Source organism: Mytilus galloprovincialis, chromosome 7 (assembly GCF_965363235.1).
Source record: "Mytilus galloprovincialis chromosome 7, xbMytGall1.hap1.1, whole genome shotgun sequence".
Taxonomy (NCBI): Eukaryota; Metazoa; Mollusca; class Bivalvia; order Mytilida; family Mytilidae; genus Mytilus; species Mytilus galloprovincialis.
The window spans coordinates 18245615-18389793 of record NC_134844.1 but is presented as its reverse complement, the minus strand read 5'-3'; the positions used below and the strand labels follow the sequence as shown (position 1 = coordinate 18389793).

At 31.7% G+C, this 144179-nt stretch overlaps 3 protein-coding genes across 3 annotated transcripts; 1 reads left to right on the top strand and 2 right to left on the bottom strand.

Annotated features, from left to right (window-relative positions):
* The first annotated feature begins 26599 nt into the window (after nucleotides 1-26599).
* LOC143082452 (scavenger receptor cysteine-rich domain superfamily protein-like) lies at nucleotides 26600-63709 on the top strand. The gene is made up of 15 exons (XM_076258116.1): nucleotides 26600-26738; nucleotides 28150-28277; nucleotides 29823-30051; nucleotides 30523-30673; nucleotides 30925-31136; nucleotides 33272-33413; nucleotides 34282-34478; nucleotides 35841-35991; nucleotides 51195-51379; nucleotides 55525-55675; nucleotides 58131-58339; nucleotides 60889-61042; nucleotides 61498-61676; nucleotides 63059-63191; nucleotides 63346-63709. The coding sequence occupies exons 1-15, from the start codon at nucleotides 26648-26650 to the stop codon at nucleotides 63578-63580; spliced, it is 2547 nt and encodes an 848-aa protein (XP_076114231.1). The 5' UTR covers nucleotides 26600-26647; the 3' UTR covers nucleotides 63581-63709.
* Nucleotides 63710-80690: 16981 nt separating this feature from the next.
* Nucleotides 80691-106226, bottom strand: LOC143082451 (transient receptor potential cation channel subfamily M member 3-like). Its single transcript, XM_076258115.1, has 13 exons — nucleotides 106114-106226; nucleotides 105490-105552; nucleotides 99396-99498; nucleotides 96698-96877; nucleotides 94461-94560; nucleotides 93463-93760; nucleotides 92508-92576; nucleotides 91736-91867; nucleotides 90709-90960; nucleotides 89400-89595; nucleotides 87533-87692; nucleotides 85515-85708; nucleotides 80691-81775 (listed from the first exon to the last, which is right to left on the bottom strand). The coding sequence occupies exons 4-13, from the start codon at nucleotides 96753-96755 to the stop codon at nucleotides 81690-81692; spliced, it is 1545 nt and encodes a 514-aa protein (XP_076114230.1). The 5' UTR covers nucleotides 96756-96877; nucleotides 99396-99498; nucleotides 105490-105552; nucleotides 106114-106226; the 3' UTR covers nucleotides 80691-81689.
* Nucleotides 106227-108502: 2276 nt separating this feature from the next.
* On the bottom strand, nucleotides 108503-129155 carry LOC143084145 (uncharacterized). The gene is made up of 17 exons (XM_076260553.1): nucleotides 129104-129155; nucleotides 127519-127605; nucleotides 125669-125719; nucleotides 125090-125122; nucleotides 123132-123173; nucleotides 122198-122248; nucleotides 121620-121652; nucleotides 119710-119751; nucleotides 119010-119427; nucleotides 118107-118222; nucleotides 116479-116514; nucleotides 115834-115869; nucleotides 114727-114832; nucleotides 113683-113830; nucleotides 110534-110645; nucleotides 109508-109604; nucleotides 108503-108693 (listed from the first exon to the last, which is right to left on the bottom strand). The coding sequence occupies exons 1-17, from the start codon at nucleotides 129116-129118 to the stop codon at nucleotides 108503-108505; spliced, it is 1614 nt and encodes a 537-aa protein (XP_076116668.1). The 5' UTR covers nucleotides 129119-129155.
* Nucleotides 129156-144179: the final 15024 nt, after the last annotated feature.

The window sequence follows — 144179 nt, the reverse complement described above, 5'->3', positions numbered from 1 at the left end:
ATTTACTTTTGCGGGATGCCTTTATCACAAACGAAATGATATTTTATAATCAATGAATGAGGTTTTTTTAAGTCATCTTAAGGTTGTGCACAGACAGTTTAAAATTTCCTTACCTTATTGTTTTAGTTAACGTCAAACATTTCACTGACTTAAATTAAGAGAATAATTAATCCAGTCAAATATACAAAAATCGAAAGAAATCTATATCTGAAGTTAAAGGCAAGTACGAAACAGAAAAAAGAAAAATTTCCAAATTGACGCCAAATTAAATTTTCCGCGAAATTAACGAAATTTCAGAATGGCAGGTTTTAATGTCAGTCCTTTTGATGTCTTAAGAAAGTACCAACAACGGTCGTGTCTAAGGGCTTGCTTTCTGACAGTTTAATTTTTACATACAAACAAGATCGTCTATAACAATTGGTTTATTCTCGTCCGGTTTTTATTTTAAAGGGCGCAACGCCACATCTTAATTTTGAAAGCCATGTTTTGTTTTATATATAGCTCTGTACAATATATGTATTGACAACGAAGCGATTTAAGAGTATAGTTTACATAACGATTCATCTAAGCCCTTATAGTGAAGTGGTGTCACGTATTGTCTAAATAATAAAGACAAAACAATGCATAGATTGAAGATTGTGATGATTTACGTTAAAAATACGCGATAAATCATTCTTCATATTTCAACTCTTCATAAGAAATTCGGTTTTGAGAGAATAAAAGATTCTCAGTTGAAATATAAAAGTATTATTATAAGTTATACAGTTCTTTCTACAGCTAGAACAATAAACTGACGTTAGGGAAATGAGTTAAATACATCTATCTTTTTAATTTAGAAACACTTTATTGTCAAGATATTTTGTAAACTTGAATTTTCTGACGTCACGTATTGTAATTCATACATATTAGTACTATTTTTGTAATATGCCATATGTATTTACTGTATTTGAATACATCGATGAGCCGTAAGTCTCATAGTTAATAGAGAATTTAAACAATAAAAACTAATTCAAATAACTAATCCTTTATTGGTAAATTATACTTATATTTTTAGATTTGTAAAATCAATTAAGGACACACCCTGCAAACAAACAAATTGTGCTTCAAACTAAAGTTTCAATGTTCTTTTTGATCAAACCAATTTTGTTAGGTCTTTAGGAATTTCTACTGCGCTTGAAGCATCTTATATTTTGTAATTTTTATTTTTAATTAAAATCATATCAAAATGTTTTATAACATATTTACCGATTTAACTTGGAAAAAAGCTAATAACTAGTGTCATATATCTTATTTAAGGACCAGATTAGAAATTAAAAAAATGAATAAGGCAGTATGAAGCTTCCTTCCTTTTTTGTAATTGTAGTGACTTATATATATATTTCGAAATAGTTGACATGTATCTATGAGGTACGAAATGCTATATTCAGTTGACCCATTTGGTACGAAATAGGTTTTGAATAATGGTACACAATGGTAAATGTAGGGTACGAAATGGTGATTTTTTGTACGAAATAGTGGTGTTGCGTACAATTTACAGAGGTACGAAATGGTCGATGAAAGTGCTGACTAGCTAGCTTATTGCAATCCGCATTTTGATTTCAATATGTGTTTTTTTTTGGGTGTTTATTGGGATTTTATCTGATATTTGTAGGTAGCATATTTGCATTACATATACCAAAAGGCAAATCAATGTCTTTTTGCAATTGAAAATCCCAGTTTGTATTTCAAACTTATATATACATCAAATTTCAAGCATGTTTAAATATTTTACATCATTTACACCATGAGGAAAGTTAAATGAAGAAGTCAACAATATATAACTATTATTATAAAAAAGGAAGAGGCGGTACGATGATCTATGATTGCCAATGAGACAACTCTTTACAAGAGAACAAATGGCTCAGAAATGTCTAGAATAATTCAAAACTAAAGTCAAACTGTATACCTTTGTAACGTCTGAAAAGTGTGTTTGATTTTTCTCCTTGACTTTCCAAAAATGAAAGCAAAGAAGTACACGTATCATATGTAATTATTGAAAACATGATGATCTTTATGAAAAACCAACTTATCAAAAGGGATCTATAAACAGACTAGCCAAATAAATACATGTATAAAGCCATCTTTACCGGATGGAGCTGCAACCGCAGTTTCTTTAGATTTCTGAATTTATCAGCGATTTTAAAAAGGTATGTTAAACATTTGTATATATAATTAGTTCTGATTTGATGATCATGATGATAGCAGCCTACCAACAACATAACGAAACAGAGCTGGATATGGAAAATAACATTTTATAATTTTGGTGGGACAGAAGTACTTGGTTGAAATAAACTTCATTTCAAACGTCAAAACTAAAAATTTGTTGAAAAAAGGATTAATAAATACATGAATACGTGACGAGTGCTGTCATTGAAAAGCAAATTCACAAAAATACTGAACTCCGTAAAAATTCAAAAAGGAAAGTTCTCTATCAAATGGCAATATCAAGTTCAAACACATCGAACGAATGAATCACATTAGTCATATTCCTGACTTGGTACATTTATTGTTGGTCGATAAGCGATCTTGAAGAAATTACTTGCTGTAATATATAAAGGGAAGGTATGTGAAACATAAACATAAATGGATCATAAACAGGGCTTATAAAAAAATCTGATCGGGTGGAGATAACATTTTAACTTGGAATAAACAATTTATTTGAAAATGTGTGCAACAAGGATGATTGCCGTTATAACTGATATTACTGATTTTGAATCATCTATCGTTGTCACCGAACGGATATACAAAAGAACCGAGTGTATGATATATCACGAATGATTGGACACTTCATTGATGAGTTAATTCAAAAACTCCTGTCTATAGATGGACAGGACTTTAAGAAGCGAACCGGTTAAACCACACCCAGTTAAGTTAAATTAATCAAGCAATAGTGCATACAAATTTGAACAAGAGTAACAGATCAAGGGTCAGCAGTATAGTTTCAAAAGGTAAAATAACAAAAATACCAAACTCCGAAGAAAATTCAGACCAGAATGTGCCTAATCAAAATGTAATAGTAAAATCAAAAGCTCAAACTCATCAAACGATTGGATTATAACTTTTAAATATCTTATTTGGTACAGGCATTTACTGATGAAAATCCGGTTTTATAGCTGTCTAAACCTCACACTTGTATGCGATTGATGACCTTACTACAGCAATTAGTTCAATAGTTGATTATGGTTTGTTTGTATTAATTGTCTATACGGAATTTTTCATTGGTCATGGTGTTGTATGTATGCATAAACAAGATATTTAAGACAACGGAAACACATGTCCAAGATAGGATAAATTTGCACAGATACAAAAATAGTTAGGTTAAACTGGTTATATGAGTACAAACTTACGTTTTGGTGATATTGACGTTTACCGTGTAGTTATATTCATAATATAGAATCGACAGAACAAACCATATATAGCTTGAGCCCGATTTTGTTTAAGGATCAAAATAGTTCATAAAAGTGTCAAATACCAAAATAAAAGACAACCCTAACTTTTTCTAGTCGATAATTATTGACAGATGGGGATTTTTTTTATCTGTTTATCTATAAACAATTAAATTGCATGATAATAATAATAATAATAATTATTATTATTATTATTATTATTATTATTAGGGTATCGTTTGCCGGGTGATCTAAATCGAAGTCGAATCACTCTATCACTAGCTAGTCAACTCTGAGGTTGTCAGGTACAAAGCATAGTGACACTTAACATGAACGTATTAAACATTTTATTCAAATCACAATGTATAATCAAGAAATAGAAATGTGCACAGATGTATTACAATCGCGTATTATCGAATAAAGGGATTTAAGAACTCAGTAGATAACACAGATCAGAGATTAATTTGATCTCTATCTCAGATTCTAATATTTTATTATACATGTAAAATGTTTACAGAGCCTTAATAATACATCATATCAACATGCAGTCTGTGTTCGTCTAAATGTACTCGAAATGACGCAATCACAATCAAGTAAATACATTTTGCATTTAATAATTTGATAATTGTAAAGTGAGTCAAATAACTGAGTGTGAGTTATATGAAGAAACACCAACTACGACTACGACAACCGAAATGTCTTCCCAAACTGAATGATGGAAAGGATATTTCCTAAAAATAACAAATCTTTTTACCTTTGATAACTATTTACACCGCTGGGTCGATGCCACTGCTGGTGGACGTCCCCGAGGGTATCACCAGCCCAGTAGTCAACACTTCGGTGTTGACATGAATATCAATAATGTGGTCATTTTATAAATTTCCTGTGTACAAAACTGCATTTTTCGAAAAACTAAGGATTTTCTAATCCTAGGCATAGATTACCGTAGTCGTATTTGGCACCACTTTTGGGAATTTTGGATCCTCAATGCTCTTCAACTTTGTACTTGTGTGGCTTTATAAATATTTTGATATGAACGTCACTGATGAGTCTTATGTAGACGAAACGCGCGTCTGGCGTACTAAATTATAATCCTGGTACCTTTGATAACTATTTATAAGGAAATACCAACGACGACTACGACACAACAACCGACATAAAGTCTGATGTCTTCCCAAACTGAACGTTGGAAAGGATATTTCCTAAAAATAACAAATCTTTTTATTCATTTAAAAAAGATCAAGACGAGTGAGAGAAGAGACGCGCATTACGTCTACAAAAGACCAACCAGTGACGTTTGAATATAAAATGTTTAAAAAAGCAGAATAAAGTACGAAATGTAAGAGCACTGAGAACAAACATTGCTAAATGTTTTGCCCAAAATACTCAAACACATTTTCAGAGCTGAGTAAATGTCAATCATGTGCAGCTTTGTTGCATTGTATATCAAAAACAAAATTAACACAAAAACAACAGAACTAATCCAAACATGTTCTTGATTACAAACTTGGAGAATTGATAGGAGAATTATGTATTTGAAAATGTTCATGAAAGGGAAAAAAGGTAATCAGAAAATCCTTATTAAGTATGTTCGAATTCGATGGAAATTAATTTGCGACGTTGATCGATGGCCGCATCATTCATTAATGAATAAGCATGCACTGAGTCAACATTTGTTTTTAGAAAGAACTAGTCCAGAGTTAACTTTACTAGAATTTTATATTAGTCACGAGAAATCAATTGTATTGAACAAATAATTGTTCAGCAAGCACTTATTTCATAATTTTAATGAAAATGTATATACTTCCTGGAATTGTTTCAAATAAAATAACCAATTAGTACATATATTGGATTGTATAAATATGACACACGACTTAATTGTTTTTTCAGACATCTACCACCTCTATCGCACAGCACTGTACAATCAACTAATGGAATAATGTGATATCAAGAGGTACTTAACTTCTGTTATAACTGTAAGTTTATTTGTTATATAAAACTTTTTTGAGGTCTATATTGATTGAAGGTTTATATCTTCGAAAATACACAGGAGAACAATGAAAAACATAAGTTGAAAAGAGATAAAAGGTAACAAAAAAGGTTAACAATTGAAACAGCTATACAAAGAATTATGCATCCCTAACTTAAGATGATAATTATATATTTATACATTAGTTTAAGGATATTCCTATACTAGGATAACTGTTATCAGTGGACTAAATTAGCATTACTGGTACTAACTGCATTCTTATTTCTTAAGATGTGCTTAATGAGCAGCATATTTGAAAATATAAATAATTAACCTACTTTCTCAATATTTAATTAATATTCTTCAGAAAACGTGAGGTTATTGTGAAAGAAATACGAAAATAAGCTGTCATATTTTATGATGCCTTATTCGCTTTGCTTATATAAATAAAACTATATTTTACCAAGTATAACATTGAAATCACGGAATTGAAACGCATTATAGAGATCTTTAAAGCCTCGGTCACACCTTACCGGATAGCCCGAACGGACGCCTAACGGATAACTTTTTTTCAATCCGTTCATGTCCGTTAGACGTCCGTTCTTATCCGTTAGGCGTCCGTCCATATCCGTTGCATGTCCGTTAAGCGTCTGTTTTATCCGTTGACGTCCGTTCTGTCCGGTGGAAAATTTTGAGCATGTTCAAAACTTTGAACGGACGTCCAACGGATAAAATGTCCGTTGAACGTCCGTTAGGCGTCCGTTAGGTGTCCGTTTTGTACGGTACTCGTCCGTTTTGTATCCGTTACGTGTCCGTTATGCATCCGTTGGAGATCCGGTAGACCAATTCACCAACGGACGTCTACCGGACGCCTAACGGACGCCTAACGGATAAAACGGATGTGAAACGGACATTAACGGAAGGATAACGGATAAAACGGATGCCTATCGGATGTAAAACGGACAAATGCCAATTGAAATTTCGCGTTAGAAATGCCAATAATTGGTATGTCAGATTTTCTTGAGTGTCATGAATATTTATTATTCGTGATGGATCTTGGAGTAAGAGCACGTCTTCGCTACCAAACAGCTCTTATTCAGGCCAGACTCAACTTAAATGTAGCAAATATAAACCTTATAGCTGTCGAAAGGAGAAGAAGGAGAAGACAAAGGAGATGGTGGACACGACCATGGCTTAGTCCTGAAAGACGATGCAGTTTTGGTCTATATGACCAACTCATGACCGAACTTAGGTGGGAGGATCGGCAGTCCTTTGTACACTTCCTTCGAATGCCCACAGAGATGTTCGACGAGATATTGCAAGTTGGACCTCGCATAGCCAAGCAGAATACCTTTTACAGAAATCCACTGGAACCAGGACTCAAGTTAGCAATTACACTTAGACACCTTGCTTCTGGAGCAAAATATCGTAGCATGCAGTACGGATGAAGAGTTCCGTATAACACATTATCCGTTTTCATACCAGAGGTACATAATATAAACAAATTCAGAAAATCAACTTAAACTCTATAAGACTGAATTACCACACTGCTTCTACCTTGATTTTTTTTTAATCAGAGTAGCTCTATATTTGCACACATATCATGCTAAACAAGACGCAATACAAAATAAAATCAACTAAACCTGTTAACTAAAGTGACCCTCGTGTGTAAAAACGTAAAAAAGAATCGGATAAATTGTTCTATTTGTTTGGTACGTGTGACCTTGATACCTGTCCTACTGACCACACTTTCCCAGAAGCAAATATTATAACATATATACATGTACTAGATACAATCATTTTAAGGTCACGTGTATGTGGTTTATTGCCTTTAATTTTCAGATGGTTTATTGCTTTTAATTTTCAGATGGTTTATTGCCTTAAATTTTTAGATGGTTTATTGTCTTTAATTTTCAGATTATTTTGTTCATCCGTTTTATCCGTTACGCTTCCGTTAGGTGTCCGTTTTATCCGGTACTCGTCCGTTGGATGTACGTTCGACGTCCGTTCTGTCCGGTACGTATCCGTTTCATGTACGTTCAATGTCCGTTGTGTGTCCGTTAGGCATTCGTTACATGTCCGTTAGTAAACCAACGGACTCCCAACGGATAAAAATTTTGTCAACGGATAACTTTTTTTTTATCCGTTAGGCGTCCGTTCGAGCTATCCGGTAAGGTGTGACCGAGGCTTAACTTTACACCATTGTTAACGAGACGTAATGTTCACTTTGAGTATCCTCGTTATATCACAGACGCGAACATGATGGTACGAAAATTGCACTTATTAGACAGTTTGTTTCACCTACATATATTTAAGGAGGCTCGGGGGTACAAAAATTTCAGCAAAATTTAAAACTATTTTTTTCATTACAAATCTTTTACTAGTTGTAACTTTATGATATTGTATAAAACTGAACGAAACAAATCGATTCGTTTTGACACCAGATGACTTTTAAAGTGTTTATATCATTGAAAAAGTTCCGAACTATGTCCCTTTGGTGCAAAAATGCCATTTTTGGCATCAAAATTGAAATATCATTTTTAAGTCATCGGAGACCTATTTGTTTTATTATTATTTTTTCAAAATAGCTGTACTTAAACTAAATACTTGTAAAATTTAAGCGATTTCTGTAATTTAGTTCTTTATTAATTTTGGATATTACCTCTATTTCTCCTATGAGTTCAACAGAAAAAAAGTTCCTTAACAAAAATGCATGCTTCTTTCGATGGCAAAGTAAGAGCTTAAATAAACGGTGACTTCGTTTTTTTATTTTATTTTCTATTAAGTATATGATAAAGTTCATTTATACAAAAACATAGCGAAATCCAATATTTGAAAAAGGGACTTTCCGATTGAATTTTCATCGGAGTTCAGTATTTTTGTGATTTTACTTTTTTTATACCCTCGAGCCCCCTCAATATATAAAAAAGATTCTGTATAGTTCAACAAATTTTAATTTTGGATTCAGACTCAATTATACTAAAATGAATTTTAACCGACTTTAAAATCACCCACGATTCTACAAAGATGGGTGCCTAAATCACACACTTGCTTAAATTAACATACGTAAAAATCAAATAACAGATGTTTTGTTTCATATCTCTTCACATTTTTAAAACAATTTGACAATTGTCCATGCTTAATATTCATTTTTTAAGAAAAGAAAGCTTTGAACATATCTTTATTGTCATTTTCAAAAATGCAACGTTCCAGTAGATTTTTTTTCACTGGATACTCCATCTGTTGATATATACTAGTCAACAAAAGCAACGATACATTTTTTATATTTTTCAATTTAAAGTTTCTGTATAAGTTTATTCCTGTAGTAAACACCAAAACGCATCTGTGAATTCTTTTCTTTTTTTGGTTTTAAATTCCGAAACGAATACGACGAAAATCGTGAATGTTACTTTTCCGGCCAGTAATCGAGTTTATTGTGAATCAATGAAGCATTTTAATTATTTGATGTCAATAATTAGGCTACTGCATCAAGTAAACCATATGCCATCGTAAAAATTTGGAAACAAATCCAGAAGTTAATGCCACGGTTTCTTCAAAATGAGCATGAACAAGCTGTTGGCATGGTCAGAGCTAGGTTGGCGCACTCTGACGTCGCAAATCATTTTCATTTGTCAAGAATATTAATATCGAGACTGATGATTCGTCTGAGACAAACTGGCTCAACAAATGATAGACCAAGTGGCGACAGACCCCATGAGACGTCACAACGTCAAGACCGCGCCATATGTCTTTTGCACTTGCGCAACTGTACATTGAATGCAGGAAATACGACCAGAGGAATACCTGGTCTTCCCAACAACAGAATTGCGAGTCAGACAGTTCGTCGAAGTCTCAGAGCCCATGGACTTTATTTAAGACGTATCCTGAAAGAGCCGCTCTTTAAACAGCGTAATAGGGCTGCAAGACAAGATTGGGCCCGTGCAAGACGACGTTGGAGGTTGCACATATGGCAGCATATCCCTTTTACAGATGAGTCCCGATTTACTCTCTGTTCTAGTGATGGACGCATGAGAGTATACTGTAGTCAAGGTTAACGTTTGTCTGACTCTTGGTCATGGAAACGGCTCGTTTCGGAGACGGGAGTGTGATGATATGGGGTGGAGTATGTCACAACGGAGGCACACAGTTCAAAATAATAGATGGTAACTTGAATGATTTGAAATATAGGAATGACCCTATTGTTCTGCTTTTTATTCGACAACGCGGTTTCAACCATGTTTTCCAACAAGATAACGCTAGATATCATGTGAAAAGGATTTGTATGGAGTATCTTGAACAAAATCAAATTCTAGTTCTCCAACGGCCAGCATTATGACTGAATTTGTCTCCTATAAAACATTCAACCTTGTAGACGTGTTTGAGAAAGGTAAAATCCACCGGAAACGCCACAAAATTTGCGTTTAGCTCTCATAAAGGAGTGGAATAATATAACCAAAGTTAACAATGTGACTTTGATAGGATTTATGCGTCGTAGGTGTGAAGCTGTGGTTGCTGCGAGAGTCGGTCATACTCGATTCTAAATTCCACAAACTGAAATTCCGGTTAATAACTTTGATCCGTCCTTATTCGGTTTAGGAAATAACGCGGACGTTATTTTTTTGTTACAGTGTCACATAGAACGTTATCATATACATGTTTTTTCTTTTTGTTATTGTTTTCTACTAAACGGTAAAATATTATTTTTGATTAAAGTGTTGCATCGTTTCTTTTGTTGACTAGTATAAAATGTGACAATTGTGTACATATTTAAACATAGTTAGTTATTCAAACGACGTACAAAATGGTAAATTTTTAAAAATGCAAATTTCTTGTCACAAATATAGATTGAAGATTTCCGCTACTGATTTTTCAAAATAGGTGCAATTTGGGTAATCTTTCAGTAACGCCGAACATTAGAACAAAGTGTGACAAATAACTGACAAAAAATACTGTTTTTTTTTCAGAATTACCTTTCAACGGTAACATGATTTTAATAAGAGGACTTTTTCCATTACTGGTGTTTAATTCAGTTTATTTATTGAACATTACCAAAATAATGATAGAATATTCTTCAATGTGTGGACATTATAGTTGCAGTAGCAGTGAAAAAAACAGATCTACATTAGCTATGGACAAGTTTGGTCTATGTCCTTTATGCAGTTGTAACACTAGGTGTATCCAGTATGGTAACTGTTGTCCTGAAGTATTTTATGCGCTCAATATTTCATGTGTAAATCCAGGAATACTTAAAGGAGAATGGTGGAACGAAGACAATAGATATCCAGTCAGCATCAACAGATATAGAAATCCTCCCGTTTTAATGGTAACATCTTGTCCACAAGTTTCCATTGACAATGAACATAATGTATGTCATGTAGATGATAATTGGAACAATCTAATACGAAACATGCCCCTAACATCATTGAAAACAGGTCTTACATATAGGAACAACCTTTGTTCAGTGTGTCACAATGAGACTCCTGTAGATCTATTAGCATGGGGAATTGGTATTGATTGTCGCGAATCAGTAGACTTTAATTTCATGTCGTCATATGATGACCTTTATAATGTTTCAACTGATAACAATTGTAGTATAGCCTACATAAAAGGCTTGTCGAATGAATTGAATCCCCCATCATGTAGCATTGAAAACTCAAGGCTTTTCTATGGCATTAATTCATGTAACATTTCAGGTACATGGAAATTGTACGATTTAGACATAGACCACGCATGTCAGACTTACGACAATCAATTCAATGATTTCAAAAACATTTTTTGTTATCTTTGTAATCCACCACTGTTTGATGGACAGTCTATATCAACATGCAATGACACAGGTTTGTGGTACCCATATGATCCAGAGCTGGAAAAGCTATGTGCGGAGACAACAATAACTCAAGTGATAGGTAACTTTAAGAATATATACTGTTACTTTTGTAATAGAAATAATGATCAAACAACGCAATATAACTTCATTGATGTAACGTATGAAGTAGACAGAAAAAGTCAATTCGAACATCTTTTCAAAATAAGGAAACTCAGTTTGAAATATATACTTAAAATGCTGGCAAAAAAATCCGAAATTGAAAATTCCAGTAATGTTAATGAATCTTTGGAACATTTTCTTACCACACCTTTGGATGATTATTCAAACTCAAGCCAATTCGACCCGCATAACGATGAACTGTTAGATATATATATTAAGTACCTGGCATATTCTGGACATGCATTATTTTGTAAAAACTATTCAACGTTTACAGAACTAGAATACTGTGACTGCGATGTCCATTGTAGCATAAGAGATCGGTATCATTATAATCCGTGTTGCATTGATAAACTTATTGAGCGGAGTAAAACATGCACTTTGAATGAATACTCACTGAAAAGGAAAACATACATGGTGTACGATGATTGCTCCAATTTTCCACAGTCTCGGTTACAAATGCTTTGTAAACAGAACTCTAACCAGGACCTGTTGAACATTTTACCAGTGACATCGATTAAAGATGATATTCCATTCAAAAATATATTTTGCTTCTTATGCCAATATACAGAAATAAACATAACGTTCATTGAGGAGCAGATAACAGATTATATAGAAATATGGGAGTTTTATATTTCTTGCATAACATATATTCCATATATCGTTCATATTTCCTTTCAAGAATATTTCAAATTTGCGATGAAAAATAAATGTACAATAGATCTTAAACCATTAGACGATACAGTTGAGTGTGAAGATGAACGTTTCGGTCAATGCAATTCTACAGGAAAATTGCAAAAGTTGGACCATAATATCAGACGGGCTTGTGAACTCTTAGTCGTTCCAAAAGATACTGAAAATCCATTCTGCAAAATATGTAACCCGGAAATTAACACAGAAATAGTGTATACTACTTGTAATCAAACTGGACTGTGGCCCAAGTTTCAGTACAATGAGTATGCTGTGAATAACTGCATTAATCTGCCTGAAATTGAATATCATGCTCCTTATAAAAATGTATTTTGTAAAGAATGTAACAATCCACTAGAAATTCCCGAAGATTATGACATATATTTTGAAATTAAAATCAAAAATGATACTCACATCGATCCAACTTACATATTTCTACCTACGTTTCGGGTGCTATTTTCTCTATTGAACTACGAAAGAACATCTACAGACAAAATATTCAAGGAGGAGTGCAGATCAGACCAATTGTACAATTCTATTATGGTAATATTAACATTACATTTAGCATGTCATCTCTAATTTTTATGTAGGTCATGCAGAAGTTTGTTTATTACAATGCATCTCCTCTCAAAAGCGTTTGAGATGTTAGAGTCACGCTACAGTGGGCTTGAACTTTAGGCATTCATCTATCTTGTTTTACAGTTCGTTACTCTTAAGCAAAACAATCAATTTAAGCCAATTATGTATGTTGTATGGTATTATGATATCCTAGATTTAATTTTTGCAAGCAATGGGTAGGAAATCACATATATGTGAAGCAACAAATCAGATTTTTATAACAAATTTAAATATTTTTTTCCAGTATTTTGTACTTTCTTTGTACGTGGTTTCTCAGATATGGTGAACTTGTCTGGTTTTAGTTTCTGCATAGGGATCATCATTGGTAGTGTATTTGTGTTGTCTTCAGCTTATCAATTAAGGGTTTTCAAATTTTGTTAATATCAATAAGACTTATGGCTGGTAAATTTCATTTTCAATCCGCATCTTTTCCAATTTTAGCGAATGAAATCAATTCTCATAAATAATCACCAACTCTAATTATAAGTCAAACTTACAAAAAGTAATATATTGATAATTATAAGTCAAACTTACAAAAAGTAATATATTGATAATTATAAGTCAAACTTACAAAAAGTAATATATTGATAATTATAAGTCAAACTTACAAAAAGTAATATATTGATAATTATAAGTCAAACTTACAAAAAGTAATATGTTGATAATTATAAGTCAAACTTACAAAAAGTAATATGTTGATAATTATATATTATTATATTATGTTTTGAAGCATACTTGTTCAGACCTGACTTGTTTTCCCGGTCGAGTATTAAGAAAGAATGCATGCGTTCCACTGCTAGAAATAACGTACGGACTGGGATATATTCTTACACTCGGATTGGAAGGAGTTATTTACAACGACAATGTTACTAGTGCGGAATTCTTACAAAGTGTTAAAGTCAGCTTTATATCACACATTACCAATATCACGACATTTTCCCAACAAGACCTTCTTATTTTGAGATTTAGATCTTCGTGCTCGGACGAGTTAATACTTAAACGAGGAGACAGCATTAGCTTATCAATTTATCTGAAAATGTCATTTCCGTTGGAGATTTATGTTAATCGTACACTGGTTGAAGAAAATTTATTAAAACTGACTAACTCAACAATTGACATTTTACATGGAAATTTTACTTATAAGTTTACAGTAACAGATCCGGTTTACCCTTTACTATCGCCCGAAACATTAAAAACATCGCCTTTGAATGGAACCTGTTTTATTTATTCAGAAGAAGGTACTAGGATAGAAACGTATATAATAGTATCGGAGCTGCTTATTTGTAAACAGGTTGAACTGAAAGATGAAGGATTCACCGTAGAAAATGATACACGAAATTTAGTTGTCGGATTTTCAAGGAAGAAATTAAGTCCTATGAAATATATATTAACACCAACAAATAGAGCAAGAATATGTAAAGATGATTACGAATGGCTCATTAACGAAGAAAGCAAATCAAGTATATATAAGGATGTTTCTGGAATTGTTTTGATGATTTGTACTTGTATTTCCTTGGTATGTTTATTTTTGACGTTTTTTACCTATTTGATATTTCCGTCACTAAGAACCGTACCAGGAAAAATCAACATGTCATTAGTGTTTGCCATGTTTTGTTCCCATACTGTCTATCAATTTGGGTTATATCAAACAAACAATCAGAAACTATGTTCTGCTATAGGAATTTTGATACATTACTTGTGGTTGGCTACCTTTGGATGTTTGAATGTTTGTTCATTTCATATGTATCGCATGTTTAGTAGTATCTGCATTACAAGACAACAAAATGAAATTGCCAAGCAAAAACGGACAATTCTGCTGTATTTGTTATACTCTTATGGAATGCCCTTTCTAATTGTTTCTTGCAACGTTGGATTGACGTCCATTGTTGATAGTGACGACGAGATTGGTTATGGTGGTCACGTGTGTTTTTTAAATCAGCAAATATCTATCATTATCACCTTTATTGCACCTATCGTTCTTGTATGTTGTAGTAATGTAGCTCTGTTCTCACTCACTGCTAGAACTATAGCTTCTAGTTGCAGGGTAACAGATGAACAGCTTGGACCAAATCGAAATCAGTTCACTGTTTACGTCAAATTATTTACGATAACCGGAATAACGTGGATTTTCCAAATAGCTGAATCTTTTTTACCGTCAACTTTTCAAGAAAATGCATTTTCTATAATTGTTTGGCTCTTAAATGCACTTCAAGGATTCTTTATATTTGTCTCATTTATATGTAATAGAAAAACAGTATCTTTGTATAAAGGCAAAATGTGCTTTTCGAAACCAAACTCCAGAGCAATATATACAATCAGTCGAACAACTAGGACACATTCAACTGATTTGTAATAATAAAAAAAGATAGACTGAGTATAAAGTTATCAATAAGCATGGAAGTAAGATTTTTAAAATTGTCTTTAATATCGGTTTTAAAATTTATTTTATTTTTATCAATATTTCTTATGATATTTTGTAACGCCACAGTTCCCATGTAATGGGGAAAAGTTGAACACTGACGAATAGATGTTAACGCTATCGCATTGTGTATTTCCATGCCTTTGGCCAGGAGCATGTATTAAATATGAACTCGATTGCTGTCTGTAATATTTGCTTATTTTCATTTATATAAAAAAGAATATTTTCAAGGTGACAACTCTACACAAAAGACCGAATGACACAGAATTTAACAACTATTAGTCATCGTACGTCCTTCAACAATAACACAAACCAATACCGCATAGTCAGCTATAAAAGGCCCCAAAATGACAAACGTATAACAATTTCAAACGAGAAAAGTCACAACCTAATTCAAGTTCAAAAAAATAAATGAAAAACAAATATGATACACAACAACAAACGATAACTACTGTATTACAGCCTCCTGATTTGGGACGGGCACTTGCAGAATGTGTCGGAGTTGGCTAGTTTGTTGACGTCAAATCCTTAACCTAACCTGGGACAGTGGTGTAAAACTGCAAAATAAGAACTCACAATAAAAATCAGTTGAAAAAAAGCTTAACTCTTCAGATGGAGTCAAATAGAAATACTTCTTACAAAATCAGAGTGGACAGGTACAAACAAACATCCAGACCAAATCTCTATATATATGCAAGAATTAAGTAAAGGTAAACATTAATTTGTGGTAACGAAATCCCTGACTAAATAATTTACCAGTAATACATAAAAATTGAAATGCAAAACGTTGAAATGCAAAAGGTCAAAACAGACGTTAATTAAAAGTTAGAAACAAACAAAATTAATCCACAGATGTTTTATTTTCAATTGTTTTACAATTTACACATTGTTGAATGTCGTAATGGTGACCTTTAATTGTTTACATCTGTGTCCCTTTGGGGTCTGAATATTTGTTAGATTGCCAATCATGCATCATCATTATTTTTATGTAGATGACCTTTTCATAATTGATTGTGGACGAAGAAATGTGAACTATTGCCTTAATCTATAATTTTTTAATTAATCTCTTTACATGGTTACTAGATCATATAACACTTTGAAAAACAAAAACACTCGCAATAAAAATTAATCAAAAAATCTATGGACCAATAAGTCTTTTGTCAACACTTGATAAACTTTTTGACTGTACGATAAATCACAGATCTTGAGTTAAATGTTGAACTTGTTTCTCATAAATGAAGAGTATCAGGTTTAAAAAAAACCAACTAAAACTTTTGATCCTATCTTTACTTTTCATCTTTTTTAAATGATTGTAATTCAATAAAACATAATTGGTATTTTATTCATTTTAAAGGCGTATGAATCTGATTTTATGTAAATTTCCTGAAAGGAGCTTTATTGTAGCATTATCTAGAGTAATACATATGATGTGGGATAACACAACATGGTGTTTGATGTCTGACTGTGTTCGATGTAAAAAAAATTGTCTTGGATATTAAAGAAAAAAAAACTTTAACCTACTTCGTTTTCAATCTCTACAAATGATTCACAAAGTCAGGGGCGGATCCAGCCATTTTAAAAAAGGGGGGTTTCCCAACCCAAAGTAAAAAGGGGGGGATGTTCCAGCTATTTGCTCCCATTCAAATGCATTGATCGGCCAAAAAAAGGGGGGGTTCAAACCCCCGGACCCCCCCTGGATCCGCCAATGAAAGGTAACGTTTTTGAACATACTCATACTATATAAAATTGAGAAAAGCAATGGGGGATGTTTCAAAGAGACAATAACCTGACCAAAGTCGGAGAGACAATAACCCGACAACACGCGGAGGCCACCAATGGGTATATATTTAAATTCGCTTTAGTGATCCGACTCTAAAAAGGAGTTGACAATATAGTTTGGAATGTATACTTTTTCATTTTTCTTATAATAAACGATAAATGATACTGTTGTATTGTGAAGAAAACTTGTAAAGATATGCTGTTTATGCTGAATGAATTTACCATGTATTGTAAACTTTAGCTAGAAAATAAAGATTATTATGACTTAAGGATGTTCGTTTCTGTATTTCAAAAAGACAAGCTTTTAAAAAGACTGTTATTAATTGATTGTACAGTACTCTGCCATAAGTAGTCGTAAAAATAACAATGACGGTCACGTCACGGAAGGGTAAACAAGTCTTTAACCGTCTCCATAGCACAATCCGGATAGCAATCAATCTATAGAAGAAGAAAAACTTGTGGTTGTCTGTGACACGTGCGTGATGGCGTCACAGTCGTCTCCATTTACGTTGTAGCTAATGTAAAAGAAGAAGGGTCACAAGGGGAAAAGAGGTCTGAACTGGCATCTGAGATCTGTTCTCGCTACTTAAAATGATGCAGGTGACAGGAAAGGTGATATAGGCAAATTGACCGGCATCTAACAGGGTATACATCATATACAGTGTTTTTGAAAAAGGTATAATCGAATATAGTAGGAGACTAAAATCTTTTCATTATAGGCTGCGTAAATCTTTATCTGAAATTTCTTATTTTGTTAATGACAGCATTGATGGACTTTTTTTCAAAACGAACTGTTGAACGTAACTTGCATTTTGAGTGTTTCCACAAGCGGCCAGTAAAGGGAAAAATTGTATAAGGGAGGTCATCAAGAAAAAAAAACGAGTGGCATGATCCATAGAAATATAAATAACGGGAACTAAAAAGCAGAAAAATACGAAAAGTCCGTAATTTTGTTTTTTTTAGATAAAATCAATTGAAATTTTGACGGGAATAATCCTCTTTAAAAACTTCTTTTATTAAACATTGGCACCTTTTTTTTTTTTTTAAATAAAAAGGATATTATTAGAAATTAAAAAAAAAATGGCTTTTTAAAACTATATGTATTAAAATTATATAAAAAAGTAAGGGTTAGTAGGCAAGTTTTTACTGGAATAGAATGGATAAAACGGAAGGAATCCGAACATCTGACAAAAATGTTTGTGGTAAAATTATGCCATGACACAATCAGATAATTATGTCCATTGGCGAATACTACTGTATTCCTACACTGATACGTTCTTGCTGTAATGACAAAGTTGATGATATAGGAATTAGAATTAAAATCATCCTGTAGTTGTATAATGTTAGTAACTCACCAGCATATGTCTCCCTATTTAATTATGTCCTGATAAATATATCCGACCTAATCAACACAGGAAGGTTTTTTTTAAGAATAATTTCACAAATGTATTGTGTAATGTCTTTGCTAATTCTTTGTATTTTGTCAGAAACATTTCATTCGATCCTTTCTATACGATTGGCTGTATTGAAGAAATACACCACAAAACTAACCCTCTGCATTTATCCATATGCAAATGGAATACTTAGTGTATTTCGACACTGATAATTTCTTGTTCTACAAATGACAAAATTGAAGATATTAAAACCATACTGTTTTTGTTGAATGCAATTAATATTTTCAACTTAGCTGCTCGGCATGGTCATCTTTATACATCACGTTATATTTGGATGTTAAATCAAATAAACATCTGCCATTTATACAGAGACCAATTAGAATACATCACATCCGCCATTTATACAGAGACCAATTAGAATACATCACATCCGCCATTTATACAGATACCAATTACAATACATCACATCCGCCATTTATACAGAGACCAGTTACAATACATCACATCCGCCATTTATACAGATACCAATTACAATACATCACATCCGCCATTTATACAGATATCAATTAGAATACATCACATCCGCCAAATCTATATACGTGATATAGCAGAGGGTTTGTTACTACTGTTACACCTCACTTCTATTGTTATACTTCATAGTTTCTATTTTTTACACCTCAGTTCTATTGTTATACTTCATAGTTTCTATTTTTGAATAGTAAATTGAATAGATCTATTGTTACGAATAACAATGGATTTTGATCACAGGCTGTGACGAGCGGGGTTTCTGGAAACCCCTGCTTCTACATCCCGCAAACAAAGTCCATTGTTATTCGTAACAATAGAAATTAATTATTCCTTAAATAGCATGAACATAAGAAATTACTAATAGTGTTCACTACAAATTGTTTAAAAAATCACTTTAGGAAATTCCAATAGCGAGAACAAATTAAGCATCTATTTTGAATACAAAAATAATCCTTTAATTACTCCTTTGCTGAAAGTAATATTTTTTTATCTCAGTCATATGTCTCTATTCTAATGCATTGATCTTTTTTTTAAAAATGGGGATTTCGACTCTCGAACCACCCCACCCCTCGTTATCCAGTGGCCGATCCGGGGTAGGGGTTCCGCTGGTCGGACCCGATTTAAAAGATCAATGTATTTGCCTGATTGGAACCCCATCCTTTTCTGTTGAGTTGGGACCCCAGCTGGATCAGCCCCTGCCCCCAAAGAGAAAGTTACGAAATACTGTATCTTTGTATGCTGAGCGTGTCTGGTAGTCCGGTTTCTATTGCAGACACACTTATCCCTTTGTAGGTCCAAATATGAATGTTTATTTATCCTCGAGAAAAAGGGGGCTTTTTTCTATATACCGTGAGATAAAAAATATAGTTATGATAGCCATTATTAAACTGATACAGGTAAGTACTTTGGGTTATAATATTGCCTTTATCTTAAGTCTCGTATACCAAATCCAACGCTTGAAAAAAAATGTCGTCCGTCTCATACCCTTTCATATTGACAACTGTATACAATGAGCATGACGTATTTTTTGTTTGTAATATGAATACACGATACGGCCAACCTTGACCTGCTGATCCATATTTACCCATGGATTTAATAGGAATATGCAAAACAACCTTGACATTGGTAAAATATACTCACTTGTCAACGTTCGAACGAAAAAAGGCTACTAGTGGGGTTTCATGTAATAAAAAAAATCTTATAAATCATGGTTTGATATTGTCAATAAATTACATGCTATCGTTTTTTTTTCATTTAATAATCAATGTTAACAATATAGAGTTTAGAAATGGGAAGTTAACAACTCGACTAAAGGGAGGGGGGGGGGGGCACTTCAATACTTTATTGATAGGGGGTACCATTGGGGTTCTATTATCCCACCCTTTTCATATGATTTAGATTTTAAAAATGTATACCTTTTCATATATTGCGGCATAGGTAAAAATGTAACCTTTTCCCATATTGGTTGTGTTTGGTTTTGAGCGGTTTGTTGAAAAAGTGGAATACCAAAGTCTCAAAAGTGTAAAAATTTGTTGATAAAACACAGCCCGGACCAACAAGAAAGATGACAGATTCACCGTTTGAAGAATGTGTAGGCAAATGTTAAGAAGCAGCACAGTCACAATAGTCAAATCTGCATTATCCTTCAAATTCTTTTCATTCATCCTGAAACTCACATTCCGGCATATTAAATAGAGAAATATCAATTTTGCTTAGAGCGAGGCTCATATCTGACGCTCAGATTTCTAATGGTTTCACTTACAGCGAGACTTTTGGCTGTGGAAAAAATACAGGGCTTTTCGCATAACAAGTAATTGGAGCTTTATTGACATTTATCATATATTTCTGATAGTTATCCCTACCTATTTACATATTTTCAACCTGAAAAATGTGACCTATTCAAGCAGCACGTCCTATCATCTTGTATATAGGAAGCGTCCCCTTCCCCAAGTTTACATTGATTAATGTTCATGTGGGGCCTTTGGCTAAATTGGCTACGTTCAAACTTTTTCAGATAAACATGTTTGTCTATACTCAGAGTAAATTTTGAGATGAAAATGAATTTACTTGAAAGTTGATGTTGTCTAGAGTAATTTAAAACCATGTACATGTATACACATAATAACACTATGATAATAGAACAGACAGACACCTACATGTCAACATATTAAATGCTCTCCCACGAAAGAATATTTTATTTCAATATGTTTAGCTTTGAAGGGTAGCTACGATAAAAGCCTTATTACCCCCTCAATAGCAAATTTTGTCGTACGCTTAGAATATTTACGTTGTGTAACGTGAACCTTTATGGGCAAGGCAGAATAGAGTCAAACAAAAATAAAAAGTTGATATGTTCTATTACTAAAATTACATAAATCAAAATATACATCAAATGATTGTCAGTAATGTTATAACCCGCACATATCCTCTACTGAACTACTATATCCATCAAACTCGTATATTCACTTAAATCCAAATAATAGCATTGCGAATAGTCACTCTTTGTAGCACTAGATGTAATCCTTAACTCTACAAAAGTTCGCTCTCCGGTCCTCTCGTAACGGTATTCCCGGCCTCTATATACCAATCCTCGTCAGATCCATGGACGGATCTCCCAACGGATCTCTTGGGCTCCGACTGGATGTACAATAAAAGAAAATACGCAACAATACCCCCTTTCCAGGACTGTGGAATTCCTATTCCAGAAACACACATTAACAAATAAAATATAAAATCCTACACAGGTGATCACATCGTTCTTTGCCTTCTTGAACTTGAGACAAAACTGCTCCAATTCCAAAATGACTCGCATCTGTATCTAATATAAACTCTTCTCCGTCGATTTCTGGTTATGCAAGTACAGGTGAGCTTGAAAGCTTTTCTTTAAGTAACCGGAAAGTCTATTTACAACCACTTGTCCACTCCCAGTGAGCTTTTGACTGCAATAAGTCAAAAAGACACTTAGCAATTTTCGAAAAATTCTTGATAAATCTTCTGTAATAAGAAACTAGTCCAATGAAAGATCTTAATTCGGAAACGTTTTGCGGACACTCCATCTTGGCTATTGCCCGTACTTTAGAAGGATCCGTCCGCACCCCCTCGGTTGACACAATATGTCCGAGATATTCTACCTCGTGTTTAAAAAAACTACACTTTGCAGCCTTGAGCTTTAATCCAGCATCTGATAACCTCTGAAAGACTTTCTGCAAATTAACCAAATGTTCATCAAATGTTTCACTAAACACTATAATATCATCTAGGTACAAAACTAGAACATGCCACTGCAATCCTCGCATTGCTGTCTCAATAATCCTTTGAAACGTAGCTCCTGCGTTGCACAATCCAAATGGCATCGTAACATATTGGTATAACCCACCTCTGGGTGTCGAAAATGCAGTCTTTTCCTTATCTGCTGGATTCATCGGCACCTGTAAGCCATACTCAGGTCCAAAACTGACATCCACTTTGCTCCACTGAGTGCGTCTATATTATCCTCTATTCTAGGGATCGGATAGGCATCTTTTATCGTCTTATCGTTCAATTTCCTGTAATCAACACACAGCCGCCATAAAAGATCTTTCTTTTGCACTAAAACTATGCCTGAAGACCACGGGCTATTAGACTTTTCAATAAGTTTCTTATCCTCCAATTTCTTGATTTCATCTTCAATTGCCTGACGTTTATAAAGAGGTACTCGTCTTGGGGGTTCCTTTACTGGAATGTCTTCTTTCAATTTGATACAATGCATACCAATTGTTGTCTTTCCTGGTTCTCCTGCTGGATCATAGAAAATATCTCTGTACTTCAGCAGGATTTCCTTAAAGCTCTCACCTTCACTCTCTGTGAGGTTTTCTCTTCCATTACTATACATTTCCGCCATATACTGTGGAATTTCTTGTGGATCCGTGTCCATTTCCCGAACATTACAAACGGTCTCTTCCTCCATCAATCCCATGTCACTCAAAATTTTCTGAGCTGGAACGAACAATCCAATATGAGTGCCTTTATAAAGAATAACATCGGTATCACAAGGGTTTAGGATCCTCGAATAAATATGCGAACGTGATGCATTCACTAAAACTCTTCCAATAGCTAATCCATATTTCCTCATCAAACTACTATCAGGGCACAAAATTCCAAACACTTCTGAATTATTTTCAGCATTGACTTCTCTAGTGAGCTTAGCTTTTACAATTATTTCATGTCTCGCAGGAATGTCTATGGTTTCCATTGCTATAACACGACTAGATCGCACATTGACACTATCTTGCTCAAGCGGAGCTGTAAATCCGCAAATATCTAATGATCCCGAGTCGAAATTCCATTGACATCGATATTTAGAAATAAAATCTTCACCTAATAAATTAATTTTAACACCTCCAACATAAATTGGAAATGCAGCACAAAATTCACCAAAACTAATGTTCATTACAGCCGTGCCTAAAATATTCAGTGTACTTCCATCTGCAGTTTCAAATTGTGTATCTATTCGGCTCAGCACAGGTCTACACTCCGGCATGATACTATAGTAGCTCTGTTCTGTGATAAATGTTCTCCTTGATCCGGTATCAACTTTCCATGTAATAGCGGATCCTTCAATCATTCCATCTATCATCATCCTTGAACTTCCTTTCACACTAGCTATCACGGCTACATTATCTTGCCTGTCGTTCGTTTTTAAATATTCACTATTCGGATTTTCCTGTTCAGGTTGGCTGTCAGGGGATTCTTGAATGGCTTTTAAAATATTCCTTTTAGAATCGTCTAGTGAATATCCTGCACATTCACATATATCCCCTCTAGACATACTTTCCTTACTGGAAATATCACTACTAGTATTACATGTGTGCTTGGCCTCATATGAGCTGCGGTCGGAGCATGGCCTACTACTCCGACCGTGCTCCGTTTAACTGCGATACTGCCCTGTCTCCGTACGTTTTCACAGGCGGAACAATATTTCCCCTTAGAAGTCGACCACGCTGACTTCTGTAATGTCCAATTTCTCCACAATTATAACAAGTGATATCTTCCACTTTCGCTTTACGGTAATTCGCGGTATTTGGGACGCGTCGTCCTCTTTGTGAATTATCGTTCTTTCTCCTTGAATATTGATCCTTGTTATTTGTTTCAACGGAATACACAGACTTTTTCATCGAATTTTTGTGCCTTTCACTAAGCCTGATACATTCTTCCTCCATGGCACTCGTCACAGCATCTTGTAAAGTTTTGGGTCGAGAACGTCTAACTGATAGTCTAAACTCCTCTGATTCACCACAGGCGTCAAGGAAAGTCTTTATACTATTTTCCTGAACTGTGTCAGGACTAGCAGGATAAGCTCGTCTGTACAGGTCTTCAATGGATTGTCATAGGTCTCTAAAAGTCTCTCCAGATTTACGTTTTCTCAACTTTGCTTCTACTAGATACGATTCCTTCATATTAGAGTGCCCAAAAGCGAAGTTCCATTTTCTGTTAAAGAGAGTTCCAGTTAATAATATCACTATTGGGTAATCCATGCACATAAGCTTCCGCTTGACCTCACAATGTAGTAAGAAAAACCATCCGTTTTCTTTCATCTGACCAGCCGTTCAGTGTAGCAATGTTCTCATAATACCGCAAAAAGTCAGACCAAGCATCTTGGGTAGTCCCATCAAAGGTTCTTTTCGCATGCATTTCCGACTGTCTAGCTGAATTTTCACTTCCAAAACGTTCTTCTGACTCGAATGACAATTTCTTCCGCACTTTCTGATCTTTTTCCTGATAAGTCCTTTCTGGAGGAGTAAAATTGCTTCCATCCATCGGCTGCACTGTACATGGTTCATACAATGTATTCTTACGTCTTTTATCTCCCTCAAACATTTTTACAATCACTATCAACAAAAATAGAATAAAAACAGTAGTACAAATCACTACAAAGTTTAATTTTAACCAGCAAACTAACTCTTGCCACGGATACATATTTACCGCACCACTTATCAATACACTAATGAACACAATTCCAAAAATCCATTTAAGGAAAAAACCTGTCCAGCCATTTGAATCGTTTTCACCTGCTAAATTACCGCTATTGCCGCTAAAATGATTAAACTGCTCAGTCACTGGGGTACTGGTCATAACCGGATACGAATATTGACTCGACAAAGAAGGTATTTTACTAGGCGGAGTCGTCTGATCCTGATCCTGTGAAACAAACCTCGGTGTCGTCGGACTGTAGGGCGGAATATACGGATTTTGATTAATATTCCAACCCGGATTTGTAGGAGTAAATATTCCAGGTCGAGTATATTGGTTATTATTATCCCTATCAACACAAGTGAAATCCATAGGATAAGTGCCATATTTCGTATAGTCTCCGTTTGAATCTCCCATCACAATTTAAACATAATAAATCTTGCACTAAAGGTACTGTATTCTTTCATCTTCTGGAATCATCGATCCCACCGCTGCCACCATTTTGTAACGTGAACCTTTATGGGCAAGGCAGAATAGAGTCAAACAAAAATAAAAAGTTGATATGTTCTATTACTAAAATTACATAAATCAAAATATACATCAAATGATTGTCAGTAATGTTATAACCCGCACATATCCTCTACTGAACTACTATATCCATCAAACTCGTATATTCACTTAAATCCAAATAATAGCATTGCGAATAGTCACTCTTTGTAGCACTAGATGTAATCCTTAACTCTACAAAAGTTCGCTCTCCGGTCCTCTCGTAACGGTATTCCCGGCCTTTATATACCAATCCTCGTCGGATCCATGGACGGATCTCCCGACGGATCTCTTGGGCTCCGACTGGATGTACAATAAAAGAAAATACGCAACAGTTGGAATGTATATGAGTCATAAAAAAACAGACTTTTAGGAAATTTTCCAAAACTTATGGATTTTTACGAAATTTAGGCTTGAAAGTATAAAGCGCTGTATTCGACAAACTCACTATTTTAGTCAGATATTTCATTTATTTTATAATGTATTATAAGCATAATGTCACATGATCGTTTTGTCGACGTGTGCGGTAGCGCTTTTTCCGGTTCTGAAAACGAATGGAATGGAAAATGTTGTTTACTTTTTTAAATTACTGTACAAAAAACATTTTCAATTTTCATAAGCTATGGGATGGCTAGCTTTTTCGAAAAGCTTTTACTTGTTTGTGCTGATGTATTAAAATAAATGAGTCGTAAAGTGTGCGTTCACAATAAGCTGTGATATTGACAGAAGAAATAAATATATTCATTAAAAGCATGCACTTGCTACGGGTCCAAAGTAAAACGAAAGTTAATACTCATGCATGCATCATGTTTTTCTCTGAATCGGTACATTCAATTATTAATGTTTATGAGTATAATTTATTACATTAAAAAAAGCAAATGAGACCCCCCCCAACACCCCCCCCCAAACCCCCCCCCCAAAAAAAAACCAAAACAAACCCAACAACAAACAAAACAAACAAATAAACAAACAACAAAAAACAAAGAATATCCCTGGCATTAATTTTGATTATTTTTTTTTTGAAAGGAGGCGTCTTTATCAATTTTCAGATTATTGATCCCATATGTGATATATCTTTGTTCATACTCTTTACAATCTAAAAAATAAACCATTAAATTGTCGCACCTATAGAATAGTTGAAAATAAATGATTGAATTGTCGTTTGTTTGAAATCAAATTTGAACCTTGTATTGCTATAAAACTGGTCAGGTTTCATCATACGACCTTCTTTAAAAGAGGTTCAATTTTTAATCTAAATGTTTTATGTATGTATACTCATATTAGACCATTACCGGAAACCAACAATAAAGATCTTAAAATAGTGTAGTTGTGAGAACTTTAAGTAAGATGCACGCTATTAGATTTATCTTTTATTGTGTTTTATGGGATTGTATTATAATTATTCACTCCTATCCTTACAGACTACCAGAAAGGAATCGTAAGTTTTCATATTGAGTTTCTATACTACTAAAGGAAGAGACCAATTTTATTGAGCCGCAACTCCTCTGAAACCATACAAAGTCGGAAATATTTGTAATATGACGTATAAATGTAGTGTTTTGTACTTCCTAAATTTATCTTTGATAGCAGAGAAAACTATGCACCTTATAATCACTACTTTATCAGATGACAATATAGGAATACACAATTCGAGGCTTAGAATAAGGCGTAGGTACTTTAATTTAGTCACGGATCCGCGATGTCGGGGGTGTTTTCTAATTATCATTAAGAGGCTGTCCAAGTAAATATCAGGCAAATCCTATGATATGGGTGGCACAACATAATTTTTTTCCCACTGATTTTTAGGTTCCAATGCAATGTTTATATCATACAAAGGATATATATGTCAAAGATATTTTTAAATCAACAGTGGATGGCTCAGAAAATGATTTTAAAGTTCACTAACAAGGCAACAAAATGTTGTACAAAATGAATGAGTTATCTCCCCTTTTCAATGAATTTTCAGTGCTTTATATGTATTTTTTCCTCTTTATTTGTTGCAGTTAATAAAAAAACAAAATCTGATTTTGAGAAAGAATGAATTTGTGATATGAAATAGATGAAAAAATTTTGAAAACAAAATATGTCATGTGCCATCCACTGCCTGGTTTTTCAATGGACATCCTCTTAATTTATAAGTGCTATACAAAAATATCGTAACATAAAGTATGTTCTCTTGTAATCTGAGGAAATGCTTGAACTAACGACCAAGTGTACACAAATCTATTTCTTTTAAAGCACTTATAATAAGATTACTTTGAAAATATAATGTTACCGTGCGTCATATATGATACTATAACGATTTAGCTTACTAATCATACGTGTAAACGAACTCGTTATCATAAATCAATTAATTCGTTATCACGAATCAGATAACCCGAATTCATGGCTTAGTAACTCGACATTACGATTTAGCTTAATCGTCATAAACACATAAAGACTTATGCTAATCTAAGGTTAGCTAAATAGTTATTACGATAAAATCAATCATAATAACGAGTTGTGATAACGAATAGCTTTGATGTGATACCGACGTAGCTAAGTCCTGATTACGAGTTAGCTAAGTCGTTATAACGATTTTCTAAGTCGTGATAACGGGTTACCTAGTCGTAATAGCGAGCTCCTAAGTCGTGCGAGTTCGCTTAACTCGAAAATAAATCAACACACTGACTTTAACCGGCTTCGTAAACATTTGACTGTTTGTGGCTATTTCATCTTTAAAGTAAATTATTAGAACTGCCTGGTACATGAGAGGTTACTATTTCAGAAGGATTAAAATGATAAGATACATTTTTTTCACTGAAAAAATTTGTCCTAGAAAAACACTAAAAAAAACCTTTTATTCGTAGATACCACGAGTTTATCAGGGTTAGAGTTTTTACCTCCATACTACAGCAACTACGGTATTGGCCAAAACAAAGATGTTGCTTTGAGATGTAAAGTGAGGACTAGTGCTGAACAATCACCAACATTTATGGTATGTGAGATTAACAATTATTTACTCATAAGAAAACTATTTCAAATAGACTGGACTAATTTGTAGAACAGGTAGATAAGTATGATAGTGTGTGCTTACATGCATCGTGAAAACGAGGCAATGCTCATAGTTCATTTAAAAACAGAATAATTTGATTATGTGAATTGATGATGAACCATATTTTACAGACTTTTTAGATGCAAAATAATGCATTGAATTATTATCATGTATTACTGGCTTAAAAACGTTTACTTTTTGACTTTATAAACTCTTCGTCTCAAGCGTATACCAGAAACACGTGTTATGGGCGCGGGAATCTGTACATAGAAACACGTATTTTGGGCGCGAAACCAAACAAATTAAGAATTTAACCTGAATTATTTAATAGATTGTTGAGTTCACATTAAAGATTGAATTACATTAATTTATAAATAGTTTATAAATAATTGAAAAGAACAAGTAGTCACGGTAAATGGCAGCGTGTACTGAGATAGTCCGTAGTTAATCCTGATTCAAAATAAAAATAAAAATTGGAAAAAGAAGAAATAATACACTTCCATTAGAGGTAAACTATACTACAATAAACACATACAACTAGAACAAAGGTATACTAACACCAATTTCACTTAAAAAAACAGCATTGAACTTATGTCCTAAGGTGAATCAAAGAAGTAAAAGTGAATTGAGCGTTATGGATGTCTAAAACTTAGAAGTTAGACTATCATATACGACTATTTCATAATTGGCATCAGTCGGTGCAGAAAGTTGACGATTCTATCCTAAATGGAAAACTTAGATTATCATGAAGTCGTTTGAAAACGCCAGGACTGTGTATCAATGTCGTTTTGTATTGCTGTTAATACACCTACCCCCACCATAAAAAAGAAGAAGAAAAAAAAAAGAAAAATAAAGATACTTGAATATTAACAGAACATGATAAATGAGATAATCAGGCCATTAAAATGATTTTGCAAAACTGAGAATACGATAACAATCAAGGATCCAGTAATTATGTAAATGCTGACAAACCTACATTGATATTACCAAGGATTTGTATAGTAATTATGTAAATGCTGACAAACCTACATTGATATTACCAAGGATTTGTATAGTAATTATGTAAATGCTGACAAACCTACATTGATATTACCAAGGATTTGTATAGTAATTATGTAAATGCTGACAAACCTACATTGATATTACCAAGGATTTGTATAGTAATTATGTAAATGCTGACAAACCTACATTGATATTACCAAGGATTTGTATAGTGATTATGTAAATGCTGACAAACCTACATTGATATTACCAAGGATTTGTATAGTAATTATGTAAATGCTGACAAACCTACATTGATATTACCAAGGATTTGTATAGTAATTATGTAAATGCTGACAAATCTAAAATGATATTACCAAGGATTTGTATAGTAAGAACTTTAAAAATCCTTGATATGATGTTACCTTCGATGTTGTACCTAATTTCGAAGCACACTCGAAAAAACTTCACTGAAATAAGTAATTTTGAATTCATTTAATTTTTCAGTGGGAAAAGATGTCCAATACAAATACTGAAAACTTCAACTTAATCAGTGAAGGCGCAAAATATCTGATACGACAAAAGAAATGGACACGTGATATCTATAACCGAGGTCGCTATATCAGTAAACTTGTCATCAAACAAACAGAGACTTCAGACTCTGGACTTTACAGGTGCCGCGTGACGATTACTGAAGAGGTCAGTCTGCAACGGCTGTTCGAAGTCTACGTGAATGGTAAAAATCAAACCAGTTAGTTAGTCATATCCTTAGAATATTACGTAGAAGCATTGCAATTTTTGTTGATACATTTTTTTCACCTGAGGTTTGTTCAAATTAGTCTTTATTGGAATAACTAGGATAGTTTTATGAAAATTTTATAGCAATGGATTTACAAAAAAATTGGTTATGAAACAACTGTTGCATTATACATTAGAATTTTGTTTTCTTTAAAAAAAATACAATTGTTTAATACCATACTAAAGAATAGGTATGTCAACCATATGAACAAAAATTACACAGCGTCCAAGTTGAATAGTTACTGTTCTATATTGACTTCGATATCTAAGAAACTTGGTAATGTGTGATTATGATTATTCTAGTGTTTACTAAATAATCCATTAATAGCTGTTTCAAATTCAGTATTTCCACAAATGACACTTTAGCTTAAACTTTGATATAAAATAATCTTGAATACTACAATCTTAGAATCCAGTGTAACTCCTGTACGTCTAGTTACATCCACAACACATGGAGAAGGACTGATTGAAGTTTTTCACAAGCACAAATGGGGAGCTATCTGCGTCAGTGGATTTACAACTATAGAAGCTGCAGTTATATGTCGGTCACTTGGATACCCGTATGTAATCTTTACTGTTGAATCTTTCTTTTATTGCATCTCCAACTAGGTCATGTAGGTTGGAATGCATATGCAAAAAAATATATCAATATAGTTGTAATTAATACAGTTTTGTTAAAAAAAAGCTATTGGGATCACGTAGTTGTCATATTTTATAGCAAAAAAACAATAGCAAATTCAAATATAGATATTTAAAACTGTTTAAAATGCTTTCTGACATAAACACGTACCCAGAAACTTTTATATTTTAGTCATGGAGGGCAACCATGGAATGCATATGCAGATAAGTTAATTTTCCGTAGACCACATCGGTATGGGAATCCATTTTGGATGAACAATGCGCATTGTTCTTTGAACGCGACCGATATCAGTCACTGTTCCGGATGGGGAGACAACGTTGAATGTGAAGTATCATCGCTTGATTTCTACGTTGGAGTCACGTGTAGACAAGAACCATTGCAAGGTGAGCACGTAATATATTATGATTAGCTATTGGTTTACATTTAAGTATGAATGCACAGTGCATGCGTCGTGACTTGACTGAACGTAACAGAAAATGTACCGTGAGTTTATAGAAACGCAAAACAAAATATTGTAAGTCCCTATTTGCTGCTTTGTTAAATAAATTAAAATACTTGAATATTCTTGAAATACATTCCTCAAAAATTTGGGTAAATGTTACTACAACAATTTGTTCTTGCATTTATTTTTTTTCATTTCATAAACTGATGATTCGTCCAGCAGGGGTTAAAATTAAAACTGACAAATTTTAACCATAAACGTTAAAATACGAAAATCGAAAAGCTCTTAAAATTGCTTCTGGATGCACATCATTAGAAGTCTTCAAAAAAAGTTAGAACGATTGGTCAACTTCCAAAGAAAATGCGTCGGTTTGAAATTGATCAACATGATAAATGTAGGGGTTGCGTTTTATCAACATGATAAATGTAGGGGTTGCGTTTCTATAAATTACCATACAATATATGTGTTTTCAGGTGACACTGTATGTATATTACTCTTTGTTGTAACCATAATCCTGTCCTCTTTTCGTAGTTTAAGATATATTTATTAATGAGTATGAAGTATCGCATGAATATAATTGAAAAGAAAATAATGAAAGGTGTCGTTATTGGAGCAGGATCTCATTATCAACCGGAATATTGAACCAGACTCCAGCTGACAGCCACTTTTAGTAGCCACTCAAGATATCAGCCACCATTTTCCAGCAAAAAAAACCAAAAAACTGCTTCTACTTAAAATATCAAAGCAGGTTTTGGCAACCATATCATAACAATTTATGTTTCTAAATAAATATACAAATTTATCATCATCAGACAAATCATTAAAATCTACATTATATTTCATAGCTTCGCTATATAAACAAAATCGCAAATCTGCATATAAAGGGCATGATAATGTATCATGTTTTTCGTCTTCTATGTTATTATTACACATAAAACACACTCTTTCGTCTACATTTTTATTTTCATACCGATATTTATATTCAAATGATGCCATAAGGAACAAATTGAATACAATTACAATTGTTAATACTTGATTCATGTAAGTTGTGCTGAATTGTGTCATATATATACATATTCATTAAACTGAATATGAAAATTCAGTGTACATGTACGTCTGAAAAACTACATACAGGCATGCCAAATTATTAAATATAATATTCTACTTCTCTTGACATGAAATGAAAACATTTCGATATACATGTACAGGTTATATCAATCTCATTCCGATTATTTCTGCTAAAAAAGGCGAATGATATCAAAGCAAGAATCGAAACTAAAAATGTCGAAAAGAGACAGATAAATTCGTAAAAAAAAAACCCGAGAAACGACAAAAAGACAAACAATAGTCTACAAACCCATCATAGAAAACTAAACACTAAACACAACATAGAAAACTAAACACTAAACACAACATAGAAAACTAAACACTAAACACAACATGGGAAACTAAACACTAAACAATAGTCTACAAACCCAACATAGAAAACTAAACACTAAACCCAACATAGAAAACTAATTATAAACACTAAACACAACATGGAAAACTAAACACTAAACAATAGTCTACAAACCCAACATAGAAAACTAAAAACTAATTAAAACAATGTTTGAATATGCATGATGCATGGTACAAACCAGATTTGACTTTGTCCAATGAGGTTATTGGACAAACCAGATCTTACTCTGTCCAATAAGGCTAGTGGACAAACCAGATTTGACTCTGTTCACTGAGGCTAGTGGACAAACCAGATCTTACTCTGTCCAATGAGCTAGTGGACAAACCAGATCTAACTCTGTCCAATGAGGCCAGTGGACAAACTAGATCTGACTCTGTCCAATGAGGCTAATGGACACACCAGATCTGACTCTGTCCAGTGAGGCTATTGGACAAACCAGACCTGACTCTGTCCAATGAGGCTATTGGACAAACCAGATCTGACTCTGTCCAACGAGGCTAGTTGTGTTTGAAGACAATTTTAATGAACTTACTCCAAAACTTATATATTGTCATATTTTGTATTGTTATATATTTGACACGTCTGATAATTGTTAACATTCTGTTTATTTTGTCCAGTTCCTGTCAGCCTTATTCAATTATCACAACATTTACCAGAAGGAACTGTCGAAGTATTTCACAACGGACAGATAGGCAGAATTTGTGATCATGGGGTCGGACATAGAGAAGTCAACGTTCTTTGTAAAATGCTTGGACATAAGTGAGTAAAAAGTTCTTTTGTTTTAAGTTTTGTAAAGTGCATTTAAAACTTTTTCACAAATTATCTTAATTAACGTAATTTTCGGGCATTCAGTTATGACAATCATTCAAATATGCATAGTTATGTATAGATATAAAAGAATGTTTTAGAAGAACCAATAACTATTTTTTACCAAAAATGTTCAACCCCAAATTGGATTGGAAAATGCAAAACTTTCCATGTTTCAACGTATTTATAATTTTGATATTTAGAGGATTTTTTTCCGGATTGACTATTCATTTTCATCTGTTGCTACGCATGCCTATTTTTCCGCTTTAAATTTACTTTTGTTCACAATTAATCCCTGCATTTTGTGTTAAAGATTATTCATTTTCATCCTGTCTTTAGCAAAATCATTTATTTTCAGCTATCACTGAGGATTTTTCATCGAAAAACCGATTTGAACAGATAATTGCGATGATTATCATTTATCTTATAAATCAAAATATAGTTCTATCGAAATCATTATTCGCTTTATGAGACAATTTTCCGCAAAAGACCGAAATGACACAGAAATGAACAACTATCATAGGTCACCGTACGGCCTTAAACAATGAGAAAAATCCATACCGCATTGTCAGCTATAAAAGGCCCCGTAATGCCAAATATATTTAACAATTCAAACGAAAAAACTGACGGCCTAATTTATGTACAAGATAATAAACGAAAAACAAAAACTGTTATGTAACACAGTCAACAACCAACGACAACCACTGAATGACAGGTTCCTGACTTGGAAAAGGCACATACAGAATGTATTCATACCAATTTACACTTCACACGCTGCTCAAATTCTCTAATGAAGACTATATAGTTTTAATTTCTTCAGTTTTGGTGGCTTTAAATTCAATCCAGATGTCAGACATACATTCTTTAGAGAGCTTATACAAAATCTGAGATGTCCTGAAAATGGTACACATCTGGACCAGTGTTCACACGAGGCATGGGGAGAGCAATGCACATCCTGTCAGTGCGACGGATATCATTCATTGGTAGCAGTTAGATGTTGGACAAAAGCAGAAAAAGGTTTGAGAAATTAAATTATTCATGTATATGTACATTAAAACCCTAACATGTGAGTTTTACCTGAAAACTAATGAATAAAAAAGAGATGTGGAGTATATGCAATGAGGCAGCAACCCAAATACAAAATGTCAAATTCTTAATCGTCCCGAGACTAGAAAAGTTCTGTGTCCGATTTCGCTTAAAATATTTGTTCCACCAAGAATGTCCTCCCAATAACATGAGAATCTATATCGGATTAAAAGAATCGAGAATGATTGGCCAAAAAAAAAGAATAAAGAAAAATGTGTCAAAAAATAAAGAAAAGAGAAGGATTGGCCAAATATAAGAATAGAGAAAAATGGGTTAAATACTTAAGAATAGAGAATAACGGGGTGCTAAAATATACAGAAAATAATGGGCCTAACATAAAGGAAAGAGAAATATAGCAAAAAAAATTAAAGAATACAGAATTGAGGCCCTCATTCAGACCCTCATATAGAATCGTCCAAAATGTTCCACCTGTTGCTCATTAGATAAAAGTAGGTTTTGCTGTATGAAAATAAGGAGATGTGGTATAATTGCCAATGTGTCATCTATCCACCAAAGTTCAAATGAAGTGGATGTAAGCAATTATAGGCAACCGTAAGACCTTCAACAATGAGGAAAAAAATACATATGTGTTCATATTTTTGTTCATCCTCTACAGAAATGCCCTAATAAGTAAGATTTTGCATCAAGTCAATGGGCGCTATATAAGGAGCTAGGTAAACAAAAGGGGACAACACAAAGACTAAAAAAGACTCATAAAATATTCCAGGCCAATAAGTTAGTATGCCAGACGCGCGTTAGGAAATTTGAATTATATAGGATGCTTCACAAAAAGGAAAAAAAAACTCTTGAAATTATAATATGAACTATATAATAAAATTTAACAACATATATCTCACAAGACCCGAGAGATATAAAAAAAAAAAACTGATTTCATATTTTCCAGTTGCACCATTTTTTTTTGTATTTGTCACCATTATATTGGACCCTGCCTGGTAATTACACAAAGCTTTATTTAATCATTAATATTCAACATAAAAACATCAATGTTACTTTGTTTGAACGATTTAGTGTTATGCTGCATGTGTCATAACGTGAAAATTGTACCGAACAAGATCTAGAGGTCTGATAAACGTTATAATCATATCTATCCCGAATAACAAGTACCTTTATATATATATATAAGTTTTTTTATTTTACGTTTATAAGGATATCTTATAGATAAGCAACACAAAATCAAACGTATACTACAACACAAATTAAATGATCCGAACAGAGAGTTCAGAAATATGTTATAGATAGGTTTCCAATATACCATTCGTCTCATTATTTTAGAGAACTCAAATGCAAGTTTACGACTAGCAGCTTCTAATGTTGAGCATGAAGGACGGATTGAGGTAAAACATAACAACACATGGGGTACTGTGACACCTAGAAGTTTCGGATCTGAAGAGGCAGATGTAGTGTGCAGGATGCTGGGATATAGGTCAGTGTAAATTCCGGTATAAACAATTGTATTATTAACAATGATCTTATGACCAATTCAGCATCAGTAAGAAAGAGAGATATTTGTTCGAATCTATGAAGAAGAGTTTGAACATTTGTTTATTGGATGTAAGTTAAGAAATGATATCCAGAATAGAAAATAGCAGTCGAATAAATTGATATTACAAACAAAAATAATAGTGCAAATGTTTATGAAAAATTCTCGGCTCCGCTGTATAGAATATTAATCATTTATATGATTGAGAATGGAAATGGGGAATGTGTCAAAGCGACAACAACCCGACCAAAGAGCAGAAACAGCTTAAGGCCACCAATGGTGCTTCAACACAGCGAGGCAATCCCGCACCCGGCGGCGGACTTCAGCCGGCCCGTAAACAAGGTGTACTAATAGTAGTTTAATGAAAATATTTTTTTTTACATTATACTTTTTATTAGCTACATGTAGCTAGCAGTTCTTAATTAAGGTCTTTCCTCTCCGTGAGGAAAGACCTTATTGTTTTTCTAATGTTTTTTCTTTTTCTTTTTTTTTCTTCCAACATTTTTTTGACAGGGCCTCCTCCCCTTTCTGTTGAAGTTATCAAGACCAAATATAGACCATCGTTAGACCTCATCATGAACTTTTACCAGATGAACTTTTGTAGGATTTCATCATCCCCTTTAGAAGTTATCTCCCTTTTATTGATTTTTTTCAACATGGCCCCCCTTTAATGTTTTAAAAGATATCATGACCTTATATGGACAATAGGTAGATATCATCATGATGTATTACCACATGAGGCTGCATAGGATTTCATCATTTCTTTTGAGAGTTATCCTTTATAGCAATTTTTTATATTTGCATTTTTCTCAAAAAGTATTAGAGATAGAATGTAATTGAAAATGACAGCATGTACAAGAACAGATGGCAATGTTTATAAACATAAACAATTAATTTGTTACTTACCCTTATAAGGAGTTATTTCCCTTTAAAAATTATAAATAATTTTTGAAAAATTCTATTTTCAGAACCGGAAGTCATAGAGACCTTGAACCTTCACCAATAATCTTTAATTTATGTGACCTTCAATATGCACCCAAGGTCAAAGGTCACCGAGTGCAAAATAAAATTACGCTGCAATTTCAAGCTTACATATTAGGAAAACGATAAGACTTTGCTGCATACATACATCGTATAAAATGTTCCTCTCAATGAGCTCTACACTTTATATTATAAGCCGATAAAGGTCCGACCGTCTGTTCAAAAGTTACAACGGGATGATTCTTAAAAGTAAAATATTTTGTGTATATCTTTTTAAAGGTAACATATATCAACCTACTATAAACTGCAAAGATGATCAGTAATTCAAGACCTTCAATTTGAGGTCAATGTCAGGTCATGATGAAATTTCACCTTGACCTTCACAGTATACTATGACCTTGACCTTGTGATATTTGAAAGGTCAAGTGGTCCTGAGTTGAATGGTGCTAGTCCCATGTCTCTACGACTTCCGGTTCTTAAGTTTGGTATTGCATCATATATTTGATGATTAAGTGTGACCTTGGTGAACTTTGAAATTGTCCCAATTCTTTTCTATTATGTTGTCCTTCAACTGTAGATCATTTATCATTTAACAGATTTGAGATATCTATTGTCGTTGTAGAGATAATGTAGTTTGAAGTTTTGCGAGCGGAGGCATGTATTTCTGAATCAACAAGAGCATACCTCTTAAAATGTTTTAGAAATTGAAGAGGTTAACATAGTTCTATGTTTGACCAAATACCAAAAACATTCCATGGAAAAAAACGCAAAAAATTCAATTTGAAATTTTCATGTTTTGCATTGACTTTGTAAGTTTCATAACTTCTATTTATATACTAGTTGATATTGCATCATTTTTTGCACTTTGTCAAATGGGGTCATCTGATATATCAAATTGAAGGTCTAAATAAACTCTACTTAAAAATTAAAATTTTAAACCCCCTTTTCATCCCAGGAGGACGGGTGGGGTCATTTAGTGCAAACATTCAAATTTCTCAGATGGTTAAGTTGTCGCATATCAAATGAAAGAACATAAAGCGTACATTTCAAATTTCAAATTTGCCATGGCGGTCGAGTTACATCAAACTTTCTGGTCAGGCCGGGTATTATGAAATCACAGAAAATTCAAGAACAAAATAATCCAATAATCTGTAGTCTTGTTGTCAAAGAAATATACAAGTAAATTCACTAATATATTTATTAAAATTCCATTCCAGGACACTATTTACATTATATATACAGTTTACAAAATGTATAGTTCAAATATTCATTGGCACATTACTTTCACACATCACAAATGGATTTCATTACAACTCCGCATCAAAATCGGCAACAGTGTCCAATACTGTGCACCCCAAAGAAAAACGCCACAGGCATAGTGTTCTAAACCACGCAACAGTCTGAGCGGACAAAATATCAAAAATGCATACAGTTGAATAGTAATGACACAACTTTCTAAGAATCTATAAATTCTCCCAAAATCGGCTAAAAACTGACCACAATAATAAAATCTTTTTAACGTTTCATAATGTATAGTTCCTTTCTCAACTTCAATTTCATAAACACTAAAACTTCTAAGGGCTCTTATATACCTATGATCTCCAAATATTCTCCAAATATTCTCCAACTGACCTAAATATTCTCCAAATATTCTCCAACTGACCTAAATATTCTCCAAATATTCTCCAACTGACCTAAATATTCTCCAAATATTCTCCAACTCTTTGTTTACAAAAATAAAACATATAAATCATAAAGTACTTACAGTGTGACCTTAGAGAACATGCTATGTTAATCTCTTATAGCAGAATAGCCATTTGACTTAATGACTTTAACAGACAAAATAAGACAAAATTAATTACAGTGGACATAAAATAACACTTCTACATTCCTTCCCTTCTAAATGATGACTAACCTCAGTCATCGAACTCTACTTCTATAATGTCTATAGTAACAAAATAAAACTGAAGTAATAAAACAAATTAATTGTTCAAATAAAATCCAGCATAAACACCATTATAAATTGTCTGCACTTGTAAATCTTTTGTTTTAATTTTTTGAATGTTCATTGACCTCACTGATAATATTTGCTGCCAATGCGGAAAAGTCTATTTCCTCTGGATCCATTCCATTCGAGTATTGGATACGGCTTTCACGTACTGTTTCCATCATCCCATTGGTATAGGAAAAGTCTCTTCTGGTTAACTCGATGATAATTGTTGTAGTTGTTTCATCTATAATAACATGAGAAGAACTATTCATATCACCAAATGTCAAAGTATCTGATATAGAAATAATGTCATCACCAGGGTTGTCTTCTTTGTCTTAAGATTTATTGGCACTGTCCTCAGCAAGCTGGAAGTCATTTGAGATATCAAAAAATGTTTTGTCCAAATTATCTAAATGTTCCTCTTCATCTATTAACATTTCATTGTCCGAAACATCACTCTATAGAATTAGAGAAAATGTTGTATAAGGGTCTTCTGGTAGTGGTTCCTCATCAGAAAGCTCATCAATTTCCTCAAATGTACCAATGTTTGTATCCTTGAATAGTTTAACTGGTTTTGAAGTTAGATTCAACACTTTAAACACAATATCTTTGTCACAAACCAAACTTTTGCCAAAACTTTTGCCGGTAAAACACTCTATTTTGAAGTTGATTGACACTTGGTTCAACAATTCCAATCGTTCCATTTACATCTTCCTTTATTCTTCGAATTAAATTCATCCTGAACAAAGCCCTTGATTCGACACTATTTTGATCACCACTTCCTATGAACGCTACATACATATTATTCCAGTAAGCAGCTTCATCTTTCATATCAATCACTATTCGAATTTATTCCATAATATCAGTTCCAATGATAGCATCATGAAGCAAATCCATGACTACATATATATTGTGCACAGACAATAAACACTAATTTCACATTCAATAATTCCAGTAATATATAGAGGCTGTCCGGTTGCCGAAACAATGAATTCTTGCTCAAAGCTCTGTGGGTCGCTCATCATAACAAATCGCCTTAAACTAGAATGAAGTCCTTGCAAAAAGCGTTCCATAGCTAACCTGTCAAGCTCTTTGAGTGACATGCCTCCAAGTGCCCGTCTTACCAGTTTTAAGATTGTATTTCCGTAGTCTCCAACACTTTCACCAGAAATTTGCTTCCTCTGAAATAACTCACTATAGTACATACGTTCAAGTTCTTTTGGGCAAAATCTTTGCTCTAACTTTTGCACAGCTGTATCAAAATCATTTTGAATTTCACTATCCAAATCCTCGAAATAGTCAGCAGCTCTGCCCCTCAGGTACGCAGGCAACATTTCTCCCTTCCTGCCATTACTCCAACGATTGGCTCGGCTGATTCTATCAAATATTTTAATCCAGCTTTCAAAATCTTCCCCAACGTCTCCAAAAAATTTCGACGGTGTTACTTGTGATTTCACTTCAGGCAAATCTCTGCGCTCATGAGGTGTAGATGAAATTGGTGTTCGCACTACAGACACAGATGGAGCAGGTGAAAGACTTCTATTTCTGGTTTTCCTTGTACGGCCCATAATTACGTATTAAAATAATCACAAAAATAAAAATAATATGATGAAACACTTACAGTTCAGAAATATATATAAACGTACATCCAAAAGTTATATCTGGTAGTCCATAATATGTTGAATATTGAAATCCACTAGTTGTTCTTGTTGGATCCCACTTCTGACACCAAAAATGCCATGGCGGTCGAGTTACATCAAACTTTCTGGTCAGGCCGGGTATTATGAAATCACAGAAAATTCAAGAACAAAATAATCCAATAATCTGTAGTCTTGTTGTCAAAGAAATATACAAGTAAATTCACTAATATATTTATTAAAATTCCATTCCAGGACACTATTTACATTATATATACAGTTTACAAAATGTATAGTTCAAATATTCATTGGCACATTACTTTCACACATCACAAATGGATTTCATTACAACTCCGCATCAAAATCGGCAACAGTGTCCAATACTGTGCACCCCAAAGAAAAACGCCACAGGCATAGTGTTCTAAACCACGCAACAGTCTGAGCGGACAAAATATCAAAAATGCATACAGTTGAATAGTAATGACACAACTTTCTAAGAATCTATAAATTCTCCCAAAATCGGCTAAAAACTGACCACAATAATAAAATCTTTTTAACGTTTCATAATGTATAGTTCCTTTCTCAACTTCAATTTCATAAACACTAAAACTTCTAAGGGCTCTTATATACCTATGATCTCCAAATATTCTCCAAATATTCTCCAACTGACCTAAATATTCTCCAAATATTCTCCAACTGACCTAAATATTCTCCAAATATTCTCCAACTGACCTAAATATTCTCCAAATATTCTCCAACTCTTTGTTTACAAAAATAAAACATATAAATCATATAAAAGTACTTACAATGTGGCCTTAGAGAACATGCTATGTTAATCTCTTATAGCAGAATAGCCATTTGACTTAATGACTTTAACAGACAAAATAAGACAAAATTAATTACAGTGGACATAAAATAACACTTCTACAAATTGACGTCTCCCAAAAATGGGTTGGATGGGGTCATTGAGTGCAAAAAATAAATTTTCTTTTAAGATAGGGTTGTTGTATATTAAATGAAAGGTCATGATGTGTACATTGGAAATATCAAATCCCGACCTCCAAAATTTAGTTGAATAGGGTTATTAAGTGCAAAAATCAAACTTTCTAGAACATAGAGTTGTTGCATATCAAATGAAAGCTCATCTACTCTATGTTATTTATATCATAATTCCGATCTCAAAAATGTAGGCGGATGAGGTCATTAAGTGTTAAATGTGGAAAGTTTCAGAAGGTATGCTTGTCGTTTATCAAACGAAAGGTCGTACAAGGTACATTACGAAAACATCACTTTTACAGGAAAGACCTTTCAATTGTTTTACAAACAATTGAGATACTAGTCTTTTTCTTTTTTTCTTCCAACATTTTTTTGACAGGGCCTCCTCCCCTTTCTGTTGAAGTTATCAAGACCAAATATGGACCATCGATTGACCTCATCATGAACTTTTACCAGATGAACTTTTGTAGGATTTCATCATCCCCTTTTATTGATTTTTTTTCAACATGGCCCCCCTTTAATGTTTTAAAAGATATCATGACCTTATATGGAAAATAGGTAGATATCATCATGATGTATTACCACATGAGGCTGCATAGGATTTCATCATCCCCTTTGAGAGTTATATCCCCTTATAGCAATTTTTTATATTTGCATTTTTCTCAAAAAGTATTAGAGATAGAATGTAATTGAAAATGACAGCATGTACAAGAACAGATGGCAATGTTTATAAACATAAACAATTAATTTGTTACTTACCCTTATAAGGAGTAATTTCCCTTTAAAAAATATAAATAATTTTTGAAAAATTCTATTTTCAGAACCGGAAGTCATAGACACCTTGAACCTTCACCAATAATCTTTAATTTATGTGACCTTCAATATGCATCCAAGGTCAAAGGTCACCGAGTGCAAAATAAAATTATGCTGCAATTTCAAGCTTACATAGTAGGAAAACGATAAGACTTTGATGCATACATACAGCGTATAAAATGTTCCTCTCGACGAGCTGTACATTTTATATTATAAGCCCATAAAGGTCCGACCGTCTATTCAAAAGTTACAATTGGATGATTCTTAAAAGTATAGTATTTTGTGTATATCTTTTTAAAGGCAACAGATATCAACATACTATAAACTGCAAAGATGATCAGTAATTCAAGACCTTCAATTTGAGGTCAATGTCAGGTCATGATGAAATTTCACCTTGACCTTCACAGTATACTATGACCTTGACCTTGTGATATTTGAATGGTCAAGTGGTCTCGAGTTGAATGGTGCTAGTCCCGTGTCTCTACGACTTCCGGTTCTTAAGTTTGGTATTGCATCATATATTTGATGATTAATTGTGACCTTGGTGAACTTTGAAATTGTCCCAATTCTTTTTCTATAATGTTGTCCTTCAAGTGTAGATCATTTATCATTTAACGGATTTGAGATATCTATTGTTGCTGTAGAGATAATGCAGTTTGAAGTTTTGCGAGCGGACGCATGTATTTCTGAATCAACAAGAGCGTACCTCTTAAAATTTTTAAGAAATTGAAGAGGTTAACATAGTTCTATGTTTGACCAAATACCAAAAACATTCCATGGAAAAAAAACGCCAAAAATTCAATTTGAAATTTTCAAGTTTTGCATTGATTTTGTATGTTTCATAACTTCTATTTATATAGTTGATATTGCATCATTTTTTGCACTTTATCAAATGGGGTCATCTGATATATCAAATTGAAGGTCTAAATGTACTCTATTTAAAAATGAAAATTTTAAACCCCCTTTTCATCCCAGGAGGACGGGTGGGGTCATTTAGTGCAAACATTCAAATTTCTCAGATGGTAAGGTTGTCGCATATCAAATGAAAGAACATAAAGCGTACATTTCAAATTTAAAATTGACGTCTCCCAAAAATGGGTTGGATGGGGTCATTGAGTGCAAAAAATAAATTTTCTTTTAAGATAGGGTTGTTGTATATTAAATGAAAGGTCATGATGTGTACATTGGAAATATCAAATCCCGACCTCCAAAAATTAGTTGGATCGGGTTATTAAGTGCAAAAATCAAACTTTCTAGAACATAGAGTTGTTGCATATCAAATGAAAGCTCATCTACTCTATGTTATTTATATCATAATTCCGATCTCAAAAATATAGGCTGATGAGGTCATTAAGTGTTAAAAGTGGAAAGTTTCAGAAGGTATGCTTGTCGTTTATCAAACAAAAGGTCGTACAAGGTACATTACGAAAACATCACTTTAACAGGAAAGACCTTTCAATTGTTTTACAAACAATTGAGATACTAGTTATATATTGCAATTACATGTAACTAGTAGTTCTTAATTATACATTGCATTTACATGTAGCTAGCAGTTCTTAATTAAACATTGAATTTATATGTAGCTAGCAGTTCTTAATTATACATTGCATTTACATGTAGCTAGCAGTTTTTAAATATACATTGCATTTACATTATGTATAGACATGCATACATATTCACGGAAATTTGTAGTGTGTTTGTAATGAGTGAAAGTGTGAGATGTTTTCAGTATTTACTTCTTGTTTAAATCAAATGATTTGAAAAATGTCATATGTTTCGTAAGCATATTGATTAAAAGGACGACTGTAATGTTTTGTCCAAACATTTCACAAAAGTAGAAATATGAAGGGTTCCCAGACCATTGATTTGTTTCGTTGTTATTGCGAACCCAATTATACCTTATCACCGATTCACCTGATAGTTTCCTGTCCATTTAAACTTTTGGCAGTTCTATTGTCCCATTGAACAAATACAACAGGTATTGTTTTCTGTATAGTTTATTCACTTGGACCTTTAAATTTCTTCTAAGAGAAATCTATCACTCATTGAATAATTTACCTGAGTAAAAAGTTTATCTGCTAAATTGATGGAAATAACATGTTTAACATTTAAAAAAACTGCATGTGATTTTGTGTTTCCTTTCCTTAATGGTATGGAAACTTGTGGTATAATTTCAGAGAGATTCATACACTTAAACACAAGTTAATGTTTGAAAAGTACAAAAATGCTTATTTGAGGTCCCCTTTTTGGCACCTAATTCCTAAACTATTGGGACCAGATACAGAATGTATATCGGGGTTTAACTTATTCGAATGCCCAAATAACACCGGAACAGTGTTAAAACAGTACAACATAAGAATTATCTAGAATTCAGTCAGATGGGTACACATGTAGTAATGCATGTTACCAAAATAAAGAGTGGACGTGTATGGAACGCTACCACTGCCTTATAAGAAGAAACTACTATGACATGATGCAAATGTTGCTTACATGATGTGAATTCTCCTTTTCATGATATGATTTCTTCTTTACATAATGTGAATTCTTCTTTACATGATATAAATTCTTCATTACATGATGTGAATTCTTCTTTACATGATGTGAATTCTTCTTTACATGATGTAAATTCTTCTTTACATTATGTGAATTCTTCTTTACATTATGTTAATTCTTCTTAACATGATGTGAAAACTTCTTTACATGATGTGAAAACTTCATAACATTATGTGAAAACTTCATTACATGATGTGAAAATTTCATTACATGATGTGAAAACGTCTTTACGTGATGTTTCATTACATGATGCGTAACTTTCCTTACGTGCTGTTAAAATAAAAACCCTTGTATTTGATGCGAATACTTTAGTATATGATGTGAATATTGCAGTACGTGATGCTAGAACTGCATTACGTGATGTGAACGTCGCCTAAAGCCTCGGTCACACCTTGCCGGATCGCACAAACGGACGCCTACCGGATGAAAATAAAAGTTGTCCATTGACAAACTTGTTATCCGTTGGGAGTCCGTTGATGTACTGACGAACGGACGCATAAAGGACACACACTGGATATGATGCAACGTATGAGAAACGGAAACGTACCGGACAGAACAGATATCGAACGTACAAGAAGTATCAAACGGACGAAGACCGCATAAAACGGACGAAGACCGCATAAAACGGACACCTAACGGAAGCGTAGCGGATAAAACGGATGAACAAGACGCTATACGGAAAAATTAAAGGCGACAATAATAATACATGTAGATCGTATATGTATCCGAAAAAATTCTGTGGTTTGGTTTGTTCTTCAAAATGCCGCCAAGGGGTAGTGTCTGACCTGAATAAGAGCTGCTTGATAGTGAAGACGTGCCCTTAATCTAAGATCGATTATGAATAATAAGAATTCACGAATCTCAATATGTATTGCCATGCAATACTCTCAGAATGCTGGTCTGTGTCCACACTTGTTATCTCTGTCTTTTACCTCTTAGCCATTTTTTATGTATTAATTTTTTTAAGTTTAAATAAATTAATAAATTAATTAATTTGAAAGTGAGATATGTAACAAAGTAAGCGAGACAATTGTACATGTACCGTAGACTAAGTAGCTTCTGGATGTAGGAGAATTATTTTCAAATACTTTTTGGTAGGGGTTTGCCAACATTGCCTCTCAAAAGTACAATTTTCATATAAAATTCACTTGAATTAGGTTCCTATATTTATATACATATATTCAAAAAATGACTTATACTTAAAAGGGAGGGGGGCAATACCTTTTTCTGTTAACTTGTTTTAGCCCTTTTCTAGGTGTTGTTAACTGTTATCTGAGATAAATTAAAGCTATTAACTGTTTTCAACCCACTTTGTTAACTGTTATCAACATTTTTGCATTTTTGTTAACTGTTTTTGCCAAAATCGAGGTGTTGTTAACATGTTAACAAATCCCCTATTGCCCCCTCTTAAAAACAAAATTTAAAATATTACACGGCCATGCTTATATCAGCTCTAAAAAATTGAGATAATTTCATGCGTCCAAAGCACTTTTCTGGATTTACCTATATTCGGAACGCTCAAAGCCAACCATTTGATATCCGAAGATGTATAAGTACCGAAAAGGTTGAAGAGCTATATAACAAAAATGCATAAAATAAATAGCCAAATTCATCTAAAGTCAACTTTGCCTGAGGGAGTTGAAACCTTAGTTTCTTAATAATTTCAATATTTATAAACGGACAATTTTAGAAAAGATTGTTAAATCATGTGAGTACCGAAGTACTGACTACTGAGCTGATGATACACTCGGGGACTACATTTAAATACCACAATAAGTCATTACTATATGATTTTCAATAGCATATTTACATAAAATATGTAGAGCATACCATTACCCTAAACAGTTATCTAATCATAATGCATTTTGATATAGAATTTCATATAAAAAAAAGAAGGGTCATTTGATATCTATATAAAATCTAGCAAAATTATGACCTATATTTTTGCCCCCCCCTCCCCACCCAAACCACCACCATCACCATATGCATAATATGTATTATGTATATGTGTAAGACTCTCAGTTGATATAGTAATCAAATTCAATTTTAGGTAAAATAAAAAGGGGGGCAACAAATCATCATGTCTTCAAATACCTTAATTAATACTATAATGTATGTTGATAGAAATTGATAGTTTTTACACAAAGCGGAATACCTAGATATCAAAGTTATTCAATTTGGTGAACTTGAATAGTGAAAAGTGAAAAACAAAACACTTTTCATGAATTTTGAATAGTGAAAAATGTAAAGTGCCCGGTAATAAACTTACGAAATGAAGAACAAAATGACTGATATTACGTTTTAATTTTTTTCAAAATTTGAATGACATCCGCTATGCCTACCTTTTCCCTCGGATGCCCTTATGCCTTTTACATCCTATAAAAGCCATGCGTAATAACGTCCGAGAGGTCCCGTGTTCTTATCAAGATGTTTTGACATAATTAATTGTGTTCACATAAAGTCATATATGTTTCTTACCTCGTAATACCCATTTGACATTACCATGTATATCTTTTGGCCCAATGTAATAGAAATACGACATAATGATTTTTTAACATAACGTAAAGAAAGTTTCGCATCATGTAATGAAACTTTCAGATTAGGTAATGGAGTTTTCACATCATGTAAAGAGGAAATCACATCATGTAATGAAGTTTTCACATCATGTTATGAAGTTTTCACATCATGTAATGAAGTTTTCACATCATGTAAAGAAGAATTCACATCATGTAAAGAAGAATTCACATCATGTAATGAAGAATTCACATCGTGTAAGCAACATTTGCATTATGTCATAGTAGTTTCTTCTTATAAAGCAGTGATGGTGTTCCATAGACGTGGATGGCTACTTTATATACAACAAAGACACTAAGTACAGATCTGAGAGAACTCGCAATTAATGACAGACAGTGCAAAATCAATAATAACTATTTTTTTAAATTATTCAGCTAAGACTAAACATTGTAAATATTATTATTTGTTTAGTTCTTTTTTCAGTTTTTTATAAGTTACATTGAACAGTTACCTATTATAAACTGCCACACACTATAAAAACAAAATAATCACTATCAAAACAATTCCCAATTGTCCCACATTAAAACTTCCCAATTGTCCCACAAACATATTCCCGATTGTCTCAAAAAAATTCACTACTTTTTTACTTGTAATTTCAGAAAGTGGGACAATCGGGAAGACATCAATATTACACTGCTTTTAAAATCAATATATGCTTTTGGCTGAAATTTTATGACACGAAATTGTAGTAAATGTCATAGGTCGGAAAAAATACTAGGAACATAAACAGGAAGAAAATAGTGTTTTTCAATACTTTAAAATTGTCTTTAGAAATAAAACTCAACTAACAATACATTAAAGTTCTATATGATAAAGTAAAACTTTTGAATATTTCACACTATGTTTTATTTTTTTTTGTGGTTGTGGATAACACCGATAGCTTTTTATCTGCTGTTCAAGGGCATACGATACAGTTTTGAACCTACGGTGAATTTTGACGAAAACTTGCATGCAAGCTATTTTCACCTAGTCAATTGAAGTTTGTAAAAAAAGTATGCTTTCGTCGGTTACTTTTACAAATAAATAAGGTTGAATTTGTAGACATTTACTGAAATTTCTAACGTTTGGAAAAACTTACTTAACTCTTTCTTTCAAAAGAGCAGGTTTTTGTAAAAAATCATCGTGAATATTTAGTCTGTTTAAGTTTGGTTTGAATTTGTGTAACAATGTTTTGGAAATTTATCATATTTTCATGATTTTATTAAAAAAAACCGGCATTTTTTGCTGTTTATTTATCTTATTAAATCTAGCAAAATTATGACCTATATGTTTGCCCCCCCCCCCCAAACCACCACCATCACCATATGCATAATACGTATTATGTATATGTGTAAGACTCTCAGTTGATATAGTAATCAAATTCAATTTTAGGTAAAATAAAAAGGGGGGCAACAAATCATCATGTCTTCAAATACCTTACTTAATACTATAATGTATGCTGATAGAATTTGATAGTTTTTACACAAAGCGGAATACATAGATATCAAAGTTATTCAATTTGGTGAACTTGAATAGTGAAAAGTGAAAAACAAAACACTTTTCATGAATTTTGAATAGTGAAAAGTGTAAAGTGCCCGGTAATAAACTTACGAAATGAAGAACAAAATGACTGATATTACGTTTTATTTTTTTTTCAAAATTTGAATGACATCCGCTATGCCTACCTTTTCCCTCGGATGCCCTTATGCCTTTTACATCCTATAAGAGCCATGCGTAATAACGTCCGAGAGGTCCCGTGTTCTTTTCAAGATGTTTTGACATAATTAATTGTGTTCACATAACGTCATATATGTTTCTTACCTCGTAATACCCATTTGACATTACCATGTATATCTTTTGGCCCAATGTAATAGAAATACGACATAATGATTTTTTAACATAACGTAAAGAAAGTTTCGCATCATGTAATGAAACTTTCAGATTAGGTAATGGAGTTTTCACATCATGTAAAGAGGAAATCACATCATGTAATGAAGTTTTCACATCATGTTATGAAGTTTTCACATCATGTAATGAAGTTTTCACATCATGTAAAGAAGAATTCACATCATGTAAAGAAGAATTCACATCATGTAATGAAGAATTCACATCATGTAAGCAACATTTGCATTATGTCATAGTAGTTTCTTCTTATAAAGCAGTGATGGTGTTCCATAGACGTGGATGGCTACTTTATATACAACAAAGACACTAAGTACAGATCTGAGAGAACTCGCAATTAATAACAGACAGTCCAAAATCAATAATAACTATTTTTTTAAATTATTCAGCTAAGACTAAACATTGTAAATATTATTATTTGTTTATTTCTTTTTTTCAGTTTTTTATAAGTTACATTGAACAGTTACCTATTATAAACTGCCACACACTATAAAAACTAAATAATCACTATCAAAACAATTCCCAATTGTCCCACATTAAACTTCCCAATTGTCCCACAAACATATTCCTAATTGTCTCAAAAAATTTCGCTACTTTTTTACTTGTAATTTCAAAAAGTGGGACAATCAGGAAGACATCAATATTACACTGCTTTTAAAATCAATATATGCTTTTGGCTGAAATTTTATGACACGAAATTGTAGTAAATGTCATAGGTCGGAAAAAATACTAGGAACATAAACAGGAAGAAAATAGTGTTTTTTCAATACTTTAAAATTGTCTTTAGAAATAAAACTCAACTAACAATACATTAAAGTTCTATATGATAAAGTAAAACTTTTGAATATTTCACACTATGTTTTTTTGTGGTTGTGGATAACATCGATAACTTCTACTTTTCAAGGGCATACGATACAGTTTTGAACCTACGGTGAATTTTGACGAAAACTTGCATGCAAGCTATTTTCGCCTAGTCAATTGAAGTTTGTAAAAAAAGTATGCCTTCGTCGGTTACTTTTACAAATATATGGGGTTGAATTTGTAGTCATTTACTGAAATTTCGGTTTCTCTGACATTTCTATCATTTGGAAAAACTTACTTAACTCTTTCTTTCAAAAGAGCAGGTTTTGTAAAAATCATCGTGAATATTTAGTCTGTTTAAGTTTGCTTTGAATTTGTGTAACAATGTTTTGGAAATTTATCATATTTTCATGATAAAAGGCATTTTTTGCTGTATATTTATCTAATTTAAAAAAAAACGTGGCGTATTCTCTGTTACATTGATTTTTATTTCTTTGTTTGTTTTAGATATTTAACGACTTCAAAAGTTTAAAAAATATTCAAAGCTGACTGTTTTCTGTTATTTTTTCATTATTTTTACTTTAATGAATCTTATATTGTATCCTTGTAGATTGAATCATTCTTTATAATTTGAAATATCAAATTTTCAACGTTTTCTGAGGAGGAAATGTAATCTAGAACCAGCCTGGTCTTGAATGTACAACATGTATTATCTGATTTTTTGTTGGATAAGTTAATAAAAGTACAAACAACGTATACTTTTTGTTATTTCCGAAAATTTGAAATGAAATACATACCTCTCTCAATGATTTTCACTTTATCTTTAAAATGTTGAGAGTCTTCAATAAAATAATATCAGGAAAGAATATAACGTCGACTTGTATACTGTACTAAACGATACCAATGTTCTATATTTAAAGATATGGTGGAACTCCAAAGTTAGACACATTTCCACCGGGACAAGGTCCAATCTGGATTGATGAGATCCATTGTCCTTTTACGGCAAATGATTTGAGCGACTGTGAATTCAGATGGGGTCCTCACTTTAGTTTTTTTGATCACAAAGATGATGTTGGTGTGAAATGCAGAACGGAACCAGAACCAGGTAAAATTATCCACTGAGGACTATTGTTGACTGTCTGAGGACTATTGTTGACTGATGACTATTGTTGACTGAGGACTATTGTTGACTGAGGACTATTGTTGAATGATGACTAATGTTATGTAGCGGTTTTTTTCCGGCTCAAATAAAATATACAATTATTATGTATAATCATAAAGAATGACGCTTTAGAAGCAATGAACAGAAAATAAATAGTTTTTTTCACTCATCAAAACGGATTGAAACAGTATCCAAACATTGAATTTTAATAGTAAAAATATTGGATCCGGAGTATTAATTGATGACATAAAATGCCCTTAAACACTGGAGAGAGAACATCACTATTTTACTTCATCTTCATGTTACAATGGGAATTAAAGCTCACACATCACTGCAAGTTTCAGACGGCCCCTAGCATCAGTTTAAGGGGTAGAATATTCTCGATAACTCAAAATGTTGTGCATTGGAATAATATGGGGACGAAGTCCCCAATAACAGTAGAAAATTCAATAAAAAAAAAAAAAAAAAAAAAAAAAAAAAATCGGGAAAATTTCCCGAATTTTTCATTGTACTAATGAATTCAAAATCGTTCAATTTTTTTTTGTCGCGTTTTTGAATTTCCGGATCGGCGCAGAAATTTACTTCCGTTTCCGGTCTTGTTTACATGAGACTTTGAATAAAATGTATATTTATCAGTCTAAGAAAGGAACTAATACTAATTCATTTAAAAAAAAAATGTTTGTTATTAAAAAAAAACGTTTCTTTGTTTATATTAAATATGACGTCATAACTTAAATAACGTCACAACTAAAATCCCTAAACAACAGAACCAAAATCGGAAATGTTACGGTATTTCCGTTTCTCTTTTTAACATTGTTGATTTAAAAAAAAAAATCATAGACTTCGTCCCAATTCACAGGTAATTCCTGCCTCATATTATGGGGACAGAAGAAAAAAAAAAATAAAAAAAAAATCGGGAAAATTTCATTTTTTAATTCCCGCATTTGCGCAGAACGCAGAAATCTACTTCCTACTTCCTTCTTCGGGTCTCGTTGTCGTGAGCCTTTGAGTAGTCAAGTAAAATATAGGAACTCAAGGAACACAATACCAATATTTCATTTTTAATAATTCTTTGGCTTTGATATGAATTAACGTTACCTGATTCATTGCGTTTCTTTGTTTACATTGAATATGACGTCATAACTTAAATAAGTCACAGGTAACATCCCTAACAATAGAACCAAAATCGGAAACGTTACGCCGGGTATTACCGTTTCTTTTTTCAACAAATATTTAAGTTACAAAAAATAATGCATACAGACTTCGTCCCCATTTACAGGTAATGCCTTCTCATATTGTGGGGACGAAGTCCCCAATTACGGTAGAGAAAAAAAAGAAAAAAAAAAAAAAGAAAAAAAAAAAAAAAGAAAAAAAAAAAATTCGGGAAATATCCCGAATTTTTCATTCTACTAATGAACTCAAAATCGTTAACTTTTTTTTCCGACTTTTTTAAATCCCCGCATCTGCGCAGAAATCTACTTCCTTTTTGCGGTCTTGTTTGCAGGAGACTTTGAATAAAATATATATTTATCAGTTAGTAAAATATGGGAAGAAAATCAATACCAATTCATTTTTAATAATGAAAAAAAAAAAACGTTTCCTGATGACAGCGTTTCCTTGTGTACATTGAGTATGACGTCATAACTTAAATAACGTCACAACTAAAATCCCTAACAACAGAACCAAAATCGGAAACGTTACGGTGTTTCCGTTTCTTTTTTTTACATATTTGATTTAAAAAAAAAAAAAATCATACAGACTTCGTCCCCTTTCACAGGTAATGCCTCCCTCATATTATGGGGACAAAGTCCCCTATTACAGTAGAAAAATCAATAAAAATAAATAATAATAAAAAAAAAAAAAATCGGGAAAATTTCACGAAATTTTCATTGTACTAATGAAATCAAAATCGTTCAATTTTTTTTGTCGCTTTTTTTAATTCCCGCATTTGCGCAGAACGCAGAAATCTACTTCCTTCTTCCGGTCTCGTTGTCGTGAGACTTTGAGTAGTCTAGTAAAATATAGGGACTCAAGGAACTCAAGGAACACAATAACAATATTTCATTTTTAATAATTCTTTGTCTTTGATATGAATTAACGTTACCTGATGTATTGCGTTTTTTTGTTTACATTGAACATGACGTCATAACTTAAATAACGTCACAAGTAAAATCCGTATCAACAGAACCAAAATAGGAAACGTTACGGTATTTCCCTTTCTTTTTTTTTTAACAAATATTTTTAGTTACAAAAAAAAAATAATTCATACAGACTTCGTCCCCATTCACAGGTAATGCCTACCTCATATTAAAATATAAACAAATAACAGACTAAAGTTGGGAAAATACGTCTCGCGAATACTGAAGTAATTTGCGTGAAATTTCTTTGATAACTATTTAAACCGCCTGGTCGATGCCACTGCTGGTGGAGTTTCGTCCCCGAGTGTATCTCCAGCCCAGTAGTCAGCACTTCGGTGTTGACATGAATATAAATTATGTGGTCATTTTTATAAATTTCCTGTTTACAAATTAAAACTTTGAATTTTTCGAAAAAGTAAGGATTTTCTTATCCCAGGAATAGATTACCTTAGCCGTATTTGGCACAACTTTTTGGAATTTTGGATCTTCAATGCTCTTCAACTTCGTATTTGTTTGGCTTTATTAATATTTTGATATGAGCGTCACTGATGAGTCTTATGTAGATGAAACGCGCGTCTGGCGTACTTAATTATAATCCTGGTACCTTTTATAACTATTCCTTATAGAAAACAGAAACAAAACAAACATTTAATCTACATTAACTACGATGCACACCAATATATTCGTTTGATAACCTACAAAGAAATATTAGTTAAAATGGACAAATAATACAGATGAACAAGCTGATAAGCTCGATATAAGCCCAAATGAAAGAAAAAAGTGAAGTTATTTCAAGAATAAATATGCTATAAGTGTAAAAATATATAAAAATGATCTTTTTGTCTAAAAGACATGGTGTTTGTTGAGCTCCGTGCCTGTCATGAGTGAAACCATTTTGAGCTAATGGTGTGCTGTCACACAACTGTCCCAGGATAGGGTTTGAGCCTTCTAAAACATGTTTAACATTCTTTAGTTGCCTGTTCCAAGTCAAGAGCCTGTACTTCATTTGTATGGTTGGTTGCTGTCTGTCTGTTTTTTCCCCGTTTTGTCATACAAGAGCCTTTTATAGCTTACTATACGGAATGGGTTTCGCACAATGTTGGAGGCCCTACGGTGACATATTTAAGTTGCTAACCTTTTCGTCATTAAATCATTTAGATGGATAGTCGTCTCATTGACAATCGTACCACATCTCTTTATTTTTGCATACGGTGTATCAATTTCAACACATAAATCCCTTCTTCAACCACTTGACAAAACCTTAAGAAGAGGAACCTCGATTTGTGCAATAAAAAAGAATAGGTTTGTTTGTCCTAACCCTACCTACCCAGAAAAGAGCTGCCTACTCAAAATCTTTGATTGTCCTGGTGTGAATTGTTTTTTTTATTGAGATAGTCATAAAGACTTATAAGCATCTGATACTTAAATTTCTCTTTGCCAAAAAAGAAAGAAAATACCTACCTACCTACCCACTGTCTCCATGTTGGGTAGGGTTTGGGCAAACCAAAATATGTCTAAGTGTAGCCTTGTTTATGTTCTTCATCTCAAAATCAAAGTTTACACAAAGGGCTAGTTTTATCTTTTATGTTATTTCTACCCGACCACGGCCGGCCTAGCCTGATGGTAATATTTCGGTTTTTATGATATTACATCGTACATATGAGGACAAAGGACATAGAAGATAAGCAATCGAATTAGCAGAATCTGCTTAATACACTTCCGGAGCACCTGCTATCATCCGGGGTTTTTGATGGGTTCATGTTGCGTAGTATTTTCGTTGTAGTCTGTAGTAGAGTGTTGGTTTTTTTTTTGTCGTTTTTTTTTCATAACTTTGTCGGTGTCTCTTTATCTGATGAATTTTGATTGTCCCTTTGGTATCATCTATACCTTTTTTTGTTTTTCTTCTGCTAATTTCATTATCAAAGTATTTATGTATATTGATTTGTTTAGAGCCAGCAATAAAGGTTCGATTAATAGGACCACTGAGTACAGAAGGAGAAGGTAGATTAGAGTACTTTAAACATGGACATTGGGGAACTGTATGCAAGGCTTACATGGGCACATCCGAAGCTTCGGCATTTTGTTTCCTGCTTGGATATAGGTATGCTTTAGAGGTTCAAATGAATCAGTATCACTGACCTCGTTTAAGTAAGATGGCGTAATTGCTACATGTTTATCATTCTTAATCACAATGTTATTTTAGCAATGCATTTAAATATGTATTCGTCAATAAAATTATTTCAAATTTTGAATATAGAACAAACAAATTCCCCAAAAACCAAAGTGTGGTCTCTGAAATAATAATAAATGATGCTATTTTGCTACATATCTGTATGGTTAACAATATTCAAGATAGGATTTCGAGCTCTATTATACAAACAATAATGTTTTCTATGTGTTATATCTATTTTACGTGACTCTGTATTTATGTATCCCGTCATACTTTGAACGACAAAACAATTTTATGTCTTCCTGTGCGAATTTCAAACGCGCAATTTTACACCAGTACTTAAAACCTTCCATCCTTTATTGGTGGATTTTACATAGATAAATAAAATCGTATAATATAAGCAAAATGAGGATGTTAAATTTGATGTATGCCTTTTTGTGCTTCTTCGTTACATTTGTTGTTTTTATAGTGATTAAGATGATAACACAATGTTGACTGCTGTACCCCTATTTTTAACATTTTTACCTATTGTGTGTGTTTGTTTTGTTCACGCATCGTTGACAATGATATTTGATGCGTCTGTCATACAAGTGAGAGGTTTAGCTAGCTATAAAACCAGGTTCAATCCACCATTTTCTACATAAGAAAATGCCTGTACCAAGTCAGGAATATGACAGTTGTTATCCATTCGTTTGATATGTTTGAACTTTTGATTTTGTTATTTGATTGTGGACTTTCCCTTTTGAATTTTCCTCGGAGTTCAGTTTTTTTGTGTTTTTACTTTTTTCGTCAGTTCTTTTCGTGTGTCATATTTAAATGGTTTTAGTTATTTGCAGAATTTTATGTTATTAAAAATAGCTGGTCTTTAATTGTTTTTTTTAAATATTATTGACTGAAACTGTCTATTTTTGAAGATTTATTTTTATCTTTGGGTTTGTCTTTGTATCATTGACATCTACCTACAACTCCACGTCCATCCAACCAGATTTATGTTTTAAGACGTAATAACACATTTGAACCCTAGAATATAAAAAAAAAAAAACGCAAAGCTTTATTCTCATTTAAACAGTATCTGCTTTACATGCGTTATCAGTTGTATTGCTAATGATAGAGAAATTATTGGCGAGCCTCCTCATGGGGTTCTTGATTATGCGATTTTATAGTGGTTATTAGATTTTGATTACCAGACCAAACATTTCATGATTATTTCATCATTTCATAATCTGTATTTTTGATTATTTGATTATTTGATTATCTTGTTTAGATTTTTTTTAATGATTTTGTGATGATATTGGCAAACAAATTGTGATTATGTGATTACCTAGACACCCCAATGAGTGGTCTTATTGGTAAAAAGTGGTAAACGTACCAAGGAGCGCGTAGATTTGTTTGCGAATTACGGAATACAACTGAAACAATTAGTTACAATACATCTTTTCACGTCATTGAAACCCACACACCAACTAGTTACATTTTGCTGAATGCCAAAATGTCTATCCTACTCTAGGAGCCTGGTCAGTGATTGTTTTCATTTTTGCCTTTCCCAAGTCAATTAGAAACCTCGTCAATGATTGGTTAATATACATGTCTTTGGTCGGGAACCTTGTTTCCAATTTTAGTTGCTTCTTAACTTCTAAATTAAGGTCTGCTGAAAATCTTCTGAATAAAGTTTTGTAACTGCAGAATGAATTCCTTCCATGTAAAGACTAGGACTAATTTAGACCTTGTTATACGATTGCGACGCGTGTCTAGACTAGAAATCGTTTAATTTGTACTACGTTTGTTAGTCCTACGTTAATTAGTAGTGATTGTATAGACATGGAACGATTGATAATTTATAATTGTTCGGATGGCACGCTTGTCTTGAATTGGTCGTATTAAGAATTCGTCATTCAGACAATGGTCTATCGTCAAACCCTGAAAATTGACGTTTTAATAGATGTTCTTTATTGTTGTCAATTAATGTCTCAGTTACTTTAATCAATCGTTTCCTTTTTTGATAATAGATAATTATGTCCTATCTAACCCATAAATCCAATACAAAGATAAACTGATTAATTGTTGGTGTTTAACACCAACTTCACCACACTTGACTATTTCATGGGGGCCATTTTTTTTATTAATTAGGAAGCCGGAATAACCAGAGAGAGCCACTGAACTCGACAGGAAAAGTGGCAATCCTAGTAAATTAAGATCTGTATCACCTTTCCAAGAGTGGGATTTAAACTAACAACCCCAAATTCATAAGGCTAGCGATGAGTGTAGATGAAATACTTAGCTAAAGACCACTCTGCCATTTTCATACAAAAAAGGAGTAAATAAAGTTGCTCTTCTTTTCTACATCTATATTAGTATGTTTTGATTATATTATTATCTTTTTTTCCAGGAATGGTGGTTATATCTTACAAAATCGAGATAATTCGGATGCATACAGGTTTTATGGACCTCCTTGGATCGAATATTTGGATTGTCCTTGGAACACAACTGATATTGAAACATGCCTGACGCGGAACTGGGCATATAAAGATTTCAGAAAGACGTGTGATGCGCATACCCATGATGCAGCGCTAAAATGTAGAACTGATGAGTATCCTGGTAAGGAAATTAAATCCTGTGAGATTACATTGCCATCACCGTCCGTCCCTCTGTTCGTCAACAAATATACAGTCACACTTTTCTCAGAAACTGTAAACCGGAAGAATTTCTCATTTGGTCATCAGTGATGAGCTGTTACGCTAGAACACTTTTCGGATTTATCAGATACCTACTTCCGATTGCTGATACTTTGATACCTTTAATATACTGAATAAGCTAAAGTTTTTCATCACACTTTTCTCAAAAACTGCTCAACAGAATGTTTTTTGTTTGGTCAGCCGCTCAAAAGTGATAAACTGTAACGTATGTGCACTTACTTTCGTACCTGTTCAATATCTACATCCTGTTTCTGATACTTTGAATTACGAATGTGGGTATGCTTACCACGACAACGAATTCTTTCTTGTTGAATTTAATATCTATTTTTGTTAATTGGTGGAACTTGTTCCAAATGTTGTAGACACACTCCCGTTTTCTATTCCTAAATTGTGATATCCCTGTGTTATTTAACAACTTGCAACTTGTCGATCAGGATCTGCGCTTACCCTTCCTAAGCACCTGGAATCACCCTTGGTTTTTGATGGGGTTTGTGTTATTCAGTCTTGCTTTTTATATAGTGTTTTGTAGGCTGTTGATTGTCTTTTCGCAGTTTTTCATTTTCTGTCAATGGTTCTGTCTCCTTTTGGTATCTACCCTCTCTTTTTTATAATTAAAAAAAAAATATTACTATTTCCATTGAAACAGATTTTGAGATGATACCAATTTTATGAAATGGTTCAAAAGTTATTGTTAATTATGTATTATGAAACAGAATATAGTTGTATTTGCCAAAATAAAATTAATTGAAGGAACAATTTCATATTTCATCTCAGAAATTAAAACAATTAGTGAAAAAGATGGTAAGAATAAGTGTGTCAAAGTAGAAATAAGAAGATGTGGTATGAGTGCCAATGAGACAACTCCAAGTCACAATGCGTAAAAAGTAAACAATTATAGGTCAAAGTACGGCCTTTAACAAGGAACCTTGGCTCACACCGAACTACAAGCTACAACGAGTCCCTAAAGGAATAGGGTAAAACAATTCAAGACTTATCTTATTAGTTTTTTATAAAAAAAATTAATACGTTTTTGTTCATAATAATAAATTAGCTGTTAACAAAACTTTGAATTTTTGAAATACTAAGGCTTTTCTACCTCAGAAATAGATTACCTTAGCTATATTTGGCAACACTTTTAGGAACGTTTGGTCTTTGAGATTATTTGCAGTCCCATTTAAAGCATGCACATGTCTTCACACTGTTTATTTTGATACTAATTCAACAAAATTTGTTCTTTTTTATTTTGTGTTAAAATTCATGTCCTAATGCAGCACCAATCCAATACTTTGTGCAGAAGGAAATCGCATCATAGGTTTTTTACATATGCAATTGGCTTTTTCAGTCAAGTTTTTTTTTAATCGACAAAAAATCTGTTATGATACATATTTTGGGGATTATAGTTCTTAGACGCCAGCAGCAAGTCATAAGTCTGAGTCTGAATTCACAATGGCGATTTATGCATGCAAACATGTAACAGCACAAGCTTGTGGTGTTCAAACACACGGTAAGGTTACGGTTTACAATTATGTATTTTCCATTTTGATTTTTCTCTATGTTAGAATATTCTAAATGGATTTACGAGTTGTGAATATCGATACTCTACATTTGCTTTATATTTGAAAATTTGGATGTATATGTGGCGTCAGTTTGCATTTGATAATGTTCTGTACATAATAGAATTAACTTTGTTTTCTTTTCACTATAAACGTTTTACATTGGCAAAATCATTTCAAAGACAATAAACAAACCGAGAAAGTCGTCTTGCTTGCGTATGCATTTAATGTATTGCGTTTTCGACATTCAAATATTCTACCACATTGTGAACTACTAATGATTAATAGCAAATGAATTAATGAAGAAACAGTTCACTTAACTTTGAATATGACTATTGCTGGACACAATGTTGGTACTAATCTACAGAGGTTAACAGCCACATGAGCAAGGCAGGCCCTTTAAATACTGGAATGGCAAAGCATTAACAACGACTAGTAATTATATATAAGTTATATTATGCAGTAACTAATTAGTACTTCAAGTAAACCTACTTTGTTTCTCGAAAATATATGTCATATTTATGTCTATCATGGAACCGTTCATAAACAATAGTGATTAGACAAGTAAGGGGTAATGTCTGTTTGTTTAAAAAATGTTCATGTCTAGAAGCCGTCCACCTATCGTTTATAAATTCCAATTCTGTTGCCTCATATAAAGAAAAACATCGATGTTTAACGTGTGCTTCCAGTCACAATCCATTCTGACTCTATTTTGACCAGTTTATACCTTACAAGTTAACATTAATGTAGATGTAAATTAACATAAGTAATATATAGGTGTATCCCAGACTAGATGTGCATATCCAAGTATAAGCCTATTTTAAGAATATAAAAATATATGGCATATTATTCCGTGAAAATCTGAAATCTTATAAATACTTATAAGCATGCATTTTAGAATATGAAGTCAAATTGATTGGTGGAAGTTTAAATGAAGGACAACTGCGTATCGAGTATAACAATTCATGGTACAGTGTATGTAGTTTGAGGAACAATTGGCGAGACGTTAGAGCTACAACCGCTGCAGTTGTATGCAGACAACTTGGATACATGTAATTATATTATTATGAATGAGATTTTATTAAACTAGTATGCCTTATTTAAGGCGGTTCAAGTGATCATGAATAAGTGATTTGAAAAAAATAACATGCATTAATTGATATGTCGGGAACAAATGAATTAATTAATTAGAAATGTCAGAATATATTAGACTTATCTAATACGTTGTTGAATGTATCAAACCTATCTCTGTTGAACTTTTTTGTCTCTATCTATCTTTTATCCGTTACGGATACAACACAATGTAAATTAATAATAATTCAAATTTATTTATCATAAGGTTTGTATAAAAGTAATTGATTGTTTGTTCAATTGTTTTAATATCTTTAAAGACAGATATTTAGGGCATTGCCTGTTTCAAAAGATGTCCTATTCATCATTAACAGAATATTTCATGTATTCAATCAAGGAAAAGCTTAGTAACGACTGCAATTTTTAAATACTGTAGGAATGGGGGTGAATACAGATTTATAACCATTGATCAACCAGACTTGTGGATAGGTCTTGATTGTAATGGAAAAGAAATGAATGTTGGACAATGCAATTACTTCATGACAGACACTTACTGTGGTCCAATCGGTTACTCAAATGCTGTGTATATCAAATGTCACGAGGTGGATGATGTGGGTGAGAAATACATTAAAGTATTTATCCATTAAATGAACAGTTTTAAATTACAGAGTTTATAGCAAAAAACCTTTTTTTAAATTGAAGCATGGAGGCAACCTGTGGCAGTTCGAAGCAATGCATTAAAGATATAAGAAGATGTGGTCTGATTGCCAATGAGACAACTCCCCATCCAAGTCACAGTTTTATACACGTCTTGCTTCCGACATTTCACATGTAATATGATTTAGCATTGATAAAGGTTAGCAGCGTTATCATCCAAGTATTCACATAACGCAAAACAACTCATTCAACTAAGAACTATTAAATTTTTGTAACTACATTTTTATCCTTCAATCATATGCAATTATGAGTTAACCGGTATGTCAAGCTTTTCATTTGTTTACCAATACATTGTTGTTGTCATGGAAGGTACGTGCAGTAAGGAAAGTTACATTTTTGGGGGATATATATATAATTTTGAAATGTCTTGCGATGTATTACTGCCAATACAATTTACGAATTCGTATGAATGTAAAGTAATTATTTATAGTTATGCGAGCCATAGAAAGGTATCAAAACGGGGGGCTTTTTTCTCTTGTTTCTAAGCGGCTACAAAAAAAATTTGAAAATTATCTACAATTGCGTATATTGTTATAATCCTGCAGTTGAATCTTCACTATTATGCTCTTATTAAGGACGTATTGCCGACCTCGCAGCGAGTTATCCAACAAGTTTTATAGACAATGATAAGTATACTCCATAACTTAGCTCAGTTAAATACAGGCTCACTAATAAATATTGAAATTTTAGAAGTTTACTTTAGATAATATATATTCTGACTTACAGAAATGATTTAGTCCCATGGTAGTAGAGGCAGTGATAACTTAATCATTGACAGTTTGTTAATAAAGGTTTTTTAATTCATTAAACAATAGATAACGATTTTTTTTAACAAATATGTATTATTCTCGTTATGCTGCGCATAAAAGGGTAATTTCCGATTTATTGAATGTTTGACCTTGATGACCCATTTGATCAATGTCGAATATATTTTCTTGGTAGTGCATGAGCGCATGTAACACATAAAGTAAAAATGTTTTTGTATACCTGTTATTGGCTGATTAAAGTATAACACAATATAAATTTAATGTACAGTGTTTACCTGTCCCTAGTCAGGACCCTCGCTAGTAGATGTATTCAGTAAAAACTTATTGTGTATGTCAAACTGGGAATTGGGTGTTGCAGTTGTTACGTAATCGTTGGTTGATCTAATGACTGGAGTGATTTTAAGCCGCACACCTGGTATGGAACCTTGTCTGGTATGTAAATGTGTTTTCTTTTAATAAAAGTCATAAATTTTAGTTGATAAATGCATGAATGCCGTTTTGATCAATTTTCAGACCGTCAGATGTCAACTTATATTGAAGATGATGGAAGAGCTCTTATTCATCGGAATGGGATCTCATGGGAAATTTGCTCTAACACATGGGGAGATATAGAAGCAGATGCATTTTGTCGAATGTTAGTGAACAGGTTAGTTATGAGTTTGACTTCCCTCTGGTATCTTTCGTCCCTCTTTTAGACTAGTTTGACAAGCTTTGAATCTATTAATGCTCTCTTTATATCCGCGACATAGATGCTAGTGTTTATTTATCATTATTTAATTGATGTCATGTATTGTTTTCAGTGGTGGAGTTGAAACTTATCTGCCGTATGGACGAGTCCCACCTAGATCAGGAGTATATAATGTAATTTCCAATATGTTTTGTCCACGAGGAACGCATCATCTTGGTGACTGTTTTTATGGTCCTACCCACGGAGACGGAAACCATTTTTATAATCCATGGGAGCCTAGTATTTGTAAAGCTACTGGTGAATACCGTGCTCAGCGTATTGTTGTGGGTGGTGTTTCGTGCTCTTGATAACATTGAAACGGACATTTCATTCTCTTCGATAATTATTGTCGCAATGCATGTGAACTGTTTTTGCACAATGTCGGAAATTGCATTTTTTGTTTAATTCTAATTTGCATATTAAAAATAACTTCATAATTACATTGTTCTGTTTATTTGAAAATGATAAAAATAAACATAAAGGAAAAAACAACATTTTTGTAAATTATTTCATTGTGATAATAATGAAATTGAACTATGAAAGTCAAAGTTTACCTGAGATTTTGCTTTACTAATTTGAACCTTGTGGTGTTTATGTTCTCGACTGAACCTGCCGGAGTTTATACCAGAAACAAACTAACAAAAATTGCTAGGCAAACGGAAACCAAATCACTTATCATATATGTAGTAAAGCCATCGTATCTTTTCTGTTGTAATTTATGCGTCTGTACTACAATTCTATTCGCATTATCATCTAAATTGACTAGCTTACATAAGTTGTTTTTCAATGCATTTTTGAAATTAAGTCAACATCAACCTTCTTCTTCGACGAAACAATGCCTTCAAAAGTATGTTGGAAACAAGTATATTAATCAACGAAGTTTAAATAAAAAGGGAATACAAATTATACAACTCAAATTCAAAGGCAAGCGTTTTTACCAAAACTGCGTCCCCTATAGTTATTTTAAGCAGATAACCATAACCATAATCATCCAAAATCCATAAGAAGTTACAATATGGAAGCATTACGTAGAATTCCAACAAACTGAGATTTTTAATCATTGAACTTTGTTGCTTACCAGGTCAGCTAAGATTAGATAATATTTCAACAAATTAACCATTTACGAGAGATAATTTTATTCGCATAAACCTGTTTATGAAATCAGTAATTCTCCAGTTCACCAAAAGCTTCTCTAAACCGACATTGGTGATGCCGATGACCGTATAAAACGTGGTTTTGTCGCCTAAATCAAGAGCACTGGTAATTTTATGAGTACTTAATATAATTAGAAAGAATGTTGAGATTCCTAGGAAAAAGCAGTGTAAATTAAACATATCATACCGTGATTATTTGTGTGTAAGTTAGTAGGAGAATGTTTATAACTAAGTCTTCAAAAATTTGAATTTTATACATTCACAGTTTCCTGTGGACGCTTCTTGTCTTTTTAAAATAAAAAAAAAGATTTGAAAACTAAATCTGCATGTACATATTCAAAGCCGTGCAACCCCATTGGAACGAAGTGAAATAACTCAAAGCATGCTGTGAGTTTCATAATATGTGACATCAGGTCCGCATCTGTTCTTTTGCAAATTGTGAGTCGGATGAAGAGTTGTTTCATTGGCACTGATACCCCATCGTCTTATAGTTTTGAAGACCAGAGATAACGATACAAGTTTTCATGGTACACAATGTGACAATATTAAACGACAAAATAAAACAAACTGACTAAGTTATGACACAACAATATATGACGCGGAATTATTATTAGGGTAATAAATATCGAGTTTAACATATGCTTAAATCATTTTAGCATATGCTATATTATAATTTAGCATATGCGTAAATCATTTTAGCATTTGCTATATTATAATATAGCATATATGCTAAAATGATATAATATAAAAAAAAAATGTGGTATGATTGCCAATGAGACAACTGTCCACAAGAGAACAAAATGACACATACATTAACAACTATAGGTCACCGTACGGCCTTCAACAATGAGCAAAGCCCATACCGCATAGCCAGCTATAAAAGGCCCCGATATGACAATGTAAAACAATTCAAAGGAGAAAACTAACGGCCTTATATATATAAAAAATATGAACGAAAAACAAATATGTAACACATAAACAAACGAAAACCATATTATGTTAAATTCGATATTTATGACCCTAATTCCGCGTCATAACAGTAGTGTAACATTACAACAATAAACGAAACAGATGTAACAGACAAAACCAACGACAACCACTGACTTACAAGCTTCTGACTTGGATTCTTTTAAGGGGAAATGTAAAAACAAAACCAAGCATTGACATATAAGAACAAATTCATTCCTAAATGGAAGAGCTCGAGAATTACACATAACGAACTATTATTATAAGCCACTGTCTTAATTCAGAAAAGCATGTTATTTTCATTTCAATGCATATGCCAATTTTAAAGCTAGTAGAAAAATTGTTTATTGTAACCTTTACTGATCATCAGATAATAGATTCCAACAAAAACCACAAGTTTTTGGTCAAGGTACTTTTTGATGAAGTTGAAGTCCAATCAACTTGAAACTTTTCAAAAGACTTTAACAGACAGCTTATCATTATACATGTAAAAGAATTATAAAAAGAAAAATGGGGGTCACCGGGCAAAATTTGTTAATGCATTCAAATGGATAAAACCAGAGGATTCCGAAAATCTGACCAAAATTCTAAAACATGACAAGCCAGCTTTCTTAAGCCAACGATATATAAGAACTGAAACACATGACGAGCTATATGACCAAAAGGGCCATAAGATTATATATTATTTATTGTTGGCTTGATAAAAAAAACGTGCTTTTGTCGCTCACGATTATAAAGAATCATTCGCATTCATTTCTTATAGATGTAATAGAAAACTTAAGACTGAACAACCCCCGAACTCCGCCAAATTAATTGATTGTTTTATAGATAATAAGGTGACCGGCGGAAGCCAAGCAGTAAAAATTAATAAAAATATATACTTCTTTATTATAATTTAGAACCATATTATTATTAATGTTTATGTTAATATTTAAAAGAGGATTTTTTTTTATGTGGATACTATGTGTAAATTTACAAAATTTGACATGAAATTTTTACTTTTGTAAAAGTATATAGATCAGAATAAGCAACATTTTCATGTATGTGAAACCAGGCGTAAAATCACTTAATATTAACTCTCGTTATTCAATTTCAATAATTATAATAATTTTGCCAAGGTCTCGTTCATAGTTAAATTGAAATTAGATTGATGCAGTTCATATCAAGCGATAGTCAATTCTTATCAGAAATCTATAACTAAATTGTCATTACATTGATGATATTTGTAAAATATGCATTATTCACAAAATGTTACAAGTCAAATTTATGAGTAAGAAAATTATTCTTATAGGTACCGTAGATATTTTCTTCATTATTTTCTTCGATACAGGAACCTGACAATGAAATGATGACTGAAAACGAGTCTGCAGAATAAATTCGCCCTTTTCAGTTTCCCTGATTTAACCATCAAAATAGGCGATGAAAAGATTTATTTCAACAGAGACCATTTAATGGAGGTGTCACAGTTTGTCAGAAAAATCCTAATTGCAACCTTTGAACATGTTGAAGACAAGTACCCTCCTGAGATTGAAGTTTATAATAAAGACCTAACAAGGTTTTCTCTTTTTTTAAGACACACATTACTTGGTTTTGACGGATTGATATTGCCAGGAATTACTCTTAAAAAGAAATTTAGTCATATGTATGTAGTACAGCACATAGAGGCCAAGATTAGGCATTGACTTTTGAACTGTTTGATTCTTTTATTAGCCGTCTTCGGACTTACATTTGTTGTCTCTTTTAATGACGTCGGTATGGCTTATGATTTGTCGTCGACTTCCTCATAACAATAAAAAATAAATTTAAGGCGGTACATAACATAACAGAAAAATAACTTTTGATCATGTTCTATTGTTATTGTAATATAAAGCTTCTCAGTGATCACTATTTTTTTGTGTCTGTCAAACTGCGATATACTCAATAAGGTGTGTGGTTAAAGTTATTCTATATATATTGTTGTCAAAGGGTCAAAATAAAGATTTCGTCAACATTAAATGAAAATTAAACGATTCTAATCTAAGTCAAGATTTTTGGTATCACATCAACAGGAAAATTGACTTACTTTTTCACAGACATCGCAAGATACTAAAGAAACTTTTAAGTCGAAAATGTACTGACAAAGCCATGGTTAAAAATGAAAAAGAGCAAAACGGCAAACAACAGTATACAAAACTTAACATAAAGACTGAACAACTTGAACTTTATTGTTAAAAGTGAAAATTGAATAAAAATGTTTTACCGTAGAACTTGTCAATTTATCAGTTAATCATATTCATTGAAAATGTGTTATAGAAGTAAGAAGATATGGTATAAGTGCAGAAAAGACAACTATCCATAAGTCACAATGTGTAAAAGGTTAACAATTATAGGTCAACATGTGGTCCTGAACACAATGACTTAGCACACACCCTCATTACAACATAGAAAAACACATTTAAAATGTCCATTGGAATGGCTTAACGCAATCAAAAACATATAAACAAAAACCAGGTTAACATATACAGAACGAAACAATTTGATCTATAACACACTATCAATACAATATTAATAAAAAAAAATAATATAAGGAACTGTAAAACTGTTTAAAAATAAGACTTTTATAACATATATCTAAATAAAAAAAAAATAATATGCTTTATTTATTTCCGGATTTACCTTCAGCTAGAACGACCGAAGCCGAATATTGTAAAACAAATCATGCAGCGTTTAATATTGATATGGTTGCCATGAGAAATGACAGTAACACTACACTTTGAAGATAATGTCACAATAGACTTCATTTTTTGGCAATTGTTACACACGTAATTCTTAATTAGCAATAAACGGTTAAATTTTACGAAAGTTTAATATTATATATATATGTTAATTTCTAGAACAAATCGATGTAAAGTTTAAGAAATCATTCTACTTTCTTAACAAGAACAACACTAGTGTTATAAAATATCAGATAGTTATCAAAGTTACCAGGATTATAATTGAGTACGCCAGACGTGCGTTTCGTCTACATAAGACTTATCAGTGACGCTCATATCAAAATGGTTACAAAGCCAAACAAGAACAAATTTGGAGAGCATTGAGGATCCAAAGTTCCAAAATGTTTTGCCAAATACGGCTAAGGTAATCTATTCCTGGGATAAGAAAATCCTTAGTTTTTCGAAAAATTCTTATTTTTGTAAACAGAAAATTTATAAAAATGACCACATGATTGATATTCATGTCAACACCGAAGTGCAGACTACTTGGCTGGTGATAACCTCGGGGACGAAACGTCCATCAGCAGTGGCATCGACCCAGTGGTGTAAATAGTTATCAAAGTTACCAGGATTGTAATTTAGTACTCCAGACGCGCGTTTCGTCTACATAAGACTCACCAGTGACGCTCATATCAAATATCAGAAACTTGCAAGATAACGGAAATGATCATATATCTTATAAACATACTTTATATTATACGCATGATATTGCTATTTTTTTTCTCAGAAGAAACAGCTTGTCTTAATTTACCATTGGCATATGAGTTTCAGGTTGAGACACCTTTGTGTAAAATATACGGTATATAAGGGCATGCATGAAAGGAAAGAAAGATATTGATGCAAAGACGTTAATTGATGAACTAGTGTTTGCCGAACTCTATATTTTATCGAAATATTTACCAGCATGCATAGGAAAGGCGTCTACATGTTCCCATAAAAAGTTTAATGATATATCAGGTGATTGTGAAATATTCAAGCTGTTATTGTGATGAATGCGGTTCCCGGGAAAAGATAGACAAAGCTTATAGCATTCTAAATTGCTATTAAAGAAAAGGATAACTTAATCAGTTCCTATTCAGAATTTTAATTTGTACGGTAGTTTATAATGTTCAATTTTGCGAAATCACACAAATCTTTGCGAAATAAAGCAAAACATGTGCGTAATAAGACAAACATTTGCGTTATAAGACAAACTATGCGATAGAACCTAAACTTTCGCAAAATAGCGCAAACCTTTGCAATATAACTAAAACTTTTTCGAAAAAATGCAAACCTTTTTTAATTATTCATCAAGTTTTTAATATTTTTTTATAATCGATATTGCATTTATATTTATGTTTATTATGTATTTAAGAATAGTGATTTGCCACTTTTTACTGCATACTATCTCACATATATTCCAAAAAAAAACACCACATGATAAGCCAACGATAAGCAGATGAAAACAAGTGTGCTTCAAAATTTTAAGAAAAACATTTGGTAATTTATCAACGTACTTATGCGTACTTATTGTTCCCTTGTATTTGACAACCTTGTATCTGTAGATTTGGTGATAAGTTTTTTAAGTCTCAGACACTTTTTGATTCAAGAGTTTTTTTGAAAACCCAGAATGATCGAAAGTCTATTGATAATTTTACCTGTTATGTCTGTTTTGTTCACACGTCGTTGTCAATATAATGGAACTTTATGTGTCTGTCATACAAATGAGGGGTTTATTTAGCTATAAAACCAGCTTTAATATACCATTTTGTACATAGAAAAATGCCTGTACAAAGTTTGAAATATGACAGTTGTAGTCCATTCGTTTGATGTGTTTGAGCTATTGATTTGGCTCTTTGCCGACCGACTTTCCGTTTTGAATATTTCTCGGAGTTCGGTATTTTTTTATTTTTTTTTACTATTTGAAAGTTCTTGTCAAATGATATCATCATTACACAATTTACGGAACTCTTCGAAAGCCAAACAATTTGTTCAATACGTCCCCCGAGTGTTATTGAAGAATCCACTGGTTTGTTAACTTCAACATCGATATCAGCTTCGGAAAAAATTCGCGGTTTTGTTGTTGGTAAAGCATCTGCCGCTTGATCTATGCTTCTAATTTTCCCCAATGTTATGCAGTTGAGTTGTCTTTCGATAAAGCATGCTTTAAATTGCATATCAGACACCATTGTTTGTAAAACAGAGGTCTAATGAATTGTTGATCTAGCAGATCGATCGTCTAAAATTAATTTCTCAATAAGTTAGTCGATTATCAATAGTTTTTGGTATCTATTAGTGAGTGAAGATATATGGAATTATGTTGGTTTTTTTTATGTGTAACACTGCCTGCACAACAAGGATAGTTTGTAAAGTATCAGAAATAAACACGGATATTGTGTACATCTAAAACAAATCAAGTAGTTGATGATAATATCACACCTATGTAATAAGAATCAACAAATAAAAAAAAATCACTTTAATAAACAGATATTTACTAGATAGTTGTGAACTATACGTCGCCAATTAATCAAGTACTTGGTATTAAAACAAATGAAATATAAGCACTTAACATTTTGTTGTTTTTCCAACTTTGTCAGTTTCGTTTAAAGAAAAACGCTTTTTTGGTAAATAATGTGCACAATTTTGATACAATATAAAACATAAATTCTTACAAGTTTAATACTGTATAAATGGTTTCCTGACGACATGTTGGATTGATATTTATAATGGTTACAAAAGAGAAGTCCAATGCATAATATCATTAAAAAAAAGACATCTACCAAAGTCCTTCCTGAAAATTATTGAAGCAGAGAATTTCAAATTTAGGAAATCGATTTTTTTTAAAGCGTGCATAGAGTATGCTCAACACACTGTTGTACCAGAGTTGATTTTTTTCCATAAAATCTTGAAGAAAAAAAAGTCCCAATTGACTACAAATCCGGAATCTTGACGCCAGTCTTAAAGAAAAGAAATCCGTCTCTAGTTAATAGTTACCGTGGCATCACCGTGACTCCAGTACTCTCTAATTTACACGAATTCTGCATTCTGCATTCTTGGCAAACTCTTTATTAACTCTGGTACGGACTTACAATTTGGATTTACTGCAGGTCTTTGGCCACTCTTCGCAAGTCTCATATAATCTCAGAGTGTAAATGTGAGATAAGCAACGCATTATCATTATACCTTGCTACTGTCGATGTTCAATCAGCTTTTCATGTCGTTCAACATACCATTCTTCTTGACAAGCTTCTAGATCGTGGAACTCACTCAGATATTTGGTTACTAATCAAAGACCTCTATAGCGGACTTACCTTTCAAAGTTAAATGCCAGCGAGAATTCAGTGACAGCTTTAATATTCAACAGGGAGTTAGACAAGGAGGTATTCTATTAAACCATCTATATAAAATATATGATCTTCTCAAAGAACTGGAAGAAAACTCCATAGGCTTTATATTAGGCATAAAATACTGTAGAGCACCAACGTGACTGTACTGATGATGTAGCACTACTGAGCTCAAACCCAGAAGAGCTATAGGTGATGCTTAACATTTTACAAAGATATGCAAAACAACATCAGTATACTATTTATCTAACTAAATCCAAAATTATCCACTATAAATCATCAAGAAATCCCGAGCCATACTCCTGGAACAAGTCAGGAAAGGTTACCTCTGCTTCAGAAGAAACTGTACATCTAGGTATAAAACGAACCCCTAGAAAAGAATGTGATATTAACATATGGGAACTAATTAAATCTGCAAGAAGAACCAAGTATGCTCTAATCAACTCAGATCTACATGGAACCAACGGCTTAAATAAAAAAAATATCCGTTACAATATACAAAAGCTATGTATTGCCTAAACTCTTTTATGGCTCGATAGGTCCTCACTCTTACCAAAGCTCAAATGGAACTATTGAAAAAGTTTCACAAAGAAACTCTCAGATCCATGCAATCTTTCTCTAAAAGAACGGCTATTCCTGCCATTTTTCTACTACTTGGTGTCCTGCCTGTAGAAGGAGAAATCCACAGAAAGAAACTGACTCGCTTACATGCAATTCTGTCATGTGACAACTCTAATTTGAAGGAAATTCTTAAAAGACAAATCCGTCAATTTCAAAAACCCTGAAAGCTTGTTTCATCAATCAATCTTACTGCTACAACAATACAATCTGCCAAACATTCTTGACCACAAAAGAAAACTGCCTTCAAAAGTTGTATGGAAAAAACCCTGAGATCCACAATTAACAAATACTGGATTTTTGAACTACAAGAAACAGCAGATTCAAAATCTTCATTAAGATTCCTCAACACAACCATTTTAGAGATAGGAGATCATAGTCTAGGAATACGCTTCCCATATCTTATTAAATGCACGGAAAAACATGATCAAAGCTCGTATGCTCACTGGTACATACTTGGTACAGGCCGATAAGTACAAATTTAGCCAATACAAGATAAATGCAACATGTCTGCTGTGTTATAGGGAGGACGAAGATCTAACGCACGTCTTAACCTTCTGTCCAACATTAAGGGAAACTCTTACGAAAGTATTTCCTTCCCCTCAAAGTTCTGGTCACAAGTATCATAGGCTGCTAAAAATGGGAACAACTTTTCAACATTAACCAAAACATTAAGGCACTTCTGCTTGACTATTCAGTGTTCTGCGATCTGCAAAACGCAGAAGATGAATATTGAGTCATTGACGAGAGACTTTTGTTATAAAATACATATCTATCGTACACAGCTTCTAAAAAATTTAGAAATCAAAATGACATCAAATAGAATTATGTGAATTGTAAGAGTGGATGTTATAGACAATGAACTTTTAGCGTTTTATGTACTTAATTAATCTGATTTTCTTATTCGTGTCCGCAAACACAAATAAAGTATTTATGAACAAAAACTCAAAAACATATCTATGGGAAACAGCTCGCCTAGACGAGTGCAGCAAAGTTTTATTATCAAATAATTCAACTGCCCTCAAATCACTTTGACCGCTGCAGCATACATGTCTTACAAACATATCTACAATGAAAAATAATGAAACAGAATCTTTCATATCACACTGCAAAAAGACTGAGCTTCGAATGGTCAAGCTATGAAAATGTATTTCAATGTTAACTTTTACCGCGTATGACCAGTCCGTGCTGTCATACAAAGAACTTTAAACTCACAACTTTGTTAAGGTGACTTATTGTTATGCTAAAATAATTTAATAAATTTAATAAAATTCCCAATATAACAACCAACCCATGTTCTATCGATAGTTAATAAATGTATTTAAGTATCTACATTACATATGTTAGATAAGATGGTTTTAGATTTAATTTCCAAACATGTACATTTTTTAATCCTCTCTGAATATATTGCCAATCCCAATTGTATTCTTTTTTTTAACCTTGTCACTTTCTGTACAGAGCACGTCAACTGGACCATTTTATTTTCGTTTTTAATTTAACCCATATCTTAATTTACTTTTAAAAGCCAAAAAACCCACGATTTACCCATTTATGTAAATTTTCCCTATTACCCTTTAAGGGGTGTTCCTAATGAGGGCAGCTTATACATAACATATTTTCAGATTACTCTGCCATTGTTTTGAGTTTTACATAGACAAAAAATATTTAGATAACGTCGAATTTTGCGTCCGTCTGTTTAGATGATATAATAAGAAATATATATATATATATATATATATATATATATATATATATATATAAACATAGAGATATGGCTATGACAGTATGAGTGCAAATCATCTAATGATTCACACATGTCACTATGACCAAACAAAAAGAACGTCTATGTTGAAGGCCTTCGACAATGAGCAAACCGTGAATCAAGCTATCAAAGGGTCCGAAATGAAAAAATATAAAAGCCAGCAACTACAAATAACTTATCTAATCAACATTGATCACAAACAAAAACAAAAAACAAACATTGTTGCTATTTCAGGGACAACCGTTTTAACAGAACTTTACATCATAAAAATGTCTTATAAATAAAAAAAAAAAGAAAACTTTTAAAAATATTTTGGTGGATGGCTACTGTGAATTAACATGATATGAAATATGTGACTTACATTATCCAGTATGACAAGTCCTTTATCCAGTATCTAAAAGTTCATGATAAAAACAAAACTATAACTTATTTGTTTGTATGGTGTTAGTATTTTGAAGTGTAATTTTCATTATCACTAACTTGGGAATACGCCAGCATCTTTTGTTTCAGGTGGGAGTAATTTAAGATATTTTATGTTGTACAAATATTCAAAAATATTGTCCCGATCATTACATCATATTGTACTCGCTTGAGAGCTTATACTATACTGTCCTGAATATCCTGAATTTCGAATTCTGAATGAATTATTTCTTTGAATTACTCTATAATATGAATCCTTATTAGCTAGTTCATATTTAGCTAAATTCAACATTTTAAACTGATATCTGCAAATAAGTTTGTTCTATCTGTTTATAGTTAATAGTCGGGTTAGACAGCTTAAGCATGCGCACCAATTATCAATACACAGCAAACGGAAGTACATCAGAGCATGATCGAACTTTAAGGGATTTTTAAGGGAATAAAACAAGATAATAAATTATTCCAAAAAAGTGGATATGTGTGTGTGTAAGTGTGCACACAAAGGAGTTAGAGAACAGTGATCAGAAAAAAATATAGTTGCATAAAATAAGGTGGTTCTGACGAAAAAGAAAATGAATACATTTTTCATTTAAAAAAATAATGTTTAGGAATTATTTCTAAAAATCAATTTGTACTTTTTGCAGCAAAGGATATCATCGCAATTATAGCTGCAGTAATCCTGGTAGTCCTCGTTATAAAGCTAACGGTTGTGTTGTGTAAAAGGTACTGTAGTTTTACTTTTTTTCATGTTTGTTCATTTTTTTTTTAATCGATATTTATATTTACAAAATTTAAGTTACAGTTTTCAGTTCAAAACCAGTTATTTGTCATACTATAAACAAAATTATCACCAATTCATATTAAATGCATACTAACAATACCGTTTCGTAATCTGTACACATTTATCTATTTAGAAGTAGAAGCACACAATTAACACGTTCTAACGAACCAATGACAACTGTCGGAAAAGAAGTAGTGTATGCACAATCAAACAAGCCGAGCGTTAAACGTGAACAAAGCACGTCAAGCCAAAAATAAGACGATACATACGACCACATGGATCATCGTCAACTAATTTAGACCCACAATCCAACAGAAAGCAACTATGACAATATGCGCAGTATTTGGATCGCAGGTGAAGAGGAAAACAGCTATGATCATGTTACCGGAACAAATATGGAACCTACATATGTTATAGTTGATATTGCAACAAATTACAGTCATGTTGAAGTGGAATGCAACGAGGTTAAAGACATATAAATCGATTAATAAAATCTTGTGTTTATTCATTTCTTACATTTTGATTGGTGGTTGTTTGCTCAATGAACTAATGAAAACGAAGCATGATAATAAATCTAGATTGTAGAATCTAAAAATAATAAAAGAAAACTTGTCTTTTGAATTCTTTCAGATAATATATCTTTCAACCTTCTAATTTTGCCAAAAAAGAATTGAAAATTAAGTAATGCGGACCAAGAATATTCTTTGTTAACACATGATATATGTGAACGACAGGTTACATATTGTCCTGTTTATTTGTGGAATACAGAATACAAAGAAATCAATGAAAAAGTGATTAAAAGAACATTTTCTAAAATACTTGGAAGTGTTCAAGATTTGAATAATTTCGTGACCACTGTAAACTTAAAACAAAGTTTACACCAAAGCCATATATATTTGAAATTGAAATTAGTTTGATATAAAAAAAAAGATACAATTAACGATTTTTTTCGTTCAGATTTGAAAAAAAGAAGTATTTGCATTTGAGGTTTATGCAAAAGACTGATATTAATATTAATGGAAAATTCAAAATAATTTAACCTTGAGAGATTATCATATTTAGTGTACTAACGTTAAAGAGGACACACACTATGTGTATCGTTGAAATTTTAGAGAAACCAATTATTTTTTGAAACGTTTGTAACTTATATGACTTAATTAATGTACATATTTATATGCAAATGAGCTGCATGAAGGAGTTGAATAGTTGAAAACATTATCAGATTGTTTTTGTTTTTGTTTTCATAGATTTAATTTAAAAGTTTAACCAAATTGTTGTTTACTACTTAAATATGTTTAGTGTTCTCGTGTTTAAAAAGTAACTACGACTCACATCTGTTATCAAATGTACTGTCAAAAAGTCTATTTACTCATCACTAAAGGTTTGGGAGTGTTTTATTTTTTTTAAATGTGCTAGAATATTTTTTTTGTGTGTGCATTCGATGTTGCTTTTATGATATGATTGGAGTGTGTCCATCTATTGGTCAGGTTTTTTATACTGAGGCTTACAATTAATGGATTCAATACTTCTTTTAGAAAAACAAAACTGATATGGAATATACACATCTATCTATACAAGTATATTTATAAAAGTATTCTTAACCATACAACTATATACTTAGAAAATCTACTAACCTTTCCGGAGCAACTGAGATCACCCGTATTTTTTTATGGGTCTCAGTCTTTAGTGTTGAGTGTTGTGTGTGTGTGAACTATTGTTTACCTGTTGGTTTTTTTTCTTTTGTTACAATTAGGTTGCCAGTTTAATGCCGACTTATAAGTTTGAATATCTGTCTGGTATCTTTCAGCTCTCTTGTAAATTATATCAAACAGACCCTGTTAAGGCATTTTGAATACAGTACTCGTTTTCTAAGAGTGTATTGGAATTGAAAATCACTCGACTTCTAAAGCCACCTGAAACTTGATACTGCAGGAAATTTGGAAACCTGTTTTATTTAAATTCTTTGACCATTTTACTTTTCTGGGTCCATTGTTTAAAAAAATCATGGCATTGTTGTAAAAGATCTCAGTATATGGTTATTTATTGGTCATAAACTTTCATTGAACATCTGGATGAATTGATATGTGCTTTTAGGTGTTAGATAATATATACTACGTATACGTTTTCAAACTTTAACATTCAGAAAAAATCTTATCAAATGGCAAATCAAAAGCACAAATAAATCAAACAACTGTCATATTCCTCATTTGGTACAGATATTTTCTCATGTAGAAACAGGTGGATTAACCCTGGTTTTATATATAGCAAGCTAAATCTAACACTTGTATGAGTGTCCCATAAAATTCCTTTATATTGACAACGAAATGTAAACAAAACAAACAGACATAATTATTAATAGGTATAAGTGTCAAAATAGGGATTCAGCAGTCAATATTGTATTATTATCGTGATCACTATAAAAATAAACATTTGCATTGTCACAAGAACACAATTATTGGGTGTATATGTATAGATTTACGTATACGTCATATGTATTTAAGAAACAACAATACATATATACAAAACATATCAGCAAAAATGAAAAATAAGAATACAAGAACTATCATAGAACAATGACATAATGACGGGATGCATAAGTACAGAGCAACGTCAAATAGATACCACCAACAACAGAATTAATGGGAAATTGTTATCAAAAGATATTAGGCTTATAATTTGATACTCCAGACGTGCGTTTAGTATGCATAAGACTCCTCAGTGACGCTTAGATCAAAATTGATTACAAGCCACACAGGTATAAATTTAAAGAGCATTGATGAAATTCCAAGATAAGAAAATCATTAGTATTTCGATAAATTCATAATTTTGCAAACAGTGATACCCTCGGGGACGGAAAGTCGACCCAGTGGTGTAAATGATTAGGAAAGATACCATTCCTATAGTTTGATACGCAAGATGCGCATTTCGTTTGCACAAAACTCATCAGTGACGCTCAAATCAAAATTGTTAAAAAGCCAAACAGGTATAAAATTGGAGAACATTGAAGACGAAAAATGAAAAATGATATTCATAAAGACAAATTTAAATAAAAGAAAACTATAGCACGTTATTAAGATGATAAAAAAACGTAAGTCTCTAGTAACGTTTTACAAAGTCTGAGTAGTTGCACATGTTCTTGAATACAGAATAAGTTGAGAAATGTACATCCAATATGCAGGTGTAGTAGGTGTATTGCTAATAAGGTTGGGAAAATTGACAATTTTAAGTTAAATTAAAATAGTCTCGTTTGTCATGGATTCTGGTTCTGAGATGACCGTTATGTCGAGTTTGAGGTATAAGTCAAACTAGAGGCTCTCAAGAGCCTGTGTCGCTCACCTTGGTCTTTGTGCATACTAAACAATGGACACAGATAAATTCATGAAAAAATTGTGTTTTGTGATGGTGATGTGTTTGTAGATCTTTCTTTACTGGACATTCTTGTTGCTACAATTATCTCTATCTATAATAAACTTGGTCCAGTAATTACAGTTGAAAATATTTTCTAAAAATTTACAAAAAATTATGAAAATTGTAAAAAAATGACTATAAAGGGCAATAACTCCTTAAGGGGTCAATTGACAAATTCAGTTATGATGACTTATTTGTAGATCTTATTTTGTTGAACATTATTACTGTTAACACTTGATCTCTATCTATAATAACATTCAAAATAAATCTGCAAAATTTCCTTAAAATTACTAATTCGGGGGCAGCAACCCAACAACTGGTTGTCCGATTTGTCTGAAAATTTCAAGGCAGATAGATCTTGACCAAAAAGACAATTTTACCCAATGTCAGATTTACTCTAAATGCTTTGGTTTCAGAGATATAAGCCAAAATCTACATTTCACCCCTATGTACTATTTTAGCCATGGTTGCCATCTTGTTGGTTGGCCGGGTCACGCCACACATTTTTTAAACCAGATACCTCAATGATGATTGTGGCCAAGTTTGGATGAATTTGGCATAGTGGTTTCAGAGGAGAAGATTTTTGTAAAAGATCACCAAGATTTACGAAAAAATGGTTAAAAATTGACAATAAAGGGCAATAACGCCTTAAGGGGTCAACTGATAATTTCGGTCGTGTTGACTTATTTGTAGATCTTACTTTGCTGAACATTATTACAGCTAACAGTTTATCTCTCTCTATAATAATATTCAAGATACTAACCAAAAACAGCAAAATTTCCTTAAAATTGCCAATTCAGGGGCAACAACCCAACAACGGGTTGTCCAATTCATCTGGAAATTTCAGGGCAGATAGATCTTGACCTGATAAACAATTTTATCTCGTCAGATTTGCTCTAAATGCGTTGGTTTTTGAGTTATAAGCCAAAAACTGCATTTTACCCCTATTTTCTATTTTTCGTCATGGCAGCAATCTTGATTTGTTGGCCGGGTTTTTAAACTAGATATCCCAATGATGATTGTGGCCAAGTTTCGTTTAATTTGGCCCAGTAGTTTCAGAGGAGAAGATTTTTGTAAAACGTGGATGGACGACGGACGACGGACGCATAGTGATGGGACAAGCTCACTTGGCCCTTCGGGCCAGGTGAGCCAAAAATGAAGCAGAGGAAGCCGTGTCTGTTGTTCTTAAATATCTTGATCTTGGGGATATATTAAATGAACCCAATCTTAAAATTTGGATTGTTAATGGAAAGAACATCATCAATACATCTGAATGTGAAATGACTTGGCTTATTTGATCTTGACGTTTTTGACAAGTTTCCTAAGAACTCCTATTCATATGAAAAAGGAAGCGGTCCAAAAGGAAAGGCGCACAGATCAGCCAAAGGAATGTCGCCAATTTGTTGAAATGTCAACCTCCAAATTCAACAAATATGCTGTCAAGAAAATCCAATGTACCGATCACTTGTTCCTCTGGGTAGCATGTTATACCTTTTTGTTCACTAATATATATATATAATAACAACATATGCGGTATGGTGTCCCAAATTAGTAAATTTATAGCGTTTACTACCAATTTTATGTTAAAAACATTGTGCATTAATTTTAATAGACGATTTGTCCATTTCACATGGAGAATGGTGGTATACACGGTTGAAAAATTAAGTTTTGATGGAACATACTTCAGAAAAAGATCAAGATTTAAAATTAAACAGAACTTCCTTAGAAATTTCTAGAATCCACATATGGTTAATACTACTACGCCAGTAACCAGATTCACCGTATTTCTGAAGACCTTCTTTTACTGCCGACTCAAATCTAATATGTCTAATGGACAGTTCTTTAGTTATTTTGTTTTGTTTGGGAAATAAACTTTGTTCTATTATTGAAACGTTTGTAATGCATATCTGAAATAGTAAAAAAACACATGGTCCGGCCCGATGATAAACTAAAGATTGATATGATCCATTTTACATCAATAGCATACTGAAGAAGGATATCAGTCATCCGAAATATTTATAGATACTTACATTTAATATTTCCTTTTTAAATATTGGTGTTGTTATCTAAGCTTTTTAAGCGTTTGCATGTGGTTTGGTGTTCTTTTCTCAAGCTATAACAACCAATTGACTAATTATTCTTTCCATTGTAATATCTTTTCTTATCGATGAAAAAAGTCACAGACTAGTATGAATAAATTTTGAACAGACACACACTTGTCATAAGTAAACAACAATGTTCGTATATTAAAGGAAGTATACATATGTGTACATGTATAACATAAGAACTAAATTGGTAAAATTTATTATGCAACATAAAAGATTTAAATAAAACAGATTAAACTATGCATGTCATTAAGGATACAAATATCAAATAATCTATAAAAAGTAATAAAACACTAATGTTATAAGGAGTTAGAATTGAAATTAAAACGATCTTACTTTTAAATGATCTTAATGTATTTGAACAATCATAACATGGTAGACTCTCCCTTACAAAGATTCATTCGTTGGACATTGAAAAATATGGAAACCGTTATAAAAAGCTTTAGATAGTGTTTTTTTCCTGGAATGTACACATTTTCATTTTCGTGTTTTTTTCCTGGAATGTACACATTTTCATTATCGTGTTTTTTTCCTGGGATTTACACATTTTCATTTTCAAACATTTACTTGTTCCCGTTCTTTTTGCGGATGTATGTAGTATGCATTTTTTTAAAAGCCAAATTATCCTTGTAAAAGAATATTCGAAGATTCTGATACGTTGAATTGTGTTGTTTTTATGCTAAGAATAATGAAATTTTTATACCAATATAGTGAATAAGTATATACATTTTAGGATATTATATGCTTACTGTAAACACCAATTCCACCAATACACTGTTAGGTTCTTCTTTTATTTAACACTTAAGCATACAGATTCTCCCAAATATATACATTGTTGAAAATCTGAAAATATCGGACCCCCCTTCCCCAAAAAATATGTTCACGCTAAGAGTCTTAAGTTGCGTTCGCCCACATTTTTTGTCAATGTAGCTTGAATCTTTATTATACTGAGAGGATGTCTCTTGAAAACTACAAATCATATATAGGTACAACAATAACATCATCTAATAACTTATCTTAACGTAAAAAAGCGTAGTATAATGTAAAACATACTAATAATGCTAAATTAAAAAAATGAACAACTAAGACAAAGAAACAATTTTCAAAAATTCTTATTCTATATGTTACTAAATGAGTCCCTCGTCCTTTTCCTCCTCTATTATAATTCTAGCGAATTCTTGCTGTCGCTGTAACATTTCTTCAATACCATGGCCTAAAAAACAATCGTGTTTTTTTAAACTTACTGTTTTACCCCAAATTTATTAGACAATCATTAAGATATGAAAAAAGAGCTTGTATAGTTCTTTTCACAGATAGACTATAATCTTTTCGGCCTTTTAAAAAAGACACGCACATCTGACGTACACGATTTTTACCTGGTATCTATGCTTCGCTTATTTAGGACAGCAACTCGTGCTTTTGATGTATTATTACTTATAGAATAATACATGGCAAAATCTGTATCGCATGCTGTATCACTACGAGAAACCAATATCAGTCCCGAATATAGAATAATACATCGCAAAATCTGTATCACGTGGTGATAATTCAAAGATGTTAAAAATTATTCATAGATTCCTATTGCTTATTTAAATACAAATGTCAATTAAGTCTTATTATTTTTTGTTAAATAATTTTTTTGGTATTAGACAAGACTTTTATGCAATATGGACATGATTTCACTATGAAAAAATGTCCAACGAAGGTCACAATAGTATTTATTGTCAAGGGACACTTTTACATAGAGGTGGACAATATTTTATAATAAAATTATGTCCTGGACCAAATTTCATAGATCATATCCATGAAATTTGGTCCATGGGACATAATTTCATGGGGGACACTATTTAATCCTACACTGTATCACTACGAGAAACCAATATCAGTCCCGAGGGCTGATTTTGCCATGTATTATTCTGTTTATGATATATTGTAATAGAATCAGATTCATTCGATATATATATTTTTTAAATCGTCCAAAATCATAAGCTAGAAAAAAAACATTAAGACTTTCCTGTTGACTCGTTTTTTTTATAGACTTCCTTATTTGCTTAATATCCACATCGTAATGTCATCTATAACCTTATTACATTCTCATAATACGTCTTATACCATGTACTAGTATTACAATGCATCCACTAACAATAAGTACTGTCTTATAATTTCAACTAAAATTAATATTTATCAAATAAATATTATAAGGTCCGAGACCACAGTAACTTTTGGTCCTCGGCGATCTTCAACTTTGTAGTTGTTATGGCTTTCAAACTTTTTACATTTGAGCATAGTTTTGTGTGGACGTTGAGCGTGTCTGACGTATAAAAATATTTTTAAACCTGTTACCTTTTGATGGCTATTATTCGTTTGTTTCTCTGTCCTATATTTTCTCCCATGTATCTGTTTATTTATTGTAACTCTGTCGTATAATGTTGTCATTTTAATGTTTTAATTAAAGCGGTTTTTTTCATAAAAATGTCCTGTACCAAGTCAGGAAAATGGCCATTGTTACATTATAGTTTGTTTCTGTGTGTGTGTGTTACGTTTCGGGTTGTGTCTCTGTTGTGTCATAGTTCTCTTATATTTGATACTTTTCTCTCGGTTTTAGTTTGTAACCTGGATTTGTCTTTCTCTATCGATTTATGAATTTTGAACAGCGGTATACTACTGTTGCCTTTATTTATTTAGTAGTGCATTTCCTTTTAGACAATAAATGAAAATTAAAAAATTCCAACCTGAGCTTTCTGCATAATATTATTATAGTGTGTTGTACTACTTTTCGAGACAAATTATATCAAAATTATAGAAAACTCCATAGGCTTTAAGTCAACATATGGACAATTTGTGTTAAGGGGGTCTTGAAATCTTTTGACAGCTTCCGACATGCTAATTTTGAACCTTTTTTTGGCTGGACCAAATCACTACTTGATTTTTAAATGCATGACCCACATTTTTTTACATAATTTCATCCCCCTTCCTGCTTTTTGAGGCATACAACATGAAAAATAAATTTTTGAGAGTATTAAAAAGGGCAAATAAAACAATGTCCTCACTAGGGACTATATTCGACAACGAAAATCAAAGGACGATAACTGTGTACTCGGACCATAAGATATGGAAATGTTTAAAGTTAATTATTTATTTGGCGATGATATCATTTATGAACATTTTAATTTCTGACGAGGTGAACAGCAAGAAAAATATTGTTTGAAAAGTTTGCTATCTATTTTAGCCACATTAAAATCGTAAAATTTGCATTTGTGTTTGACCCAACTGTTAATGAAAACAAACTTCACGAGAATTATGACCAAATAAACAATAAACCTTCAGATATTTCTACATCTTATTATAGCATATTAATCTATTGTAATAAAAATTCATAATGTCTAATAAAATATTTAGATTTAGCTAACAAAGTCGTTATATTTGTATAAAGTAACATTGGTTATAGTGAAAATTGTTTTAAATAAGGTACAATTAAAAATTGCTTGCTAGTCCCTCTCTTTGATTAACATTAGATAACTCAGGTTAATTTCCGAATCAATCTATCATGAAGGGGAGATAAATAATTCGACTTTTATTTATAGTCGTTTTCAGAAATGATGAACGGTTCTTTACATTGGTATGTAATCATTTTGAACGTTCCAAATTTATGAAATTATATTCGTATATCAATGTTTTTGATACACCAATAACAAAAACTGAAATATATTGAATTGATACATTTTGTAATTATTCAAAATGATATCAGAAACCTCTAATTAATTTTAAAAAATGAGCCTGTTAAATAGGAGACAATACTCGCATAACTTTTTTCGAATCGCCACATAATACAAAGGAATGTCACTCTTGTATACAAATTGCACATCAATATAATTAATTAACTGTGCATTCGTGCTCCACCTTCAATGAAGATTCTAAATTATAAATATAACGAAAAGTTGTTTATCTATAGGATAGTGAAGACTAATGAAAGCTAACCCAATGTAAAAATATCTCTTTGAATTTTTTTTTTAAAACTTCCTCCGAAAAATGCTCGAGCCATATCTCATAATTAACGTTTTTAAACAATATTTTAATAAAGTAGTAAAATATTTTTTGCTTCTCAAAGTGTAAGACGTAATAAAAATCGTATGCTTGCATCATTAAGTCCTGAACATTTCGACATTTGTTTGTTTATTTTTAAAAATACCGGTTTCTTACAAATCACAAGTACATGTTAAGAGCCGACAAAATACCGATATCCCGATATCGTCAGGAAAATATGCTACTTCTTATTATTCTTTTAATATAAAAATCTTCCGTAAAGTTATATATTTTTGTAAAATATCGATTTTAGTTGAAATGATGGGCCATTTTTTTTTTGTTGGAACTCATTTTTTTTACTATGCCAGGAAATACAAAAACTAGACGTCATATATCAAACGTTGACATCATTCGAATTTTGACGTCATGACAGGTATGCGATACGGGTTTTGCTATGCATGTTTTGCTAACATGAAAAATTGTCAACAGCGAGTATAACCTGCATTGCATGACGACCCCTATTAAATACTTCAACTTGGAGAACATTTTTAAATGATTTACAATTTTAAATCAATCAATTAAGTAACGTATGCGTTGAAACAATATCATTAAAATTTGAAAATTATCGATTCCTGAGTTATTCGTGGATACAAATGAATCCATATCCTATACCAGCCAATCCGGTATTCAAACCCATAATCGAAAAGCATTGCAGAAATAGCTAATAAACACGGGTCTATAGTTAAATAAAACAGCTACATTTGTATATTTGTGTTTTGTTTTTATAAGAAAAACGATACATAAAAACCGATACATTTGAAAATTTTACAAAAAGTTTTTGCCATTTAATAAGACAGTAGATACGTGATAATGAATGAAATGTGATTAGTTATTGAAAGAAAAAAATGTTGAAAAGAATAAAATACTACCTTGAATGGTTTCCTTTGTACACTCATTGCGTAAGTAGAAAGGAAAATAACACATAACATAAAAGAGAATAATGAGAACTCTAAACGGGATGTTCAGTGGTGAAGGTATCTTATGTTCGTATTCAATCACAACTGAGTGTCGATGGTACCGCCATTTCTGACTGGAATTTGTCTTTATCAAATCAAATCGTGCACTAAAATAAAACAAATATAATCAAAACATAATGTTAACATATTTGTTTATACTGAATAAAATTGAGAAGGGACGTGGGAAATATGTCAAAGAGCAGATGACAACAAAATGACTTCAATAGGTCTTTTAAAACAGCGCAAAAATCCCGCACCCGTAAGCAGGCTTTAGATCGCCCGTAAAAAATGTGTACTAGATCAGTGAAAATGGACGGCATACTAAACTGCACAGCAATTCGATAAGCTAAATTAAAACAGATTACAATGTCTAGTGAGATCTAATCCCTTCTCCTATACATTTAGCAAACGTAGAAAAACAAACACACAGTAACAAGCACTATAAAACTCAATTTAAAAGAAGTGCGAGTCAAATGCCGGAATAGATAATACAATGAATTAAGTAAAATAACAATGATACATCACTTAAATATGACAATAAGTAGTTACTGGCATACAAAATCCAGACATCAATTACATTGATTGAAATCTGATATCTAAATTATATGAAAAACAAACACTATCCCTCCATTTAGGGGTTTTGTATCATACAATCATAATTTATATGAAATGAACAGAAATCGTATCATGCTAACAACAGGTTTTTAAAATAAAATATATGTGTATTTCCAAACGCAAAGACCCTATGAGTAAATCAATATCAAAACCAACGAATGCAATCTTTAATGACCTGTCAACAGTCTTAACTATATCCCTTCTGAATACGTTGGTTGAAATGTTTGTGCTTTGTATAAAATATAAACAAAAACGACTGGATGTTATATACCTGAAATTATACGATGTCTGCATGTTGATTTATATTTACAAATACTGTCCTTGTACCGATGATAAGATTTGGTAAATGTTTTGACTAGTTTCTGATATAAAAAAAATTGGTGTAATTGCTTTTCATTGATACCGAGATTTCTTTCGTCAAAATCAAGTACGTTAACGTTGTTACATACACGAGTGAATCGAAGTTATATGAACACCATAAGAACAATCATCTCTAAGATAATAAATTTTGGTATTAATCTCAATTTGTATAGAACTTGTTTGCATTTATGATTTATTATTCATCATACTCTCTGATAACAGACATATATACTTGATAATTTATCACTGTTTCACACTTTGAAATAAAAATCGCCTTTTCAGTTGTCTCAGAATTAAAATCTATACTTTGTCGAAGCAAACGATTATTTAAATGAGGTTTAATTCTAACAAATAGTGTGGCAAACAGTACAAAATATAAAACAATAAAAAACAGCAAAAATAAAAAATAAAAAAAAATAAAAAATAGAAATGAATTATCAAACCTTCATAATTATTTTATTTTTAAAGTCTCCCTTTTTTTGGTAAACAGATGAATACAAGTATTTAAGTTTCATTCGTGAACTAGATTGACATATTAAATTAAATGCCAAAAAGCTTTATATTTTACAGTGTTGCAATGTTCTGTTATTGTAACTTTTCAAGTTTCTTTATATGAACTGTTTTTTTATGCATTTTGTATAAAAGTAACACAAAAATGTGTTTTACGATGCTAACGTTTAAGAATGATTTGTTAATTTTCAAACACAGTATAAATTTCGACATCAGCTCAGACATACTGCAAATTTGTCTATAAAAGATCCATCGAACTGTCTGATTGGTAAAATAAGAATGTTAAACACAATCGGACACAACAAGGTTTTAACGTTTTTATTTCCGTTAACAGTTATCTCCCATCAAATGATATCGAATCATTTTTCATCGGCATACATTCCCACTAAATGAAAGCTGCAAGGAAAAGAATACATATTACCGGATTTAACCATAAGTATTCTCACCTAAACATTGCGATAACAATATTCAGCAGCAACCAGTTCGTTAACATCATATATGTAGCAGCGATTACAGGGGGAAGCCAGTCGGATGTCGGGCATCTGTTTAAGGACGGATCGTTCATCCATAATGTACTATTAGTTGTGCATCCAGTATCATCTGAAGCTAAATTTCACAAAACTTAGCTTAATCATAAAATCTCTCTCAAGTGTTAAAATGTTTAATATGTACATTTTGTATCAAATGAAATAGTTTGCGCATAAATATATTGTGACCGGACCAATCCAATGAATACTTTTATAAAATAAAACGAAAAATCTTCCCTCTGAATCCATATTTGTATTGTATTTGAGTTATTTAAAGCATCATGAAACCAGGAAAATAGACATTTCTATTTTGTGTCATGTGTGCTGTTGTTTGTTTGTCTTTTTCATTTCTAGCCATGGCGTTGTCAGTTTGTTTTAGATTTATGAGTTTGACTGTCCCTTTGGTATCTTTCGTCCCTCTTTTAAACAGTATGTAACATTAAAGATTAAGTAAAATATTTAAAACAAACTAATCACAGATGTCAGAACTTAGATGGGTACCTTAAACGTGCACTCTGTCAGCTAAATACTTATCTGTGACACTAGACCCAGACATAAATGTATTAAAGAAGCAGAACAGAGTAAGAAGCTCGTCAAAAAGAAGTGTAAATATCACTTGCATCATTTGAAACTCAAGTATGACAATATGTTGTAGAGAGAATTGAATGAGCATACAGAGATGAAATGAATGGTAGCCACTTTTACGCAGTTGGAGTGAATTCTCATTGTATATATTTGAATTTATCCATACCAGTTTTATTTTCATTGTTATTTGTTTTACTTACATCTAATAAAATATGTATCATCCAATTTAAAAAGAACTCTCGGTAGTTAAAATGCTTAGATCCAATGAAACATTTAATACACATTCAACTTTATCACATATTTGTTTTAGAAAAATATCGGTTTTTACAAATACAATAAATGCAAATTTGTCGTAGTCATATTTCTGCACGGATCAAACATCATGTTATTGTGCCCTGTTATGACATCATAAGTGTTTCTAACATCAACGACGGGCGAGGAACATCGATTAAACTGACAGCAAAATCATTACATTAATAAACCCAATAATAAAAGAAAATCTAACTTGACATTCAATGACTTTAGTTTTAAACACAATTAGGAAGCTTCATAATAACAAGTATATTAGTAAATGACCACAAATGCACGATCTTATTAGACAAAATGATAAAAGTTTGCTGTTATTTTAATCATATGTACAATTTGTGATTAATATCTTCTGATTTTGAGCAATATAACCCCTTGGATACTGTTTTCGGATTATATGGGAGAATTTGAATGATACTTATGGCCGATATTGAAAATGGTATGTTATAATATATTACTATTAACCAATAGGCCGATTTGAATTCGTATTTTATAAATTAATATTGCTTTCTGTTCACAGCTATAAACATGTAATATAGAGTTGAGTTGTCTATACTGGATGGATTTCAACAAAACATGTGCATGCTCATTTGTAAAAATTGGATTATTATGATAATGTACAATGAAAAAAAGGAAGTAAACCTTACGGATAGAACTCGCTTTGTTCGCAATGTACAAAATAATAACCACAAGCTATCATGTGTACCTAGACCAGTTGAACACCATAGAGTACACGATTTTAAGTTGGTTTTGAATTAGTACCTGATTGTCACTACAAGCAATTCATATTAAACTTGTCATCTAATATGTTATGCATTACAAATATGTCTAAGAATAAGTATGGTTATATGTATCTGAATTATTGAAAAAGGCATATCTTATATAGTTAGCAAACCTTCAAGAACATCCAAATACAACTCTCCGTAGACCTGCCAGTAAGGTATTTTTAGGATTGACCAAATTTGCCAGTTCTGTATGTCTCTCGGAAATGCTGTAACTGTATGATTTGGGTAAATATTTGCTTGATAAACTATACCAGCGGCGAACATCAGTATGATTAGAATCACTAAATATTCAACGAGATCCACAAGCTAGAATACAAAGAACATATGATTGCCAAAAAATCCATGTTTAATTCTCTTCAATGTAATATAAATTGCAGGTTCTACTAGTGCAGCATAAACTATTCATGTTTACAGATCTGGAAATGACTTCTCCAACATTTGTTGTGATTTTTTATTTAATTGTTGTCTTTCGTTGTTATGTTACCACCAATCAGCCAATTAATAAGACAAATCACTCATTGTTAATACTCATGTAATAGAATAAAACATCCAATCAATGATTAATAAAATTGAGAATGGAAATGGGGAATGTGTCAAAGAGACAACAACCCGACCAAATAAAAAACAACAGCAGAGGGTCACCAACAGGTCTTCAATGTAGCGAGAAATTCCCGCACCCGGAGGCGTCCTTCAGCTGGCCCCTAAACAAATATATACTAGTCCAGTGATAATGAACGCCATACTAATTTCCAAATTGTACACAAGAAACTAAAATTAAAATAATACAAGACTAACAAAGGCCATGTTTTTCTTCTACTTGTAAATGGATAGAACATTTTGTTTTGACACTAGTTGTTTTTTTATCCTTTGATATGGTCTTTTCATTACCATTTTATCAAACGGTTTATATTCACATAACCAATAACTTTATCATGATTATATTCGTAAAACCAATAAGAATATAAATTTGATTAAAATCAAAATGAAATAATCATTTGAATATGTAGTTTATATACATAAAACGAAATGTGAAGTATACCTAAACGAGGGACCAAGCTGACGAAAAGAATAACATAATTATATTTGTTGCAAAATACAGTCAACAACAATATACATGTGTCCTTACATCAAAACAACACTAAATAGTTATCAAAGGTACCAGGATTATAATTTAGTACGCCAGACGCGCGTTTCGTCTACATAAGACTCATCAGTGACGCTCATATCAAAATATTTATAAAGCCAAACAAGTACGAAGCTGAAGAGCATTGAGGGTCCAAAATTCCAAAAAGTTGTGCCAAATACGGCTAAGGTAATCTATTCCTGGGATAAGAAAATCCTATAAAACCGTGTTTATACTGATTTAACGATTTAATGTGAAGAAAAAGAAAGTTTTGTTTTTTAATTTGAACAACTCACCATTTCTTTGATCATTATAATGATAATACCAAATCGTTTGATTAAAAGTAATAAGTTTAACAAGCGAAGAAACATTATGAACAAAGCCACGCTGTAGATTCGTCTAGTATGCAAAAGCAAATCAGGATAATAATAGTGTAATCCAAAGCCGACGATGTATAAAATGAAGCATACAAAATCCAAAATGTTCCATACATCAAACAAATGCAGCAATACTCTTTGAAAAGACCAGGAACAATCTTCAGGTCGAATCTGTAACGATTTTATAAGAAAGAAAATGTCAACACAAAACATGGTACATATGTTTGAGTTTTTTCAGCATTTTATAACGACAGATTCACTTATGTTTAAGAGCAAATGGCCTACACTTTTCAGAAATTTATTGAAATCTTAACTTCTAGAGTGTACAACTAAAATTATTGCGGGATAGCTAGAACTCCCTCGATTTTTCTCCTTTAGTACATGTAGATGTCTTTTGACTGCAATGATACAACTTTTCACCATAGCTCAAATAAAGTAGAAGTTAGAAATAAAAGGCAATCGTACTTTTTTGTATAAGAAACATCTAGATTAATTTGTTATCGTTTGTGTTTCGATTTGTTCTCGGAAGCAATTACCTCTTTGTTATTGAAAAGATTATATTCATCAGTAGTTGCTTAAATTTAATTAATTGAAATCAAAAGGAGATGTATGATGAATGAAAATACACAACTGGCCAACAAAGCACAAACAAACTTTAGAATTGTTGGAAGCTCAATTGTACCTGTTAACAATGCAAATTATTTCCTTTTTCGCCAGCCATTTACTTTTTTTTAAGCAAATTTCATGAATTCTATATAAGCAAGTTTCACAAACTTAACTTCTCAATCCCTTAATAGCTTGTTGTTCGAAGTTAGTCAAGGCTCCGTGTTGATTGCGTACGTATTACTTATACAAATTGTGACTTTGATGGAATATTATCTCATTGGCACTAATACCACATCTTCGTTTATTTAGGTAGAACATTTAAGGAATGAAATTTACTCACCATACTCCATAGTTCCTCCAAGAAATCTCCACAAATATAAATGAATATCATCCCTTCTAATACCGAAATCTCTGTTTTTAAATCACGGGTGAGAAAAATGCTGAACATAACTAAAGCCGCAACAAAAACTATCTGAATAATCAAAAGTATTGTTATGAGTTCATAAAAATGTTTAAAATCGTAAGATTATGATAGTTTGATCATTTTTAATTGTATATGTATAGTGAAAGTTTTTATGCACTGTGACGAATGAATCCTAAATGTCTGCATTTCTTCATAAGAATAAGCACAAGTTTCAAACATAATATGGTAAAAGAAATTTTAAATTTAACAATGTTTAACTAAGAAAAATATAAGAAGGATGTGTTGAACATACTTGCTTCTATACGTAAATAAATATCAGTAGTGAAGAGAACATCAAACTTGTGTTGGCATGATATATTCACTAATTCAGAAAATTTCTTTCTTTCAATGATCTGAGAATTTTATTTAAATCTACTGGCTAATAGCTTATATGACTGATATACGAATATTGGAGTGACGGATCAAGAAAAGGGTACTTATTTTACGACTTTAAGAGATCGTCATACACCAGCAGAAAATTTTGCTTTAAATGCTGAAACAATGGATTTTAAAAATACATTTCACACTATGGCTAGAGTTGTATTTCAGGTTCTAAACGAATCATTATATTTTGTTGCTAGTCAGAATTCCCTATAATATGTGCATATGGTGGTTTCATTATTTTCAAATTAAGTTAATATGAACTTACGGCGTGGATAGAAAGCTTTGCAAAAGGTGCTGTTAATAATGTCCATGCCGAATCTAGGTGAAGATGGTTCTAAAATATATATATGTATTTTATACTAAAATAAAATTGACTGTAAATGGATAATGCTAATTAATCATATTTTTTTCTCAAAATAAGGTCAAATAATTAAAAGAGTGCCTCCTATCATGTGATGTTGCATCAACAATAACATCTTTGTATAAACCAGACACCACCAGTTAGGACAGCCCCTTCATGGGTGTATCTAATATCTAACATCAAATAGTAGTCATACAGTGTATATCAATAAAAAAATTGATTCTCTGACACGAGTATCAAGATTTTAGTCTGAAACGATAATTCGTATGTTCAAGTTCTAATCGACGGAATTCACAGCAAATGAAAAACAGTAAGATTTTTTCAGACTTTCAGACGCTGTTTAAATTGATTGTGTGCAGTCTAAGCAATCAAATTTAACACAACATTTAAGCATTTCAAATTTGAAGATGCTAGTTCTACTCCATGGTTCTGGAAATGTCAAAGTACAGAAAAATGAACAAACTGTATGCAAAAGAAATACACACAAAAAAAAAAAAACGTTCAAAAAAATATATTAACATGAAAATGATGTGTTTGTGATGTCATTCTTAATTTTTCAAAAAAAAAAAATGAAAATTAGAACAAACCCATTGTATTCGGGTTTTCGTAATTACGTGTATATATTAATGTGAACTCTAAACTTCGTGTAATACATATATATATAATTATATAATGGTTTACTTTTATAAATTGTTATTTGGATGGAGAGTTGTCTCATTGGCACTCACACCAAATTTTCCTATATCTATATACAATCCATATTGTAAATGTTTACTGGTACTTTATTAGTAATGTTATCTGTTATCATGCAAGATTTGTTATTATAAAACACATGCTAGTATTTTGAATATATTCAAACCTTTATGTATGGCCAACATTCCCGACTTTTGAAATTCTTTGTAGTACTTCTATCTGTTGGTTTGTTCATAGTAACTGTAGTGTCGTCCTCATTGACGTAAGGGAACATCCGTTTGCTGGCATCTTTCTGCGCAGATGGATGAGATATAAATTCTTCCATGTTGAATTGATGTCCGAAATGTAAAGGACTTTCTTTATGATCCCAAACTTCGGAAACATAGTCAAGAGCTTTAGTAGCCATTGTTTCCTTGTGAATAAACAATTTGTCTAAAAGTTTTACAGCACGCGAGGTAAATTTTCTAAAAATGAAAAAAAAGCTCTGAAGCATTTAAAAAAGTAACGTTAATTATGTCTAAGAAACAATATCATAGTTGATTCATGCTCATGATGAATACTGCGAAAATTGAGGTCTCATCTAGACAAAATGATGATATGCTTAGGGATCACAGTTATAAACGAACTTTTATAGTCGAGCTATAGAAGTTTTAAACTGATCTCATCTCAATAATTAAGTTAACAATTATAAATGTAAAACACAATATCAAATCTACAACAAATTTGTCTTTATAGGAATATTATGTATGCCTACCAAATTCTGTAAGTGTCTGTTCTACGTCAGGAGCTTGTAATACAGTAGTTGTTGTTAGGTCATGTTTAACATAGTTGTTTTTCGTAAATTGTTTTGAAATGAATTGGTTCTTCAGTTTTCTCCTTTAGTCTTTTTCTCATTTTCATGTTGAGATTTTAATCGCCGACCACATGTATATGGTATAACTTGTGTTTGCTGATGAAGACCGTACGGTGGCTTATAATTGCTTGCATCCACTCCTTTTGAACTCTGATAGATACATATTGTAATTGTTTTATTGGCAATCAGACCCTATCTCAATATTTTATATATACTTTAAAATAAAACTTGGACTTTCGATATTTGAACTTCTTCCTTCGATGAAGGAATATTTCGGTATATTTTTCAAAACAAATATATTTTAGTCTTACCTAGAATGAGATAAAATATCAGTTTGAAGTGTTTCCTCAAATAACTGTTCTGCTTTGTTTGCCATAGCAGACAGGTAAACGATTGAGACAAGAGCTGTAACTAAAAATTTGACAGAAATAAGTTTATTTTTCTGAAACGCATTTTGTGTATCAATGAAAACTAATGTTTAAACTGTAAATTCGACAATTTTTAAATACTAGTCGCAACTTCTGTTTTTTTATACCGACTGCATAATGGAACGGCCTTTTTACGTCTGTAGAGGCACTTATTTTTTTATCTGTATCGGATTTTTAAGTAAGAAATTATTGTGTGTCTAATACTTTTTCGTTTGACAGACTCTTTCTTACTGTAAAATATGGCTGTCCCATAAAATAACCGTTTATGAGAGATATTATCGGCTTTAAATCAATTTCCGGGTTTTGTTTGTTTGATTCTGTTACCTGTCACTCAATGGTCATTAAACGTGGCCGTTGTTATTTCGTTTACTTGTATCTCTGACATTATTCATTGCAATGGGGGATCTTTTGTGTAGAAATCAAGAAGCCGCACAGGTAACTCTTGACGGTTGTTATCTATTCGTTTTTTGTTTTTGGGTTTTTTATTTTGCCATTTGATTAGGAACCACATGTACCGTTTTGAATTTTCCTCAGAGTTATTTTTTTTGTGATTTTACGTGTTACAAGAGACTTAAGTGATGTTCGAAAGGAAACACACAAGCAAACTAAACGCTTTTTTAAAAGGCGTAATATAATTTATCTTTTTTTTTAACCCAAAAACACAGTTAATATCTTTTTTAAACTGAGATTTCATTGTCTACAACTTTTAATTCTTTTTTTACTCAAATGTAATTCAAATGTTTACATAGGGATGGAAAACATATACAGTTGAATGCATTTCAATTTACGATGAAAATATTTTTGATTTTGTTTTGATTATTATTAAGCCTTTCAATTTTGCTGTGCACGGTTTTTTCATTCTGTTCTGATTATCATAGTTATCTAGTCTTCTTACTTACTGGGGAATGACCTTTTGATTTTGTTCAGATAATTATATTTTTCTTCCTCTACCTATTTTTTGCAACAAGATTTTGTTTCGAAAGACGTTTCTCATATATTTATTTTAAGAATAAAGCATAACTTAAAAAAGACCCGCTGTATTAGCAGCTATATAATCATTCAATCATATTGAAAATTGACATAGGGTTATTAAATAAAGTTACTTGCTTTTTGATTATAAAAAAGAGTTCAGGGTCATAAACACATTTGACGTTGTAGTGTCTGACTTTAGCTATACATTCATATTTATACATGACTAAGCTGCAGGGTATTTTGTATGAGGTTGGTAGACCTATATCCGGTTTTGTTCAGTCGGAAGAGATTTTTAATTAACCGTAAATAGCCATTTACACCGAATTCAATGAATAGTACGTACAGAAAACTATATTGGTTACGAATCAAGTTGAAAAAAAAGGTAGTATAGAAAATAAATATTTTCAAACCGTAAGTTGCAAGTTATTTCAAATAAAAGTAACTAGTACACTATATCATTGGATTAACTAAAATATGTTATGTTGTGTAACCAGACTGATGGGAAATAAGTTTCTCTCAAATTGATCAAAAGATGTTTTACTTTTTTTTTTAAATCAATATGAGATTAACACCAGACATACCAATTTTAATAAACATTTTTTTTTTATCTTGAAGTAAATTTATTTGGAAAGACCTTCATTCGTTTTTTAAACTATTCGTTTTTGATTTATATTTTTTTCTTGCGAAATGTATCTTATATGCATACGAACATATTATACACTTTTGAAACTGACACTGTTCAACCATAAGTGATTGAGACCGCAGGTCTTTTGATTTGAGGTCATTGGTCCACAGAAGAGATCTTTCATCCAAATGATGACCTTGCTTTTTTACTTTTTAACTTAAGTCAAGATCAATGGTAAATACTATATTCTAGATATTGACCTTTTCTATAAATTCACATCCTATTTGTTCAAGCTATGGGTTTTATGTAAAAGATTTGTTTGCATACTTTTAAAAGAAACTAAACATGTACCTTTTAAGAAATTTTGAAAACAAAAGCGACTCTTTATAACTCAATGACAGGAACGTCTCACACTGTAAAAAATTTATACTAAATTAATATAAACATACATTTTCTAGAAGATATGTTTTGTTTTGAAATATTGCCAAAAACAAAAGTCGACAAGCAAAGAACAAAATCTTACGCATTGGATTATCACAGTTGCTCCACAATTCAGCTGCTAGTTCAACATTGTTACCCATAATAGCAACTCTCAACGACTCAATGACAGGAATTTTCTCCGGTAAGTGCACAATCGCCTTTTCATCAGACTTCTTGGACTTTCTGCAGCAAGTTACCAATCCAAGTTTTGAAAAACAGAGTCCTAGAATTAAGATCCAATTTTAAGAAAATATCGATATGACTCTACCGTTCACAACTTCGCAGGCAGATGTATCCAAATGAAAGTAAACAAAAGAAAGGGACTTGGTTATTAGATAAAGTTTAATAAATGTGCATAATTTAGTATTGTATGCATCTTGCATACGTGTTTTCCCTTAAAATTACAGTATAGAGTTTCAGGATATCTGTTTACTCTTAAGTAATAGACAAATTTCACTAAACAGTCAATTGCGTTAGTTGCAAATACATGATCCTTTTTGTGCATAAACATACAACAAACATTTTTCATCCAATGATTACTGGGGTAAATGTGAATTCCGTAACCTAAGATGGCGAAAGATGTTTCTAGTCAATATGTTTTTTGTAGCTTTGTAATAATTATTTATTAGTCTTCTGTATTTCGTTTCTCTTTTTCAAATCGGTGAATTTGAAACTGAAATACTCAGGGATTTTCCACATTTCTAACGCTGAACGGAGACATAAGCCATTAAAAAAACGCGTTGATATAGGTGACTGAAGAAGATAATTTATCGTTGCTATAAGTAACCAAAAATATCGATGTCCGTAACTGTATTCCTAAACATTGCGATTCTCGTTTGAACTGCACTTAAAGTCTCTGGTTATCGTGTATATTATACATCGGAATTTACATTGTTCTTTTAAATCTTTATAATATTGGTTGAACATATATATGTGAGCAACATAAACACAATACTAGGTAGAAATGTCAAAAAATTGGGGTACAACAGAAAAATACTGTTTAAAAATTTTAATCAAAGTACATGAGCACAAAACAAATAAAAGACAAGGGTTCAAAAAGGACCATAGGACGATGAAAAAATGGCGGGATAACAACGCACGCCAAACAGTATCCTTCCTCATTTACATCGGTACTACAACTAATTGGTATTTAGATTTTCCAAAACATGCTGTCAGTAATACCGTGAAACTGTTTACCCACGTAGTGGCATTAACCATATGTTGGTTCTAAAACAACTCTTTAGTTCTTAAGAATAATTTCAAATCTAGATCTTTTTTTGCTATAACTTCTATCAAATCGATTGGTGTTTATACCACCGTTGGGATTTACAAAAATTCTTTAAAAAATAATACACAGTGCTATTTTATATAAAAATAGTAGCATACGCATTATATATTTAGTTATTTTCCATACGACAGTTTGTTAATAGTAAACAAAAAGGTAAAAACATGCTACATAAAAAAACCACGGTATAATATTGTTTCATATCGGACTATAGTAAATGTTCTGCAACTATTTTTCTGTGATTTTAACTAGTTCCTCAACAACTATCACTCACTCTATGTTTCGTAAACTTTTGTGATAAAATATAGGATAAAAGTATAGTTAACTGTTTTGGGGTGTAAACAAATCTTTGGATGTTCTAGATGAATTGCGTGCTTTTGATGAATCCTTTGATTCTGTTGACAGTTTAATTTTTCTACGCTTTACACACTTGCACACAATCTTATCAAACATCAGTTTTCCTATTTAATTCAGTGGTAAATCTGAATCTAAATACATTTGCTGAAACTCCCTTAAAGCCTTCTGCTCTAATGAGAAAGGTGCATGTGCTAGATATACCTACTGGAGGTGTGATGATATAACTTAGGCTGTCAATTTTCTCCTTGATAATATTCGTGTACGTTTTGACAACGAATTTTATCGACAGGTTGTAGATATTCATATGGGCACACATTGGACTCATTTTATAACATACTTGTTTTTGTACTGTTGTGAGGCTAAGTGTATGAACTCAGTGAAGGCCTGTTTCAAATGCATTTAAAGTAAAAATAATAATTATACTTTCGCTTACTAGGCGGAAAATACCGAGGTGTTGAACAAATCCTGAAAATTTTCCGTAGATCTTTATTATGAGTCGGATACCTTAATTGATACATTCAACAACACTCATCGTTATCTTGATGATATATTTCCGTTAAATAATCTACAATTATCTACATATACTGCCAAAGTTTACCCAAAGGAATCTACTTTAAATGAAAAAAAAGGTATACGATAATAACTTTCCTTTCCTAGATTTAGATATTTCGATTTAACACGGAAATATCCATACTAATATTGACGACAAAAGGGGCTATCGTTCGTTACCTTTCATTTTCTCTATTCAAGTATCTGTTGTGACGTTTTTGATTTATATGACGGTAATTTATGTATTACTGCTTAATCAATAGACCAGTGATTTTGATTCAATAAATTGCTTAAAACCTTTATTAAATTCTTTCATAGAATATTTGGTTATGCAGTTTAATGTAACTGTAACCAAAACTTATCTAAAAAGGGAAATCACATGCCCTTTTTATCGATCCTTTATATAAACTTACCCATTCAAAACTGAAATTAGATATTTGAATGTTGTTTTTTTGGTATTAATATTAACTTTCTTATCAGTAAATTAAAAGAAAACTAAAATATTATTGTTTTTTACATATGGACATGCATGATTACTTTAAACACTCACCTTGAATGAGTTTATTTGCTATGCTCCTTACGGCATCTTGTGTGTCTTTAAAACCTTTTCCTTTGCCATTTGCCAAATATGAAACCGCTTCTGGGTGCACATTCTGGAATTACAAAAGTGGAAGTTTGCTAGTGTAATTGTTAGCAAATATTTTAATTTTTTAATCTTTTAAACTAAATCATAAACATGATACATGTATGCTTCCTAATAAAATTAATACAATACTGAAACTACCACACGTTCGTGTAACTGTATCATTTCAATATTGATGGTATAAGTCTTATCGGAACTTTGTGCAAATAACATATATTTTATTGTTTTTCGGTTGTATCATCAATGATTTAACATGTTTAGTCCCACGTGGCTGTATAGAGTTATACTATAAAGTCATCATTCTGGTCTGTGTTTTAATGTAAGAAGTCGTTATTGGTTTGGGGCGTCGTTTGTTTACTGAAATTTGCAAACACCAGCAGTCATTCCGTTTATTGACAATTGCATTAAAATATCACAAATATAGATATTAAAAAAATATTGTTGTTTAAAAATAAAAAAAAAAGAATCTATCCTTTTACCTTTAGTGTTTTTATAAAACTGTCACCCATAAGCCCTTTCCCACTTATATTTTGAACCTTTTACTACAATGAGTGTAAGTATATGTGTGTTGAATTGTGCTTCTATGTGCTTTTAGTTTATTAGCTGGCATTTGTTTATTAGCTGGCATTTGTTCATAATAATAAAAATGAACAATAGATACAATCCTAAAAAAATCTACTTACATGTAACTCTCATTTAAATAATCAAAAATACAGAATATTTCTCTCATATTACTTTTAAATAAATCATCATATATTAATGAGTCAATGAAAAATAATTTTAAAGAAAGAAAAAAGAAAAGGGAATCAGTTCTCTTTTTCAAACAACTTTCTGAATATGCATTTATATATTTATTTTTTATTTGGATATTAAACCACGGGCCGAAATGTAAAGGTCTTAATTGATAAATTAATTCTGAGAGAATAGTTATAGTTTAGGGTTGAACCCAAGTTTTAATTATTGGCTACAGCCTTTTTATTTTATTTGCTTTAGACTTGGAATGCTTACATTGTAACTCTTGAAACATGTTTGGAATTGCTTGTGTTCATTTATATGAAAGTGCATGCTACTTTATGCTAAATAGATTTTTTGTGTTGCTTTTTTCAATTGGTTGATTATTTTTTGTTGCTATTGTAGTACACTTTGTACATGAAGTTTGCATCCTCCTTATATATAATTAACCATCATATATAAGAAAAACATTTTAAAGTGTCCATTTTAAGGTTATGAGACCAATGTCTTTCTTAGGACAATAGGGGGAAAAAAAATTCAAAATAAGACTTTGAAAATAACCATAATGTACTGACGAAAACCTTGACAAACACATATGGTTTGTAATCTTACAATACAGGGGAGATAATATTTTGGATTGTCTCTCTTTGATTGTTGAACTTTAGTGTGAGTGGGTATAAATTTGTTAGGTATTTTCTCCATTCACCCCTTTCTTCGAAACAGGTAATCCAAAATTAAATAAAAAAAGATTAATTTATGCATGAAGGTAGATTTATATATCAACTAGTTTATTCAGATATAATATTACAGCTTTGTATTTTCATAGACATTTGTATGAGTCAAAGTATAATTAAAGGAATGGAAAGTTTATGCTTTATCTAAGCTATTTAAAGGATTCATTAAAAATTTTCTCATTCGACTGTCAATGTTTAAATTCTAGAGAGAAACGGAGAGATGTGTTCGAATACTTGAAATCAAAACGCTGTCATATTTTCTGTCTGCAAGACACACACTTTACTGAAAAAGATGAATCATTTATTAGAAACCAATGGGGAGGAGAATGCATTTTAAATTCTTTTGCTTCCAATCGAAGAGGAGTTTCCATTTTATTTGCAAATAATCTTGAATATAAAATAAATAAGATAAAGCAAGATGAAAATGGAAATTTCCTTGGTGTAGATATTACAATTGATGGTAAAAATATAACACTTGTTAATTTATATGGACCATGTTATGACTTCCCATCTTTTTATAATAAAGTAAATGAAATAATTGAAAACTTTAACTACTAACAAGTTATTCTGACAGGAGATTTTAACCTAGCTCAAAATCAGTCATTAGATACATACAACTACCTAAATATAAATAATCAACGAGCAAGAGAAAAAATCTTTTAACTTATTGAAACTTATGATCTAATTGATCGCTTCCGAGTATACTACCCCGACAGAAACGATTTACATGGAATAAAAGTTAATCCTCTGAAGCAATAAAGGCAACAGTAGTATACCGCTGTTCAAAACATAAATCCATGGACAAAAAATAAAATCGGGGTAACAGACTAAAACTGATGGAAACACATTAAATATAAGACGAGAACAAAGACACAATATTAAAATGAATCACACACACACACAGAATCGGACTAAGCATTAGACAAAATCGTATGAGAATAACAAATATAACATCAAAACCAAATACATGAATTTGGGAAAGATAAGTACTGTGACACGTCTTATAGTAATGTGAATTCACACTCAAAAATAAGAGAAAAAACGACACAACGAAAAAAAAAACGTTAAAATGTAACACACACAGAAAAGAACTATCATATAACAATGGCCATATTCCTGACATTGTACATTTTTAAAGGAAAAAATGGTGGGTTGAAACTGGTTTTGTGGCATGCCAAACCTCCCTCTTTTTATGGCCATGTGAAATATAACATTAAAATGAAAACACAACATTACAAGACTACAATATAAATAAATAGGAGAACACAATTGACAAAGAAACACACGAATAATAGCTAACAAAAGGCAACAAGTTTAAAATGTTTTAAAATGTTGCATTTTGTCCACACAAGACTTACTAGTGACGCCCAGATACAAAAGTTTGAAAGCCGAAACAAGTACAAAGTTGAATAGCATCAAGGACCAAAAGTTCAAAAAAGTTGTGCCAAAAACGGCCAGGTTTTTCTGTTAGGTACCAGAACATGCTAGGCTTATATTTTTTCTAATATCTCGGAGTTTCTATCAAAATGAAAAAGAAGTAGAAATTAAAAACAGCTGCAGATCTAATTATTCACCAATAGTTTTACACTTTAAAATTAGTGATTTCAATATTGGGAAGGGTTTGTGGAAATTTAATTATAGTTTATTGTATGATATAGAATATGTTGAATCTTTTATTTAAAAATAAAACAAGTAAAAGATCAATATGCAAATTTAGTATACTTTAGTATACAATAGAGATTCACTAGATCAGATTGATTCACAATTAATGATCAGCTATTCTAGATTTAGGTAACTTTGTTCTTAGATCAATAAACTATGGGTATAATATGGTTGAAATGTCAGTTTCCCAAAAAGGAGGGATAATTACTTGTATACCAAAGGGAGATAAACCAAGACAATATAAGCAAACTGTTGACCAATAAGTCTTTTAAACACAATATATAAACTTGGGTCTAGCTGTATTGCAGAGCGTTTGAAGTCTATTTTATCACTTTTAATAAGTAATAACCAAACAAGATATATATTGGTGAAAATAGTAGATTTATTTATGATATGTTATTGTATACAGAAGAAAAATAATATACCTGGTATTCTCCTTATTGATTTTGAAAAGGCGTTTGATTCAATTTCATGGAGTTTTGTTGAAAGTGTACTAGACTTTTTTAATTTTAGACCTTCTATTTAACATTGGATCACTATTTTTTATACAAAAATTCAATCTGCAGTAACTCAAAATTGCCATCTCTCAGACTGTTTTAAGATTCAGAGGGGCTGCCTTATATATTTTTATTATGTGCAGAAAAACTTGGTATACTGATACAAAATACTGACAAAGTGAAAGCAATCACTATAGATGACCCAGAGTATCTCATCCCACAATATGTAGATGATACCTCTCTTATACTTGATGGATCACCTGAATATTTGGATGCATTTCTTCCTTTCCTTTATCTGGGATAACAAACCAGATAAAGTCAATAGAGACACCTTATCCAAACCACACGGTTTAGGAGGACTAAAAATGATAAATATTGAAAACTACATAAAAGGTTTTAGGTTAACCTGGATAAGAAGAAATAATAGAAATAATTCAAAACTAGTGAAACTATTCCTCTTTTCAGAAAATTTGAATTTTTTGGAAATGCAATTTCTTGGTACTTGGTAAAAAGTTAAATAATCCATTTTTGAAAGAAGTATTTGATGCTTGGCAAGATCTTTAAAATGTACAAAATTACTCTCAAATTAACACATGCCCTTTATGGAAGAATGATGGAATACAGATTGGTAACCATTCAATTTAGATAAAGATCGCGCTACAAAAAGGGTTTGGCTGATCAATGACTTGTTACAGGGAGGTGGAAATTTTATGACTTTTGATCACTTTAATAATGTATACAATATTAAAACTAATTTGCTCACATACCAAGGCCTAATTTCGGCAATAAAAAAGTATTTAACAGAAAATCAAGTATGTCCAAATGACTTAAAGAGAGAAAACGGACCAGTTTTGCCCTCAGTGTTAAAATTTATGACCCCTTCTGTAGCCATTTTTGTAGGAATTTTCCAAACTTCCATTGTATCAAAACTACAGATATAATAAAAAAAAAAATAGAGATAGGCCATTTTGTACATATACCAAGAAGAAACTTGATGCAAAGCATTATTTTTTACTGTTTCATGGAATTCAATAGAAAAGAGTATTGTGTGGCGAATAAACTTATAGATACAAAGATTTTTAACATCAACAGCCTTTAAAACAGAGGTTTTTGTTATAAAATTTGAAACACCGATTACTCACTTGCTTTTCTATGATGTGCTAGTGTTGATTATCTTTCAAAAAGTTTTAACCAACCTGTAAATTCCAAAATACCTCGTGCTAAGTACCTAAAGTCGAGCGCACCCTAAAAGGTGTGCTTGATTTGGTCTATATTTTTATTTGTTTTAACCAATAACTACATAAATAAAGGTGTTTTAAGGAAATCAATACTAGCACAGCGTGTAATAATCCTATATTGATCGGTAATTAAATTGCCAAATATGAGAGTACAAGGATAAAAGCTGTGGATTTTCTATAAAATTTCCAGATGTTTAGCATTGAATCAACATAAGGGTACATAGTCCTTAAAGGTTTTTTTTTAAATCTCAGAAAGGTTCAAAGGATATGTATAATATTTTGAATGGTAAAAAGTCAAATCCTAAACAAAAATGTGAACAAAATTGGTCATTAATTCTCAATACAAACTTCAATTGGAAAAATATCCATGTATTGCCCTTCTATATAACAAAACAATCAAAATTGCAGTGATTTTAATACAGAATAATACATCGAATTTTATGCACGAATGAACTTATCCTTAAAATAAAAATTAAAAAAAGATACAAATATTTGTAGTTTTGGATGCGGTGGGGTCGAAACAATAGAACACATATTCTGGACGTGTCCATATATAACTAACTTTAAATATATATTTTCAAAACCTGTGCATTTGTTATACATGATTATTATTGTAGGTATAATACTTACAACTGTATAAATATGTTTATTTACTAATATTAACGAGGCTGGGATAAGGTACCGGTATTTGATGTTTTAAACTAATAAATGTACAGATTTCAATAAATTTAAAAAAAAAAAAAAAAGATATTTTGAACTGTATATGGTAGACTTTGAAAGCCGGTAACCTATGGTTTGCTTGTATTTATCTTAAACAGTGTATGCGTACGATCCTTTATTCAAAAATCTATTATTCTTATCCCCTTTTTTGTGAAGATCTAGTTTGCAAGTGTATTGGTTTATATATAGACTGTTTTAATGATATATTTACATGTTGAACGTTTAAAGTAAAACAAAAACAATGTCGAGAAAGATCAATAAAATTGAAAATAATGACTTTTCATGGTTGCTCGATTGATTTTTATCTTTCATTCTCTTTTGGCAAAAAGCCTGTATGTATTATATTATACAGTATACACTGTAATTGAAGTTTTAATTAGTTAGCATTCAAAATACTGGAAGTCATAAAAGTACGTACCTCAAGTAATTTAAATCCGTTCTTGTCATTGCCTGCTGGTGTGCTTGTTGATGACTTTACTACCTACAATATAAATGGTTGGATTCACAGCAATATATTTAACATAATGAATAAAAAAAATAAGTTGACACATTTTGCACCCTTTTATTTTCCTGTATCAATGGTCTAGAAATACACTAAAAATCAAAATTAAGTTCAAAAGAAGTAAGATGACAAATAAAAATCGTCTCTTCACGTTTGTTTATTGGTCATTATTATAAAATAAGGAGATATAGTATGAATAAATCATATATAATGATTAAATTAACTTTGTTATGAAGTAATTGGAACCCTTTGAAAAAATTTCTTCGGACCTGTAAAAAAACAAAAGCATTCTAAATTATCGAATAATTCCTAATATTTAAATTTAAACTGAGAAGATGGAATTTTGCGATCGAAACAGGCATGGATCAGTAGCGAATCTGGTGTCTTTTGATAATCATAGTACAGACTGTAGCATTACCCTTTATCTTAGTACATTTTTTGACTTACTTTATTTTGACTTTTTTTTAATTTGTTGACCTAAAAGTGATAATCAATCGTTTGTTTTATACGTAATTAAAGTGTACCTTAAAACATAATTACCTCCTGACATAATGCTGTGAATTCTTGTTTAGATAATGCAAAATTTTCGTTGCTGCTTAGTATTTGTTTAATAATATCTGTCCTTTTCCCAAGAAAAGCATTTACAAATGTAAGCTGAAAACAAAACAAATTAATTAATACATTACTTTTGATGTAATTCCAAACATTTGGAGGAGCGATGAATAATCCCGACACATTAAAGCCTCTTTTGAACAATCCTATTATTCCTGGATGAATATATGTTAAGCCCTTTGGCTTTTGCCGTCGTTTACGCCTCTAACCAAACTCACTTTGGCCAGGTAAGAAGCACATCGCAGGTTTAAACAAGGGTACAAGATCAAACAAGGCACGGACAATCATCTGCTTAAGATGGTATATCTCGTCATTGTCAGAGCTATTAATATCTTACAGAAAGTTTACCGTTCTTTATATCAGAAATTTATAGATACAATGACTTTCTTACGATAGTTTTGTTTACTTCTGCTATGCAGTTATGATACTCAATGTTATTTTCTCACTTAGAACAAATATATATCACAATAGGGAAAGGAAAAAATCGGTAAATTTTCAGATAAGACGACCTTTATGGTGTGTCCAGATTTCAAGACCGTATATCACTAGTCCATAGACTAATGAGTATTAGTCCTTGGAAGGCTATTTTATTATTTTTAAGCTCTAAGCTTTGACGCCATTCTGTGACGTCATAACGTCGAACTTTTTCAGTTGGATTTTCAGAAATAATTTACTGCTATATTAAAACGTTAGGTTGGATTACCACTAAACCCGGAAAAATTCGACGGATCTGAATATCCGGTCGGATTAAATTAATCGAACGTTCTCGAAATCGGGTCAAATTTTACTGAATTAGTTGCAACAATTTATTTTATACTCTTCTAAAGTGAAATTAGTTGAACTTTAAAAAAAACCGCAGTAGATTATCGTCTGCATCGCATCGAATTGCAAATTATTTTATCATTAATTTGGGAAAATATTTGAAATATTTTATCACAAACAAACACACATTTCTAGCCGTCAATTAAAATTTTATGGCTAAATTAGTTCTTAAAGGTACGAGAGACATTCCCTTTCACAGTCCATCCCCTAAAAAATTGCTTCAGCGTTATGAAGTCACATGGAGCTGTCAAGCAACAAACTAGAGGCTCTAAAGAGCCCGTGTCGCTCACCTAAGTATATATGAGTATTTAAAAAAGGAAGCAGATGGATTCATGACAAAATTGTGTTTTGGTGATGGTGATGTGTTTTTACATCTTACTTTACTGAACATTCTTGCAATTTACAATTATCTCTATTCATAATGAACTTGGCCCAGTAGTTTCAGTGGAAAATGTTAGTAAAAATTTACAAATTTTATGAAAATTGTTAAAAATTGACTATAAAGGACAATAACTCCTTAGGGGGTCAATTGACCATTTCGGTCATGTTGACTTATTTGTAAATCTTACTTTGCTGAACATTATTGCTGTTTACAGTTTATCTCTATCTATAATAATATTCAAGATAACAACCAAAAACAGTAAAATTTCCTTAAAATAACCAATTGAGGGACAGCAACCCAACAACAGGTTGTCCGATTCATCTGAAAATTTCAGGGCAGATAGATCTTGACCTGATAAACAATTTTGCCCCCATGTCGGATTTTCTCTAAATGCTTTGGTTTTTGAGTTATAAGCCAAAATTTGCATTTTACCCCTATGTTCTATTTTTAGCCATGGCGGCCATCTTGGTTGGTTGGCAGGGTCACTGGACAAATTTTTTAAACTAGATACCCCAATGATGATTGTGGCCAAGTTTAATTTAATTTGGCCCAGTAGTTTCAGAGGAGAAGATTTTTGTAAAAGCTAACGACGGACGACGACAGGTGAGCTAAAAATATCCGTTCGAGACGTCATAACTTAGGATTTTCCTGTCCCAGGAATAGATTACCTTAGCCGTATTTGGCACAACTTTTTTGGAATTTTGGATCCTCAATGATCTTCAACTTTGTTCTTGTTTGGCTTCATAACTATTTTGATATGAGCGTCATTGATTAGTCTTATGTAGACGATACGCGGGTCTGTCGTACTAAATTATAATCCTGGAACTTTTGATTACTATCATTCCAGGTGTCTTCTTTGAGAGATAAAATAAACACACATGATCTGTCAATCAATGTATGGTAGTGACCATAAAATGTATGTATCCATTTTTTTTATTGTAATCACTGCTTCTGATTTTAAACTGATATAATTCGTATAATGTAAAACGATCGTTTCTCATGAATTGATATACTTTCTTATACGCTAGGCAATGGAAAGGGCTAGATTCCTGTGGAGCAGTAGGGATATTTTGTTGTCGTTTTTGTTGGAATTACTAGACGTTATAGAATTGACTATATAATGTATTGATATGTGTATATCTCTACCTGAACATGCTGAAGATCAACTCGACTTTTACTCTGTGTTTGCATATCATAGCCACCAAATAATTCTTTCTTCGATAAATGGTCTATTCCAGCAACATACTTAGAAATACAATCTATTTGGCCCAGGTTCATAAGATCTGTGGTCAGAAACGATTCATCTGCAACATATAATGAACATTATTTCAAATACGTATCTTGATTTATATAAAAATCAGCCAACAAAGATTCAAAAATGAGATATATCTATGGCCCTCATGTATTCCAATGAACTTAGCTTGCAGTTCCTACAATATATATTTCCGATTATCATGCCAATACTTATACACATAACCGTTTAAAACAACTAATTATTTTTGAAATTATTCACTTTTCGAACAGTAGCCAGTGACTTATTTGAAACAGATAAACACGACACATTATCATAACTCCTCTTAAGAAATTTAAATGGGCTAAAATTATAATCTTTTCCCCTTGCTTTGAGGTTCCAATACGTCATAAATTGATGTATTCGGTGTCAAAAATATATGGTTTGAAAGCAGCTGTTCATGGCTATTAAATAAATATATGGTATATAAAGTTAGAACATGCAGCACAAGACTGTCCTGAATGATATCGATGACAAATGTTGTGCTATTCGCAGGCAAACAACTTGTATTCCTGACATAAAAAAACACAACAGCTGCTAGTCAACCAGAAAATACAGAAAACCACATTGTTAAATACTCGAGATCAAAAGGGTTTCTACAAAAATTAAATATGCATTAGGACTGCAACAAATTGACTATTTAGTTCATTTTTTTGTCGAACATAAAAAGTGACGCTACATGATAACGGAGGTCACAGAATCAATGTCTCAAGATGGAGCTATTAAACGACGGATGGTACAGTGATGAAATTGTAATTAAGAGTATAAATAACATTTTGTGCTTTGAAATTGTTATGTTTAAATTTGCAACTTTTGTATAATAGCACCTTTTTTCTCTTCAAATGACCATGCTCGTATTATGCCATCGGTTAACTTTTCCCATAGTTCCTTGTGACTATTTTTCTTTACATTGAATATTGAGATCTGCAACAAAAGTTAAATAATATCAAAGTATGTTCACAGATATGAGTCAATACACATTAGATGGGAAATGACTGCACTGACCTACAAAACAAGGTTTAAAATAACAAACCATTTACTTATATGAATTATATAGATATGTCAGTTTTTATTAGCGGTGATTATAAAATGTATTCAAAAATACTAAGAAAGCAGTTTTAAAAATAACATGTTTTACTTTTACTTGTAATTTAATGTTACTTAAGATATCCAATATATCTTATAATCGTTTGACAATGTATGTGTTGCTTTTTCTATCTCAATAGGGATACGATATTATAGTTTGTTTTCCTCCTAAGTGAGAAAAATATATAACAACAAATGACATATAAATCCTATATTTCGAAATAAAAGAATTGGTATTCCTTTTGGACAATGGATCAGTTTTTGTACTCTTGCATTTACTTTATTATAATGCGGTCAATATCAACAGTACATCACTGGTATTCTAATTGTTATGTTTTTTGTAAACTGTTGTGTGTTTGCTGTTTTTTTCTGTTGGCTTAAGCTCTGTATTCAGGGATTTATTTACGTGTGACTTTTAAATTCGTCATTTGATCCATTTATTATTTTTTTCAATAAACAAACTGTTAAAGGATACAAATAAACTTATCTAAATGTTAAACTAAACTTGTGTGTAGCTGTTTTTTTTTTAATGGATGTTTATTTTTTGGGAGATGAGTAATTTTTATCCATATATTTACGATTGAAGCGTGACTTGTAGTTTTCTGTATTGTTTATGAAATTGTTGTAAATATGAATCCTTCTCAGATGTGAGGCTATTGATCTTATAATGTATTAAACGAAAATGATGCTATTTGTATTACTGATTGTAATTTCTTTTCCAACCATTATATATATATATGCTAAAATTTTTAAAAGTTTTTAAATACCATCCAATCTCTTTTGACAATTCGATTGAGAATTTCTTCAACTTTTTCATACATGTCATCACTAAACCGTTTTGCAAACATTACTGGTAATTTCCTTTTCACTTTTGACATGCTGAAAATATACGTAAAGATTTTTGCAACAATTATCAAGTATCAAACAAGGCACTGATAAACTACTTACAATTTAACTTCTCTGAAAGAGTAAATATAGAATAACCATACATTGTCTCGAAATATCAATGTTATTTGTACAAGGCTTAGAAACAGGTAGAAAGCGAGGCTGTGCCGAGCATTTCTACCTGTTTCGAGCCGAGTACAGATAACCGATTGATATTTCGAGACAATATATGGTTATTCTTTATATACTGCAACTCTTATAAGTGTTCTAAATGAAGTATTTAGGGTAAAAACCATCATTTTTTAATTTGGAGCGGACGACGTATAATTTCCGCGAACCTGTATGTTTTATTGACGTCATAAATAAAACTCTACGGAAACGCATTGTCAACGTCATAAACAAGTGATATACGGTCAGTGACTGTATATCACATATGAATATACAGTCAATGCAATTTGACTGCTCAAATAGGACAGCTGCAGTATATAACGTATTTCATAGTGAGTGATACACGAATATGCATTAATGATCGATATGATACTTTAAAGGATATAAATAAGAAAAACAAAGGAAACACACCATGTAATTCCGTATTACAATGATCCCTATTTAACCATTGATTTCACCATTTCCAAACTTCAATTATACAACTCGAACGTACTATTGATATGTAGATATTTGAATCCCTTGCGGTATATTTTTCATACATACATATACATTCTACATTGTCTAGTGATATAGATGAGGGTAGATATATAGAAAAAAAATGAATAACTCCAACGCTTCTGGCCTTTGTTAGTCTTGTATGATTTTAGTTTTTTGTTTCTTTTAAATATTTAGGAGTTTAGTATGATCTCAATTATCACTGAACAAGTACATATTTTTTTTAAGGGGAAATCTGAAGCACGCCTAAGGGTGCGAGATTTTCTTGCTGTATCGAAGACCAATTGGTGACCTTCGGCTATTTTTTGCTCTTTGGTCGTGTCTTTTCTTGACACATTCCCATTTTCATTCTAAATTTGATTACAAATGTTATATAAAAAAGAAGATGTGGTATGATTGCCAATGAGACAACTATCCACAAAAGACCAAAATGACACAGACATTAACAACTATAGGCCACCGTACGGCCTTCAATAATGAGCAAAGCCCATACCTCATAGTCAGCTATAAAAGGCCCCGATAAGACAATGTAAAACAATCCAAACGAGAAAACTAACGGCCTTATTTATGTAAAAAAATGAACAAAAAACAAATATGTTACACATAAACAAACGACAAACACTGAATATACAGGCTCCTGACTTGGGACAGGCACATATATAAATAATGTGGCGGGGTTAAACATGTTGAAAAAGGCTTAACTCATCAGATGGACAAAAATATAAGTGGACGTGGCCGGGTACTTATACATCCCGACACAAAAAGACACAATGAATAGATTTGAGAGTACTCGCAGTTATCCGACAGCTAGTTCAAAGCCACTAACAACTAATAAAAAAATCATGCATCTAAGACTAAACTATCAATCCGTACACATCCAACATCCAATGGATTTAATGTAAAGACATCATAAACAGCCAGAGAAAAACATGACCTTGTGCAATGCCAAGTTACAGGTATCGACAGATTGTAGATCCATGAATATGTATATATATAACATACTAGTAAAATTCAGTTAGCTTTTTATCTACTGATAACAAAATCAATATTTATTCCAATAAAAACAATATCCAATGATCTTATTACGGTGTTGAATAGGTAACCTTTTAGAATAAGTTTTTTTAAAGGAGCGACAAGTTTACATGGATCATTTCTAAATTTCCGGGCACGGTTAACAACATTTCCGTAAAAATGAGGATGTGCTATCCCGTTTGAAATAAGTTTTCTACAGGTACATCCAAACTTCAAAACCAAATCTTTATATCTATGAAAAAATTTAATAAAGATTTTCAGTAATTTATGGTAACGATATCCCTGGTTTAATAATTTACCAGTTATACATAGGTTGCGTTCGTTAAAATCAAAAACGTCACAACAGACACGGGCATAGCGAACAAGTTGTGAAATATAAACACCGTAAGATGGTGCCAAAGGAACATCACCATCTAATGAATGTTTCATTTACTTAGCTTGAAATCGATATGCAAAAAAAAACCTAAAATTGGCTAATATTTTATCAAAATTCACATAAAGTCATTACAATGTACCAAGATATAAAAAAAAATGTGGTATGAGTGCGAATGAGACAACTCTCCATCCAAGTCATTTGTTAATCAAGTAAACCATTACAGGTTAAAGCACGATTCCAACAAGGAGTCTTGACTCACACCGAACCGCAAGCTATGTACATTAAAATGTTTTTAATCTAAACGGCAACAATTGTATTTCTTTATTAGATACATTTGAACGGCACCTAATATGAAACGATGATTCACTCAGAATTATCAGATATCAATCACATTTTTGAGGATGTGATTTTGTCATGTAAAGACATTGTTGTAATTTGTTGTAACAATATCTTACGAAGAACTGTATCAAATGTAAAGACCAAACATATAAAAATGTAGATTGTGGCTTATTGATTGTCTACACGATATCTGTAGGCGCTGTTTCTTTTTCATATTTTTTTTTTTTTTTGAATGATACAGATAACATCAATAATGTATGAGCTATGCTGTTGAGATCGATTGTGAATATATGTTTCTTACTAAAACAAATTTGGATTTTAGAAGACGACTTATTCAATGATTAAGAAATAATTTCTTCAAAAAACTAATAAAGAGATTTGAAGAGTTTGTAGTTTTATTTACGAATTGGAATTATCTTTCATTGGTACAATTCCTTTATAATGGACTCTTTCAACCATTTTGTTGTAGTCTAAAATTTCGTATGCACGCATATCTAACATGTCTTATCATTTAAATTATATCTTAAACTTTACATTCATATTAAACGTTGTACCAAATTAATACTTGTAAACTATTGAGAAGTGTTAATATTCGAGTAAAAACAAAACTAATAAACTTACTCTTTAAGACACAAGGCAATAAGATCAGCTGTTCCACCAGTGCCTTGAACAACTACAACCGATATGTTTTTGTAGATAGCTCTAATGACATGTTCGAGTACGTCTAATCCACCATTTATTACAAATAAAACAACCGGAACTCTAATTTCTAAAAAAATGAGGGTAATAAGTAATAAAAAAGCCTCATAATATATGAAGCTGCATCATAAGTTTAGGTTACAAGAGCGCAATTATGTGTTTACATTTTGCCAGCACGTTTCTGTTTATCCAAAAATAGAATACAATGAATTATAGTGTATCCTGATTGAATAATAAAGGGTAATATCATTTTTAATTCAAAGCTTATTAGTAAGATTTTTCAATGCCAACAATTAAATCCCTATTATAGTGCAACATCGTTCGACCCTCTTTTGTAACTTTAATTTTTATTAAAAAAAAGTCATCATTAATATTCATGACATGATTCATAATTGACGCAAGCGTAATCGCAGACAACAGATTTTAATGTATCATGATTCTATATTTAATGACAGTTTCATAAAAATCAATATTTTTCATTATTCTATTTTTAGCTCCAACGTCATCTATTGATGATTTGATGGTTGCAATTGCTCCGCGTACACATCGCCAGTAAACTTAATTACGACCATCAAATCACCAATTCAAGCCGTTGGTACTTACAATTCAATACAGTTATCTCCATTTTTTTTTCTAAAGATATGGAAAATATATTCATTGTTTTAACAAGATGACTTAAGAATTGATTTGCCTAGTTTAGTATTTAAAGACAAGAATAAGAAAGTTTGGTGTGATTGTCAATGAGACAGCTCTCCGTCAAAGACCAAATGACTTTCGGTTACAATACGACCTTTCACAATGAGCAAAACCAATACCACATAGCCAGCTATTAAAGTCGAAGATTACCAACAAAGTCATAGCAAATGTTCTCTCTATGAGTATGTAATAGCAGTAGATTTTGTGAATTCCTTAAACGTGTAATACTGTTCACTTGTCCTTGAATATCAAAACAAAGAACTAATATACCTTTGACAATCCCAGATGGTTTTATTAAATTTTCTTTTTCTCTCAAAGTTACATCTTCGAATTTAACTCTCCCCTCTGCATTGATGTAATTCTCTATTTCTAAAAGCTAAAAGAGGTATAACAATAATGTTTGTTGTGCAGTATTTGCTTTATTCTTTCATAACTTACTCCACTTTACCCCAACATAACGCCATCTGAAACATCTCTCAAGACTTTCAAATGATTGTTTAGATATACATCAATTAATAAGCTATTTTCATTATGTACAATTTCGAAGTTTTTTTTTTCATACATCGAGGAAAGTATTTTGACGATGTTGCATGTATATATTCCAACCAAACATATTAAACGTTAAGTCAGCTACTCCAGCTTTGTTCCCGTTATTTATACATCAGTTAGGTTATTTTAGAACTACTTTATATAAAAAAACAACAACATTTTGACTATGTACCTGGGCTAGTGTTATCTAAAAGGATTGGTTTTTTTTATAAGAATTACTGCTTACAATAAAGACGTATAAAGAATATGTATTGATCACGGAACCATGAAACTCTTGAAAGATAAAGGCATTCCTTTAAGTTGGTAAAGTTTTTCTGATTCAAAATACTTTCCTTGTTTAACCTTATTTTATTTGTAACTGATCACTGTTCTTATGATTTTTATAATTTTGGACATCAGCCGAAAAAAACTCCGGCTAAAATGTAAAATGAGTATCAAATCAAACGTTTACTCTGCATGATAGTGGAGAGATTCATAGTTTTGCTTTCGTTTTTCAACCGTACTTGTAACTTCTAAAATAGTAAACTTCTCATTTTTTCTATCTGAGCGTCACTGATGAGTCATGTGCAGACGAAACGCGCGTCTGGTGTAAATAGTTTTCAAAGGTACCAGGATTATAGTTCAATACGTAAGACGCGCGTTTCGTCTACATAAGACTCATCAGTGACCGTCAGGTAAAAATAGTTATAAGTCAAACATGTACAAAGCTGAAGAGCATTGATGACCCAAAATTCTAAAAAGTTGTGCTAAATGGAGCTATGGTATGCCAAGCCAATTTTAATTTTCTTATCAATATGAGTATTTTTGTTGTTTTCAATAGATGCTTACCTTCATTAAATCGATTTTATCATTGTTTGCTTTTGCCTACAACGATAAATAGAAACGATGACAATTTGTTACAACATACGCTTTAAAACGTCACCAACAAGACACGTTTGAATCTGCGTGTAACTCAATGTTTGAAAAAACCATGACTGAAATGAATTACAGGATAATAACAAAAAACTTGTCTTGAATAGAACAAAATGCAAAAGAAAATATAAATCGATCTTTACTCTTTTTATTCGATCGGTAACATGTGTAATGGCAAACTAATGCAATGTGAAACCGAATTAGTGTTTCAAAAATTAGTATTTAGTACCGTGGTCGCAAGACTTTTCAAACACATGTTCAGTGCATACATGTATAATCCTTAAACCGCATTCGCATAGTATCAAATTAGTATGTCAGCTGTAATGGTTTAATATAAAAATACAAAAAAGAGATGGGATAACTTAGGAGTGAACTAAAATGAACCTACCATATATCATATAAAGGTATGTATACAAATAAAACATGCATATTAAATACGGTTGTTTGTCTGTTGATATCTGACTGAATAGATTATATACTGACAGACAATTTGTTTCAAAATCAAGTAAAGGATTTTTGTTTCATAATCATGTTTCATTTTTTATTGTTTTAATTACTCACTGTAACCTTCCCTGAGCCTGAATTATTAACGTCTCTCTGTAATCATATAAATAATGAAAAGAATAGATGAAATGTATACAGACATATTATAGACTGTTGTTCATTTGATACTATCGTAGTACGTTTAATTGCACAACAATGTATTATAAAAATCCCCGAATTCACGGTATGACTTACAAAACAGCGACCATTCTGCAAATTATATTATCAGAAACACGTTGTTAGGTAAATCCAAAGTGGGAGGTGTGATACCTAATGCAGCAAAAATTTAGATGTTTATAATGACATTTTTTTAATAGTTTGCCTTTGTCTATATAGTAATAGATTGGCCAATATATTTCTGCATTTGAAGCAAGTAATTTTAATGTTTGCCAATTCGAACAATCATTAAAGGCTTCACACAAAGAAAATAGTAGCAATATTGATTAGATTTACATCAAACTTTTAGAAATTGATGGATTTCAAACGTCAAGTACCAACTAGTAGACGCATATCTAGGATAGATGTATGTGATACAATAATGTATATTGACACTGCCTTAAAGATAACTTCCAAATTTCAAGCGTTTGATTTGAACCTATTATTGATAAACCTACAACAGCTGGGATAATGACTAAAACGGTATTAATATCATGGTTTAATATAAAAGCGTGTGCTACTTACAAATTTATACCTTCTTTTCGAATTTTTGACCGATATTCGTAGTCTCTATTTTTTTCAACTCACTGATACCATTTTTGTTTTAGATAAAAACAAGGTGTCAGTCTTAAAATTTGAAAAATCGATAGGAAAACATTTTCCGTAAGATTTTTAGTTGATTAACAAACAAAAAGACACCAAACAATCATTGTTTCTATTCTTTAAGTTCCGTTGTTTTTAAACTATAAAGATATCAACTCCTTAATATGTTTAAGTTCCGTCGATTTCAAACTATTAGATAATCACAGTCTGGAAATAAACTTTGTATACGACAGAGGATCGAACTCCTTCAGGATTTACTTACAAACCAAAAAAGTGGTAAAACTATCATACAAAGAATGGAAAGATGTAAATTAGAGGATTATATTATATTATGTGTTTTTAAGTTATCCATTTCTAAATAAAGTGATCCAAAACAGTGTATACAAAAATAGGTTGGAAAGGTATTCAAGTATGACAAAAATGGTAAATTATAATGGTTAATATAAACTGAATGAACTTCCAGATTTACGGATATATTTCCTTTTTTATGTATGTATACATGTATGTGCCCTTGTCGCTTTGAAATTATTCAACCACGGTTCTTATTCAATTCAATATGGTATCTTCACATTAATGAAGTAACAAGGACGTGTAGTGAATGTTTCCGCAAACCAATAAAAAAATATCCCATATTATTTCAAGTAGCTATTTTTAAGTCATATCGCATGATGTTTTTATTCCAAACTAGTTTTTTTTTTATCTTTGGTTTGAGTAAAGTAAGACTAAATCCTATTGTTTTTGTTTCTTTTTATTTTTTTTTATATTATGATCATACATTTTCATCTAGACTTTTTATAAAGATAGATGGTCAACGAAAATAGTTCAGTGTTTTTTTCGAGATAACTTGCATACTTTTGCTTTTGGTAGATATTTTGTGTTACACTTACTTTTATGTTGGAAGTGTATCCATACGTTAACTGTGGTAAACTTTCAATATGACAACTATCCTTGATGATTGTCGTTGCAATTTTAATATCCTGTTCCTTGTAAAGAAATCCACATCCTATGATAAAAAGGAATATTGTACATTTATGTTCCTTGTCATCAATATCATCAGGTAATGTTTTATTAAATGGCTGAAATTGTGTTTTATTGAATGTCACTTGGAAAACAATTCAAATAAATTTAGAATGATTTATTGTAATAAAGTTGAAACAAATAATGTGAATGTTGAGTTTTTATTTTGGTTTCTAATTGTATATAATTGATCAAAAAGACGATAACTGAGTTTGATGTTGATGTTGAGCATACATTTTAGTAGGTTTAATTTTAAGATGTAAAATCACAAAAAGTTCTAAACTTCGAGGAAAATTTAAAAAGGAAAGTCCCTAATCACATTGCAAAATCAAAAGCTACAACACATCAAACGAATGGATAACAACTGTCATATTCCTGACTTGGTACAAGCATTTTCTTATGTGGAAAATGGTGGATTAAACATGGTTTTATATCTAGCTAAACCTCTCAAGTTTATGACAGTCACATCAAATTCCATTATATTGACAACAATGCAGTTTTTGCAATGATACGGGTTATGTTCTTCTTATATATTTTATAATGGTATAAATTTAAACCCCTAAAGGGAGGGATTGTTCTTGATTTTCATTTGAGGATGTCATAATCTTTCAATTGAAAAGAATTAAACTCTTTGTTTTATTTCTGCGTTAATTGCTACAATACATAACCGCTTTTAATTTGGTCTACAAAACAAACGAAAAAAAGGCAAATAGGCCTTGGCTTGTACATAGAGATATATATTTGTTCATTGTTTTAAAAAAGAAATCATTTACTTCCTGCATATCTTGCAACATGAGTGAGTGCTTCCTTTAACAACATCTTGTGTTTCCATTTATACGTAGGAATTAACTCATTGTAAGCGCCAATCAATGATATCATAATTCTTGGTTCCCCTAATTTTCTGATATTATCCCATATTTCAAATGCATCTCTTATAGGCTTCTTTTGTGAAGGAAGATCCGGTTTAGTAGGTGGCTTTGATGATGAAGGTTCAGATGGCACAGGCGATGGTTGCTTTTGTGATGAGGGTTTAGATGGCACAGACGATGGTTGCTTTGGTGATGAAGGTTTAGATGGCACAGGCGATGGTTGCTTTTGTGATGAGGGTTCAGATGGCAGAGGCGATGGTTGCTTTGGTGATGAAGGTTCAGATGGCACAGGCGATGGTTGCTTTTGAACGATCACTAGTTGCTAGTAAAGATAATAATCTTTGATGATTATTATTTGTAAATAAAAACAACAAAATACATTTGTTATGTCCGAAAAGTATTCATCAATGCTAAAACCAAGCCATTCAAACATTGACTATTTCATTATGTACAAACCAAAATTCAAGTATTTTATTCGCAACAAGCAAGTATCCAGTTTCAATATTATTATCTTCTTTTGTAATTTGTTATAGTTTTTAACGGTTTAAAAATATTGTTCACTGCATATATTTGCATCGTGAATGAATTGACATTTATTACTTACAGTCAGTTCAACTTGAGGTGGGATATCTATCCGTTCCTGCTTCTAAAAATAATTGTATGGCTAATATGAGTTTCGTTTCAATCATACATTTATAAAAATCAACGTAACGTAATAACGCTTCATAGAACAATCAATCTATACACACATGTACACATTTACATACATACATGTTTATACTAGTATATAATTTTTAGGTCTTGAATTCAGTGTATAATGATAGAAGTGCAATTTAAAGCTGAAATTTGTGAATATCCTATCATGATCAAATGGTGAGATTAAAATCATCCCTTCGGAAATTTTACTGACGCCATCACGAGTTTGTTAACCGTTATGGAATAACCGTTTTACAGATGATTCGAATATGTTCCTTATGTCCTTACAACCCCCTTCCCATTTTACGAATGTGATCAACCGAATAGATTATTTACCGGGTTTGTAATAACATGAGCAACATGACGAGTGCCACATGTAGAGCAGAATCTACATACCATTCTGGAGCACCTGGTGGGGTTCGTGTTGCTAAGTCTTTAGTTTTCTTTATTGTGTCTTGTGTACTATTATTTGTCTGTTTGTCGTTTTCTTTTTTAGCCCTGGCGTTGTTAGTTTATTTTCGATCTATATAATTTACTGTGCAAATGGTATCTTTCGCCCTTATTTGTTTTCCGTTTCCCCAGCGAGATTTGAATTTATGCTGGCTAGACACCGTAACCACCTATGCTGGCACGCTTTATAACACTAGCCATTCGATAAAGGTCTTTCGGTGTTGAATTTTCCTCGGAATTCAGTTGTTTTGTGATTTTTCTTGTTTTCAGTATATCTTGTTCAACTGAAGATTAATTCGTATTGGTATGCATTTCAACGTCGTCATTATCTAGAGTTGTAGTAACACAGTGCGTTGTCATAATTCATTGTCGAAATTTTCATAAAGATTGCAAACCTGATCATTTTATTGAACACGTGATGATTGGGGTTGGCCGAAATGAAGCAAACATGAACAAGTTGTAAAATTATACATCATTTTTTTACGGATACAGAGTATTATATTTACTGGTTTCAAAAGTGAATAAAGTCACCAGGTCGCTACCAATGCTTTTTTCACTATAAACATAGTCTTATCGTAAGAATACAGACAACTTTAATGTTCCTTATAAAAAAAAGGCAAAAGTAGTATACCGCTGTTCAAAAATCGTAAATCTATGGACAAAAAACAAAATCGGGGAAACAAACTAAAACTGAAGGAAACGCATTAAATATAAGAGGAGAACAACGACACAACATTCAAATGTAACACACATAGCAATATAACATCAAAACCAAATACATGAATTTGGGAAAGAAAAGTACCGTGACACGTCTTATAGTAATGTAAATTCACACTCAAATATAGGAGAAAACAAACGATACAACGAAAACACAACGTAAAAATGTTACATACACAGAAACGAACTATGATATAACAATGGCCATTTTCCTGACTTGGTACAGGACATTTTTAAAGAAAAAAATGGTGGGTTGAACCTGGTTTTGTGGCATGCCAAACCTCGCACTTTCATGGCATTGTTAAATATAACATTAAAATGACAACATAATAATACAGGACTTCAATACAAATAAATAGGAGAACGTATTAGGCAAAGAAAAACATGAATTATAGATAACAAAAGGCATCAGGTTTAAAATGTATACGAGGGATTTACAATACAAAATTGTTTTGCTGATTTTTTTTTTTTAATTATGTAACACTTTGTCGTGTCCGGGAATTATATGCTGACGCTGTGAAATTTGTTGATGTTGAAATCCGCAAGGTGACCTGTATTTGTCTAAATCGACGTCATTTGGATTAGGTTTGATAGTTGATACATGGTAGTTATCCCACATGTATGATTTATATGTGTCTTAACAATAAATACCTGAATAGATAAATTGAGTTGTGTTTCCTGAAACTAAAAACATTCACATAATTTAATATTACACATTGCCATTGCAAGAAGAATACAAATACTAAAACAACAGATATGTTTACAATTATTTTAGGCTTGAAATATATGGTGACCTCTAGATCTCATAATGCTATTTTCGACCAACGTGCTATTTATCAAACTTTTTTTTACCTAATGTGGTCAATATAACTGGTGTCACAGGTAGTCCCTGAAATGTATTTCTGGTCATTTGTGTTAGCACTTAGTTTATAAGACATTTTGTCTTGCTCAATATTAAATTGTGTAGTTGTTTGATTTGTTTTATCTTTTCTCTCTGTCTCTCTTGTCCTAAATCCATTCCTTTTTTTTTACATATGTTTCCGCCTGAAATATTTTTTCGATATTTTCATTACTATATTTTAAAAAACAGCAACAAAAATCTACGTTAACGCTTAAAGTTCCAGTTACATATGTGCAGTATGATAGTTTCATCTCGCAAGCAGGAATGGTTATATTTCATCGTGAAACCTCATAAAGTAGAAAGACAATTTCATACAAAATATTGATACCTTTGGTGAATCAAAACAAACTTGGACTGTCTTTGATTTCTTCTTCTTTTTCTATAAAAAAATTTATAAAAATCGTGTTTTCATAATTCTTGCTAAAAAAAAATATTTATAAGTATTGAATACTTGTTTTTGTTACTTCATAGGGTTGTAAAAGCGTTGACCGTGCGCACATAGCCTCCGCGCTTCATACAACATGTACTTTCGTCAACGCTTTTACACCCCAAATGAAGTAACAAAAGAAGCATTCAATTCTTAAATACAGTACAAATGATTAGCATTCCTACTTGTTATGATCAAGAATTGATAACTTTGCTCAGTGTGAGTGTTTTTTTTTATTAATGCCAGATTTTATTACGGTTTTTTTCTTGTTTTGGACTACAAAAGTCAAAAGTGATGTCGGGTCCTTCCTATTTTGAAAATTTTAATATATAAACACGTTTTATGGGTTTGCAAAATCTTGAACTCATAAATATGCCGGAGCTATTATAGTTATTTACTGGATAAGATTAATTTATTGGTTTGCATTTTTTTGTAAACAATTGACTGTTTTCTGATGAAATTGATCATAAATAGAAAACATGAGACATTTGAGAGTCCTCAACTTGCATCGATTGTGATTTTAATTTTATTTCTTTTTGTTGAGCCTATTTGTATACAATTTTCACGTTTGTAGCTTGTATAAAGAAAATTATACTCCGGAGTCAAAACTCGTAACTTGAAAAAGGTCTAATTGCATATTAGAATGCACTAATTGCCGGATATTTATCATACAAAAACATGATTTACTTAGAAACAATTTATTTAAAATATGCATGACCTTCTAAGGTGTTCCTTCTGACCGGGCACAAAATGATATATTCTGGTAAAAAACGGTTTAAAAAAATTGTTCACTGCATATATTTGCATCGTGAATGAATTGACATTAATTACTTACAGTCAGTTCAACTTGAGGTGGGATATCTATCCCTTCCTGCTTCTGAAAATAATTGTATGGCTAATATGAGTTTCGTTTCAATCATACATTTCTTAAAAATCAACGTACCGTTATAACGCTTGATAGAACAATCAATCTATACACACATGTACACATTTACATACATACATGTTTATACTAGTATATAATTTTTAGGTCTTAAATTCAGTGTATAATGATAGCAGTGTAATTTAAAGCTGAAATTTGTTATATCCTATCATGATTTCCTTGATAAAGTATTGCTGCTCACTACAACCTATTAAACTAAGAATATCAAATGGTGAGATTTAAATCATCCCTTCGGAAATTTTACTGACGCCATCACGAGTTTGTTAACCGTTATGGAATAACCGTTTTACAGATGATTCGAATATGTTCCTTATGTCCTTACATCCCCCTTCCCATTTTACGAATGTGATCAACCGAATAGATTATTTACCGGGTTTGTAATAACATGAGCAACATGACGGGTGCCACATGTAGAGCAGAATCTACATACCATTCTGGAGCACCTGGTGGGGTTCGTGTTGCTAAGTCTTTAGTTTTCTTTATTGTGTCTTGTGTACTATTATTTGTCTGTTTGTCGTTTTCTTTTTTAGCCCTGGCGTTGTTAGTTTATTTTCGATCTATATAATTGACTGTGCAAATGGTATCTTTCGCCCTTATTTGTTTTCCGTTTCCACAGCGAGATTTGAATTTATGCTGGCTAGACACCTTTACCAACTATGCTGGTACGCTTTATATCACTAGCCATTCGATAAAGATCTTTCGGTGTTGAATTTTCCTCGGAATTCAGTTGTTTTGTGATTTTTCTTGTTTTCAGTATATCTTGTTCAACTGTAGATTAATTCGTATTGGTATGCATTTCAACGTCGTCATTATCTAGAGTTGTAGTAACACAGTGCGTTGTCATAATTCATTGTCGAAATTTTCATAAAGATTGCAAACCTGATCATTTTATTGAACACGTGATGATTGGGGTTGGCCGAAATGAAGCAAACACAAACAAGTTGTAAAATTATACATCATGTTTTTACAGATACAGGGTATTATATTTACTGGTTTCAAAAGTGAATAAAGTCACCAGGTCGCTACCAATGCTTTTTTCACTATAAACATAGTCTTATCGTAAGAATACAGACAACTTTAATGTTCCTTATAAAAAAAGGCAAAAGTAGTATACCGCTGTTCAAAAATCGTAAATCTATGGACAAAAAACAAAATCGGGGAAACAAACTAAAACTGAGGGAAACGCATTAAATATAAGAGGAGAACAACGACACAACATTCAAATGTAACACACATAGCAATATAACATCAAAACCAAATACATGAATTTGGGATAGAAAAGTACCGTGACACGTCTTATAGTAATGTAAATTCACACTCAAATATAGGAGAAAACAAACGATACAACGAAAACACAACGTAGAAATGTTACATACACAGAAACGAACTATGATATAACAATGGCCATTTTCCTAACTTGGTACAGGACATTTTTAAAGAAAAAAATGGTGGGTTGAACCTGGTTTTGTGGCATGCCAAACCTCGCACTTTCATGGCATTGTTAAATATAACATTAAAATGACAACATAATAATACAGGACTTCAATACAAATAAATGGGAGAACGTATTAGGCAAAGAAAAACATGAATTATAGATAACAAAAGGCATCAGGTTTAAAATGTATACGAGGGATTTACAATACAAAATTGTTTTGCTGATTTTTTTTTTTAATTATGTAACACTTTGTCGTGTCCGGGAATTATATGCTGACGCTGTGAAATTTGTTGATGTTGAAATCCGCAAGGTGACCTGTATTTGTTTAAATCGACGTCATTTGGATTAGGTTTGATAGTTGATACATGGTAGTAATCCCACATGTATGATTTATATGTGTCTTAACAATAAATACCTGAATAGATAAATTGAGTTGTGTTTCCTGAAACTAAAAACATTCACATAATTTAATATTACACATTGCCATTGCAAGAAGAATACAAATGCTAAAACAACAGATATGTTTACAATTATTTTAGGCTTGAAATATATGGTGATCTCTAGATCTCATAATGCTATGTTCGACCAACGTGCTATTCATCAAACTTTCTTTTACCTAATGTGGTCAATATAACTGGGGTCACAGGTAGTCCCTGAAATGTATTTCTGGTAATTTGTCGTAGCACTTAGTTTATAAGACATTTTGTCTTGCTCAATATTAAATTGTGTAGTTGTTTGATTTGTTTTATCTTTTCTCTCTGTCTCTCTTGTCCTAAATCCATTCCTTTTTTTTTTTACATATGTTTCCGCCTGAAATATTTTTTCGATATTTTCATTACTATATTTTAAAAAAAGCGACAAAAATCTACGTTAACGCTTAAAGTTCCAGTTACATATGTGCAGTATGATAGTTTTATCTCGCAAGCAGCAATGGTTATATTTCATCGTGAAACCTCATAAAGTAGAAAGACAATTTCATACAAAATATTGATACCTTTGGTGATTCAAAACAAACTTGGACTGCCTTTGATTTCTTCTTCTTTTTCTATAAAATATTTATAAAAATCGTGTTTTCATAATCCTTGCTAAAAAAAAATATTTATAAGTATTGAATACTTGTTTTTGTTACTTCATAGGGTTGTAAAAGCGTTGACCGTGCGCACATAGCCTCCGCGCTTCATACAACATGTACTTTCGTCAACGCTTTTACACCCCAAATGAAGTAACAAAAAAAGCATTCAATTCTTAAATACAGTACAAATGATTAGCATTCCTACTTGTTATGATCAAGAATTGATAACTTTGCTCAGTGTGAGTGTTTTTTTTTTTTTTTATTAATGCCAGATTTTATTACGGGTTTTTTCTTGTTTTGGACTACAAAAGTCAAAAGTGATGTCGGGTCCTTCTTCCTATTTTGAAAATTTTAATATATAAACACGTTTTATGGGTTTGCAAAATCTTGGATTCATAAATATGCCGGAGCTATTATAGTTATTTAATGGATAAGATTAATATATTGGTTTGCAATTTTTTGTAAACAATTGACTGTTTTCTGATAAAATTGATCGTAAATAGAAAACATGAAACATTTGAGAGTCCTCAACTTGCATCGATTGTGATTTTAATTTTATTTCTTTTTGTTGATCCTATTTGTACACAATTTTCACGTTGGTAGCTTGTATAAAGAAAATTATACTCCGGACTCAAAACTCGTAACATGAAAAAGGTCTAATTGCATATTAGAATGCACTAATTGCCGGATATTTATCATACAAAAACATGATTTACTTAGAAACAATTTATTTAAAATATGCATGAACTTCTAAGGTGTTCCTTCTGACCGGGCACAAAATGATATATTCTGGTAAAAAAACGTTACACCGAAGAATAACTATGAACACGGGTTTGATAACTGAATTTTTATCAATACAATAGTTATCAAAGGTACCAGGATTATAATTTAGTATGCCAGACGCGCGTTTCGTCTACATGAGACTCATCAGTGACGCTCATAGCAAAATATTTATAAAGTCAAACAAGAACAAAGTTGAAAAATATTGAGGATCCAAAATTCCAAAAAGTTGTGCCAAATACGACTAAGGTAATTTATGCCTTGGATAGGAAAATCCTTAGTTTTTCGAAAAATTCAAAGTTTTGTAAGCAGGAAATTTATAAAAATGACCAAATTATTGATACTCATGTCAACACCCAAGTGTTGACTACTAGGCTGATGATACCCTCGGGGACGAAACTTCCACCAGCAGTGGCATCGACCCAGTGGTGTAAATAGTTATCAAGGTATACGTACTAGGATTATAATTTAGTACGCCAGACGCGCGTTTCGTCTTCATAAGACTCATCAGTGACTCATATCAAAATATTTATAAAGCCAAACAAGAACAAAGTTGAAGAGCATTGAGGGTCCAAAATTCCAAAAAGCTGCACCAAATACGGTTAAGGTAATCTATGCCTGGGATAAAAAAAAATCCTTAGTTTTTTCGAAAAATTCAAAGTTTTGTGAACAGGAAATTTATAAAAATGACCACCATATTGATATTCATTTCAACACCGAAGTGTTGACTACTGGGCTAGTGATACCCTCGGGGACGAAACGTCCACCAGCAGTGGCATCGAGCCAGTTGTGTAACAATACGAATTTTATTGATCATTACATATGGTAATTAGTTAATTGCGAGTAAAAAATGTTTTTTTGTAACGCAGCATATTCTAAAAATGTTTCTTAGATGAAGTTTTGCTCTGCCATCTTCTGATACAAATATATTAAATTGTTTGTAACAAGATGAATGTAAGTACAATGAATGTAACTAGCATACAGATACTTACATATACTTCATTATTGTAAACTTTCCTATGATCAAATCCAGGTGTATGGTTAGGAAAGTATTTGGAAAACATTAAAGACTTGGAACTCTGTAACAAAATACAACTGTGTTAACGCCTTCAGATTTTTCCTTGCAATAATGTTTTTTTTAACTTGAACTTTGTAAACCAACAGATATCAATAAAAGCATAAAATCTGTAAATGTGTTCAGCATTATCAATTTCTTGTACGAAAGTAGTTAATATTTGTCTATTTAAATTTTTTTCCAATAGCAATGTGAACAACTGCGAGACAGATTGAATTCGATGAGCGTAACTACATGTATGTATATAATCCCGCCTCATGATTTTATCGTTGTGTTGAAGACTTAATGGTAGCCTTCATTTTCCCGCCCTTTGTTCGGGTTGTTGTGTCTTTGACTCATTCCCCGTTTCCATTCTCAAATTCATAATTTAACTTATACCACAGAACTTTGTATGGAATGTTTGTATTTGAATTTAAAATTTCCTTGTGAAACATACCGGATTTGACTCTAATGAAGCAGAATCTGCATTCCCTTATAGGAGACATTCTATCCAACCTATAATTGTTGTTGCTCGTTTCTTTAATAGGTGACGCCAATGCGCGTAATTTGACTTCCTAGATTTTTTGTTGTGTTTTGTAAACTTTGTTTTCCTTTGGTTATGGTTTTATTTTTGCCGGAACGTTGTCTCAGTTTTTATTAAACTTCTCAGTTTTTAATATCCTTTTGTACATTTATGTTCTATCCCATTTTCGTCTCTATAATTCGATTTTTCTATTTTGTTTGTACTTTTCGCATCTACATTTAGAAACACGGCAACACTAAATTAACAAGTGAAATTTGGAGACTATCAGCAGATGTTCATACAAATGTAAGTGACACAATAACTAACACATGATAAACATATACTTGGTAGAAGTATGGTGATATCCAAAGAGGCAAGTATGACACAGGAAATAATATGTGATTGTGAAATAATAACATAAACATTACTGCATAGCGATTATATTATGATTGGATATGACATTAAAGGAAAAAGTACGAAATCGTCAGGAAAACATTTAGTTTCAAAATTTAAGAATATTTCTGCAAGTTATTAGTTTTTATTGGAACGCGTTTGTCCTTGATATTTTGAATTACAAGGTTGAATAATATCAAAGCGTGTCGAGACAATTAACAATTTTAAAGTACACAAGAAACTAAAATTAAACATCATACAAGACTAACAAATGCCTGAGGCTCCTGACATCGGACAGGCGGAAAATTGCAGCGATGTTAAACATGTTTTTTGAAATCTCAACCCTCCCCCTATACCTCTAGCCAATGCATAAAAAAGTACAACACTACGCCCAGTAAAACTCAGTTTAACAGAAGTCTGAGTCCGATTTAAGAATAAGTAACAAAATATAATGTAGGTTTACAGCGTTTACCGGAATTTATGTTAAAAAAAACTTTTCATTTATATTTGACACATTAGTCATGTGTATTCTATAGCAGCCATACATTTACAGAACATAATATTTATATATAAACTTGAATCACAAAGATATAAAATTTTCACTTACCCCAATTGAAGTCATCTTCGTCAAATTTTAATTTTTTCCAACTAAATCTATATAAGATTAAACAAAAAAAAAAGATTCGTATATGTATTTTTTATCTTGTAAACCCGTATGGAAGTCAAAACGTATTGCATGATACCGTAATGCTCAATATTTATGTTGACGGATTTGAAAAGAAAACATGGGAATAAATACTGCAAATTTTGGAATGGTTTGCTGTCTTATAGTTCCAACTTTTACAATTTCGATTTTTAATTCGAATCGAACTGTTTAAATGGCAAATTTTAAATATAATTTGTGCACGAAGCATGTATAATGGTTGAATAATTGAAAAGCTTTAAACTTTATCGGTTCGTGCGGCAAGCTTATTAGCAAACCACGTGCAAGGACCAGACAATCATCTATAATTGTATATCAATGACTGTTTTATATCTGTTTTTCAATTATATGTCATCAAAAACGTTTAATTAACCTTGTATGGTTAGCTTAAATAAATTGGATAGAGTACTTAAATGTTGACCTCTTTTGGCCATATACTTACAAGTATATCACAAAATATTTAATGTCCATGCTGACTTTGCATTTTTGAAAGCAAATTTGATATTGCGGCATTTCATACAGTATGCATATACATGTACATGTTGCACAATATTCTATAATTCAAACGTGAACCAATTAATTTTATTTAGAAATTTGAAAATTTAGGTATTGGGATGACACCCACATATAAAATTATAGTGGTTAACAAAAAATGCATGAACAAATTAATTAATTCTGTCTGATTATATTCTTTTCTTGTAACCGATACCGGAAAATGCATCAAACATTAAAAATTACATAGTTATCAAGGAAAATAAACGACAAAATATGCAAAGGTGAAATAAGAAACCAGTATTTATATTTCAATACATAACATTTAAAATATCAATGACCAAATATGTCACTTAAATCATAGCAGTATGTATGTACTAGCGCTTAATTTAGTGGACACAGTCAAGGCCAGTGTCTGACAATGATGCTGAAATTGAAGTTTGAGTGATTTAAGTAAGTGTTTGCATTGTTTGCATCAGTGATACACACAGTGAATTCGAGTACAATTCAACTAAATGGTCTACATGGGGTATGTGTATTCTTTACTTTTTTTAGCATGAAGGCATTTGTCATTATTTTTAATATGTACTTTTTAATTCTGTAAATTCTAATCAAAATAATTGTGGTACAATGTATTGCATGTTTGTGTAATTTTGTGATTAATCTATTTTGAACATAGTTTATTTCTATAATCTGCGCTGGCTTTGTAATTCTGTTTTATCACAGGTATTATTATGCTTTATCCTCATATTCTTCTGGATGTTTTTTTAATGTTTGTTTGCTTTTTGAGTCTATTCATTATTTAGAATGTCAGTATCCCATATTCTGCTTTTCCAATCTCAATCCTCACATCTATTATATTTCTTCTTTATATGTTGGCCCTTTCCTAAGATTTTCACAGACTGCAAATTCAAGCCTTTAATTAACGACTCGAAAAGATGATCATTATAGAAGTATGACCTTATCAAATTATAGTGAAACAAACAACAAATGGTATTTCGATAGTTAAACATAGGAATGTCAATAATTTACATTCAACATTTCAACAATGACTCGTCCTTTTATAATTTTTAAAGGGACCACAAAAATAATGTTGTCATTACAATTAAATCTGAACCATTTTATATAACTTTTTATCTCATCCATGCATTTCATTATTATTTTCCCACACGAGAAGGCTGCACACATTCTTATCAAAACTTTGAGGCATACAAATGTCTATTTATTGCGAAACTCTAACAGCATATTTTCGGTTTTTATATAGGGTCTATGAAAAATATCTAAAAGAGATGTAATATTGAATCATGCATGATAACATTGTTTAGAAATAAGAATTGGGAATTTTATAAACATTCTCATAAACTATTTTAAAATTGTCCATACAACAATATTAAAATACATTTGAAAGAGTTCGAACACTGCAAAATGTATAAATTATGTACATGCTGCTCTGAAGCAGTCCTTCCTAGAACTGTACTGTATGTGTTCGTGTTCTTTGGTATTCGCAAAAAGAAGACACAATAATCAACTATATGTTTACTTAGATTACATTATAAGTAATCTCTCAACAGAATATTTGTATTTCTGTCTGCTTACAATATATTACAATCTGCACTGTCACATAATGATCTATTTTCGGTAATTGATGTAATTTCTGTTTGTTTTATCAGTGTTGTTTTATTATTTGCATTAATATTTCTGTAAAGAAACATTAGAAATATACCTCATAGATACTGTTGACGTTCTTGACAGGTATTAAAAAGACATTACATCTTTTTTTCATTCTTTCTTTATTTCTATCCATCATAATTTTTTTTTTATTTCTTCTAGCATAATGAAAACAAAATATTTTGGGATATTGAATTTTTTTTTCATGAGTATATCACAGGTTTAGAAAAGAGGGACGAAAGATACCAAAGGGACAGTCAAACTCATAAATCCAAAACAAACTGACAACGCCATGGCTAAAAATGAAAAAGACAAACAGAAAAACAATAGTACACACGACACAACATAGAAAACTAAAGAATAAACAACACGAACCCCACCAAAAACTAGGGGTGATCTTTAGGCTATAAGGTGATATGAAACAAAACATGAAGGTGTGGATAGGGGTTTAAAGAAAAAGGAATAACGGGCAAAAATTTACAGATAAGAGAAAAATGGGGAAAAAAGAAAAAAAACAATGAATATGCGTCCCCTAAATGTTTGAATGGTCATTTTTTTTTTAAATAAAATACGATGAAAGTGGGTGCGCTTACGAGACTTTAGTTGCCTATACCATGTTTTGTAAATTTCTGTGTCATTTGGTCTCTTGCGGATATTTGTCTCATTAGCAATCATACAACATCTTCTTTTTCATATTGATGGCGAGAAAGTAACATGTTTCCACAATAATTAAAATTGAAAAATGTCACCGTTGCTTTTTTATATATTTCAATTTTTACCATTAAAATCCAACGTCTAATAAAGGAGTGACCAATCAATAGTTTGGTTAAAGTTACAAATATCTTTAATAAGAATACAATTTCTTTTTATATATCTAGATATCTCTCAGAGGAATATGGTTTTCCAAAAATCCAGAAATCGAAATAGATAAAAGAAATGAGTTTATTTAGATATTCACATATTTTGAAAATCAATATAAAATACTAGTCTTTGTACATAGAATTATTGAACTATAAAGGTTACACGAATTTCATTGATTATAATTCAATCGAAGACAATGCTAGTCAAGTTTTAAACTAAGGATTTTCTTACCCCAGGAGTAGATTACCTTAGCCGTATTTGGCACAACTTTTTGGAATTTTTGGTCCTCAATGCTCTTCAACTTTGTATATGTTTTGGCTTTTTCACTATTTTGATCTGAGCGTCACTGATGAGTCTTATGTAGACGAAACGCGCGTCTGGCGTATGAAATTATAATCCTGGTACTTTTGATAACTATTTTATAAGAATATTATTGATAAATATAAACATGACTGAACACGCTGAAATTTAAAGTGACATGAAAGGAATAATACATATAACATTTGAACATTATCAAGTTGAACATATCTACATAATGCAATCAGTGGTATGAAAAAAAAAATATTCATATTGTTTTTAACTTGTATTTTTCAGGGGCAGGTGGTTGTTTATATTTTATTTTCGCTTTTTTTAATGCAATATTGGTATTTCCGTTCAAAGATTGCAGACGGAAAACAAGTATTTCGTTTTTAAAAGCAGTCAATAGTAATAATCGTTTTTTCGCCTAATTATACATTGTATTCATGACAAAAAAAATATACAAGACTGTATGTTTTACAAAAAAAGTAAAATCCAAAAAATACTGAACTTATAGGAAAATCCAGTCGGAACATCCATAAACACATGGCAAAACCAAATAACAAAACACATAAAAAACGAATGGACAAGAACTGTCATTTTCCTGACTTGGTACAGGCATTTTCAAATATAGAAAATGGTGGATTAAACCTGATTTTATAGCGCTAACCCGCCCACTTTGATGACATTCTCATCAAATTCTGTTATATTTACAATGATGCGTGAATTAAAGAGACATAATAAATAAAATAGTCAAAATATGGGTACAGCAGTCATCATCGTATAACAATTTTAAAAGGAACAATTTAACAGAACACAAAAACATCTATCTACAAACACATTCATTGATTGACAATACTGTCAAAACCTTTATTTGTGATATATTGTAATAAAATATTTTTGCAAACAGCATGAAATCATGTTTACGGTCACTATAACATTTATGATTTTCTTTCAGTGGGCGTCAGATGAATATTATTTGTAATTATAAGTACAAAGAATAAGGAGATGATTATCAAGAACACAACTACAAGAGCACAAACATGCCAAAAGACTCAAAAGATACAAAAAATGGTACAGGTTTTAACAGAAAACAAATTCAAGACTACGCAAAAAGTCATAGAATGCCCTGAAATGACAAATGTTAATCAATTTGATTGAAAAAATGTAACGGCTTGAATTTTAATACCAAACGGTACATGGATAACAATATAATAAACAGTAACACACGACAACCGCGCGGTCTTCAGAACTGACTCTCCTGACAGATTGATTTACTCTAAAACGAATATTATGCGATAAGTTAAACTGATTACTGCTTCTTATGAAAAGAAAACCGGCTTTCTAATTTGTTAAGGAACTTCTGTTTTACTGGTTCGTTTGACGTATAAGAAAATCCCTTTTTTGTCGGGCACATAGTTTTAATCCTGAAGTTTTTTTTATTGTAAGTTACTTCTACACAAACATGACAAAGGAAATGTCATGGTATCCAACTCGATTTGTTGGGCTATTACAGAAGGTTTATTTTACAAGGGTTTATAAACATATAACCTTTTTTAATTTTCATAACAAATTCAAGTATATTTGTCAGCGGGAAAATGACAGATGATCATCATTAATCATCTTAAAAAAACGAAAAATTTGAAAATGAAAATTGAGATCTTCAAATTATTGAAATGTCAAGCACGTGGCTTATAATTGATTTAGAATGTGACAATGAAAAAATGTAAATAAGGTGATGATATATTGTTAGAATATTGTGATACCACTTGTCTTATTGATTTCTCTACATGTTCAGTTCACGCACCGGTATATGTCGTTACGATTAAATTTATTCTCTGGTTAGAAAAGAAACTAAGGGAAATCTGTCTGTACGTTTAATGTCCGTCCGATAAATTAGCGACTTTCTAGTTCACTATGTTAACGGAATTAAGTGCCATAATTCATGGTTTTTGTGTTTAGATACTTTGTTCGCAAATTTACATTTCCTTCTTTTATATCAAGAAGAACTTTTTTGGTAAAGGATACACATAAAAAAATATATATCACATACTTTGTTAAAATATACCCCAAGCCATGAAATTTCATTTTAATTGTTTTAAAACGGATTTAAAGTTAGAAGGAAATTCATGTGCATAAGGTAAAATAGATTGACAACGTGTAGAAACAAGTAAAATCCCCAAAATACTGAAATCCATGAAAAATTCAAACAGTGAAGTCCCTAATCAAATGGCAAAATCAAAAGCTCTAACATATCAAACGAATGGATAACAACTAAAATATTCCAGGCATTTTTTTATATAAACAAATTGTGGATCGAAAACGGTTTTATAGCTAGCTAAACCTTTCACTTGTATGAAATTATGTCATCATGTTCACAATGATTCGTGAACAAAACAAACAGACATATAAGTAATAGATACAAATGTTAACAATAGGGTACAGCAGTCAATATTGTATTATAATCTTAATCAAGATAAAACAACAAATATGTAACATAGAAGTACAAAATAGCATATATCAAATGTCAAAACCTCATTTATTGCCTACAGTTATTTATAATACGATGTTACTGTCTACGTGAAATCTACCCACAAATGATTGAAATATTTTAACTACTGGGATCAACTCCTCACCGCGACAGGCACGTGGTAAGGTTTACTCCAAAACTGTGTACAGACAAGCCACATGTTGTATAGTATTTAATCACGTAATATGAATAATATGCGAGTTTAAATAGAAGAAACATGGAAGGTAGCACACGGCTTAGAAGATTTGTATTTAATCAATTTAGATGATTTCAAATAACTACATAATCTATTTTCGAAATATATAGATGACGTAAACAATATGTTTTTAAATAGAAATTGAACCCTCGGTTGTGTTCCATTGTCTTAACATTCAGCTCTTACCTTTTTTCAGTTTTCATCAAAATTGCAAGTACATTTGTCAGCAGGGAAGTGCCCGATGGCTATCATTAATCATCTCAAAAGGATAGTTCAGATGAAAACAAATAAAACATATAAAATGTTATTAACTCGATATTGTTAAATTATAAAAATGGCAAGCACGAGGTTTATCCTGGGTTTTAAAACCTGACAATGAACCAATCAAAAGGGGCTTACTGATAAAATATTGTGGAGTATTGTGATATATTACTATTGTTTTACCCCCTTCTTTTTATATCGTTGTTTTGAAAAAATTTGAGGGTTCTTTGTTAGTAAAGTAGACTTATTACAGAAAGAGTTTTAAAAATTTGACAAATATACTAAAAACATACACATTTTGGTTTTTTTCTAAAATTTTTTGATTTAATGTACTTTATTTTCTTTGTGTAAGGTCGGTAAGCAAATGCTCAGACAATTTTGAGAGGAATGTGTTCCAATATTGTTATAATGTACCACACGATTCGGGTGATCATTTATTTTCTTCATAACCGGATGTTCATTTTATAAGAGTTTATACATGTTTTATTGACTTGTGTAATATATTTTGTTTATACTTGATATTTCAAAACTACAATACCTCGTATACACCATCGAGATATAACGTTTAAGTCGACACTCGTATTTTTTTTTATGAAAAAAGTAGCGATAATTATTAATACCTAATATCTGGACATATTCGAAATCAAAAAGTGTTGGCCTGATTTAAAAATTTGGAATCGTCCCCATAATTCTCAATTTTGTTAAAAGTGTCCTTCTTGTACATTGAGTCTTTGGAAAAAATAAATACTCACAATTTGCCACAAATAATCTGTCAAATCAATGTTTTAACATGTTTATTTTGCTGATAATTCAACAATCTGCCTAAGTATGAAGAGTAAAACTACCTAACAATAGACGTACAAAAGATCTATGCTTTTAAAACATTTAGCAAGCTGTAAATAGTTATCAAAGGTACCAGGATTATAGTTTAGTACGCGTGTTTCGTCTACATAAGACCCATCAGTGACGCTCATATCAAAATATTTATAAAGCCAAACAAGTACAAAATTGAAGAGCATTGAGGATCCAAAATTTCAAACAATTCACATTCTTAATTTTAGACATTTGTGTGTAGCCCACTCTTTTTTATAATTATAAGCAAGAAAATGTTGTATGATTGCCCACGAGACAATTGTCCACAAGAGACCAAATGACACAGAAATTAACAGCTGTATAGGTCACCGTACAACCTTAAACAATGAGGAAAGCCCATAATGCATAGTCAGGTATACAAAGTCCCCAAATGACAATTGTAAAACAAAATCTAGAAAACCGACAACCTAATTAAAGTTTTAAAAAAAATGAATGAAAAACAATATTTGAAAACTGTTTTCTTGTTGATTAGATTCGAAGTTGTAGTTCTAGTTTTCAACTCTTCGTTCAAATGATTGTTAACTTTTGAGCATTTTAATGAATGGATATTCTTAAATGTTCAAATAAACGTATTAGTGAGATCAGGTTTTGTTGAATTTATATGATACAATTACAAAGTCAATTATTATTGATTTCTATTTAAAATGTGCTTTTAAATAAATTTTTAACAGTAAATCAGCGAAAACCAACAACCAACAACTTGATAGGATGGTCAGTGCAAATCATTCATATTAAACTTTGGTTGATTAAACGGTATCTAGAATTTAAATTATAGTGAACGACAATAGATCAAACAACACATGTTGGGTTTTGAAATAATTATTTACTGTTTAGTCCTTCATATGAGATAATTATCTTTTTAAAAGAACCGCTTAATTAATATTATAATAACAAATAAAACTGAAACATTTTATATAGTTTTTTTTTCACATCGTACGATTGACAGCATGTATATTTGATCAGTGCATTAAATTGATTCTTTCCCACACGAATATGGTTTAAAAATTCTGTAAGATATTTCCAAGCAGAACGCAGTTTCTCTATTTATCAATAAGCATAAATTGTTGATAAATAACTTTTTATAGATGCTTTCTGGATAAAATCTAAATAATATTTAGCAGAAGAATGATGAATAATAATATTGTTTGCTACTAACAACATTTTTTTTAAATACGTTTTTCTTAAAATTGATCATTTATAGAGCGAAACTTAAAAATGCAAAAATCATATACACTACAGGATCTACGAATTAATAAAAAAAATCTCACGGGATTGAAATATTGGTCGAAACCGATAAAAGATAGTATTTAATATTCATGTATTTTGAAAATCATTATGAAATGCAGGTATTTTGACATAGAATGATGAAATTATCAATATTATACGAAGGTAATTTTTATAACATAATCGAAGACAATGTTAGTCATGCAAATTTTTAACCAGTTTATCTTCGATGACTTGAACAGTCCTTAACAATTTGAATACCTAAAATTGATATGAAAGATTTAATAGCAACTCGGGTCGTTAATTTTTTTGAATGACAATATCAGTCAATTTAATTTACATTTTTTTCTCATTTTAAAGAAAAGTTGTTGTACATACGCTAGATAAACTAAATTAACTTTACACCGGTTGTTTGTGATATTAATTTATTATTTATACCATAATATTTATTGATATAAAAGAGGGACGAAAGATACCAAAGGGACAGTCAAACTCATAAATCTAAAACAAACTTTTGAATTGTTTAGTGAAAGAACATCATCTATATAGCGGAAAGTAGAGTTAAAGGATATTGCTAACTTCTTATCTTTCTTCCTAAGAAGTTCCTGCATGAAGTCAGCCTCATAATAATAAAGAAACAAGTCGGCAAGTAGGGTAAAATCTAGGTATGATTCAAGATGTGAATATGATATTCAGCCTATTTATTTTTTCTCTGATTAACTTCTCAATTTGTTGAAATGTGCACTAGTTAATAGATGTCAAAGAATTTAAAACAAAGAGATGTGCAATTCGTGTTTACAAACTAATTATTTAAAAAGGTCTACAAATGATAACGGTCAAAATATGATTTATCTTGGCGTGAATCAGCTTTAAGCAAAGCTGATGCGGTGACTGAATTCAAAATATATGAATGTCTTTGAGGGCAAGTTTTCAAGCATAATTTTAATTGATTTTTTCTTGTGAAATCTTAGCTGATCTTTTTATTTTGAATTGACATTATCACAATGTTTCACCGTTTTGTTTCTGTCTCATCGCAACTTCTTTCACTTTCATCTAAACAAGCATTTCCAAACTCTTTAGTCAACTTCAAAAACGGTTTTCTTTAGTTACACACTCAGTACACATATTTATAACAGACATTGCCAAATTTTTCACTTATTTCTAACAACTTCAACACTACAATATTTTATGTTGCAAACAAAGCTAACATCCATGACATTACAGCTTTGACTGTAGAATATGTTACTTCGGCGTACTTTTGCACTATTGTATGAAGGCAACATCTGTAGCATATATCTTCTTGCTAGCCTGTACTAATAGCCAGATTTAAGTCTGAAACGGTCATTTTGGTCTGATCAAGTCTTAATCGACTTAATTTACCGCTAGAGAAAAAACGTTTAGACCTGTTTAGACAATCAAACTCTGTTAAGATATATCGTGTTCTGTCAGATCAGTCGTGTCAAGTTAAACAAGTCAGATTCTTCTAGCATTCAACTAAGACTTGTTTAGATCACGTTCAGATCAAATAAGACCAAAGGTGAAAAACCTGTTTAGGTGCTGTAAGATCGTGTGAAGATTTTAAATATTTTGAATAAAACGACGACACTTTTTCTGTTTTTTATCAGGGGTTACTCCCCCGCTATGAATAAAATCTCGATATCTTGGATAATATTCTTTAGTGGTCTTTTAATATGACTGTATATCTATTTCATTAAATAAAGTATGCAAACTTTAAAAAAAACAATTCATTTTTTCCGATAGAATCTTTAACATTCGATTGGTTATATGAGAAAAGATTAATTGTTTTAACCGGAAAATATTTAATAAAAACCTTGCAGTCATGCTTTCTGACATAAAGTAGTCCTGTATGTATTTATTCCCCCTCTAAAGATATAATGATCAGTAATATGTCTCAAAGATGTTCTTAAACATTTTTGTTTCTAATGTAGAATAATTGTTCTAATCTTTATTTGTCAAGAAACGTATATTTTAAGTTTATAATTTACTTTATATTTTAAAATTGTATACAGATGACAGATGCTTGCTAAAAGTTATTTACATTTTAATAAACGGATTATCTAAGCAGTCAACCGAAACGGATTACCATAAACTAACTAAATAATTACCCAAATCGTGGACGTTAACTAATGAAGTTCCGTGTTTTATCTTTTACATAAGGTTAAATCGGGTTAAATGTTACATTTACAAATAAAACATTATTGTTTTTAATAAACGCAACAACGATACAAACATATTTTAAAAATTTAGTTGACAGTTTATATTGACCATTTTATACATATAAAGACCGATGTCGATAACAGTCTTGAAAATTTTTTTATCGTCATTTTTTTAGCAGGAACTTATACAGGAGTAAATCATATCATAGAAAATTATCAAATAACGTTATTTAAGAAACGATTGCTAAAATATAATGTACGGTTTATATTTCTGTTCCGTATCAGATTTTTTTAAATTACCAGTGTTATTTTCATTTTTAAAAACAGTGAGATGCTTACTTCCTATTTTGGAATTAACCAAAAAGTTATAAAATAACGTAGCAAAATGACCATACTTATAGATTAGACTTTTGTTTTTCTATTTTTGATTGTTTTTACACTAATCATTTTAGGGACCGTTATAGCTTACTGTTCGGTGTGGGCCAAAGCTCCGTTTTGAGGCCGTACTTTTGACCTATAATTAAATGTTTTATACCATGTGACATGTGAAAGTTGTTTCATTTGCACAAATACCACATCTTCTTATTGATATCAACCGGCAGCAGTTTATAACATTGTCATTTCGATAAAAACAATATGCAAATTCAGTAAGTCATTGGAAACTCATGTCCTTGGATGGTAGTACACGCTTGTATGTTGTACTTTAAAGTTAGTCTGTCTGTTTAATGATCTACAGTTTAAGGAGAATTCTTTGTCATTTGCATATGGATAAAGAATATTATGAAAATTTGCTTACGATTGCATTCCGGCAGAGAGAAATATGTTTTATTTTATTTCAGAAGATTATTAGTACAGATATTAGAATAATCCTAATCTTTTACAATTTAGAAATATAATTTGAAAGTGTTTTTTTATGCACATGGTAGATGAAATTTGTGTGATCTAACTTTGTCAAAGGTCTGTGAAATATTTAAAATAGGACGTTCCAGAAAACACAAGTTGAAGTCGCTATATAAAATGCTCGTAAAATACCGTTATGTATGGAATGCCAGGGTTTCCGCTGGCGGTCGCCATTTTCGCAATTTGCGAAAAAATAATAATTGTGGCGATAAAAATTCGTCATTTGCGAAAGAATTTGGCGAAAGAAATATATATAACGATTTATTTTTCTCCATCTTGTTTATTTACTTTTTTCAAGTTTCTCGGACTTTACCCGATCAGACAATACTCGGAATTCACCTTGACCTCATTAAGATTTGAACAGAAAATCAATAATCAGCTAATTGCATTTTATAACTATCGACAACAAAGGACTAATTAATAAAGGTGTTGATTGAATTGTTTGACAAAATGATATGGTTAAATGGCTTCCGCTAAATGTCACATACAGAATTTATTGACCACTTTGCGACGCACGTGTTTGAAGCAAACTTTTGACGTCTCCTCTCCTTTTAAAGATAATTTAGAAAAGAAAGCTGTTGTGACGAAAAATGTTCAAAAGCAAGAAAAATCTCCGATTTAAAACTTTAATTATCCTTTTTCTTAAATATAGGTTATTGATTAGGGAGACTACTTTAAAGTCGTTTGAGTGACACACGTGTTTCAAGCATAGTTGTACGTCTCAACTTATTCATTTACGATGATCAAGAAAAGAAAACTTTCGTTATGAAGAAATATATCCAAAAGGTTGGGAACAACCCCTTGAAGGAGAGTAACCCTTCAATATAATGACTACACATGAAATGAGGGATCAATTTCATGTGATGAAAGCTTTTGTTTTGTTGTAAAAACCACTTCTTAGTTTCTTAGTACAAAAGGGCACATCAGTAATTTTCTTTTAAAGAAACTTTCCCTACGAAGTATACTGGTATTATATGATCAAAAACATGTCCATTAATTTTGTTATATTCCAGGACTTATATCTTCTTTATTATAAAAAGTATAGTGGCACCCTCATTTAGTGGGGGTGGGTAGAAAAAAAAGATAAATTTTAAACGAAAAATATTTTTATGTTATTTGGCGAAAAAGATAATAAAGTGACGAAAAATATATTGTTTTGGCGAAAGAGGTGGCGAAAAAAGTAATTAACCCAGGGGAAACCCTGTGGTACGCTCATATCTAAATACCTTTCAGTTAAATAAAAAAGTGTCAAAACAGTTATTGAAATTCACCTGAAAAGGGTTAACGAATAGTGACTATATCTAACTTATTTTTCAAATATCGAATACACAAATAAATCTCTAATTTACCCACGCTTGCAATTTGTTTTTACTGACAGGTGTCTGCTGGTATTCGATTGGACATCAGTATCAATGTAGGCGTAACAATCTATCACATTTATCCAATCAGTTTGTCTTGTGTGCGCTGACATACGGTCCACATAGTTAAGTGGTTTTTTTTATAATGAATTATAAATTGATCGCAACAAAAATTATTTATACACTATAAAACAAACAATATCCTGCCCAACTATTACTTACAAGACACTATATTATACTAAATAATTATTAACAAATTAAGACAGCGTAAAAGCAAGGATTTGTATATAACTATACAAATCCTTGGTAAAAGTAAAATGATATAGGATAACAATTACTATTTAACGGTAGAGGTCTGTTTTTATTTAACTATTATGCTATTAGTATAGATAGTCCCAGCAATTTAACAAATTGATCATCAAAAGGACGGCGTTGCTATTGTAGGCCAGGGTCTTGTCGGTACGTCTAAAAACCACCTAGGCCGCTTTGGTGCACCAAGCTCTCGAACCTGCGCTAAGACCACGATGGAACACTTTAGCGAACTTTCTATACTAATGAAAAGTCCATGTGCGTGCTTGTCAGATAAAAATAGACAACGCTTATATTTAAGAATAAACAGTGAAGAAAAGAAATATTACTATACATTTTACGAACATTGAGACTAATTCACTAGCTGTGATACAGCTGAAGCAATAATATCGAGTGTAGCAAAGATACAAACAAAGAAGATTTTAATAATGCTAAACATTATTTATTTTCAAATCAAAGGGAAAAGCGTACGCAATGTCGCCCGGAATCCGACACTGACTGACTGACTGACTAGCAAATTACGACATAATTAAACAAGTAACAATTTGTAAAAGAAGTTTTTTTTTAAACGTCTGTGTTTTCTTTAAACTGTACATTATATATCTTAAATTAATGTATTAAAGTCATATCAGATAGAAGAAAACAAATATTGTAATTTCCTCAACAACAAAATACCCCCGTATTTTAGAATCACGAAATAATTAAAATCGGATTTTTTATAATTTAAATAAAATTTGAAAATTGTAACTGTTCACAGGTAACAAAATTCATGACAAAAGCTTATAAGAAACAAAAAACATCATAGTTTACCTATCATTCTTTAGTATTAACAAACACTTCCAAAGAATTGTATAAATCCAAAAGTATTAACAAAAATTAACAAAAGCATTAACCACACTGTACCTCATTCATACTTTCATATGTTTCAAAATTCTATTAAAAGAACCGATAACGGATTTTCGCCGTAAATTTCACGACCCAGCGACTGTAACATCTTTAAGTACTTCGATAAGATTTTTTTGATATTGTGTTTTACTGTATATTCTACCTGGATATCAGTTATAATTGTATGTAACAGGGATACTTGATGGAATGCTGTACATTTTGTAATTTGTTAAAACAGCAAGGAGTACAATAAAGAATTGATGAATGTTAAAAAAAAAAAAAAAATTGTAACCGTAAGATATTATCAACAAATATTATTTAACACTCAAATATTTACAATCTTACCTTTACCGTTCAAAGTCAGAATAGGTCTGTCGTGTCATTGAACGGCGTGACCAACTTTATACATTTATTGCTATAGTTACCACCAAGAACACAAGTTTTACAGAAGGTAGATTTCTTGGAATTTGTGGTTTTCCGAAAACCGTAATAGACAAAACATGGTATTTAAAAATATTAACATACTTGGAAATCAATATTGGATGCAGGTATTTTTAAAAGGATGATTGAAACATCGATACATCATTGATGTTCTTTCATATACAAAAACAAACAGAAAACATTGGTAGTCATGCAAATTGATTATCAGTATTTCCTCGAGGATGACTAACACATCTGAACATGAATTGAAATAAACAAAAATGATCTTGAAAAATAATACACATTACATCTAAAACGTTTTGAATATTTATGATTTATAATCAGTAGTACAGAAATATTTTTATTCTTACATTTTTTTTCGTCGTAATATTTTTAAAATAAATGGAACATTGGTGGGGTTCGTGTTGTTTATTCTTTAGTTTTCTATGTTGAGTCGTATGTGCTGTTGTTTGTTTGTCTTTTTCATTTTTAGCCATGGCGTTGTCAGTTTGTTTTAGATTTATGAGTT

Bases quoted from the DNA above. Each gene is read 5' to 3' on its own strand.
- LOC143082452 (XM_076258116.1), top strand. From the start codon at position 26,648: ATGCACGCTATTAGATTTATCTTTTATTGTGTTTTATGGGATTGTATT. The intron at 35,992-51,194 runs GTCAGTGTAAAT...CTATATTTAAAG, and splicing joins TGCAGGATGCTGGGATATAG to ATATGGTGGAACTCCAAAGT. The intron at 51,380-55,524 runs GTAAAATTATCC...TGATTTGTTTAG, and splicing joins CAGAACGGAACCAGAACCAG to AGCCAGCAATAAAGGTTCGA.
- LOC143082451 (XM_076258115.1), bottom strand. From the start codon at position 96,755: ATGGGTAACAATGTTGAACTAGCAGCTGAATTGTGGAGCAACTGTGAT. The intron at 85,709-87,532 runs GTGAGAATACTT...GTTTTATTTTAG, and splicing joins ATTGTTATCGCAATGTTTAG to TGCACGATTTGATTTGATAA. The intron at 81,776-85,514 runs GTAGTATTTTAT...ATTGTTTTTTAG, and splicing joins TACAAAGGAAACCATTCAAG to GCCATGGTATTGAAGAAATG.
- LOC143084145 (XM_076260553.1), bottom strand. The intron at 121,653-122,197 runs GTATCAATATTT...GAATGTTTTTAG, and splicing joins TTTGTTTTGATTCACCAAAG to TTTCAGGAAACACAACTCAA. The intron at 114,833-115,833 runs GTAAGCATCTAT...TACCTCTTTTAG, and splicing joins ATAAAATCGATTTAATGAAG to CTTTTAGAAATAGAGAATTA.